This window comes from Orbicella franksi, chromosome 15 (genome assembly GCF_964199315.1).
Source record: "Orbicella franksi chromosome 15, jaOrbFran1.1, whole genome shotgun sequence".
NCBI lineage: Eukaryota > Metazoa > Cnidaria > Anthozoa > Scleractinia > Merulinidae > Orbicella > Orbicella franksi.
Window position 1 is genome coordinate 1864494 of NC_138159.1, and position 103815 is coordinate 1968308.

The 103815-nt window shown below is 39.4% G+C and overlaps 7 protein-coding genes and 1 long non-coding RNA gene across 16 annotated transcripts in view; 4 read left to right on the forward strand and 4 right to left on the reverse strand.

The window, feature by feature from the left end:
* Positions 1-5174, forward strand: part of LOC145469563 (uncharacterized) — an 11317-nt gene extending 6143 nt beyond the window's left edge. For 3 of the 4 annotated variants that reach the window (XR_014042331.1, XR_014042332.1, XR_014042334.1), the window contains 2 exons: positions 1-192; positions 4478-5174. The exon at positions 1-192 is cut by the window's left edge and continues 1564 nt beyond it. This is a non-coding gene — a long non-coding RNA (uncharacterized LOC145469563). The remainder of the gene's footprint in view (positions 193-4477) is intronic. The other variant, XR_014042333.1, reaches the window with a different exon arrangement.
* Positions 5175-6580: 1406 nt separating this feature from the next.
* LOC145469561 (uncharacterized) lies at positions 6581-17225 on the reverse strand. Of its 2 annotated transcripts, XM_081453314.1 has the most exons (7): positions 15787-17225; positions 13287-13411; positions 13083-13147; positions 11606-11686; positions 10477-10588; positions 7057-7154; positions 6581-6670 (listed from the first exon to the last, which is right to left on the reverse strand). In XM_081453314.1, the coding sequence occupies exons 1-5, from the start codon at positions 15833-15835 to the stop codon at positions 10522-10524; spliced, it is 387 nt and encodes a 128-aa protein (XP_081309440.1). In that variant the 5' UTR covers positions 15836-17225; the 3' UTR covers positions 6581-6670; positions 7057-7154; positions 10477-10521. The 2 variants fall into 2 exon arrangements, with proteins under 2 accessions (XP_081309440.1, XP_081309442.1); XM_081453316.1 differs by lacking the exons at positions 6581-6670; positions 7057-7154 and having other exon boundaries at positions 10571-10588; positions 11606-12333; positions 12438-13147.
* A 4989-nt stretch (positions 17226-22214) lies between these two features.
* LOC145469372 (kelch domain-containing protein 3-like) lies at positions 22215-34194 on the reverse strand. Its single transcript, XM_081453076.1, has 12 exons — positions 33881-34194; positions 31547-31714; positions 31224-31339; positions 30121-30192; positions 29708-29783; positions 29275-29343; positions 28587-28655; positions 26959-27045; positions 26525-26633; positions 26065-26138; positions 25284-25362; positions 22215-24371 (listed from the first exon to the last, which is right to left on the reverse strand). The coding sequence occupies exons 1-12, from the start codon at positions 34038-34040 to the stop codon at positions 24314-24316; spliced, it is 1137 nt and encodes a 378-aa protein (XP_081309202.1). The 5' UTR covers positions 34041-34194; the 3' UTR covers positions 22215-24313.
* Positions 34195-41509: 7315 nt separating this feature from the next.
* Positions 41510-60236, forward strand: LOC145469548 (hypoxia-inducible factor 1-alpha-like). Of its 2 annotated transcripts, none has more exons than XM_081453298.1 (11): positions 41510-41665; positions 50268-50501; positions 52199-52395; positions 52886-52950; positions 53307-53396; positions 53687-53959; positions 54262-54455; positions 54749-54855; positions 55267-55414; positions 55944-56256; positions 56784-60236. In XM_081453298.1, the coding sequence occupies exons 2-11, from the start codon at positions 50476-50478 to the stop codon at positions 57432-57434; spliced, it is 2064 nt and encodes a 687-aa protein (XP_081309424.1). In that variant the 5' UTR covers positions 41510-41665; positions 50268-50475; the 3' UTR covers positions 57435-60236. The 2 variants fall into 2 exon arrangements, with proteins under 2 accessions (XP_081309424.1, XP_081309423.1); XM_081453297.1 differs by lacking the exon at positions 41510-41665 and adding an exon at positions 49965-50107.
* An 83-nt stretch (positions 60237-60319) lies between these two features.
* On the reverse strand, positions 60320-77892 carry LOC145469556 (methenyltetrahydrofolate synthase domain-containing protein-like). Of its 4 annotated transcripts, XM_081453307.1 has the most exons (5): positions 68656-68917; positions 64196-64443; positions 63432-63562; positions 62117-62331; positions 60320-60896 (listed from the first exon to the last, which is right to left on the reverse strand). In XM_081453307.1, exons 1-5 carry the CDS (start codon positions 68812-68814, stop codon positions 60612-60614), a joined length of 1038 nt encoding a protein of 345 aa, XP_081309433.1. In that variant the 5' UTR covers positions 68815-68917; the 3' UTR covers positions 60320-60611. The 4 variants fall into 4 exon arrangements, with proteins under 4 accessions (XP_081309433.1, XP_081309435.1, XP_081309436.1 ...); XM_081453309.1 differs by lacking the exons at positions 60320-60896; positions 62117-62331; positions 63432-63562; positions 68656-68917 and adding exons at positions 75707-75898; positions 76413-76570; positions 77315-77892 and having other exon boundaries at positions 64364-64443; XM_081453310.1 differs by lacking the exons at positions 60320-60896; positions 62117-62331; positions 63432-63562; positions 64196-64443; positions 68656-68917 and adding exons at positions 74795-75009; positions 75707-75898; positions 76413-76570; positions 77315-77892.
* Positions 68922-73153, forward strand: LOC145469557 (uncharacterized). Its single transcript, XM_081453311.1, has 3 exons — positions 68922-69234; positions 71905-72166; positions 72600-73153. The coding sequence occupies exons 1-3, from the start codon at positions 69057-69059 to the stop codon at positions 73135-73137; spliced, it is 978 nt and encodes a 325-aa protein (XP_081309437.1). The 5' UTR covers positions 68922-69056; the 3' UTR covers positions 73138-73153.
* A 2931-nt stretch (positions 77893-80823) lies between the features above and the next one.
* On the forward strand, positions 80824-82659 carry LOC145469599 (G-protein coupled receptor 135-like). The gene has a single exon (XM_081453354.1). The coding sequence runs from the start codon at positions 81189-81191 to the stop codon at positions 82323-82325; it is 1137 nt and encodes a 378-aa protein (XP_081309480.1). The 5' UTR covers positions 80824-81188; the 3' UTR covers positions 82326-82659.
* A 707-nt stretch (positions 82660-83366) lies between these two features.
* LOC145469598 (uncharacterized) lies at positions 83367-96308 on the reverse strand. The gene is made up of 13 exons (XM_081453353.1): positions 95767-96308; positions 94880-95055; positions 93010-93233; positions 92646-92714; positions 91817-91888; positions 91261-91332; positions 90096-90247; positions 88651-88773; positions 87710-87832; positions 87140-87256; positions 86063-86218; positions 84984-85092; positions 83367-84559 (listed from the first exon to the last, which is right to left on the reverse strand). The coding sequence occupies exons 3-13, from the start codon at positions 93186-93188 to the stop codon at positions 84403-84405; spliced, it is 1329 nt and encodes a 442-aa protein (XP_081309479.1). The 5' UTR covers positions 93189-93233; positions 94880-95055; positions 95767-96308; the 3' UTR covers positions 83367-84402.
* Positions 96309-103815: the final 7507 nt, after the last annotated feature.

Genomic DNA, 103815 nt, shown 5'->3' on the forward strand with positions numbered 1-103815 from the left:
GAGGCTAAGGATGTATAAGTATTGTTATTTAAATGTAGGCGCCATTTATGCAAAGGGTCTATTAATCATTTGATCTTAATCTTTCTGGTCTTTCTCTTTTTCAGGTGGAGACAAATCAGGACAAAGCAAGAAGAGGATGAACACATTCACCATCATTCAAGATGGATGATTTTATCGCAGTCCAGGACCCAGGTAAACACGTGTTCTTATGCACAAAACGTAAGCTGGCTCAGATTCTCAATTATCCTCCTGAAGTTGTATTTGAGCGCACTCTTGACAACTGGCACAGCTTTCTAAATTCCGTACTGTTTCTAGATTAATCTACATTGAAAGGAGCTATATTGGGTCTTTTTAATTATCTTTAGTTGTTTCACTCTGATTTCCTTCGTTTCGACATGCTCCGAGTAAAATATAATAGCCGAACGCTCGCATGTGAGCAAAAACAAAGGTGTGTCTGACTAGGGCCGTTTAAGTAGAATTTTTTGTCGTTCGCTGATTCTTTTCGGGAGGGTGGAGTAAATAACTATAATAATTTTTCAGCGGATTAGCTGCGATTGAATCTCGTTTTCGTTCACTTTTCTTATGATAACATAATTCAGGAGAAAATGCGTGAAAAACCAGTCAAAATATAGAAACAATCCCCTTGTTTTTTCGTGTTGTGGGAACGCGAGGCACAAGCGAATGTTTCCACGTCTTTTTCGTGTTCGTCAAACTTCCACAAGTGTTTCTGAAAATTGATAGAAACACGGAGAAAGTGTTTTATATCTCGTTGCGAAAATGTTGCGAGAGTAAGAGAGGAAAATTATTCGTTTGTTTCGGTTGATCAAAATGTAAATTTTCTTTGCTCGTGCCTTCATTGTTCTATAGGGCCTTGGTCACTTGTGGTCACGTGACAAAGCAAACGCGATTGCCGTTTGAGAATGTTATAAACGTTTTGAAATAATTTAAGAACTATGGCTCCTACTGTGAACACAAAAAAGTAATAATCGTCCAACGTGGATATTTTGGTAACCTTGCTTAGCTGCTGTCAAATAATTATAAATTTAATCCGGTGGAATTATTCATACCTTCATCTCAATGCTGATTTACCGCCCTGACTGAGTTGACTTGTAGTCAATCCGAGAAATTACTAGTCAACCACGGACAGTTCCTCTTTGTTTGTTTATTTTTATGATTTTTTTAAATTCTATCTCAATTTTGAAAGGGGTACAAACAGTAAACAAGCGCGTCCATTGAAAAAATAAATAAAGAAATAAAAATATAAAAAGGAAAAAAATAAAGATCCGAGCTTTATTTTAACCTGTGACCGTCTTGAATTCCGGATTGGATAGCGACAGTGATCTCCACTACACCACGCAGTACACATCTGATTGTCGACACAAATAATTTATCGAATATCACAGCTTCTGCCTATTTAGCATTTGAATGCTGCAAGATTTTTTGTGAATATGTCATTGATATCTTGAAAGTTTTAAATTCAGAACCAAGGATAAATTTTGGCCTAAATTATGCGTTTGCAATTTAACAAAATTTTACGGCTTTCAAGAAAGTACGATTGGAAATGGTTCCTGGTCGTCGCCTTTCGTGACACTTCCGATTGTTTATCGACATGAAGGTGACTATGTTATATACACGTAAGCGCATGAGAGATTCGGTGCACCCGACAGGGTAAACGACAGAATCAAACTATTGTCAGTACGTGGAGGGGAACTTTTCTTTAAAGAATTTACCTTTCTTCGGGAGCGTTTCAGTTACATTTTGGTGGGGGCAGGGGGTGAGGGTATGGGGGAATGGGGGAAGCATCCTTTCTCAGAGGATTTGTGTAAAGTGCCCCTATGATCAAATTCTCCTTATCCATTTTTTTTTTTTTTTTTTACATTTTTTAACACAATAGGTCTTTCCTAGGTATGTTGCCATATTTCAATCTATTACGAACATTAGAACTCACGCTTTTTGGACCTTCATTTCCGAGAATTTACGGCCGCCATTAATTTCCCTTGTTCTAAGTCTTGGTCGAGAATTTGAGTAAATGACGTCATTTACTCAAAAATACCGCACGGGTTAAAATTATAATAACAAGTAGTAGAATTCTGCTAGTATACTAGTGCAAATGCTGCAATCTGATTGGCTAAGCTACTCGTATACTATACAACAACAACAACAACTTTATTATGACTTGCATATTTACAATTTTACGGAAATATATACACATTAAGTTAAAAAAGCTTGACAATAGTAACAGCGCGAACCCGCAGATAGCCTGGGCTAATCTAGTCGGGCCACATCTATATTTATATTAGACCATTACTACATAAATAAGATTGTTATGCAACCACTTATAGGAGGATTTACAAAACCGTTTAATACAAGTACATTTACATATTTTGATTGACACTAGGAGCTATGATTTACTAGAGATAAACTAAACTATGGGTTGAAATTAATTAGGAACTAAATTTAAGAACTTGAATCAGGGTGTCGACTTCAACATAGTCACCCCTATCTGAAAGAGTCTCAAATAAAAATCTACGAATTTTTTTCTTAAAGATTGGTTTAGATAAATCTCTCCAGTCTGGAGAAATTTGATTCCAAAATATCGCTCCCGTTCTCGAAAAAGAGCGTTTGAAAATTTCCGACTTAACTTCTTTCCGAAGATAATTCCCTTTTGCGGCATGCCTTGTGTTGTACCCATGAATTTCATTTGACCTAGTGAAAAGAGCTCTGATAGGTGAAGGGGCTTTTTTTTTTCAAATATCATGCATGAGATTCACAATCGCGTCAAAATATATCATATTTACGGGTAAAATCTTTGATTGAATGAAAAGAGGAATAGCATGAGCATCACTGGGCGCAAAATAAATCAGTCGAAGAGCTCGTTTTGGGGGAACAAGTAGTTTGCCAATGTACAACTTGGCTGCGCGACCCCATACACAAATCCCATAGGATAAACATGTGCGGTGAATTCAGACAAATCTGCGACATGATCGGGGCTTGTCGGGCGATATCTGACGGTGCTAGATCTCAAAACGTCTTGTCGGGCCTTGTCAGCTGCGGTGGACCAAGACAATTTGTCGGGGCTCGCGCGCTCCTCAACCAATCAGGAAATGTCTCGAGAGTCACGTCAGTGAAATAAGCGCCATCTTGATTTTGGATGACTCGGCCCCAAGTCTCAACGCAGTTAGTCGCGACAAAAAATCGGCTAGTGTGCGGCAGCCTTAAGTTACTATTTTTTTATGTTTTTTTTTTTTTTCGGAAACGAGCTACTTCATTCATGATTCTTAAGACAATAGATCACTAACAAGTCACAAGTGTACAATCAGCCTTAAAATAAGAGAGGAAGCGGGTACAGCGATTACATCGGCCCAGTGAAAATAGGTGGTGTCTTGAGCTTCGTCTAACAAGCTCTCGTGTGTGTGCTACCCTTTATGTTAAGCTACTACTCCTTTTAAATACCGTAAATCTTCGAATTAGCGCCCGGGGCGCTTATTTCAAATTTAGGAGAAGACGGGGGGCGTATATTCGAGGGGGGGGGGAGGCGCTTATTTAATTTTTCCTAAATCGTAGCCTGACATGATCATTTTTTTAATATATCATCTGCGCGTAAACACCAACATAAGCTGTTTATTGACATAAAAAAAGCTGATCGTAAACCTTAAATCGCGGCACCGTTAGTATTTAACATGTTCACTAAACGTGTTCACAAACTGGAACAATGTACAAATCTAATACTACATAACGAAAACTATACACCCTTTGTCTCATTACTCGTCCACAAAATGGGGGGAGGGGAGGGGGACGCTTATTCTAGGGGGGTGCCTATTTTAAATTTTTCGGCCGATAGGAGGGACGCTTATTCGAAGGTGGCGCTTATTCGAGGGGGGCGCTAATTCGAGGATTTACGGTATTTAGTGAATTTTTAAGATTAAGAAGTACTTACCGAATGGTGCTTAAAGGAGCTGTGTCACGAATCTAAGCCAAATTTTGACATTCGACAAATGGCCACTAAATTGGGTGAAATATAAAAACAACCATTTAAAAACAGTCAAGAAATGATGTAGCAACATTACAATATAAGAACGCTGCTTTAAAGGCCTATGGAATTGTGCCTTCAAAAGAAAATTTCTCAAGTTTTCAAAAACCTATATTGAAACGGATTGCGATATGGGTTTTTGAAAAACTGTTAGACATGAACAGTTTTTAAACTTAATCTCGTTTGTTTGTCACCTTTAGTTATAACGCCCAGGAATTTGTTTGTAATGAAGCTATGGTTTTGTCAGTTAGATCTATAGCGTTTAGATCTATAGTGTTTCATAACGAGTATTTGGCTAAACGAAATAATATAGACCAAACTCAACTGTGACACAGTCCCTTTTATGTGTCATCTTTTGTTCGTAATGAAACGACAAATTATTCGTAAAATAGTGATAGGCAATATTGCTGTAACTGAATTCTGAGAAATTGTTTTTATTTATTCCAGGTAGGACGCTTTTTCAGTCACGAAGAGCAGCTGAGGCCTGGGTAGACTGTTAATAACCTCAAGATGAATTGATCATACACCACGGTGATGCCTGAGAGTGACTAGCCGATAGGTTTTATATGTCTACCGAATAGTGTATGTACCGGTGACAGGTTAGATATCTCTTACTTCTAAGAAATAGCTTTTGGAATCGGACTGCGTGGCAAACAGTATTTTAGTGGAGTCATGACACTATAGTCAAATCACCTACCAAAAGAAGGAAACTTGAAAACCGTAAGGGGAAAAACCCGGCTGGCTACCTCAAAGAAAAAAAATAGGCTTTCATTTTAGCCTGGTGAAAACTCGCAGGATAAAATTAGTGTCGAATATTTCTTTTTCCTGCGGTTTCAATGGCTCCTTGTGAAAGAAAAAATAAAATTTCAATTTTCTTTACTTCACTATTCCCAATCGAGTAGGGACAAAAATTGCTGCTCTGCCGATGAAGTTATTTGGTTTGTAAGCCGCGCCAATGAAAAGGATGACGCATTTTCTCACCAAAAGTTAATGTTTACGATCTGGAATATCCGCGAAGTTCAGTCATTCAAATTGTTTATTCCAAAAACAATGAAAATGGTTATTTTATTGAACGTCACTCCGTGTCATCATAATTTACATGTTACTGTTGTTGTTTACGTACAGCGCGGCTAGGTTAAAACCCTTCAATCTTTCGTACTATCACGAATAGAAGTTTCTAAGTTTATTTAGACTTAGTGACAGTTATATGTTGAAAGAATTTTTAAATCTTCTTCAAGTCTATTAGTTATTCGTAAACTTTGTAGTTGTCGAAGGAAAACAGCGGCGGTATGTAATTGTTTTATTTTTCTCAAAGGTTTAGTAATGTAACTCTCTCGCGGGTCATTAGGTCATAATCTAGTTCCACATATTGTGATTATCGCGGTAACTCAAGAAAGTTGTAGCTATTAGAGGAGAATAACACAGGGTTCGTACATGAAGGTTTTATTATGATCGTAACATCTTCAGAATATGGCGGAGGTAAGAAGACGAAGAGTTAGGCACTTAGCGTGTACGTGTACACTGTTGTTTATTGAACGCGAAAGACTTGTACTGTAATGTTAATCTTTATTGGTTTTTGTCTGCTGTATTATTACAAAATAAATTGACATTAAAATCATGTTACAAACTTGTGTCAGTTTACTGAAAACCATGCTTACAAGGCTCTTTTGCAGATGCCGTACAAATGACGAGTACCAGACAAGAAAATTTTCAATCTAACTAGCATATCTTTTATACTTATAGCAAGAGTTTGGTCCACCCATCCTTGTGGTACAGTAGCCTCTAATACACATGCGTACTAGGTGAGTGTCCCAGTTACAAGAAACGTAATGTACTGTACGTCGTGACTGTAAGTAACAGATATCTTCGTGTCGGTTTAAAACGATGTTCAAACTTCGGGTTTCCCGACACGGAGGTATCAGTTACTTGTAAGTCGTGACTGTAGGTAACTAATAACTTCGTGTCGGGTAACCCGAAAAAACTTCGGATTCCCCAACACGAAGTTATGGGTTACTTACAGTCACGACTTACGGGTAACTGATGCCTCCGTGTCGAGAAACCCGAAGTTTGAACTTCGGCTTAAATCGACACGAAGTTATTAGTTACTTACAGTCACGACGTACAGTACATTACGTTTCTTGTAACTGGGACACTCCCCTAGTACGCATGCGTATTAGAGGCTACTGTACCACAAGGATGGGTGGACCAAACTCTTGCCATAAGTATAAAAAAAATGCTAGTTAGTGGTGGTGGCGGGGAGGTGGCGGTGTTCCACATCAATTTCTGCCTTCTTTCCAAGGTTGACAATTTTCCTTTGGCCACTTCTTAAAACTTGTCATTTTCAAGGCATCTGAAAGAAGGAGGTCGCAAGTGAACTTTACATATACAAACGTTTCCCGCCAAAAGACTTAGAAAAAATTTTCTTATAAAACATAATACCAAACGCGCATGCGTGCATGCAAAAACTCTCGCTATAAGTATAAAAGAAATGCTAGTTATTGGTGTGGCTGTTTTCCGCATCAATTTTTGCTTTCCTTCCAAGGTTGAGAATTTTCCTGTCTGGTACTCATTTTTTTCAGGGCATTTGCAAGATTGTCTTTTGCCTTTCGCCTTTCCTCACATTGGTCATTTCAAAGGCATCTGAAATAGAGGAGAATGTGACTTAAAACACACAAATATTTCCCACCAATTAAGAGACTTAGAATATTATTCCAAAAGAACATGATCGTGACAACTTAGTTAGAAGCTACTTAGACTTATACAATACGTTCGATGACTTAAACTTAAATAATATTTCCGAATTTTACATGCACTTGTACTTGATGTACTGTTGACAAAAAAAAAAAGTACTGTTGACGTCTGATCAAGTTAACGGCCAAATGTGCAACAAAAGGTTTCAACCGTTTAAAATCTGCCTAGTTCTGTACCTAAAATTCCTTACACACTCGTAAACTTGGGCTTGTTGAATGCCTTGCTATGAACGAGATAAGATTACGTATAGCAAATATATAAACAATACGACTTACCCGAGTTTGTCCATCGCGTTCAGAGGATTCATTCGATAGCGTGCATGATGTCCTTGAAAGCCATCTTCTCAAACTTTGAAGCTGCTCGCTGTTGAAGCCTAAGGGAAACAAAAAGTAATAAAAAGAAGTTAATCTTATCCGACTGTCACTGTTAACTTTCCGTATAAATTAAAATATAAGGCAAGAATAAACGCAAATAAGCAAATTGTGCCGTTCTTCGGTTCTGCGATAAACACATCATGCTTTTTTTCACAACAAGGCAATAAGCTATTTTTTAAAATATATATAGATATAATCAGCAAATAATCAGCTCCCCTTTAACCTTTTTTACGACCAATAGTGATTATTAAAATTAGATTTTATTATCTCAGAACGCTGCGATAAAATGTAAACATGACAAATTTATAATTATTTACTTGGTCAACGTTTTAGTACTTCAAAGCTGAGGATCATAAATTTTACTTGTATCTTTAACGAGATAAAATTTCCCCCCAAAACAAAACAAAACAAAAACAATTAAGCAGCAAAGTATTACATTGTGTGCGCTGTTTAGGTACGTCACGCTGACCATCAGTGCGCGCCACTCGTATGCTTATGTAGTCAAGTTTTCCGCGCGACATGGTATCAAGTCGAGTTGGCGCAGTGGTTTGGTGCGCGCCTCTCGCTCCGGGACTAGACAGAGTCGCGAGTTCGAGTCCTGGTCCTGGCGTGGAGAAGTACTTTTTTTCCTTTTTAAAACCAGAAATTAATTGACCAAACCTTCCTCGTGTACCAATTTTCAAAAAATCAATTTTACAGTGCAAAATCTGATCGCTTACAGTGAAGGAAAAAGAGCAAAGAATTTATCGTAAAATGTAATTTGCGTTCAACCATTAAAAAACCGATGCTTTTTACACGGATGGACAAGGACGCCAATATGACTTCTCCTGGCCAAACGAACTTGCTTCTTGGTTCCAAAACTTTTATAGCTCGATGTATTCGATATTCTTATACTAAATACGCAGCAAAGTTCAGCCAATGTCGCAATGTTGGTCTAATGACCGGTTTCGTTATTCTCAGTAGTGAAATTTCTCTGCCGTTTTGCAACTTGAATTATGTAGCGGTAAAGCTAAATAAAAGATCTCTAAAAAGCTTTCAAGGTTGGTTCACGCTTCCTACAAAATCAATAAAATGGCGGTTCCGCCACCAAAAATCACTCGCGCGAGAATCCCGCCAGCCACACGTTACATATGGTTCTGAGGTTGTAAAACAGAACATTGTACTCCGGTCCACACAGTAGCACTGATATGTTATTTTCAAAATTCTCAAACTAAACTGCAATTTCAACTAACACTGACCAAATCGGATCCTGATCGCTGTTACAACCAAACCAAACGCCGTTGACGTATAATGAACGTAGTGCCACATGTACGCATATTGGACCTATTCGTAGCCATTTAAGATATCTAAGGGGGCTCACCTGTATTGTAGCGAAACCAATTATTATCACGTTTAACATCTTTGTTAAGGTGACACGTACTAGTTTTCAGGTTTTTGACGGCTCATAACTTTGTAAGAATAGAGCAAAAAGACAGACCAGGGCCACTGTAATATTTTTGTAGGTTTGGATTATATAATTTATACTTGACCTAAAACAGCTGTTATTTTGTCGTCAGCAGTTACCATGGCAACATTCCAAAAGGATTTTCCAGACCTGATTTTTCGCTTATGTCACTAATAACTCAAAAAGTATCCCGGTGACCCCGAGTTTTTTTTAATCAATAACTTTTGGCATCTGAAAATGAAAGTGCACAACAATTTTAAGATAATTTTACGGAGCCGATTTCTTGTAAACTTGGAAAAACGGCAATTTGCACAAAGTGCAAATTTCCTTCCGTAGGATTTTTTAGTTTTTTTTCTGACGTTTCTTCCAAAAATGATAATATTATATTAAAACAATAAAAAGAAGGGGTCACCGGCCTTGTTTTCATGTAAAAGCCTTCGCAAGTTCCACTATTCCCACGTACGTAGACACGCATTCAAAAATCCAGACTTTATAAGATCAGCAGTTGCTCATGAACCGTTTTGACTACCGCTGACTGCTTCGTGTGCCCGCGCGGGCGAGCGGGCTCCGAACAGGCGTTTTGTTTTGTTTGCTGCTAAAACATCATTTACAGTTGTAGTTGTCGTTTAAGACAACCTCCTGTGCTTACTCTGTAGGACTTTTACACAAATTCTGGGTAGATTTGCTATGTTTTGCGAGTCCTTTATACGCTCCCGGTGGCTGTCACGATCGATCGAGTTGCCTTTAAAATTCGGGAAACATTGAATTCCCGAAACAATTTTTCTTAAAAACACAGAGTTGACTTAAGTTGTTCTAGCAGGTAAAGCCTCCTTTATATGCGAATTTCGTCTCCAACATTACAAAAGTGACCTTCCGCGAAAAAAGCCGCGCGCCGCCCTATTTGTTTTGGTCTTTCGGGTTTTAAATCTCGCGCCTCTATCATGCGTGTTACTCACGCGTGACGCACGATGACGATCTACTCACCGCGCGAGAAAACTGGTACCAGCCACCTTAAGTTGAACAACTTTGGTTTTTAAAGCTGTGGAGGGTAAGAACATTATTTGAACAGTGTTTCCTTTTCAATTAGCGGGTTGGTACTAACGCTAGCTCAATTCAATCAATTTGCATCATGCTGATGTAGACAGTCTAACTTCAAACCAGGCAAGTTTCTATTTTGAACTGTTTTGATGTGAAAATCACGCTATGGTAAGGACACAGAAACACAGGGGCCACAGAAAAAATATACTTGAAGAACCCAACTCCTTTGCAGGTCAGTTCTCACACCCATCTCTCTGCATTTCTGTCTAACAAAATTTCTCACCAACAAAAATATCATTCTCACAGCACAAAATTTGTAACAAGACAATTTACAGCATCTTCGGATAATGCAAAGACACCAACCAACCAAACAATTTTCTTACAACCATTGTGCAAGTACGTTAAAGTAATACTTTCTTTTAGATGTGCGTGCAGTTTCGATCATAAAACCTACAGGTAACAACCCGTTTCTGGCATAGGGTTAGGCTTATAAGAGAGAGACCCCTGGGTTTGCCAGCCAGCATAACTTTGGCTGAGTGACCCATCTTTCAAGGAGCAGGTCTCTTGCTACCCTGATGTGACATCATATCTCGAAATCTGACTCAAACCTGCATTGATAATTAGTCTGAAATCTCTCTTGATTAATTAGTGAGATTTTTTTCCATTAAAACAGCAAGCAGGTTAATGTTTTCGTCCCATTAACTGATTCTGGCTACAGAATTTTGTCACAGATTTTAAATCCGGTAAACTTGGTTTAGTTAAACGCGCTGATTGAGGTAACATTCAGCATAGCTGATCAAATAATCAAATCCACAGTAAATGTTAGCAACATAACTTACTTGAGTTTGTCTCTCGTGTTAGCAAAAAATGTGAGGGGAACTTTTTCAACAGTGTAAATGATGTTTTGGAAAGTCACCTTCTTGAACATTTGAAACCAGCCACCGTTGATACCTGAAAGAGCAAGATAAGAACCTTTATTTAATTGTCAAAAACAAAAATGTTTTACCTTTATTCCACTTCCCTATCAAATTTTGTACTAGTTGTCGTCTTATAATAAAAGACGAAGAATAAACACAAATAAGATGCAAATTGTTTAACGTAAACACATCTACTATAACTGTTTGTGTTACACTACAGCAATTTAACTGACTACAATAAACTGATTTTAAATAAGCAGTTCTGAAGTGCGAACTAATAATCAATGCCACGTTGACTTTTTTATGACCGTCACTAATAAAATTTGCCTTAAATTCATTACACAATTACAAATATATAATTGTCTTTGCCGTGATTTACATACATGTACTTCAAAGCTGGGTTCATGAGTTTATCATCCCAAGATAGACTTGCGCAAAAAGAAAAATATATAACATTTGAAATATACAGTATGATGTGTGCTGTGTTTGAATAGCTGTATTTTTTAGTTATCTGACTCAATGATTGGCTGTCAGGTATATAATGCATTCTGATTGAATACTGTAGCCAGTCGTTTTGCAGATACCCCAGCTAATTTTTTGTTTTTTGTAATGCCCTTTTACAAGCATAGTAAAATTTCTTGCAGAGTTGCATCCAAAACAGAACATTGTGTGCAGATCCACAGGACAGATTACACTTTCAATGAATGGTAACCCCAAATTTGGATCTTTAATTACCCCTCACTTCTATTCTCATTCTTTTCCCAATTTTTCTTTTTTCTTTTATTCATTTTTTCCTAACTTTCTATTTCCCTAGTTATTAATAATAATATTAAAAAAAAACATTTGTAACTGTTGATAGACTGGCCTGCCTAGACTAGTGCTAGCTATCCATGGGCCAGTCCAACTGTAAAATGTACATTAAGGAATAAACACTGATTGATTGAATTATAACCAAACTGAACGTGGGTAAAGGGTAAGTAATAAGGCTAGTTCCATATGTACGCCTAGCGGACCTATTTCAAGACAATCTGAAGTTTCCAAATGAGACTACCTGTATTCTGGTGAAGTGGATGAAAGATTGTCACGTTCAACATCCTTGGTCGTAAGGTTGAATACCTTTGGTCTTAAAATCCTGTGAAGGTTAAACATTTTATTTGAAGAATGTTAATTAATCAATAAATTGTTAATAAACTTAGGGGTTAATAAATTATCATCAATTCTAATCATTATTTAATTAGTAATTTTCCTCAGTTTGCAAGTCAGCATCAGCTATTTATTTGCCAGAAAATAAATAATAAGTAATCAAAACAGTGAATAAAATTGATTTAATACTTGGCAAAATCCTACTCAAAATAGTACATATACTAAGTGAGCTGAGTAGTCACATAAATTTTCAAATTTTATCTGGGTTGTAAAACTGAATTCAGAAAAAAAATAAATAGGTAAGTTAATTAAATTTGAAGAAAAGAGAAAACTAAAACTTTCTCAAGATCAGTTTCAATAATGCAAAAAGTTGAAATTCAAATCAGAGCAACTATAGACATTTTGGAACAGTTCTTTTGTAGTGTCAGTTTCTTTTACACAAAGGGAAACAAAGGCACCAGAGAAAGGCAATATGAAATCAACTCCTATACAGGTCAGTTCTTACACCAATCTTGTGTGGAGTTCAAGATCAATTTTGTCTTGTACTCGCAGTCTATGCTTCACAGATCAAGAAACTCAGAAAGAGATTTTTTGGTGGAACCAGCTCCCTTGTGGGCCAGTTCTTACACCCATCTCCTGTACAAAGCTCAAGATCCATTCTGCATATGAAGACAGTCCAATTGTTCATAAACAAGTTTTTTTCACTTGTGCTTGCAATTTGGAATGTGGAACCAGTCAACCTGTACAAAGCTCAAGATCCATTCAGCCCATGAACACAGTCCAATAATTATTGTTCCTAAACAAGTTCCTTTTTTATCTTCCACCAGCAATTTGGATGTGGGACCAGTCTATGCTATACAGATCAAGAAACTCAGGAAGAGATTTTTGGTGGAACCAGCTCCCTTGACCTTGTGGGCCAGTTCTTACACCCATCTCCTGTACAAAGTTCAAGATCCATTCAGTGCTTGCAGACAGTCTAATTGTTCCTGAACAGGTTTCCTCAAAATCTTGCACTGGCAATTTGGATGAGGGGCCAGTCTATGCTTCACATATCAAGTAACTGTGGAAGAGTTTTCGGTGGAACTGACCATATCCATATTTGTGTGACCTTACACTCTTTTATTAAATTGTCTTGGATTGATGGATAAATCAAATTTTCCTTGCCCCCTAATTTATTAATTAACTTGAAATAGTAAACAATAATTTATTGAAACAGTCTCTGTCAGAAAAATTGGAATGACATTTTCTCAGTCAGTTAAAACAAATTGTCACAGGACCAGGCCATATTTATTCTGGGTTTCACAACTTCACAATAGTTTACACATAAAGGCTGCAGCAGTGTAACGTTTTCTGATATACACGATGAAGTTGGGCAAATACTTAACTGAATGCAATTCTGTGTTTCTTGGTATCTAGTCATAGAGAACCTTATCACCTGAGCTCTTTTCTCCTGATGGAGGAAAACAAATGAAAGATATTTATAAACTACATGTAAGTAATATTTAATTAACCCAAAGGAATACATGTAATTGCAAACAGCACATGCCTTACAGGCTTAACATGCTTAACCCACCAACTGTTAAACTCACCACCAATTCATGAGCTTGGGAAAGGTGCCTTGGGAAAGGTGGAGCCAAGCAAGATATGAGCCTCAAGCAGCCCATGCAGGTATCCATGGCAACACTGCTAGCGGCAACCACCAGGCACTGTAATACTGACAGAATCAGTGGAGATACTTACTACCTACACATGTATTTTTACTGTCAGCTGTGAAAGGAAGGGAGGCAGGGTGAAAAAGCATGCTACAAACATGAATGGCACTCAAAGCAAACTGCAAGTTCTTCCACAGCTAGCAAGCAATACTCTTAAGTCCTGCAAAATCCTGTATGAGACCCCACAGAGCATGTCCCCCGCCTCCTGAAAGGCTGCTGACCAGCACTAGCTCAAGTCAAATGTTGCCTAAATTACATTTAGCAACATAGTGTATCACTTGACCAATATATTTACAATAAATTATGAAAATATCCTCAAGGGAGCCGTGTTTAGTTTAAAAACATTACATGTAACTACTCAAGTGAAGTCTTAATTCAGAAACAAGTGGTGACATAGACCTTCTACATGCAAAGTGAGAGCCTTTAACAATGTGTACATGTATGAATGCAAGAGAAGTGACTTCACCTGAATTGAAACATTTTAAGACATCACGATTTCTACTGGCTACAAGAGCTTTGTGAGTCTAGGGGAAGAAGTGGTCAATATCCTAAATACATGTGGCCAGTAATTCCATGTGATCTAACTCAACAGTCTGGGCTCAGGAAAAAAAACAAATTGAATTCCAGCTTCCCCTTGGGACAAGTAGCACTCAAATTTTGCTTGCCCTGGGCAAGTACTTGTCCCAGAAGATCAGACAGCACTTTTTGGGAGACCTGAATAGTGCGAGTGTGCATCCAAGACTCACTGTGTTTAAAATAATGTTATCACCAATAAGCAGAATTTTGCCACTAATTTTAACAAGAAAAATCCTTGTTTATAATACAAAAATGGTGAATAATACCAAAAGGCCTTCAGAAAGTTTCTATTGCTATGAATTTCCTAGCCCCAAAACGGATTTAAAAAACATTGAAAACAAGGATTAAAATGTACTTTGATTTAATTTTGCTTTGATTTTAAATTTAAAATTGCTCATTTGCTCTCCATCCCTGTCACCAAGGGTTCATAATTGAAGGCTTTTGTGCAAAAAGGGCGTACATAGCTTTTTGGACTGATTTTTATTTTTTGCAGGATCAAGCTAATTTTCGGCAGACTTGCTTTTTTGACATGAAAAGCATCATTGCATAATTGTTTTTGTTGATTTGCACTTCGTTTTTGAGAAATAACATATGCAAAAAAACTCAGTTTTCCAAGCGGCATCTTTTGGAGCAGATCCTTCAAAGGTGGATTTCAACATGACCCAAAGTTAGATGGTTACTTTTAGCAACTTTGACAGCACAGGTCTTTTAGATAGACGTTTTTATTTTTGAAAGAAGTAGAGAAATAGACCAGAAAAAAAAATCAACCGACCTCGTATCAAGCCAGTGTCACGACAAAACAAACTTAAATCTGGCCCGTTCAGCACCTTATTTGCTTGCTCTAACAAAGCAACAGTAAGAGAATAGCGTAATTATATGAATAAAACTTGTATCGGTTTGAAAAACTAACGGCAAATGCCCCGCTTCAGTGACTACATTGTTTAGCAAAACAAAAGGTTTCTTTTGTTTTTCGTTCAACAATTAAGATCTCCAAAAGATACCCTTGGAAAACTGAGATTTTTGGATACCTTACTTCTCAAAAACGAAGCGCAAATCAACAAAAACAATAATTTTTACGGAACGATGCTTTTCATGTCAAAACAAGTCAGTCTGCCAAAAATTAGCTCGATCCTGAGAAAATTAAAATCAGCCAAAAAGCTATATACGCCCTTTTTGCATGAAAGCCTTCAATTTTAATAGCTGCACACTGGCACTAAAAACTCAGTCATTGTTCACAGATATTCATGGTAATGAATTTCTTTCACTGATTGTGTCCTCTTCCCCCTTCTGCATCTATCTATTTACAAAAACCAAGTAGAAGATGGTGTTCCATGTTCTCTTAGAAAATAAATACGCACATTTGAGGTCTAGAAAAACTGTTAGTGGATGGATGAGCAGAATCCAAGTGCTTAGCACTTTTTCTAGACCTCAAATTTTATCACAGTGCCTAAGAGATCAAATAAATGACTTGAGTCTTGCTATTTGAGGATATAGAATTTCCAATCAGTAGGGGCCTCAAATAGAAAAATCATGGAAATTCCAGGTGGTAGGGGGAAGCACCTTCAAATGGAAAATTCTAGGGGGAGGGGGGTCAAACAGGAAAAAAACCCTCCATGGGTAAAAAGGTTGGATATTTTTCTGGACCCACACATTTTATCCCCCGGTCTGCTGTCTGCATTTTACACTGATCGTTTTTATATGTTTAATACACATGCATACCTTGACAGTGGAGAGTGTCACCTAGAGCTTGTCAATGATTATTCAATGCTAATTATTTCACAATAATTACTAATAAACATACCTGCTCTATGGTGCCAAATATTCAATTGTCGTCCTGCACTGCCAGTCATTTGCTGTTTATCTTATCTTTATCTGGTGACGTTTCCCATTTCCTCTGTTCTGCTCTTCATCTGATCCAATCCTGGCTTGTAGTTTTGTTTCAGTTCGTTTAGCCAAGTTATTTCACTTGATGTCCTTGATGCGAGAGAGGTTTACATTTTCTTGTGAAACAGCCTGAAGAAAAAGCCCGTTTAGTTTAATAGAGTATTACACTCAAAAGTTTGTTCCCTCTCGCACATGTCCTGTACCGCTATCTTTGTTTTTATCTCTTACTCACTCGATCACGATGTCGTATTTGCGTCACGTGATAGCTTCGTCCCGACAGGAGTATCTCGCTTTGGAGACGATTTGATTGGCTCAGGAGAGGATCAAGATTCACAGACGTTTGAAGAAGAAAAAGACCAAGGGCGCTTTCCATTCGACCAAAAATTCCGGTGTGAATTTGCGGAAATTTCCATGGGCGAATGGTACAGACTTTTCCAGTATGGAATACGACAGGCCGTACAGTTTCGTTCGCTTGGAATTTTTCAATGACTTCGAGGTTTAAATCGCAAATATAGAAGCAAACAGAACACTGCTATGTCGACATCGTGACTTTTTATAGACCATAACAGCATGGACCTTATACAAACCAAAACGGGCGCAGCGAAAACGTCGCAAAACAAAGGGTTTGATGAGTCCACAATGGTTCTGCACGAGTTATAAATCTTTGTACATTTCTTAGCCAAGCTATGCAAAACAAACAAGTACGCCACAGGGGCATTATTTTCATAAAACGCTTTCTTCACGAATTTAGCTGTAGCTAGTATTTATCGACATATAAGTAAAAAGATTCTAAAGTATTTCAATTTTCGAATACGCGTCGCCGTCGTCCTTGCTTGAGATGTCCAATTCGCTGTCATCGCGGCCAAAAGAATTAGCGCTGAATAGAATATCGAGAATTTGCATAATTTCCGAAAAAGAGGACAACCTCGTGAGGTATACCCAAATTTTCGAACATATTTCCCTGAAAATTTCCGTTCCATTTGGTTTTCATCCCGGAATTTCCAGAATTTTCGGTCGAATGGTTCGCTTTTCGGAAATTCAACAATTTCCGGATTTTCTGGAACTTTTCCCTGGAAATTTTCGTACCATTTGTCCCCGTTTCGAAAATTTCTGAATTTTTGGTCGAATGGAAATCGCCCCAAGTTACCGCTCGGTCACCCCAAAACGCAGACCATGCAGACTGCAGACTGCGGACCGTGCAGACCATGCAGACTGTGCAGACTGAATACTTTTTTTCATCGTCACCCCAAAACGCAGACCATGCAGACTGTGCAGACTGAATACTTTTTTCATATTATTGTTTTTGCATTTACTTTTGACTCGTATTTGTTTGGTTCCCGCCACAAAATAGTGTTCAGTCATATATCACAGTATTTGTTCTTATGACTACTTATGCACTGGCGCTAGGCCACGCAAGCTCGGTATGTGACTGTTGATTCAATAAACGAACGCGCTATAGACTTTGCAAGGGAAACTCCCTTTAGTTCTAAATATAATTAAGTAAAGTTATTTTAAAATGTACAAATAAACTTCACTTTTAATGTAATGTCATACGTAAGATGTACATTTTCTACTCTTGGTGTACCAAATGTAATTGCAAATGGCTGTTGGAACGTTACCCACGATCACGCCAAAAAACGGCGAGTGCATGTAAAGATTACAGAAAGCCGACTATCATTTGAAATTCACAGCGCAATACGGTTGCCGTGATGAATTCATGTGATGGTAAATTTATCTGGCCTTATGACAGCGGGGGTTTTATGGCGATTTAGACTAAGAGTGGTCCCTCTTTCGCCTAGTCCTTCGTGTGTGACGCGAAAGCAATCCTGGCGGAAATAATTTCTTGCGGAAATTTTTTTCTCGAGGTGTATTTACGGTCACCAGGAACTCGCTGGGAACGTGGGGTAGGGAAAGGACACGCCCGGAAGGAACTCGGGGTAAAAAGAAGGGAACGCGCAGCGAACGTAGAGTGTAGTAGAAGAGCTCAGGTCAGCCGTCCAGGAGGTACCCACGATGAAACACACGATCCGGACTTTCGCGATTACGGCATACCCGCGGTGAAACGCACCGCAAACACAATAAAACGCACGGGTAAAACGATTGACGGCAAACGTATGGGAACTCACAACGGTTACATGGGAAAGATATGAGAGAAATTACCTTACCCGTGCATTTGCTGTGGTCTTCCCGATGCCTGCAATCGAGGTTGCATTTCCTAGTGCGTTCCCCGCGTGTATCCCTCGCGCGTTCCTTGTTCCCGAAAATGAGAAATAAAGCATTCGTTCACTCATATTGCAACGATGTCACAAATTAAGGGATACCTGGTCACAATACTTCCTATGGTGAAAAATACCAAAAAACTTCATGATAAATCTAAGACGGATTACGAACAAACTAGTGAGACAATCTCAGATAGTGTAGAGTGTAATATATAGCTCTGACTGCTATTCACTCCTGGTTTGTATTGACGTTGCTAGTCAGCTAGGGATTTTGATGAGACATAATCTTAGCAGTGTGTATGTTTGATGTGTGTATTTTCATTCACAGTCCAAGAATAACTTACAATTAATTACCATTTGTCAAGACAGCTCTCGAATTTTATTTTATTGTTTTATGTTGATTTTTGCTCATTTTAAATTAAATAATGCATTTAAATAGCGAACGTGACAATTTTTCTCTTCACGAAAACGTTTATAACTTGATACTTTTGTATTCCTCGCAAAGGTATGTATCCTAAACTCTTGCTTTCTCGAAAACACACGGAAGATGTGTTAGTATTCTTTTCACAGCTGGAGATAAATGGAAGAAAGTTAAATGTCGGATGAAGAAATGGAAGAGGATCGATTTGCTTTATTTAAAACGCAAATTTTCTTTTGACCGATAAGCAGGAACTATTCTAATTATCAAATTTTCACGGAACAGCACGTTCTGTTGCCACCTTTGGCGTTAACAATAAAACCACTTAAATTTAAAATACACACTGAACTGAGGAGCGTTTCAACGAAAGGTATTGAAAGTAAACAGCGCTACTTGACCGAGATTATATCCTTCATCGGTGAACGAGTGCCCTCAGAGACTGATAAAATGTATTCTTTCAGTAGGTGCCACGGAGTCTGCAGCAACATTTGAGCCTTTTCCTGGATTTTTTGTTCAATTTGACAAGTTTTAATGCCACTTACTCGGGAAAGTTTCGGCTGCAGGTATGAACATTTTGGTCATTTTGATGGAGACAATTAAAGGAGGAAATAAACGCACTAGTGTAGTTTGGAAACAATAGATGATATTTCTTGAACCAAGTTAGGCGTAATTCCAAAAGACACGCAGTCACAGTAACATCCTTGTATCGTGCTAACGATGCTAGAACGCATGCGTATGACTTATTAGGGTTCTACCACAAGGAAAAGCGCTCAACGTTAGTGTGTGATCTTGTATGAAATGTATCTTCCACCTGATATATGTTAGAGCAAATATTGGTTTTGTTCTAAAGAGAAAAGTACCACAAGGAGAGCAAGGGGCTTTCTGAAACAAATATATAGCTTTTTGAAAAGATCAAAGAAGTAAGGTAGGTACATGCACTACCCATGTTACGTAGTGCTCACAAGTACCTACCCCATCCTAACCCCCCCCCCCTTGCTGCATGCCTAATTAATTAATTGAAATTAATTAATTAAACAAACATTAAAGTTTACACCTTATGGCCATAGTGCCATAGTGCCATAGTGCCATAGTGCCTTATTGCCATAGTGCCTTATTGCCATAGTGCCTTATTGCCATAGTGCCTCATTGTCATAGTACCTTAGGGCAATAGTGCATTATTACCATAGTCCTTTAGCGACGTCAACCCCCAACCCATCCCAATGGTGAATTCTGCACTAAAAAGGACTCCACTCCCGTTATTTTTACGCCCTGGTTCAGCCTCGTAATCATGATTTCAGTAGTCGCTCGACTCGCTCAACCTCGCTCCTGTCGTCCTGTTTTTGAGTTATTTTTTTGTAAAAAAAATACCGCTTAGTCGGCGCGTCGGGGTATGTTATGGACGAGTCAATGGATGAGTGAGTGAGTGAGAGATGTATGTATGTCACACCAATCAGATTGGATCTACTATAAACAGCCAATCAAATTTCTTGTTGTAGAGGTAAATAGTATGTGAGAAGATTTCATCCCGATACAGTTATGAACGGCCATATTTATTCTTCTATAAAAGAGGAGGAAGTATTCATATACTGGGCTTACCTCGGCATTTTCTGTGGATTAGGCTGAGGAGTTTAGTTATGAACGAGATCAGCCTTGAGTTTTGCAACAGTTCATGAGCTAGTAGTATGCAAATGGCACGAGATATCTTTATTTTTAGTTACAAAGGTAACTTGATATTTTTGTTTTTCACAAGGAGTAAATTCAATTAGAGGCCACGAATAGTCGCTTCGAGTTCTTAGGACATGTTTTAGAGGAGATGAGACTATTTAGATTTGAAACAGTTCTAATGTTTTCAATAGTAAGTGCAGATAGCGATTGTTTTGTTCTTGTTGCCTGCAAATATAACGAGACAGTTTTACGTCTCTGCACTAGCAGTTTAATATTTTTATTTGATGGGCATTTTATGAGATTCTTTTATAGGTAGAATTATGAAAACTGTTCAAATGTTCTTTGAAGACTGCGTGGCACCAAGTTAAAGTACAATTTAATTAAATCAGACTTTCAACGTGTCAGAGAGGTTTTTTTCTCTTTCTTTCACTTTTCGGTGAAGTAGTGTTGTTGAGTTGTGTTGTGTAAAAAGGGTAAACTTACGACTCGTATAGAATGCGAAAAGTTCTCTTAACTTGAGTATTTTTGAGCAAAAATTCCTCTTGGGGGTTGGAAGGGCTATGTGACCGGTGAGTGAGGGAGTTATGCATGTGCGCGTGTCACACCAATCACAGTGTGGGTTGTAACAAAGAACGAATCAAATTGCCTTTTAGAAAATAAGATGGTATTTACATTAATCTGGAGACGTGTCAGATTACAGTAGTTTGTTCAGTCAAACATTTTATGGCTTACCATTTAGCTATCTTACCATGACCGATGGAACATGCATGTACATCATAAATTCCCAGTTTCTTTCTTGCTGTACATCGCAACCAAAAAAACTTGTCAAATTAACCACATCATTACTGTAAACAGCTCCATGAAAGCTCCTGTTTCCGACACTTCACAAAAAAAAAATAACTCTTGCACGCCTTGCGTGCCTATGTTTCCTCATGTGAGCCATTTTTCCTCATGTTACCCATTTTACCAAATGTGACATATTTTACCAAATGACCCATTTTTCCTCGTGACCCATTTTACCAAATGTGACCCATTTTTCCAAATGTGACCCATTATTCCAAATGCGATTCATTTTACCAAATGTGACCTATTTTTCCAAATGTGAACTACAGCCAATCAGAATACAGAAAAGCCGCTATATCCTCGACGTTATCACACCCGACTTTTCCATCGTGCGCTGCATTGATTATACGTGTTGGCCGCTGTATTTTCTTATGATATGGTATAAAATGTGGAATATCCAACTTGTCATTTTTATTTTCTTGGTATACGGACTCCCCTAAAGGGTCGTGTATATACCCAGAAATTGCAAAAACAAATGTCTAGTTTCCAGTTCTCGTCGGCTTGATTCATACATACATACATACTTTATTTAATAAGTAGGTCGATAAAATTCAAGGATTCAAGGATAAATCTAACAAACCCGGTCCATTTGTCCCTCGCCAGCATCATCGCCTAAAAAGTTCGCCGGTGTTTTCAAGGGGTCCTTCCGTGATGAGGTTCCTTTAAGATGCCAGTTTACATGAGAGAAGCTTGCCAAAAAAGCATCCGTTACGAGCTTATATAAGTATATTACAAGTGACATGCGCTGGGATCACATCAGAGTTATATTGAGTAGCAGATACTATATTGGAAAAATGGTTGGGTTTTTCATTGGAATAAACTATGATTAGCATCAGATTCAAATATTTTAACAAAACATTTTTTTCACAACCTCAAACTGTAACTCAAAATTAACAGCAAAAAAAGAGCATCAAAAGCAAAAAATGATAGGCTCAAAAACAAACAAAACAGCTACGGCACGTGGATTGATTTGTTCCAAGGGCGTAGCCACGGGGGTCGTGGAGTACCCGCGACCTCCCACTGTAAGTCTTTTTTAAGCAAACAACCTACAACAGGTGGCGAAAACGCCATGACAACCTGGTGAGTACCCTCATTTTGACACAGTGTGACCCTCCATTGAAAACTCCCGGCTTCGCCCCTGTGTTTCTCCCTAAAGGCTTCTAAAGTACAGGGTTACAGTGTCATGCAGAACTCACACAGTGGATGTGATAGGCTATTTATTTCTTGATTCATCTGTAGTTTAATACACGTATTCCACACAACTAGAATGCTACATTAATTTGGAAAATGAAACTACGAGATAGAAACTTCATTCTCGTCCCCAGAGCCTTCTCGGCCACCTGTCACGTGGTCATGCCTGAGTGTGACTCTAAAGAAAAGCACGAGGAGCTCTGGAGAATACAATGCTTATTTCCTAGGATAATAACCGAGGCAGTTCTATTATTATTTACCCCAAAAGGGAAGAATCTCTTGGGGGGGGAAGGGGAGGGGGTATTTATCGAGCGGTTATTATTCAAGGAAATACGACACTCGAGTCTTATGAGCGAAACAAAGACATTTTTCCTTTCAAATTCCTGTTTACAAATATTCTCTCATAACTTAGTTAAGAAATTATATCTATCGAAAATTTACAATATTAACAAATTAAAGAACTATAAATTGCATTCTATAAAAAGCAATCGCCCAGTTAAACCCACCAGTTAAATTCCCTCGTTATTATTTTAAGATATATTACAATTTATAATTTAGGGCACGCACTGGCGTTTAAACATAAAAATTTTCCTGCGAGGTGCGAGTTGAACGTTCCAATTTGGACCCTTGTAGTACATCTGTCTAACAGTTTTCTTCATAGCATTCAGCGTTATTTAGAAATATCTTAATATATAAAAATTGACGATCTGGTTTACGCGCTTATCGTGCCTGTAGAAATTGTATTCTGGTAAAAGAAAAGTTATGTTGGATTTGTTTCCATCGAGTATTGACAAAAATCCATTCTTGTATCTTGTTTCTAACACTCATACTCCCTAACTATGAAACCAAACCTAAAATGCAAATATTTCCCCCTGATAAATTCCACCCATTAATCAATGCCCTGAGTCAGGAACCATTACTTGAGAATCATTAATCTTGCTGAACGCCTACGACTAAAAAAAAAGCGCGTACAAGAATTTAACCCACTCCGCCATCTTGGATTTAATGACATCACCAGCTTAGGTTATTAATAAATCCAACACGTGGTAGTCACGAGTCACAAAGGCAGCAGTAGTGACCACGAAAACTACTGTGGGTCGAGGTTACAGATATTTAGTGAGAAACGCCAAGCGACCAGGAGTTCCCTGTGTTACAGTGTTAAGAAATGAATGATTGTAGTCGGTTATGGGAGATGTTGTTGGTATGTGACCAAGAAAATGTCTCCTTCGCCGACTGGAGGCTACAAAAGCAATGTTTATGTGGCTATAAGATTACCTTTCCTGCTGTATATGTACTGGAGTATGTGTGACCAGGTTCTCTCTCGAAGGTGTTCTCTTAAGGGAACATGTGTTACTGAATTCACTATAAAAAAAGGTTTCCTTACGGGAATACGAATGTGACCAGGGTCATGATACGGTGTTCCCCATGGAAAGTGTTCCCTTACTAGAGGATGCGTTTGACCGTGGCCATGATTCAGTGTTCCCCATGGAATGTGTTCCCTTGCGGGAATACGAGTGTGACTGGGGGCATGATTCAGTGTTCCCTATGGAAATTGCTCCCTTACTAGAGGAAGTGTGAACAGTGATTCAGTCTTCCCTTACTAGAGGATGTATGTGACCGCGGCCATGATTCAGTATTCCCCATGGACAGTGTTCTCTTACTGGAGGATGGACACTGTATTGTTACTAGGGTCATGATTCAGTGTTCCCTTTAAGAGATATCCCCTGCTAACTGAAGGTCTGTGTGGTTAGAACCGTGCCTCAGTGTTTGTGTGTAGCACTTACGAAAGGCATCCCCGAGGCGATCAACTGTACAATTCACAAGTAATCTATAAATCTCCCATTAAAAATTTTCAGTAACCTAGGTATTAACTACCAACATTGATGCAAAAATAACTATTCATGTCCTTTTCGTTCACACATTTCTAAAGCGCTGACATCGCATCGCCCATAGTCTACCTAGCCTACTACCTAGAACAGACAGTAACAACTAAAACCTCTCTCGTGTGCCGTGCGCTTGCACATGTGTCATTCCCGGGGTGTTGTTCAAGAGCTCAGAAGGTTTCCATGGTAGATTCTCGATCAACGAGCCTGTCTCGGATGATTTGTTTATCCTTGAGATGACCTCACAGAGCTCCTGCCTGCTTCCATGATGCTAAGTTCCATTCTAGAATCAAAACAGACAAAAATTAAGACTTGTGGTCAGACGTTGATATTGTGTGAGAGTTTGGTGATGACATACGTACATTAAAAATAATCCTTTTTAGAACTACAATACATGTAAAATAACCTTACACACAAAGAAAACCTTAAAATAATTATAACTGCACAGAGGTAAAATAAGGCTTTTCATTTATTACTGTCTCATTAAACAAGGCTTGTCATTAATTACTTTATCTAAATTTATTTAGTAATCTGGTGTTTCTTGAGAGGGAACCTAAGCTTACAAGCCTCGTGGTTTTTGTTAGGTTCCTTCACCATTTTATTTTCTCTCCTTTAATACATAAGTTGTAGTTTTGCATCTTCATTGTAATCTTGAATATTAATTTTTTAGTCATTTATTAATCATTTTACTCTAAGTCTATTTTTGTTTGTGTGGCAAATCTAAAAAAACAAACAAAAAATCCGATCCCGATAACAGATTATGGTTGACTAAGGCTATGTTCACACTTAGTGCCGAGTATGGTGCCCCAGAATGATTCTCGCTGGGCGCTAGTGTGGACACACCTTTTCTGCAAGTACTCAGACCAGAATTCAGGCACAGTATCCTGCCCAGGTACAAGATCGCGACCTTGTCCTTGAGCACTAAATGGCACTTGCATTCTTTGAGTACCCAATGTCTGAATGCAATACTACTTTCTGTCAGTGCTCAGGCATCAAGTGTGAACACAGCCTAAGAAAAAGGAGCTTACATGTTCGTTTCCCTTGGTAAATGAGTTAGTAAAAGTGCTAACGGCTCGGAGCATTAAAACATTAGAAACAACTGTTTTCAATTGAATATACAGTTTCATAGAAACGTTAAAACTCTCAACTGGCAGGAGACGAACCCTCAGATGGGGAAAAAAACATCACTTCTTACTTTAGTACTTTGGGAAGTGGCGTCTGATCCAGTTTGTACTGAATGACAGCAAGTTTACACAATGTCCGAAGAGATGGCTCTGTAAAATAAAGAAAAAAATGAATTTTTCATCAATGCAAAGCAGTGCAATGGATGCCCTGGAATAAAAGCAGAACCAATCGTGGCTTGCTTACATACATGTACATGTAGTTTTTCGTGCTTTGCGCCAGCTACATGTATTTGCTTCGAGTCTTGATTGATTCACTGCATTGTGTACATGTAATTTGTGTTTGGCCAGAGCGATTTATTCAGTTTGTGTTTAGAAACAATAAATTGAAACCTGCCCTAAATAACAGTTTATTCCAGAACATACTAATGCCTCCACAGACAAATCTGGGAATGAGTGGTGCCCAATGGGGTTATCACTGTGAGTTGAAAGCTTCGGTTTCTGAAATATGAGGTAGAAAGGAGTATCCCTACTTCTTCCCTCGCCCCTCCCTCCCCACCCCTTACTCCCTGGATGGGATGCTAGTCCATAGCAGACTACCCATCTTCTACATTTTATCATGTCTCCTCAACAATTCACTGGTACTCAGATTTGTTCTCGACAAGGGTAGAGAGAGACACTGCCCTAGAACTGGCACAACACAACGAGTCCGGTGGGAAAAGAACCAAGACTTGTCGACCCAAGAACCACTAAATTAACCAGTCGGCCAACATGCATCTCACAGGGAGAAATTAAACCTCAATCTAACTAGTTGGACTAATAACAGTACATGTACATAACTGCTTCTCTACTTACCAAGATCTAAGATGTACAAATCTGAGTGATCTTGAAGGTTGTACTCGTCGTCCATTGGAGCTCCAGCTACAGGACTAACCATGAATAAAAACAAACAAAAACTGAGTACAGCGAGTCTGGAGACGTTACAGAAGTCGCACCCTGTTACCATGGTTATAGGATCTCAGAAGCGAATGAACAAACAAGAAGAATAATAGAGCGTTAAAAATGTAGAGTTAAGGAGAATGCATGTTGCTTTTATTTTCACTGCTACATGCTAAGTGACTGGGACCAGCAAGATGAACAACCTGATATCATTTACAACAGGGTATAAACTGCACACATGTATTGTGTATTGAGCAAATCCATATCTTTAGGGTAAAATATGTGTAGGAAATGGAAGAAATTGAAATAGAAAAGAAGAAATAGACTAGGGTAGAGCCGGTTTGTTTCAGTCATGTGCACCAAACAGCAAACCTACCTTGTGCCGCCAAATATCATCAGCTTTGTTCCTATAAGACAACAGCAATGTCTTCTCCGCGGGCATGCGCCATGACCTGAGATGTCCAACTTTCTCCAAACGTTGGCATCTAAAATGGGTGTGCAAATACACGTTAAGTGAGTTACTTCTCTTGTTGTATGAGGAAGGTCTGAGAATCAGCCTGAAAAATTCTTACTGATGACGTAAACATGTGCTTCTTACTGATTGTCACTAGTATGTAAAAATTCATAGCTTAGCAACAACCCATCAGACACCAGCACAACACCATAAAGCCATGTCATCAGTAACGAATGCTTTGAGAGATGTTTCAAATGTCTTTGTCAATTTTCGGAAGCCAGTTTACTAATTTGACCTGAAAAGTTACTTGCTGGTCCAGATTGTTTGTACAGTGTGTAGTGTTGGTAAAATCATACCTGTGTCTAAACTATACACCTCTCCATGATGCTTTCTTTCAAGTCCATTGTAACCACCAAAAACATAGATGTGCTTGCCGTAACAGACTGTAAAGATTCAAGCAAGTAGCAATCAGATTAAATGAACATGTAAGACATGTAATCTATTTGACAAAGCTTTTCTAAGCAATCAAATGAAACAGATAGAGTGTGCATGCGCAGATTAAAGTTGATCCAATACACTTGAAAATCATCAGCATCAATCAACCACTATTGTTACACTGCAGGATGAGTACTACTCCTTTCGGCGAGGGGGGAGGGGTATTCCCAGAAAAATTGGGTAGGGGTGTGCAGCCCACTTCCCAAAACCCTTACCCTATTTATGACCAAAATCTGCGATTTTCCCTACCCTATTTATGACCTGACCAAAAATTCGAAACCCTATTTATGACCTGACCCTTAAATCAAAACCCTGTTTCAGACCTGCATTATAATTAGTTCCCTAGTTCAGACCACTGTTAAATTACCGTAAACATAATTTGTGAAGGGCCTTAGTTGATTTCCTTTTCAATAATGATGAAAAAGTGGCTTCTTCTTAAAAACATACCCATATCAAGGCTAGAGTGCAAAAACCATACTCTGTTTATGACAAAAAAAACAGCTGGAAAAAACCATACCGTTTGGGACTGCACAAATAAGTGAGAACCCACCTCCCTCCTCGTACTCCTCTAGGGAGTGAGGCTCATCACAGGTTACCCCTGCAGCACTTTTTCAAGATTTAAGTAATATATTCTTGGGTGGAGAGGGATAACAGTCTCTTGTCAAGAACACAGTGACTCTTGCCAACAAACTCCTCTATAAATTCATCTATCTACACATATGAACTTGAAGTTAACCAAGGTAAGTTAGCTGCTCTAGCGAGTTTCTGAAGCTCACATTTTAAGCTTTAGCCCTTCATGACAGCTCTGGCAAAGGGCAAACTCTTGAAATGGCAGTTAATACAATACGCCCTTTGCTGCTAGGCCATCACATCACCTACATTGTACTTTTCATAAAACTATGGGCCATAACTTAAAGAATACCAGAAATGGAAAAAGTATGCCGAAAATATCAAAATGGCCAAGTTTGAGGCCCCTGGCATTAAAGAACGAGATTTTATGATGGTTTGAATTTTAAATAATTAAGATTTGTGTGGAAAAAGTTGTTGGAGAGCAAGACCTTGGTTTCCAGCAACATTTTCCATAGATACGTGTACCCTCTAAATTTTCTGAAAATTTAAACGGTTGTTTAAACTTACACTTAAATGCAAAGGGCCTAAAACTTGTCCATTTTTGCTATTTTTGATATGCTCTTCCCATTTCTATCATTCTTTAAGTTATAGCCCATAATATAGAAACATTTTGTCAAAACATTTTGTCAAATGACCCCAGCTGCAAAGGGCCCATTACTGATAAATAGCTAAGTGTTTTATTTGCCCATCAGCTCATCCCAACAGTTTCTTTTAGAAACTAATAACTTTGTTCTTTTGATCAGTTTTACTTTGGCAAACTAAGCATAAGGCCACCGTACCTCCCTGCACAAATTATGAAAAAATGTTATAGATTTCAAGGGGAATTAAGGTCACACCCAGGTTGTCAACAATGACTAACCTGCTGAGTGGCTGCGTCGTCCAACAGGCAAATCTCCTGATGTTTTAAGCTTAAACCAACAGTTTTTAACTACAAGGAAAAAGATAATAATAATTTATTGATGACATCAGAAGAGAGACCACAACATTTAATAAAGGGTTTTGCTAAAACACAGTACTAAACCAACTCGTCCCAACCTTCATGGAAAGATATTGTACTGCATGTAACTGTTGTATACAAAGTAAATCTTGGGTTTTAGAAGCCAAAAATCCTTAAGAAGAACCAGTGGCAGGGGTAAAAAAAAACACAAAAATGAGTGCATTAAGGTTATGGTTCAATATACATGAAGTATGTTATGGTGAAGGTTTACAGTAGAAAGTGAAAGGTTACAGTTAGATTTCAGGGTTAGGAACCTTGGTTAGCCTGGTTAAGGATACAGTAAGTGTTAACATATGCTACTGAATGAAAGGGATGTGGGCTTGTGTAGGGCTGTGGGGCGAGGTTTTTACTTTGTATTTGTCACAAATTTCTTGATTTCACTTACTAGAAAAGGAAACCCTCTGGTGAGCAAGCTTTACAAAAACCTTCTCTCCATCATAAATATTCCTACCTTTATACCTCCCCCCTGAAAATTTCCAGTAATTCTTATGTGGAAGGAGGGGACGAATACCTTTTGAATCAACTGTATGTAAATACTTTACATACATACCTGTATCAAACACTCTAACTGAATTGGAATAAACTTCCTGTCCTGAATGATACTGACCCATTCTATCACCTAGAAGACAACATGACAGATCAACATCCAGAATCTCTTTACAATATCAATAAAATGTTAACCACACAAGTGAGGAGAAACAACAAAATCGTTGACCATCTTGAGGTTATAGTCACTGAGACTTGATGTTTAACCATGTTGAAATATAGTTTGATCACTACAGTTTGTACATCATGACATGTAAATACATGTACGTGAAGATAAGCTGTCCATAGTAGCACTTCACATTCTCTCAGACTTTCATTATTGGTGGTGTAAACAGCATATTAGAAAGAACATATGTAATGTTAATTTAAATAAAACACCATATCGTATTGTATCGTATCTCATCATATAAATCTACACATATTCCTGGCAAACCAACCTCGTCCTCCAAATATGTACATGTTTGTGCCAACAGCAGTCGCAGAATGGAAGTCTCTCCACTTGGCTGGTTTTCCCTAAAAACAATAAAACAAAATCATATTACCATGGACTGGTCACAGGAATTACCATTTAAACTTCTCTGGAGTTTGAAAGAGGGTTTACTGTTGCCCAGTAAAGCCCTGATGCTGAGATCACAACATAAATACAGTTGAAACCTGCTATTTTGAACTCTCTGTGGAAACAAAAAATAGTTTGAAATAAGTTCAAAATAGCCGATAGCAATGACTGAAAAGGCAAATCAAAGGGAAATGGTTGTGAGTTCAAAATAACAGGGAATTGAAAAAACTAAACATTTCGAAGTAGCAGGGTCCAACTGTTCAATATTATCAAAACAGTCTTCAAAATACTTACTGTTACTCTGGGTTTGTGCCACGTTAATGTTTGTGTGTCCAGATATTCAACAGAATTTGAGAAGCATTCCCCCTACACAATAATAACAGATGCGAAAATAACTTCAATTACAGTATTACTAAAAGGTCTTGATAGCACAAGTGTTGTAAATATTTTTAAAAACACAACAACGCTTTTCAGCTTTTCAGGTTTACAGAAAGATCGTTATTATATATGTAACAGCCTATACAATGAGCCTTTATAAATTTAAATTAATGTAAAATGCAAACTTATTTAAACTAACCAATAAAATTTTGAAAAGAACAATAGTGAAAAACCACTAAGCTGAAATAGATACATTTAAAAGTGTAACGATAAATTGACATGCTCAACTTGTTTGTTGAGTTCTGGATTTAACCATTCAATATGAAAACTCTCCTTGATTTTAAGTTGTGAGAAAGTCTTAGCAAAATCAATAATTTTAAAACTGGAGGCATCACAATTGTCTCAACATTGCTCAGAACAATTGAGATGTTTAAAAACATGGGAATTTTTGTAAACCTTATATATTCATTATAGCTGATGATGATGTTTGAAACATCGAAACATGTTCCGAAAACTGAAAAGCGTTGTTGTGTTTTTAAAAATAATTACAGTATTGTACATGTAAACCAACACTCTTTCACAGATATTAACAACTAAAGAACACAACCAACAATAGGAGCTGTCATTCACCACTTTAGAAACGAGAAGAAATCTGACATGGGTCAAATCTCATCGTAATTTGTGAGATCATTCCTGGGGACAATCTGGTTTCTCATCTATTGTTTTGTCCACAGTAACCACGAGTGATTAAATGACACGAGGCTACCCTGAGTACCCTCACTCAAGTCGTGTCAGTAGAGAAACTTAGACCACAAGAGTTTCATCGCGCAGTAACCAATCTCTCACCTCAGAAGTCGAGTTAACTTTACAATGTACATGTAATACTAATCTTCCAAAACTGACTTTGACATATATTTTATTCCACCATCACTTGTGCACAAAGAAACCCTGAATGTATTGGATCTGTTATATGTACAATATATTATAAAGAACTAAACATTATTATTTAATATTTTTACCTCTTCTTCATATCCACCAAAGATATATATCCTAGATTCAATAACACAAGCTGAATGCCCATCTCTCGCAGCAGGTGGTTTTCCTTGAACTTTAGGTTTGGACCATGTTAAACTCTCTGATAATAATGAAAAAAATATTTACCTCAACAGTCAGTTACGCCATTCATTACTGGTACAGCCCCTCCAGTAAGAAAAATCCTGGATCCGCCCCTGATAGTATTAGGCCACTTGGCTACACCTTGTTGACTATTTGCTCAGAGAAAACTTGGGCCCATGGTCTAATTGTTAGAATACATAATTGTTTAACATAGTTAACACCTCACCTGTATCAAAACAGTATAAAATATTACAAGCACCATGGGTATCATTCCTGCCACCAAATATGTATACCAAATCACCAATGGCTGACGCACTGTGACCATACCTCATGTACGGAACACAGTCGTTGCATGCGCAAGATACAGGGGGAAGCTTCATCCAGCGGCATGGAACTGTAAGAAAATTAGAAAATCTAAATATCTCTTATTGCAATTGTCTCATGTGGGGAAATTTAACTCTAGTCAAGCAACCCTGGCCCTGGCCAGGGACACTGTGTTGTGTTGATTTTGGGCAAGGCATACACCCAGGTGTATATTAAAGGATTACCAGCAAACTGTTAGGGCAACCTGATAAAAGAGACTGACTTGTACTGGACTACCCTGCAGGACAGAGATTCTACGACATCTCTTTCTGCTCAATGACAGACGAGAGGGAACCTCTGCTCACAATCACTTACATTCCCATTGTGTACGCACGAAGTGCATCACAGTGTCACATATTCTGTTATTCATCGAGCAAAAGTTTGAATTTGATGAATGTGTGTGCAGTGTTGACAATTTTAACCATTACAGGTCAGCAGATACTTTTAGCAGTCTCCCAAAGGTTTAATATGACCCATTTGAATCAACTGAAAATGTGCCACAAGAGCATGAATGTTAATGTGATCAAGAAAGACTGATGAGAAAATATGAACAAGATGTTGATCAGTTCATGACACAAAATGTTATCAGATGTTTGAAAAGTACGGTGGCCTTATGGTTAGTGCACAACACTCCAGACTGAGTTGCCCCAGTAGCAGCCCTGACCACTGGGTCACTGCACTGTGTTCGTGGGCAAGAAACTGTAAATCCCATCCAGGGAGGTGTAGAAATACTCCTCATCACTATGGAAATGGGAAATAAGCATCAGCTGATGGGCTAGTAGGTCTGAATACAGACTTAACCCACTCGTAACAGGAGATAATTGGGAGCTACACATAGCTGAAATACAAGCATTATATTGTATGCATATTATATTGCAAGCGAGGGCCATCTTAGTTTAAGAAGACAAGCAAAGCTACTGGAGTGAGTGGAAAAAAGAAACCTTGACATAGAGGGTTGAAACTTGAAGATACAAAAACCCTGTGCGCAACAGGTTAACAAAAACCATGTTGATGAGAGCATGTTTCTGCTGCACACAAACTATTCACAAAACATGTATATGCAAATGTAAGTTCACAGAAATTTTCCTGACATCATGAAAATTTTGAGTAAGAAGATTTGTACAGATAAGCTCTCTTCTAATCCACACAGAAACTTCTTTAGTTACATTAGAATACAATCTCATTCTTAGAGAAGATTGGTAAAAAAAATAGTATTCTAGGCTAACTGTTAAAAATACTTAAAATTGTATCTATTTAACAAAAATCTTCATAAATTGTCTAGCTTGAATGCTAATTGGATAATTACTTGTCGGTTGACTGTCCTCACCAATATAGTGCTTTACAAAATACATAAAAAGCTCATTATCACACTCTGAACTATCCAATATTATGTGTCTCATGCAAGTTGAAAAGAAAGTGACTTGCCTTTAAAGCTGTGCTACAGGTAAGTCCCCCACTCTTACCCTTTGAGCATAAATTTCCAATAAACTTTTTCTCAAAATTCAAATTTACCAAGTTTATTTTTTTTACACAATGGCAGTAAGCAGATGGGAGATTGTTGCAGCAAATTAATATCAAAAGAAACATATAGCGGTAATTAAGGATAATTGCTATGAGCTTGAATCTAAACGAAAGCAACTGAATTCATGTACCGTGTACATTTACGTGTAGTATTCTAGCTCACACGCAATGATAAAATAGAACTACACCTGACTATGTAGAGTGAGACGTTAAGACTAATAGAGGCGAAGTTTATAACTGTTTTCCCTTTTGTCAAGCTTGTAATGTTATTTTTAGCACAGAAACAATAACAATCTTCCCACTGGCTTGTGGCAACATGATTTATTCATCACAAATACTGGAAAATTAGAATTCTTCCCCATAAACAACCTTCATGCATGCATGTGTTTTCTCCATCTTGCGTATTTAGTTTTGAAGAAGATTACGATTTAGGAAACGGTATACCCATTTATGAATTTAGTGCAAAGATTAAATTTTTGCCAGCTAAGCAGATGCTTTTCACTGTCAAATCGCTGGCACGCATCGAGGCGAAAACAACGCATTTCCGGTCTGATTTCTGTTGTTCCACCTTTAAAGACCTTCGAACACAAGCACGTTCAAAACTTCGACGGCGCTCATAATATGCACACTTTGCGTAGAATTTATATAAATCCAAACCCACTTTTCAAAAACTTACCTGTATCGAAAACGTGGACATCAATGTTGACTATTTGGTTATATTCTTCTCCAGTGCAGTAACCACCAAAACTAAAGATGAAGCGATTTCGAACGCTCACTGCAGCATGATTTACTCGCCTAGGGCCACCTTCAACTTCTTGAGTCCATCTTATGGCCATAACTGAATAATCTTAATCTTAAACGTACCTTTAAAGAATCTCTAAAAACTGAACAAGCTAAAATCACTTCAACTAAAAGAGCCACTGCGTGAAATGGTAAGTGGACCGAGCAGAAAAATATCCCACGATTTGAGAATATTATATGACGGGACTGGTCAGCGGAGTAAGATAATCAGCAGTTGTAGTTGACATATCATGTAAGATGGAAACAAACAGTCTACATTTAGCGTTGAGCTCCAGCACTTTTCAGCACTTTTACTATTCAGTACTCCCACTTTTTTTCAGTTGATACTATTATAATGGCATCAAACGAATGCCCAATCATTAGCAATCAGGTTATGGTCATTTTCCTGATGCAAAGGTTACCATAATAACAGCACAAGACGCTCAGAACACCCTTAAGTTTAGCTTTTAGTGCTTACAACTCATAAACGCTTTCGGTCCTGAGTGGCCTATTGTTGTCAGAAATTGTGGTTAGCATGTTAAGAGCCACTTAAGTCGCTCGAAAATTTAAGGTGACAAATTGTCAGGATTCAATATTGGCTGATTTTTCGCTTGGCCTACCAGCGGTCTTGTCGGCCAAGAAACGTTTTCTCGTGGTATACTTCATTACATGCAATATCCTACGAGTCACTTGTAATTGTATTTTCTCGGTACATGAGCCTTTCCTTTACGCGAGTTTATATACCAAGAAAATACTACTGACAAGTGGAGTATTCCGTGGCATACCACGAGAAAGTGCTGCATGACTCAGTTTATACCACGCCACAAAAATACAGCTGTCGTGTATTCTGATTGGCTGTATTTTCTGTGGCATGGTAGAAAAGGTCATATTCCAGCCGGGATTTTGCGGGATAATCGCTGATAAACCACACGGGAGGTTTAACTGAGCCGAGTTCTTACAGTAATAGGATTCATTAGCGGTTTCCACATGGGATTCCATTACTTAAATCATGCCTGACATAACACTTTAAATTACTGAGATCGCATGCCCCCGGAGCTACTGAAGTTAAGGGCAACCGTTGTTGCCTTTGCATGCAAAAGTGAGTGACAAGATCTAGAGTTTGCTACTGCATGGGACAACTCCAGGAGTTATTCTTTTATCATGATTATCTGGTGGCTGAAAGCCCGATCCCAAAGCTATTCTCCCTTTTTTCTTCTTTCACCCCTTGATGCAAAAAAGCCTTTGTGGCTGCTCAGATTTGACTGAGATACAGAAAGCTGAAAATCTCTGCAGCCTGACCAGGTGAATCAAAATCGCGACCGAAACCTAGTGTTTCAGATCAAAAGCCAACCGTCACTTAGTTCTGTAGTTTATCGGCTTATTTATCAGTTGCAGTAGCAACTGAACCGTATTTCGTTTACTACTATGATAAAAGGAACGGTCACATACCTGATTGCTGCCATATTGGGGGACCTGACTATCCCAATCCGTTAGCCTCTTGCAGGCGTTCAGTTAGCTGGGGCACCGCGTAAAAACGGCAGAGCGAAATAGAGAGCGCTATGCTCCAACTAATTGAACGCCGGCATCGTATAAAAATTCAGTTTCAAAAACTAACAATTTTCCTACTCGATATCCCAGAAAATCTGTTCTAAATATCCCTTATCCCATTAATTTTTCCCCAGCTATATCTAGATATCCTGTATCCCAAAAACCCCTAATAGGGCCTTTATACTGACTTTCATCGCTATATAGCGCGGTCTCGCTAGTTGTGTTGTAATATCCTTTCTTGGTTATTATAAATTGATATGATAAGGTCGGTAACAAGAACCGAGGTGGTTTAATTATTGGATTATAATCTGAAAAATGTGTTTAGCTTTCAATATTGTTAAATACTTGTTATAATAAATATCTTGTTCTAATATTATCATGGATTAAGTTGTCTACAACTGAAGTTCCGTTATATAAATGTTGAACACCTCTCTAAGAACTCGAGCTGATCCTGAACTTGACAGCTTTTGTAGAGATCCGAGGGAGTACTCTCAGAAAAATTGGGTGGGGGTGTGCGGCCCGCTTTCCAAAACTCTTAGCCTGTTTAAGACCAAAATGTCAGTGCGATTTTCCCAACCCTATTTATGACCTATGGCCTTAGGTGTCCTGCGGGGCACGATGAGGAATGAGATTTATGACCTGACCAAAATTTCGATTCCCTATTGAAGACCTGACCCTTAAATCAATACCCTATTTCAGACCTGCTTTACTTGAATTACTTCTATAGTTCAGACCAATGTTGAAGTCAATGTTCATATTTCTTATTAGGTAGGATGGCGCGCGTCCTCTAAAAAACATACCCAATTCAAGACTAGAGCGCAAAAACCATACCCTATTTATGACCAAAATGGCCAAAATCGATACCCTAACGGCTAACTGAAAACTATACCCTTTGGGACCGCACATACCTATATAGCCCATAAAGGAGTCCTTCCCCCACCCCCCGCCTCCGAGCTGATCACCTCAACCGTTACGTTGAAACAACACGTGTTTGAGCCACCTACTGTAGAACTTTCTTTGAGTGACTACCTTGGAAAGGTAGTCACGAGAATGGACAGAATGAAACCTTGCTATAATTAACGACCATCCGCTGAAAAGGTAGGTCGCTAACGAGAGCGAGAGCTTTCACATGCCAAAGAAATTACGAAGACAGTGTTGTACTAAAACATTTCAAAGTTCCCCTACTCCACTGAACAGACATTTTAAACCCATTTTCCAACGAGGACGCTATTAGTCTAATGATCTCCCTGTTACCAATAAGCGTCCCGTTCTGAAAAAAGTTCCCATTTCCTCATAAATACTCGTGTTCTATATATAACAAGCGTGGCTATTCTACCTAGAGTAGATAGAGTTTCAATTCTAATAAGCGCCCGTATTCAAGATAAGACTGATAAGCGCTCCTATTATATTCTAGCACGCGTGGCTAAGAGTGAACGTCTAAATCAGAATGATTACACCCTTTTGCGTGGCTGAGATGCACGGCAAGTCCGATCACAGAACAGAGATCCGATGGCCTCGCACTGATTATGGGAGGCCTAATAGAATAAAGGTAATTCAGTTAAGATCACTAGCGGCTCGGTAGAGGAATTCCATTTTTGTTTTTACGAATTTTTAATCCTGCTCAGAAGACGATCTCATGAACGCGTTTAGAAAAATATTATTTTAAGAAATCGCAGAACGAGTAAAAATAACACGCGACTACAATGCTAACCCTGAGGTGCACATTGTTAAGTTGGATATATGTTCGACGAGATTGTATGGAATATAGGTGTTATTATACATAAAAACTAAACTTAGATGAGAAGTCTACCTTTATAGTGTAAACCTTATTGAGAGTCAATATAGCATTCAATAGAAATCTGTGACGTGATTAAAGCAACGTCAAATGGTCGATTCATGGAATCAAAGCTAAATAGCTGTATTTGCTGTGAGGCTGGAGCTATCCTATCCCGAACCGTGAAGAGAATGAGGAAAACTCTCAGCTCTCCCCAATTTTCTGTAGGCCTGGACAGTGACTCGATCACCCCTTAGGAAGAAGGAGTCCTACATAAAAAGGACGGAGGTGTTCGTTGAGAATTTTGAAAAGAACCTCCAAGAGGTGCCAAGGTACTGTTTTGTGAGCGAGGCTTGAAATGTTTTTCACCCCTAAGAGGTACCAATTTTAAAACAAAACATTTTTTCTGCTCAATACCCTAAAAGGCACCGCAAAGCTCCGCTGTGGACCTTTCGGGCTGAACACCATAAGAGGTGTCAAAACTACTTTCTTACCCCTAAAAAGTACGACGAGCACCCCCCGTGCTTTTTTATTTGGGACTACCTCCTCCGGGGGGGGGGGGCGGGCACTCACCGTCCGACTTCGAGAAAGAAGCAAAACTAACAGCCTGAAAATGCACGTTACAATCTACGAAAAATGAATCAGTCAGTGAATCAATGTTTACACCAAAAAAATCAAAGCTGCAATCTCAGAAAATATAGAATCATTTTAATCGCATAAGCTCTAGCCCTTAGAAGACTGACTAAAGTTCTACAAGTTGGAATATTGCAATATTTAATCAAAACTGTCCTAGCATTTCAAGTTGCCTTCAGTACTATTTATACTTCAAGTGTGCCTGTTTGTCCCCTAGTACGTGCTTCATCTGACTCTGAACTGCGTCACTGATCTGGCAAGAAAACAGAACCTTATCTAGTCTTTTATGTGTCGCATCTCAGTTTATTTACGTTTGACACTTTTCTCGAACCCATTATATACACCCATTTCAGCGTTTTAAAAATAATTTTATCTTACAAATGTGACCCGTGGAAAAATATACAGACAAACTGCGAATGCTTCAGAAATTCAACTTTGCGGTAAGTTATCTGGAATTGGATTGTCAAATAACAATACATTTGTTTCAAGTTGTGTTCGTCTCTGTTTCGAGATGGCGGGAATAAAGAAGAGACCGCGCAACCAAGCGAACGTGTGTAGAATACATAATTACAGATATTTATATCGGCAAAGGGTTTTGTTTGGGCTGTGTGATAAGTGACTTAATTAATGGATGACTTTCTTTGTCAGGCGACTTAGTATCCCTAGAAATATCTTATTAAACTTTGTTGACAGCTTACCAAGATATTTACAGGGAAGTCCTAAAAAAATATCCTCATAGGTCAATTTTTGTAAAAACAACAAGAACTCTAGCCCTAACAGTCTCGTCAAGTCTACCAAGACTTTGAAGGTCGAGGTAAGGCAATAAATTCTGTATCAGTCTCTTCAGGTGAATATTGAAACACAAAACGTTAAACTAGAGATAAAAAATCATTTTTCCAAATGATCACACTTGGTAGGTCATACGAGACGTTGTTTCAACAAAGTTGATCGCACTACACTGCCATGCTTTATCTACTCCAAGGTTTTCTCACTCTGGATTGGAAATGAGTATCGTTTTTTGAAAAGAACTCTTTCCTTTATTATTAATACTCATCTCGCTCTTTAATTACAGAGAGGTGCTGGTAATTTACATAAGAAATTTTGAAGTCCTTGTCAGGTCTGAAAATCACATGTTTGGCCCTTCCATGAGTAAGGACAACAGAGCGGTCATACACGTACCTTCAATACTAAACACTTAGGGCATACCTCATTCCTCAGACCAGCATTGTGTACAACGCGCAAAATTATGCATTTCCCGATTGTGCAAGTACTCTTCGACCTTTTCGGCATAATCTTGGAAAATGAGCATTTCCACTGTACTCTTTGTGCATGGAAGTACTTCTTTTTGAATAATCGGGCATATTTTTGTTAGGTTTATTAGCTAAAAATTCAACTTCGTTTAATGACGTGTAAGTTTCAAAGTCTATTACTACAACACAGTGCCTTGAATTAATTGTTTTCTCGCTTAGTTTCAAGGAAATCTGAGATTCACCCACGTTTTGCTGCGTTCGCGCCCAGGCGTTTCGGCGAATTGCATTTTCTCTTCTTTTTTTTTTTTTTTTGGCGAGGGCGGGGGGGGGGGGGGCAGTTGGCACATAGAAATTATTTCACTTATGTTTGGTGGACAATATCAGTTCAGTTTTAAGGAAAACGAGTTAAGGTGGCATCTAGAAGGAAGGTATTGTTTAACGGTCGGCTTATATATATATTTTTACACACCATATCGTCAAAACGTCACGAGCAATTCCAACAAAAATGTATGACTAAACTGGCCTTTACAATCTGTCAATCACAATTATAACCCGTTTACTGGTAAAACCGACAAATTCAAGCCAAGGGACGGCAGTTACTTGTACAAGTTCTGACGTCTCAATTTATACGGCAGAAGATTTCTACCTCGATCCCAGGCTCGGATCCCAGATTGAAATCGAGGCCCCGTCCACGCTTTCCCGGATGAATATGAAAATGGAGGTTTCACTCTGATCATGAAAACACATCAAATGTTTTCCGTCTACACCAACACCGGAGGAATTTAACGAACACCAGTCATTTTGATTTGTGTTTGAGGAAAACTTGGCAGGGAAATCACATGATTACCGTAACGCCATCGTTTTCGAAAAGCTCCGTTTTCAAAACGTTTTCCATCGACACAAAAACGAAAAGCCGGTGTTTTCAAATTCCTCCGGTTTCAAGAGCGCCTAACCGTAGAAAAAAAGCTGTGTTTTCAAATTTCTCCGTCGTAGCGTGGCGCTGCAACATGGCCTGGGAAGATGATTCCGAAAACCAACTGATAAAGCGATAGAGCGGGTTTAGGCTGGTTTTCAATACGCATGAGCAACATCCGCAGACGCAGTAAGATGTTGATAACTAGCCAGACTCGTACCCAGTCGCTATTTAATTACGTATTTTTTGGGGAGAGAAGATTGGATTCTAGGGTGGATTAAGGTGCGCGAGGTATCATGCGAAGGGTCGAAGTAAAAATAGCTATTTTTCTTCCGCCTCTTCCCATAACTCACCACAAGCTCCACTTGATCCAGACCGCTTTCTCTTTGAAACAATCCAATATGACCCGTAAATAGTGACTGGGTGCTAGTCTGATAACTAAATTTGCCTAACCAAAGGCACCACATAAGAACACCTTCCTGAATTTGTACTCTGAAAATCGAAAAAAGTATCTCAACCTTCCCTACTATTGAAACTTTTCCTCAAAAATATCACTTTCCTCGACGTTGAAGTGATTAGTTTTCGAACACGCACAAAGGCCACTAAACGGCTTACAAAACCGCCAAAGGAAGTAGGAATGTAGAAAACGAAATCTGCTTATTTTGCTTTCTGCCCACGGTAGAACTGAAATTTAAAATATTGCCTGAACACATTGAATGAGGTTTTTGAGACTTTGGCGAACATTTTCGGGGTGATGGCCACAAATAAACATCTCTGGGATTTAATTGCGTCATTTTTTACTCCAGCTACGACCTTTAGGGTATGGTCCTTTAAATCTGGAAAATTCTAACCTTGCATAGATAAAACTTGCATATTAACATTGAAAAAACATTGTTTATAACGCGAGAGAAAATATTGCAAAAAGACGTCATTACTAAGAAATGTCAATTCTATGATACAAAAGTCAGAGGATTTATTTACATGATAAATGTTTGCACATTGCACATATGACGAACATTCGTCATGTTTTCTGAATGAGTAAGGAACTGAACATAGCTTTCTTAAATCACCGCTTTTCAAAATTGTATTACATCTTTGCATTGAACCAAAACCACTGGAACTTGGTAAACTTAAAATAAATCAGTTTTAAATATTCGTACCCAGTCCCTTGCTTGTTTAGAACATGGCTAATATCCTCGTAGAGTCTATGAGCATGCGCACGGGTTAGCTTTGTAGATCTTTGTACAAGGTCCCGCCCTGTCTGGCTTGGCAAGCCGGTTTACATATCCCCCACATGGCACCATCAGCGAGATAACAACAGTCCCAGAGCTCCGCGAATTTCGGAGATTAAAAAAACACTTGCACATTCAAAGTGTACTTAACGAGCACGCGAGTCAATTCTGATCTCCTTTTGTGTTTGTTCGGAGCTTCTTGTGTGCCTAGAGAGCTGATCAGTAACATCGCACGGGGAATCTCTTTGACATTGGTTGGAATTTCGCTGCTAGAATCTAGCGATCATCTCAGAGGACTTAACCGCACGGTGCTGCATTTGAAACAATTATCGTGAGTAATTCTTGGTCGTGTTTGTTGTATTGCTTGAAATTGGTTGTTGACGAAATATTATCTATTAAATGTCCGCTAACCGTTCGAAGAACATGTTTTCACCTTAGGTGGTCGAGAAAGGGGATCTTATTTAACGACACGCACACGGGCGAAAGAAAATTGTGCGAAAAATGTATTTCGTGAAGGGAAACCTCTTTGAAACTAAATCCCCTTCTCTGATTAAACCCCAAAAATGCAAATGGAGGACTAATGTTGTAAGATGTAAAAAGTAATTTCACGGTTGCCACTTAATTTTGTTTCATTCAAAGTTCTTTTCTAGGTAAGAGTCATGGCGCTCTTCTAAAATTAAGCAGCTGGCTATTTCGTTTTTGATCTTAGAAGCAAGCTTGCATAATTAAAAAGTGGTTTTGGTGAAAACGATTATGAGACAAATCGCAGCCCATACTTGAGCTAAACAATCTGTGTGGTAAGCTTGGCTGTCTGCCTAAGAGTTTTCTTCGGTTAGAGGGTTAATTCTGCGAGATTAAAATCAGTGTTTGAGACCGCTTTTACGCCATCACCGCTAAAACCTACATTAATAAATATATTACCTAATGTGTCGCCATAACAGAAAAGTAGAAAATACTAGTAACAGTGTCAATTTGATTGCAAACATCGAACTGTTAAGCTGAGAAAAACCCCGGACACTACACCAGAACTTTGTAAAATTCTATAAAACTTTACAGGAAAACAGAACATGCAAATTTAGAAACCATTCAAATTCATAAAAATAATTACTGAGTTGATTTAGTTGAAGTATGTTTCCTGTAACTGATCTGTTTATTCAAATTGTACTTTTTCAGTGCAGTACTGTAAGCGATTTCAGTCTTTCTCCATGGTAAGTTATCTGAAATGAAAAATACAAAACTAAGGAAGCAACTTTCAAATGAAGCATTGTTCACAGTATGCCATGTGTTTACAGTAAATAAATATCTGAGTAGTTTTTCAAGAAATCCAAAACAAATTTCTCTTTTCTTAGCTTTTTAGCTTCTGTCGGAAGCGACTTTTCCTGTCTGAAAGAAGAGAAAAAAAACCGTAGCATGTATAGACGCAAAGATGTCCAGTTTGTATCGCGCTCAGCTCCCGGCACATGATCAAAAAAACTTGCTTCTGTTATTGCGAAACCACAGCCTTGGGCAAAGAAACGAAATAAAACGAGAGGCAGATAAAATAAGAAAACTTTCAATAACATGAAAAAATAGTTCGCGATCCGTTTTTGATTACACCTTAATCACCTGAATAAAATTGTTTATGATTATCTCGCCGGAGTGGCGCACTTTTTGCAGAAATTGGCTCCACAAAATGAAATACTTATTAATGTATCTCGTTTATGATCGTTAGCCAACTGTCGCTGTATATCTTTAAGGCAAGCTAGCGATTAAAATCCTGTCGGTCTTTCTGAGAGCCAGCCCACTTGTAAATGCTCGGGCGGTAAAAATACTGATAAAAAAAAATAGACTTTTTAGTTACGGTTCAGCTAAGCTCTTTCAAAAGAGTCTGCAGTGATTCTGTCGATGACAAGTTTACGGCCTTCAAGTTCCGTTCAATACGATGATGAAAATTAAACTACTTACTCCTTATGCATAAAAGCCTTCTGTAATCACACCTGTACATGCTCTCTTTGTTTGGAAAGCTGACTGTACTGTTCTGTGAAGGCGAAGCCACAGAAACCTCAGTGACTGCTGCACCAAGCGAAACAAAGAAATTAATAATCCGTGACAAAAAAAGCCAACTCAAAACGCGCTTTGATAGTTTTCTGTCTTGTTGCCATAGCACCAAAGTTGATTTTGAAAAACTAATAAAGTTTCACAACAAACACAAACGCAAATTTAATGATATTCCACAATTGACCCTCGGGCAGCACTAAGCATAGTCAGCAAAACGTAAACCCAGACTTCACCTGGCTCTGAATTTCTTGTCGATGGAAAACCCCAAAGAGCCGTTAAAGTACATCTGTTGTTTTTCGTAAGAAACATACACGAGTAGGCCAGACATCTGCATATGTTGCGACGCAGTTCGGGCTTTCAAAGATACGCCAGTCACGTATACACTTTAAAGCGGAAATTTTTTTTGCCTTAGGGGACACTTAAACTGCTCGTAAAAACGCACTTTAGACCCTGTCGGAAAATTCAAATTGAAATCAATTAACAAAACCATGCCGCGCAAAATAGCGAGAAACATAAATTAAAAACCAGGAGGAGCTGGAAAAGATTTTACAGAAAAGCTTTCTTTATACATATTGTCTAAAGATCGAAGGAGCCTCTGCTCGCAGGGTACTTTCTACAATTCTCTCAAAACAATTGAAATCGTGTTTAATTCAAACTGGTTTGTCAAGTTTCCTACTCACTCAATTGTTTCGAGAACACTATTAAATTGCGCAACTTTTTTTAAAAACCACTCAGATAGGTTTTCGTCTTCGATTATTACGCCGTATAGTCTTGACTTTCAGGCGTAATTTAGCTCGTACTTTTGGCGATGGTTACGAGATATTTCCCACTTTTCATGGTTGGATACAGGTTTGCAAGAGTTTAACATGCTAGTTGTAATTTTAAAAATTTCTTCTCTAATAAACCGGCAAACAAAGTCGCTAATATTAACACTGTACTTAAAGTGGTACTGTATCTGATACTTTTTACTTCATTGCTTTTGAATGGTATACTTTTAAGTCAGTTTTCTGCCTATTTTGGTGTTCTTTTAGAGGTCCAGTTTAAGAATGCCAGATTAGAACCAGGAATAATTAACAGTGGGAATTGAAACACATCTATAAGTTATCACACTCTACATGTCAACGCGTCAAGTTTTGTTCAGAATTCAGGTAATATTTAATTCATAGAAAAAAATTCGAACGTTCTGTGTCTGATCAACACATCCTCCACGAGAATTTACTAGTCGTGTTTTATAGATAGTCTCAACTTGGTATACCCTAGGCCCGTTTTCACAAATATCCGGATATTTTTCTGGACATTCAAAAGTTTCCAAGAAAATTACAAAATATTAAGATATTTAGAAAATTTAGGGATATTTAGAATTGTTCAGAGCTCTTTTGGCTTAACCATATGTTTTCGGCCTCGCTATTGATTTTCTTGAAACAATACGCAGTTCTGTGCCAGAAACAATCCAGATCAGCAATTTAATTTGATTTCCCAGTTGAAAAATATATTCTGGTAACATGGAAGTGCCTGAATCTCCTTCCTCGACTCCTCTAACGTTTGACTGAGGAGGGGAAACGACTTTTGGTTCGAGTTATCGGGAGGTTCGAAAAACTGAGGGTTCGAGAAGTCGGGATTCCACTGTAATTAGAAATTGGAAAATTTGACGTTGTTTTCAGGGTCGGATCAGAGTAAATTTATATCTAAACGGGGACCGCGGTTGATCAAAAGTTTTCGCGAAGCTCAGACTCCGATTTAGAAAAGAACGTCACATCTTGCAGAAGGTATCACTCAAGCTCTCTCTGCGTTCAGTGGAAACTGTACGTGCTTAGCTATCTTTTGCACTCCGAACATGCTGTTATTACTACAAAAATTCAACGAATCGGATTCCAAATGGTTAATTAATCGGCAAGGTAGATGGACGTGTTGACAACTGTCTTAGACATTTCGACGCCAAGTGTGAAAGGTTTCAACACAAGGATTTTAAAAAACCAAAAATCCTATTCATATGTTTCATTTCAATTCCCGAACGGGTCAAGGGTCGCTGGGTGTGAGAAAGACAAATATCGTCTCTAATCATGTAATTTTACGAAATTTTTAAAAGAAAATACTAGAGGGCTGCACGACAGAATTAAATTGCTACTGTATTTCAAGATCGTGTTTGCGGAAAGATTAAATAAAGAAAATTCTATGGTCAAGAACACTTTTATAGCGACCGTAGGTACAGATGGAACAGCTTAAAAGAGGTAAGAAACTGTCATCCGATTTTAATATCTAGTGACTTGTTACTAACACGTGCTGGTTCACAACTGTATCATAAGGTTAAGTATTACGTCTCAGGTGTACACGCGATATTTTCACGTGCCAAACACAAAATCACGCGCTCCAGAAAAATCTACGATGTTGATACGTATCGAGACAGAAAGTTGCAATTATTCTGGCTGGAAACTATTACTACACGGAGAGAATAAGTTTTCTAGAAATGAAATTTCCGTTGAACCTTGGTCACAACAACGCAGTTTCCATCCGTCACTATCTAAGACATGACCAGAACTAATTTAAGGAGCTTAAATTAGAATAGCTGGGCAGAGAAATAAGGATTTGCAGAGAAGACACACATTTTTTGAAATAATTTTTAGCGATAAATATTATGTGTTATCGCTAACCAGATAAGTTGGGATTTGACCTCTTTGCAGTACTCAGAGTCTTAAAAGTGTCCAGCTTCGAAATAGAAGAAAAATAAACCAGGAGTTATAAATGACGTAAAGTTGGTATATGAAAAGAATGGTGAAGAAATCACATGTTTTAATGATGTCTAATAATAACAAAATCGCACGAGGCGTATTTTACGGTGGTAAACGAAGCAACAGCATGGAGCTGATGGGCGAAACGATATCTCAACGAAAGGCGTGCTAATTTCTTATTTTCCAGTATCAGCCCGGTCCTCACTTGTAACGCAAGCAGGTTAAGCATACATAAGAAGCTTCTGCGCTAGTGGGAATGACTACGACATAAGCATAAGCATAAGCGTTTGTCTTATGCTTATGCTTCTAATGCTTATGTTTAGTGAGGACACGGTTGGTATAAGCATTAAGTGCTGGCTGATTGGCTGAAAGTCTTTCGCTTATGCTCATATTTATGCTAACAAGTCTCCACTGGACACAATTAACAGCGACAAGAGCATAAGCATAACAAGAACGCAAGGTTTGGTTATTCTAGCTTATGCTTGTGCTTATGTCGCAGCCGTCCTCACCAGAGCCTTCTTTTATGCCAATGCTTATGCTAATGCTTGCGTTGCTAGTGAGGGACCGGCCTTTAGAGCTTTGCCATACATGGGAATGCTTGGCTGGAAATGAATACTCCATTTTTATAGCTTCCTTAAGTCCCATTCGCAGAACGACGAGGAAATTTGAAAACTCAACAGTCACCGGTCAGCTGCCCAATCATTTTGGATTTGTGTTCACGGAAAACTTGGTCAGGGAAATCAAAAGTTTATCGAGACCTCATCGTTTTTAAAAAGCTCCGTTCCGTTCTCAAAGTGTGATTCCGTCCACACGAAAACGCGTAGCCGACGTTTTCAAATTCCTCCGGTTTGAAGAGCGTTTTCGGAAAGTTCCGTTTTCGTGACGGATTAGTGTGGACGGTAGGCCTAACCATAGAAATAAAGCTGCGTTTTCAAATATTCGAAAATGTCTCCGGCGTAGTGTAGATGGGGCCTAAAAGGAATATTCACCTCAATGATTTTATTCCTTAGAAGAAAACGTACTTTGCGTATCATGTTTTTAGCTTTATCGCGGTTGACCGGAGACCTGGTCAGCTGGTTGAAAATGGGGAAGGGGGGAAGGCGAAGAGAGAAGAGGAAAGGAGAGCGGTTAGTGGTGAACGTATCCCAGATAAGAACACCACTGAACAGCGAACAGAGCAAAGGATTAATCAAGTACATGCCTACTGACTAATCAAGTAACCAAGAAAGTACTAAATGCCCATATTTCAGCATAAAAATACCAAACACGCAGTCCCCGTTTCTTGTCAAATGTTAGCCTAAGTCCCTGCTCGACTCTGATAGAATTCATTTATAATCTTTTATTTGTAATTAAAATACTGATAACTCCATTAACCTTGGTGCATGGATTAAGGGATCAATACGCTAGAATGACTAGAATTTCTTGACACGTTATCTTCGTCGCGACCGTCACGTACAGCGCATTAGAAAACATTTACCTAAAGTTTTGCTAGTCCCTCGCTCGTAATCCGTCTTAATCTTTTCCAATCCTAACCTCATGGCTCTTTTTCTACCTTAGTATAAAACTATTATTTTCAGGTTCCCTTCGATGTGTAGGTATCTATCAGACTCACAGTTAACTCATTAATTATGTAATAAATCTTTTTTTGTATATCGTGACCTAACTGTTTTAAATAGCACTCGCTGATTGCGCAATTTCAATAAAGACGCGTCGAAAAAGACGAGAAACGAAAACTGGAAAAGACTTTGTTTTAATTGTTACACATGCCCACCGACTTTGGGATCGTACAACAGCTAGCGAAGAAAGAAGTTTAAGTTTTGTTCACGTAAAGGACGTGCAATTTCTTCTTTATTGTTATTATTTTTTACACCCAGGGCTGTGGTAAAGAAGGATCTGCGAAGGAAGCCCAAAGCATAGCGCTCAACTGAACAATCCCATCTTCGCTTCGTCACTTGCCATACTCGTTGAACGGCTTGTGAATTGCTCGCATTCTGCGAAAAATCGACTTTATCTCATTCACCTAACGTTCACCTCAAATTGCCGTCAACAGACGCATAAATTAGCATAATCAGTATAAATTGACAACGTGCATGGCTTCACGACTTCATTTCGTTACCAGTCCCTATCGGTTCCAGGAATTGGTTAAGTTCAATGAAGTTTACCAGTTTCAAAGCTACGCGTAAAAAAAAAAACAACTCGGAAATAGACTTTTTAAAACAATAAAAATATATCATCATAATTATTCTTTAATTTTCTTCCACGTTAGTGACCGTTCTACAACTGTCGGTTTTCAAGGGCCAGTCCTTTTGAGCTCTTTAGCTTTGCATACTGTGTTAATATAAACTGGATCGGACTGCTGTTCCGGATGTTGATTACAATAACATGACTGACTTTGGCTGTTTTCATTTAATTATAAGTTCCTCGCTAATGAATGGGGCCATCAATTACTGTATGTGGTTGACTAATTCTTTCCCTCCTCTCAGAGAATATGTGGTTACTGTCAATAAAATAGTCTTTACTATTGGAATTCGAGCCACGATGTTAGACTATGAAAAAACTTAATTATTCACACCTCTCGTCACGGTTACATCCTCAAGATATTTTAGCGGTTGTTGGCTTAAAAGTATCGAAATTTCTCCGCAAAAATTTTAAACACTAGTTCTGCAAACAAGTCCTCTCGTCGCGTCCCCCAGTAATGTTTCAACTCAAACGTTTAAAAGTAAACACCGAGGTTTTGCAGTCAAATAAATAAGCATTAGTGTTGGCTGTCTCTTTAAAGATGACAAAACATCTTGCTTCTCACCCCCCAACCCCACCCCAGCAGAACACGAACAAAATCCTGCACGTGACTCACGTGACTGCAGAAACGTCGCACGTGATGGAATTTCTGAAAGGGAACTGATAATCGCTGAGAGCGTTTGAAGAGGTCTCGTATCAACGTCTTCCTCAAAGTATACAAATTAAAACGAAAAGCTTGCTGATTACTGAAAAAGCTCCCAGTAAGTTCTGCACTGCAATTATTTTTCAATTCGGATTTGATATCGCGCGGAAATATTGCCAATGGCGGCACGAGGCTTTTCAAAATTAATTAAACAGGCTTTTAACATGAAATAAACGGAAACGCGCTGGAATCTTAATATTTTATTACCCCTCTCGCCTGCAGGGCCAAGTTTGGGCTGTTGAGACCGCTTTGTACCGCCGCGCGCTGTGCCCTTGACTTTGAAAACGTCTCGCGACCGTAAAGAATTTCATTTGACGTCATCGACAACAATTTGACTACGCCCACGCAGAGAGCGCTGAGTGGTCAACAGCTGTGCGCTAAACGTCAAAACACCCAGCCGTGAAATAAACAACAGTAAACACTAAAATGCGCGATAGTTCTCGAGGATAAGATACGGACGGTCAGCGATGTTAATTTTACTTTCAAGCAACGCAATAAAACTGTCTTAAATTGAAATTGAAAGACGTTTTGGGCTACGTCCTACAACAAAAGCTCCCGGTCCGGCGATGGACACAGATTTTATCGCGAAATTTCTGCGCACGTTAAAATATGCAAATAGGCGGATATTATTCATATTTACATATGCAGAGGCTAAAAACACGATGGTCCCTACCGACGTCATAATCTAGATGATCATCCAGGTCAACTGACAAATGGTTTCCGAGAGTGTTGTATTTACAAAACTAAGGGAAAAAAATAAAATATTCCGCATTATCGCAACATTTTAATGTTTATTCTGCATGAGTTGCATTTAAACGATAAATAAATTTGCCTCGTCCGACTTAAATGGAGGTAAATACCGCAAATGTTTTTGAAATGGCAATGTAAAACAACTTTGACCCGGATACAATAGAATTTGTTATGATAATTTATTATAAAATATGCTAAGCACGTTTCAGCGTTTTCAAGACCGCGATGCAAAGTCGTCTCGCTTCCAAAACTATCACGCAATCAAGCAATCGAGCTCTCGTCAAACACACAAGAAAAGATTCAAAAGAGGAGAGATTTTGTAAGTGTCTGGACATCCTTTTGTCTATTTGTGGGTGTTCTCGTTGTCTGTTGACGAAGAAAAAGAAAAATTGCATCACTGCGAGCGGATGTTATTTGGATGTGAAATGGTAAACCAATATAGCAAATGGTTGATGCTTTCCATTCCTCCTTCTTTGCAGAAATCGTCCTCGATTTTTATCCCTGGGTACGGATTTTAGAAGACGTTTTGCCCCGTCAGTTTTCAATCCTGTAAGACCTTTTAGTCAAGAAGGTATTTTGCACAATCCTCGGCAGAGGTTCGAGACTGTGTGGAGACTTTCAGAGCAGGAGAAAACAACAAAGCGAACAACTCATCAATCGAAGAGAAGATCATTAACAGCAGGGAAAATGGCAACCAAATCACTCAAAACCAGGTACGTTTCTTCTACGATAGCTTTAAAATGAAAATTAGCTATTAAACGCTTGTGAATTGCAATTCTCGAGGGATTTTTAAAGTCCTTGAGATATGTTTTCGTGAGACAAATCTGAATTCGTTCTTTCTTTCCCAAGGGGGCTCTCGAGCTTCGCACGCTAATGAGTGTTCGAAGGAACGGGTACTTTCATTCTTTCACACAGTCACAGCTGAGGTTTTCCAGTGTATTTCGAATACGCCATCCAAGTTTTCTAGAACAGTAAATCGTGTTTTATATTTTGGAGAACTTGAACGGCAAGATTAAAGTTCAGATTTGATTACGAGTGATGAAGTATGGGTCGTCGGAAACCTGTGACTTTTCAATTCACAATATCGCTTTTATGCAAGGTGTTAGATTATTCGGGGCGACTTTTTCATTGATTAAATACATTTTTGCTAATTTAGACCTAAGTGTTACCTAATTTACGCTGAAACCGAGGGAATTATTTGCTTTTTGTGAAGTTTATAAAACATCGTGTGTATACAATAGATGTAGATTTCAATTTTCAAAGGTTGTTTGTTGCAAACACTGTGTGATTGGTGACATTTTATCAACCTGGGCAGGGAAAATTGTCTGTGTGATGAGGCTTTTAGTTTGCAAACCTCGACTGTGTAAACATCATCAACTGCGCTGTAATTGCAGTTTTTGTTCAAAATGTGAAAATACAAATTGTCGTTGTGAAATACCCATTTCCCCAAATATGGTACTGCATCAAAAGGAGGCAAATATGGCCGACGGGCAATTAAACGAGAAAGCGAATCTCTTTGTATGTTTGCACGAAATCGTATAATTTTGATATTTTTCATATTATTTATCACACGCACAAAAGAAAGTAATTTCGCGTAAAATTTGGGCAGGGAAAAAAATAATGGTGTACTGCATAGCATTGTATTAATTTCACGAAAGGAAACCTTTCATCTTAGAACTTTTTAAGTGATGGATTGTTTAAGCGTGCTTTCTTTTCATCTCATGACCATTGCAAATATGTAATAATGAGAAATTTGCTGCCCAGAAGTCAGGAGAAGAGTCAATATCATTTCAATTTACTCATATGGAATCATAACATTTGACATCAAACAATAGATTGGTATTCAATTTGCTTTCTCTTGCAAATTGCAGCAATTATATCCATTAACCTGACTGGCATAATTTAGATAACAAAACAACAACAACAACAAAAGTGGAGCAACTTATACTGTCAAATGATTAAGGAAATAACCTGTCCAAGGCAAAATATATTTTTGGAGCAAGTCTGTCTATACTATCAACAAGAAAACAAAAAGTTGGGGTGTTTTATCAGACTTGATGTTTTTGAACAATGGCAGATCCTAGAAAAAATGCGAAATATTTAATTATTAATAAATTGCAGAAGTATTCATGGTAAACTTTTGCAGATATACCAACCTAAAAATAATTATTGAAATCTGGGGGATCACCAAACTTACCTTAAAAATTCCCCTAAAAAGAACAAAAATTGACTTTGTGATTCAATGCAGGAGAATAGGAGATTCAGCCTGTATCTAGGTAATGGATGTTTTTGTGAGGATTCTTTGTGATTGGTTATTAGTGTTAGTTTTGTATTTCCATTTAATATTTGATATTCATATTATTATAACATTTTTAAAATAATTAATTTTTTTCAAATTTACCCTAAACAGTGAATTCCAAAAGAAGAGAAGATCAAGAGATGCGGCGCGATCAAGGAGGGGACAACAGAATGACGAGTTTGTGGAACTAGCCAATCAGCTGCCTCTTCCAGTTGGCCTGGCATCGCAGCTGGACAGACTCTGCATCATGCGCCTCGTCAACAGCTACATTAAAATCAAAAACCTTCTTCAGACCCTTGTCACACAAGGTAAGACTACAACTTGATAAAATTAATACAACTGTAAGTTATGAGCCTGGGTTACTCCACTGCCATACATTTACAATCTCTTGTTAACTGAGCAGGTAGCAATACTGAGACGATATGACCGTTAGATCTTGACCTTATGGAGTGAAATATATTTGCTTAGTAGAATCCCATGCAAGCTGGGTCAATAAGAGATTTGTTATACAAATTTGTGCAATTTGAAAAAGACCAGAAAAAGGACTATCTTGACCTGCCAGAGGAAAAGCAAGGAACAGCAGGAAAGGTGTCTTAAAACAATTTAAGTTTGGTAAAACTATCTAATTGCACAGTTTTCTATAAAGTTCTCTTCAATGAAGGGTACTTGTTTTCAGTCCCATAATAAGAAAATATTTCTCAGACTAGTGTTGTTGAAATATAGGAAATAAAAATAATTATAACTTGCATTCAGTCATTATATATATTGATAAAATTTTATTAATTTTTGAATAATCAGATGTGAAGAAAATTGTATCTCTGAATGTGTCAGATACCAACGTTTATGACAAGTCTTCACTGGAGGTATGGATAACAACACTGTGTAGATCACTATTGTTTGAAAATGTCACTTATGGTAGCATGACACAGCTAGGAGTATTGTTATTTTTTCCTGTGAATGGGGTACTAGTCCATTGCAAAATACCGCCAGCGACCTTTAAAGGTCTACCCCAGCAATTTTCCAGTACCCATTTGTACACCACAAATACAACACAAATTATTACCCAAATGACCCCAAACAGGCCTTAAATCTGGAACAGCCATTAGGTTACTATTCCACCCAAAAGCCCCCACCCCTCTAAAAAAATACATTTGAATAAGATCAAAGAAATTCCAGAGCTTTTGTCAGAATTTACAAATGTTTCCTTTGACTCTAACAGGCATTGGATGGCTTTGTCTTTGTGGTAACACCTGATGGCCAGTGCATTTATGTGTCAGACAATATCAACCACTACATGGGTCTCACACAGGTAAATACCAAACCTATGCAATCAAAATACAATTATTGTAAAGACATGGCCATCGCAGTTATGCACACAACTTAAGAAGTTGTGAAAACAAGGCCTTGAGAAAAATTCAGGCTGGGACTGGATTCAAACCCATGACCTCTGCTATACTGCAGGTGCAGTGCTCTACCAACTGAGCTATCAAAACACGTGGGAGCTGGTTACATTGTGAAAAATGCAAGTGAATATATTTTGTATTTAATACTAATACGGCTAAAACCTGATACCATATTATTGTGTTTCTTTCTTAAAAGATTGAAGTAACTGGTAACAGTTTCTACAAATACATTCACCCTTGTGATCATGAAGAGCTATCCAATCAGCTTGGAGGGCAGATTCCACTGGAAGACATGGAAATCTTTGATGGCCTTTTCTGCTCTGATTCCGTGTTCATGATGAGCAACCACCTCAAGGGAGGATCCAAAAATGTTGTTCATGAGAATCCACACAAGTCATTCTTCCTGCGCATGAAAAGCACTTTGACAAGCAGGGGGAAGAATGTGAACCTCCGAGCGTCAACCTACAGGGTGAGACTAAAAACTGGGTTAATCTGCAGTATTGTTACAGCAATGTGAAGTTAAACCTTGGTGCTGTACACCAGTAGGCAAACTTTTTCTCATAAAAAGTAGACATAAAAAAGGTACTTCACAAAAGTAGTGCTCAATAGCTTTCATTTGAATGGTCACACACTAAGGTCTCAAAGACTTGCAAGCTAGGACCAGCTTGAATGGTCCCATGTGCCTTTTGACTTAAAAGATATACAGATATGTATGTTATGGTTAGAGCTCATGACTTTTGAGTTAATTTAAGATTGATTTTGTTCTTCAAGGTGGTTCACTGTACAGGCTGCATGAAAATGCAGGTCAGAGTCTCAGAAAATGGTGAGGAGGAGCAAGTGCCAATGTTTTTGGTAGGCATTGGAGTACCGCTGATGTTCAGCTCCACATTTGAGGTTCCACTGGACAGAGCAACATTCACCAGTCGTCACAGCCTTGACATGAATTTCCTGTCATGTGATGAAAGGTTGGTAAAAAAAATTCTGGTAAATGCCTTCTTCTACTCTGTACAGTGGAACCCCATTAATCCAGTCACCAATGGGCCATGATTAAAGCAGTTCTTTAAATAAGAAAATGACTCACTTAGCTTTTGTTCGGGCCAGAATAAGGTGGCTGGAATAACGAGGTGGCCATATAAACTGGGTGGCCGTAAGGAAGGGTTCCAGTGTATTGTCATTCCAGATAAGAACTCCAAATGACTTGGCCTACTTTATGTGAAAGCACAATCCAAAATTTCACACAAGTTATGTTCTTTAACAGTGTTGCAGACCTGCTTGGTTTCACGCCTGCAGAGATTGTCGGCAAGTCTTGGTACCATTTCCAACATGCTTGTGACCTGGACACTGCACTAGCATGCCATAAGACATGTAAGTAAAAGGTGTATGTTTCTTTTGTTCCCTGTAAAGTAAGGCTGGATGCCATTCATATACCAGTAACCACAGTTTGTGCCCAAGAGCTTGGATGGGCTCAAGTTTTGAACAGAGTTTATAGTGGTACTTTTAACTTTGTGTGGTGACGGAATATGCATAAAAGAATATCAGTAAATAAATGAACTTTATACAAAAGTTCTTGAGAAACTGTAGGATTGTGTAGTGAAAGTAAAAGTTGCCAGGGAAGAAGTCAGCTATTGAAATATGCTACACTGCAACCTGTGCAAAAGGAACAGCCTGTTTGGCAAAGAAAACTATTGAAAGATGACATCAGCCAAGGAACATTCTTTTTGTAACATGGAAGTGTCTGTTAGTAACTGGTGAGTTTCCTTTCAACTTGTTTCACAGTGCTCACCAAGGGACAGTCAGTAAGCAAGTACTACCGCTTCTTGGTGCGCAATGGAGGCTGGGTGTGGCTACAGACCAAAGCCAACATAGTTTACGACAGCAAAACATGCCAGCCACAATTTGTGCTGTGCACAAATTACATCATCATGTAAGTTCTATTGTATTTTGGAATTAGTAGAGACAGGGATGTAGCTAAGCAGTTCCTGCTAGCTACGTTCACTGACCGAGAGCTTATCGCCAGCTAAAAGAAAACTAACACCTGATGTAACCTTACAAGACAGGTGTTGAATGATAAATGTGAGACTTTGCGAGAAGATGAGACTATGATTTGTCTCAGCCAGCACAAGACACTTTGACCTCTCAAATTGCAAGACTGAGATACCATTTATAAAAACAAACTAACAAATCAAACTTCAAGACTTGCAAAGCCTTGCAAAAAAAAAATTGAGTCTCCGAGACAGCTTTGTGAAGAAATCAAGACTACAAGACCCATGAAATTGAATGAAAATTTTGTGAGACCCATTGTTTTTGAAGCACCATTCGCCACCCCATAGAAAGCCAGCTGAGCTTCATTTTTTTTTCTTAGCTTAGAGGTACTCCATAATCTACAATTATTGTTTTGTTATTCTTAGGAACATGACTGAGCCTTTCTTTGATTTGTGTCTTTCTTTCTTTAGGAGAACGGACAAGCAGGATTACATTCTGTCCTCAGAGCAATTGAACCCAGTGCCTGCTCCACTGGGACTGGACTTAGTGGTGAAAAAAGAAAATGTGAAAGGCAGGGGGACAAGGAGAAAACACTCCATTGTGTTAGAAGAACGCACTAAGCTGCTCAAGGCCGCCGCACATGAACAGCGTCCCAGTGGAGATATCGTTCCAAAGAAGGAGACCAACCTTGACGCGTGCTGTTTGAGGGCGCCATCAAAATCCATTGCTAAGAAGTCTTGTCAGTGTCTGGAGGATGTTGACTGCGAGCACATGAATTTTCAAGTATGTGTACATGTACATTTAAAAAACCTTTGCATATGCTCACAAAAATATGGGGGAAAATTTAAAGGAGCATTTTCACCTTGCATGCTTGGTGCTGCACTGAAGTAATAGGCTTGAACCCAAGAATACCAGTACAGTCAAGTGTGATGAGCTGATTAGACGTCAGCAAACATATTTTCACTTGACTCCATTGATGACTTTGCTAAGGTTGCCAAAAAGGTCAGATACCACCAACATGTTAGAAGTGCAATACCATCAAAATTATTGATATTGCATGGTGAAGTGAAATCCTGTTGCTTTACTGTAAATTGTGTTCCTGCAAGTATGTTTAATTATCTTTAATTAATAGTTTCACGGTGATTTCCTTCATTTTGACATGCTTCATATAAATATAATAGTCAAACTCTCACACGTAAACAAAAACAAAGGTGTGGCTGACTAGGGCCCTTTAATATGGGTTTAGTTTCACAAGACTTGCAAAGTGAAAATTAACACAACATTTACTAACCTGATATTATGTTTATCAGGACTGCCTGCCTGTAGCATGGGACACCAATGAAGAAGTTATCACACAACAGCAAAAATATGAAAACATGCTGCACAGCCATTATGGCCTCATCGACTCTTCTCAGCCCTCTACTCCAGGAAGCAGCACCACTGATAACAGAACACCGTACATTCCTTCACCAAGTGACGACCAAAAGATTAGTGCAGACAAAGAGAAAGAGGTGCAAGAGGAAGAAGAAAACTTTGATGAGCGTGCACCATTCATTCCTTTGTCAATAGTCGACTCAGGATTGGACTGCGACGACGACTTACTAGTTGAAATTCCTTTCATTGATTCACCAATGACACCATCGTCATGGCTGCTTAATGCAGAGGAGAGCATTCCCTCTCCAGGAAGTGTGTCTATGACACCACCACCAACAGGCAGACCCACTGTTTCTTACACCCGCCCACCAAGTTTCTCCAACTCATCTTCACCAGTCACATCACGGAAAGGCATACCCACAGCTGTGAAACGAAATGGTTATGTGACAAATGAAGTCGTGTCCAAAGGGAAGGCATTCTTTCCAAGCCTCACATCGTGGGAAGCTGAGCTCAATGCTCCAGTTCAGAATACACTTCTTCAGGGGGAGGAACTCCTAAGAGCTCTTGAATGTGGAGATTTTTTGTGAACTAAGAACTATAAAAATGAACTATATAATCATTCCATAGATCACCAGCTGTAGGTACCGACTGAAATGCGACTTGAAAAGTTGTTTACATTTTATTTGTTAGATTGTTGTACTATATGCATTTAATTATTGAAGAAACCTTCACCACCATAAAGGGGTTTTACAGAAGTGTTCTGAAGCATTGTCAGAAACATGACACTAATATTTCTTTTTTAAGGGGATTCCGATTATTACTTGTATATACACATACGCCTTTGGTTAACTCTTGGATTTCAGTACCAACTGGGGAAGTGTCATCAGCACAACATCTTCAAAAACAGCTTTGACTCATGGAAATAGCCATCAGAAACTGTGACACAAAGAAAGTGTACAATATTTCTTTGGCATTTCACCAACTTGACAGCGATGGTTGATGCTGCAAAAAGTTTCTAACTGTTAAACATTTCTTGTTATGACACTGACCACCTCTATTGCAAGTTGACTTACCTAAAAAGCGAGCTAAACTCCTTTCTAAAAACCCAGCAGTTGTACACTTAGATTTCTACTAATTTCACATTCAGTCAGGTCTTAGAATCCCCTTCATGTTGGTAACGTAGTTACAAGTATTAGGGGATGTTGGTAATGTTGTTGTTAGGGACCTTGTGTGATTTTATGTAGTTCATAGATTGATAGCTTTTAATTAAAAGTATTTGTAGTTTGCTAAATAATATTTACATCTACATTGTAGCTAGAATGTACTCTAGGGCATATTACAAGCATTTTAACCATCGCCAATTTTCACATTTCATTTTTCACGCTTTTCTTTGATTTCTTTTTTTTCTTGTCGTGGCAGGCAGAGTGGCTTGGGGGTTAATGCAGTACACTGTGGTCTAAGCAGTCTGAGTTTAAAGGAGCTCTATCACAGTATTTTGAGTTATTTTGGTCACGTACAAAATAACCTTTAAATTGAAGGAAAGCTGAAAATAGTGGTTAACCAAGAGAAACACCAAAGAGATATTAATAAACCATAAAGGAACAAGGATGGTTAAGGATGGAGAAGATCAACACAGATTGCAAAGAACAAACTTGAAAAAGTTGGGCTAATCTTTTCAAGATGCAAAAGCATGACATAGCTCCTTTAAGTCCTGACCAGGGTTTTGTGTTGTGTTTTTTTGGGCAAGCCACTTTACTTTCACAGTGCCTCTCCTCACTCGGGAGTATAAATGGTTAGCAGCAAAATTCAAGTTTACAAAGTACTGTAGAATACCCCACAAAGCAGTAGCATAAAATCCAGGGGCAGCAGAAGAACACCTAGTCATTGCATTGATCAGAGACTGGGTCAAGCCCTGATAGTCTCAATCACATTGGACCGCATTGTTTAAGTTGCATAGTTACAAGCATAACTGAAATTTTACAATCATGCTATGAAGTGGTCACAAGGTTTGGTTTTACCAGCAGGTTAAGTAACTAGAAGATTTCTGTTATTCAGTCTCATTAAGGTGAATTATTGCATGGTTTCTAGATTGACATAATTCCAGGCTTTGCTGTTGTAAAATCTCTTCTTTTAAATTTTAAACTGAGTGATTGCATGAATGATCGCACAAGCCACTTTGCTAGCAACTATCTGTAGAAAGCATTAGATTTGAAAATTATATTAGACTTATTCAAGTTGATTGTAGTAGTGTAGGTCTTAACATGTGGACACTAATATCAAATCTGTCCATTGTAGATTGATCTTGCTAAGCATAGTGGAGTGAAACATAAGCGTTACTGCAGAAAGTTCATCTAGTTAAACCCTTACGGGCTAGACCATGTCATTTTGGACGACTGTGTTACCCAAAAACTAGTCTTCAACATTAATAAAATCTGTAAATAATGATTTGATTCAATCAATGGCAACACACAAATGAAATGCCACAAAGCCAATTAGCCAAGCTCTGTTTGACTGGCACATCACAAAAATGTCCACTTGATATATCTTTCAGATTGACAGAAACTGTCTAGTGTTTTGTTACTCTGTCACTATGTGATAAGGTCTAATGTCTATGAATGAAACAAAAGTGTTTCACCATTCAAGTGAACGCTACCAAGTAGTATTTTTTATGTGGTACTATTTTGTTTTCATCATGTTGAAGAATGAAATTCAGAATTATTTTTGAAAAATTTGGAGTGAAAGGCTTATCCTACTTGTTAGGAGAGAGAGAGAGACCATAATCAAATTCTCAAAATTAAAAATAAAAACCTTTGGACAAGCATTCTGAGACAATCTGAGAGAATGTTGCCAAAATCTCATGGCCTAACCCATGCAGCAGTTCACTTAATTTCCTTAGCAAGTTTGGGACAAATTGCTAAACAAGGCTATTGTTTTAATGTAGGTAAGACTGACCTTCCAATATACAGGAAGCTATTCTGCAGAGAATACTAACTTGTTCTAATTGGTGGTTTTGGGTAGACACATGTTTGTAGGGAACAGAACATGATGTTGAACAAACAACGGACAATTTTGAGTAAATGTCTCAAGAACTTTAGTTAAGATCTTAAGTTCATCTTGTTAGGTTTATTACAGTCAAGCTCTTTCTGTCAGTCAGCACTGGCTACACGAAGACTGCATATTTGCTATGCTGTGTGACATGCACTTAATTACACTGCTCGTTATCACCCTCTAAGGTTCATCACTCCAGGTGGTGCATAGGCCTGTTTGCTATTGCTTACTATTAGGTTTTTTTTCTCAAGGTTTTCTCGTTGTTAAAGAGTTTGCCATCAACATTAAACCATTGTTGTAATACCATCGATGTGTGCAATTCAATAAAGTTGTTTACTGTAGTCCTATGCCTTTAATCAACTGTTTTAAAGGAGCATTTATACAAGTATCATCTGATATGTGTGCACGGGAGCCTGTTGGTTAGTGTGCTGGAATCCAGATCCAGTTGAATGCATTCAAATGGGGAGGTTGCCAGGAGGAGGAGGGGGTTACACCCATATATACATCATATAAGATGTGGCTATGGCTTACATTGTAACTTTGTTAAGAAGAAAATGATTTTTTTTTCCCTGAGTGTCAGTGATAAAATCTGATGTTAATGTCTGCATGTGCAGCTTGTTCAGACATGTTTTAATTTCTTTGTTAACATTTATGAATTACACCTCAACAGGTTTATGTAAACATCTAAGTTTAGCTAAGAGCAATTATATCACAGTTCAGTTCTTTGCCATAAGAGTGTTGTAGCCAACATTGAATTTGGCATTTTTCTGTCCTCGAAGTGTGCGCAAATAGTTGAAAGAAGATTTGTGTTCTTCCTTTGTGATATTCAGCTGTTGGTAAATGTAGGACAGGCCTGTATCACGTGCCTTCTCCACCGTCAGAAGTGCCTCAGCGTGCGCTTTAGCACGAATGATCGTGGCTTCAGCTGTGGCATTCTGTGTGATTTCCATGGCAGCGTTGTTGATTTCATTCTTGAGACGTTCAGTTTCTTTACGTACAACCTACAAAGGAGCAAGATGTACAGTAGATTGTGCTGGGGTGGCTTACTCAATTTTTGATATGGCTGCAACACCTGACCCCTGTGGCTGAAAATCATTATACCTCTTCACCAAACCAGACATTTGCGATAGGCAAGACAGGCAGATGTAATGGAAAAGATTTTCTTTAAATCAGAGGCTTTTTAAAACTTAGTTTGTCTTAACAGGGGTCAAATGCCACTTCTGGGTTTTGATTCCTAAGTGCGAATACTGAAATGAAAATGTCTAGCCAATCAAAAAGAACACAGACAATCCAGTGAACCAATCAAGACTTCAGAGCAGTGGTAGACCAAATTCAAGCTGATAAACTTGGTGGATAACAGTTTGTAAATTTATATGCAACTACAGGGTATGAAGTGGAGGCGTGCTGGCCTCATGGTTAGCGCAATCGTCTCCAGATCGAGCAGCCAGAGTTCAGGGACATTGTGTTGTGTTCTTGGGCAAAACACTTTACCCTCACAGTGCCTCTCTCCACCCAGGTGTACAAATATCGGTAACTTTAATACTGGGGGTAATCCTGCGATGGACTAGCAATCATCCCATCCAGGGGGAGTAGAAATACTCTTAGTCGCTTCATGCTACGGAAACAGGGATAAGCTCCGGCCTGATGGGCCATGTGGCTCGCATGCAGACTTTACAGTGTATGATGGGCATCCTTTTAGTTGGAGACTGACTTAACATTTGCCTTAATGGTAAAGAAATTCAAAAATTTGAGACACTTATAAGGGAGAGTTTGGATGGGACTGGGTGAAAATTGCATTTAATGACAGCTGTTAAGTGTGTCACCAACTGAATCAATCCATTTTAAATCTGGCTTTTCACACTAGGTCTTGTGATTCTGCTGAATTTCTACAATATCCTCCAAATTAACACAAATAGCATTGTGCAGTTCCAGAAAAATATTCATACTCCCCCCAAAAAAGGGATTGGAGTTTCCTGGGGGGTGGGGGTTCTGTAAGACCAAAATATTTAAAGAAATGTATGAACCTTTTAAAATTGGAATTTCCAGAGGGGTGAGGGTCTCAGAAGAAATTCCTTCGTGGGCGAGGTATGGATATTTTCTGTAACAACACATTGAAATTGTGCTTCCGTGTTAATAGCAACCCTGACTAACAATATTATTGTGCTACTGGTGCTTTCTGTGTTAAGTATCACAGTAGTAAGCAGACTGACATACTGCTTACCTTCTCCTCTAGTTCATACTGAGCCTGCTCCTCCTGTTCTCGCTCAGTAACCTGCCGTAGATACCTGCTCTTGACATCAGAGTGAATGTCAAAGTCCAGGAACTGAAAGTATCTGACTTCTACAAACAGTCCTTTCTGGGTTGTGTTACATCTTGAATGTTCAACACATCCAGGAGTACACTTGTATGTCTCACAGTCTTTACGGCAGCAGGTCCCTGTTAAAAAAGAAAACAGAACCAAACAGTTCACTGTGTTCACTACTCCTCAAATTAATAAACTTTTTGATCGTAGAATGTTTTTCTGGACATACTTCCTCTTATTTAAAGACCCACTTAGAAGTGCTTCTTCAGATTGTTATGGTAGAGTAAACCCCCACAATTGAATATGGAAAAAAAATTAATATTGCTATGTCAAGTGGTTTGTAAAGCAGTACACTGCAAAGTCCTCACAAGGAAATGAATTTGAATGTAACTCTATTTTTTCAAACAGGTTACTTAGTGTAGTCATTTTCTTTTCATGAGATCTTTATGCCTCCAATGAAGGGTGAATGGTTTTTTCAGTACGCATATTTTTGAAGGAGAAAAAACCCTCTGTCCACATGACCAAAGTCATGTGGACACGAGGTTATGTTGTGAGTTTGGGTGTATTCCTGCATAAGACATTCCTGTGTAACCATTCTTTGCATTCCTAATGTAAGATTCCTGTGAAGGGCAGTAGATGGATATGGCTCAGGCAACTTACAGGTTTATCAATTTTGGCTACTTAAGACACTGTCAGGTATAAAACTGACAATGAATTGACAGCATTTTTTGCTATTGATTTTGGAAGTATGAATTTCAACCATGCTGCACAGATTCAAGACATTTTATGGGTCGGAATTTCTCAGGGAACAGTGTCTTTATCAGGGTATAACTTGTTCCAAAATCACTTGAAAGTTGGCCAGTATGGAACTTATAGCTTGTTCCATTGCTCCTTAAAAATCAAGTTTAAGCCAAGCATAGGGTGTGGGGGGAGGGAGCGAAGAAGGGAGGGAGGGAGGGAGGGAAAGAGACCGAGGTATGATAGTGCCAGGTAGGTGCAAAGGTCTTTTAGGAGTTTGAAATCTGCAATCTATTTTGAGATAGAGAATTGACACAACCTTTTTTGGGTGAAAGATTGAAGTATGACATTTTAAGGGTCAATAAAAAGCAAAACCAACAGCTCTCTTTTAGTGTCAAACACAAATTTTGGTCTCATTCACACCTCTCATCACAAATACACCCTAGCATCCCCTTGCACCCCCTACAGCTGCCCACTTAGTGATTTACATCCAAACCTTCAAGTCTTGCTTTAAGTGCCTTGAATAGTTCCTGCTCCACAGTCTCCCTGTCTCTTATAAACTGTGACACAGACAGCTTGGATGCTTCACCCTTGATGGCTGCATTAGCTGTTGTCCGCACTACAGGCCTGGTAAGAATATGTTGCAACACTGGTAAGTTATTACCCAATCACTTGTCAACAGTTAATCTCTTACCAGTGCTATTTGCTGTGAAACAGTGAGGGATAAAATATATTCCTGCATGCTTGTCAGAAAGATGTTAAAAGTTGTAAGAGCTCAAAAAAATTATTTCTCCTTTGAAACAAAACCCAGTAACCTAACAAACTTGTAACATGTGTAGTTCTTAAAGTCCTCTGCATGCATTGCATGCCTATAATGCTAGGCGATATATTATTCTAGGATATATAAATAAGCAAATAAATAAATGAATAAGGTACGCACAGTTGAAAACACACACAGTTAAAGAATGTATTATACTGGCAAAATTTTCCCTTCAACTTGTCATGCAACAATGCAATGAATTGCTATTTGAAAAATGGTGGTGTACAAATTTGGCCAACCACATTTAAGTTGTAGCAACTTGTTGCATGAAGTCAATAAGGTATGAGATCAACATTGCACACAATTATGCATGTTGCTGTAATTTAATAAACAGATAGTGGAACAACGTTAGTTAACATCTAGGAGAAGGGGTGAAACAATTATTTTTGAAAGTGTGCGTTGAATCACGTAGGAAAGTAAAACCAAATAACAGGCCTAACCTGTAGTATAAGTCATACTCTTGGTGCATATCCTTCAGGTCTTCTGGACGAAGGAAGTACTGCATGGCACAAGTGATCTCCACTTCCACCTTGTCTCTAGAGAATGTCACAATCTTCTTGAGCTCCTCGTAATGAGCATCAGCACTAAATGTTTTGAATGTATAATCTGGACCAATCATGTATCGGCCTGATGTGTACACTTTATCTAGCTTCACCTTCCCTGTTGACCTTTGCTTCCGCAGTCCCAGCTGAAAAGTAAAAACACCAGTACCCACTATTAACTGTCCCTGATCCAAGGGCCATTGATGGGATTGCATTTTTATAACTTGTTCTAAGGCCTTTCATTTTCAAACAAAAAAGGGAGAGCAAGAAATATATTTAACTGAAAAACACCATGCATTACATAACTTGGATCACGTGTACTTAAGGGGTCCGTGGTTGAGTGTCAATCGATACTCTCAACTGATACCCTCAATCAATATCTCGATCAATACTCCATCGACATCCCGATCAATACTTGGTTGACACTCTATCGACACTTGATCAACAGTCCGTCCATAGTCGGCGGACTTATATGAATCAATCGAAATTTGGTTGACTCTTGACCGAGATGTCGATGGAGATCGATTGTCAACTGAGGCGTCGATGGAGTGTCAATCAAGTAGCAATCGAGGGTCAATCAAGGGGATTGATCGACACTCAACTGGGATGCCTTTAGTACACATGATATGATAAATTAACACTTTCATTAGCCAGGTCACACAAGGTCTTGACACAAGTGAAAAACCTGTGAATTATCCTGTGACACAGAAATGCAGCACAGTATACACTACAGTACATTTTGCAGGGCTACATATGCAAAATTTAGAACCTGTAAAAAAATCCTGTGGATTTCTTTGAATGAGATCAACCTCTGAAGAAAACTTATGAATTAAACATGAAGGAAGTAATGTCTTGAGAAACCTCAGGAAAAAAATTGCAAAAAAACCCAAAAAATTCAACTGGTTCTTATCCATAGTGTATAATACCCTTGGATATTCAACACTCCAAATGGTTATAGAAAATGATGTACAGCATGCAGCACTCCCCCAAGGAGAACCTCTTTCTCCCAGGTTATTAAAATGCCCCCCATTCATTAAGACACAATGATTGTACTGTAAAATGACTTAACTTTCTGTCCAGAATTGTGACTTCAAATTTTAATGAAAGCTTAACAACTTACAGCTAAAGCAGCTGTGAATTGTGATTTAAGACCTTATCCACTAAAAACTTCCCCTTGACTTCAAGTCAGAAGACAACCAACAGCCATGTGACATATTTCAAAGATAGCTGAAGATCACCCAAAGCCTTCAAGGCAGGAAAATAATTTCAAAAGCCACTTGCCCAGTGGGCCAATACATTTCAGTTTTCACTTGCCACCACTAAAATACTACTTGCCCAACAGGTGCAGAACGAAGGCAAGCAAAGTATAATTGGATTTTAAATTGATCCATGCTTTCAACTCATTGTCTTGCTCATCTTGCAGTCACAAGTTTTGAAATTGTTTTTTAAATTGGAAATTATCACTAACAAGACTACCAACATAGACTAATTTCACTTGCCCACCGGACCCGGGCAGGGGGGGGGTACTTTGGGAATTTCTGGGTGGGGATGTGCCGCTGGGACCCTGGAACCCTTAGCCTATACCAGAGCTAGTTCAGCTGAATTTTGCTACCCTATACTAGAGTAAACTCCCCAAATCCCCCCATCTGTCGACACTGTTGAGGCTTATTTGTGTAAATTTAAACTTGCCGATTTGATCTTTTTATATTTTTGAGTGGCAATTCCTGGTTTCCCTAGTCTAGATAAAATCTTCAACCAACTAGTCAGTTTTGTGAAAAATTATACCCTATTCTAGACCCAAACGCTCTGATTTATATACCCTATCCTAGAGTAAACTGCTTGAAAACCATACCCTTCACAGCAGCACATACCTATATAGCCCATATATAGCAGTGCCCCCCCCCCCCCCCCCCCCCGGGCCACCGGACCACCAAACTTCCATTTTCACTTGCCCAAGAGCAAAATTTACTTGCCCTGGGCAATCAGACCTGGATTTTTTCCTGCCCTGGCCTTGCGAAGAAAATGGAAGATCATTAGAAGTCTTCCAAAGATTTCTGACGAACAGCCAAAGACTTCTGGGGGTCAGTGAAGTTTTCTGAACAGTAAATTATCCAAAGATTTCCAAAGATTAACAAAAGACTTCTGATGATTTCCAAGGTTGTCAAAGAATAATGCAAAGATTGAATCAAAAATATTGTGTTTCTGCTCTGGAATCATGATCAAATTATGAAATTAATTTCTGTACTCACTGAGCGCAATAACAAATCTTATTAAAAGTGGGCTATTTTGTTCGGTTCCACCGAACTTCGTCAGCCACAATGAAGATTTTATGAGTATTATTTAGAAAGGTTATGCGATATTTATTATGGCCTCAGGGGGGCTAAAATGGTGTCATAGATGTTGGCTAATTTGAAGCCATTGTCTCTGAATGCAGGCTTTTGAAATCAGATCTCAATTGCCTCCCTTATGGGGCGTTTGAATGTGTTACTTTCCATGGCAAGAACTTTTGTTTTGCTAGAATCCACTGAATGTCCCGTGAGCTGGCAATGTTCATGAACAGCTGACAAATTCCTTGAAAGATGTTCCTTAACTCTATCTAGTTGTCCTGATAAGTGTGCACACAAACAAAAAGATAAAATTTGCAACAATGTTCTGTTTATTATATAGATATTGATGAAACATCCAAGTCTCAGACATTCCAGTTTTTTTTTTTTTTTTTTTTCATTTAAAAACCCTGAAAAAAGACGCTGAAAACAGTTGCCACGCCTTATCAGCGACTGGCAACTGAAAATGAAAATGTAACTGAAAATGGTTAATTAATATCACAACCAATTTTAATTAAATGCAAAGATTAAGTATGCACTAGTATGTGCTGCAAAAGGAAATGTTATTTTCTATGTCAAAGAAGTCAAATTCAACTTCAATGATGTTGAAAGAAAAATCATACATGCTTGTAACCATGACAACATCAATATTCTCACAAGTGAAAGACAAACATAGGGTCCGGACACACTGGACTGACAAAATTTGTTTGGCCCTTCCAAAAATCTCGACAAAATTTGTCTCTGCCAAATTTTTAATTTGTCAAGCGTGGGCGCACTGAATCACAGCAAAATATTTGTTAACCACAAGTGTCAATCACAATCACCGCTCTTCCTCTGGCTCAAACGAGTCGTACTTTGCCGCTTGTCTCTTTGAACCTTTGCCCCTTTTTCTGCTCTCGTCTGCTCTTGAATCCTCAGCTTGGCTGCTTTCAATTTGATTACATGTAGTCGTGAAACTTGCACTTGTACTTGTACTCGGCTGACTCGGGTGGACATACGGATGTACAAATTGAGCAGAGCTTGGTCCTGGAGATGCAGTTGGAACGTTAACGTAGACTTGGGAACCGTAATAGTTGTACTGTGCGAATGGATCGTCATGGAGCATACCGAGGTACGAATCTTCCATGTTTATCGTTGGATTGCCGCGCAAATATAAATTTAATTTTGGCGGGCTTCGGACTGAAATACTCCGACTAAAAATAGAGACCAAATTTTCTTGGTTGACATTTTCCTTCAAATCATGGCGTGTAAATTGACAAATCTGTCAGATTTCACGCCTGACAAAAATTTGTCCTGCTCCGAGGCAGGACGGCGTCTTTGAAGTTTGGTAAGCCTTGACAAAATTTGGTAGATCTAAAAATCACCGGACGCACTTGTCTCAGGGAATTGATGACAGATTTTTTCGCAAAATAAACAAAAATTTGCCCGGTGCGTCCGGGCCCATAGTATCTTCACTGCGCATAGCAAAGATATCAAATTTTAAGAACAATAAAAAGTCTGGTACTTTTTTTTCATGTTTATCTATTTAATAAAGAACAGAATTTTCCATCTTAAGTCTAAAACAATACGTAGAAGCCTTTACCACCCTCTTTTGTGACCTGGCATGTCGAGGAGTCCGTTCTAAAATGGGATTCGATTAGAGGGCAATGGAAAGAAGCCCGCATGCAAAATAAATCGGCCTAAAATTCGACATACATGGCGAATATCATCGTGTAGGAAGAGCTTCTGTTCAACTCAAGCTTACGTGCGTAGCAGTTCTTGAAACTGAGAATAAGCTTAGATTTATCATAGTCAGTACTAACTATGAATTTATTAAAGGTTTAAAGTAAATTTCGAGGTTTTAGTTTTTGAGTTGCGTGACCTAATGCACCAGCAGGGGTGGGTTTTTTTGAATGCAAGCATCCTCCAGTTTAAGCTTAAATAAAGAGTCTAACTTTGTTAAAACGTTAATTGTAATTACGCTTTAAGACATCTCCTTTGAGCTTCCTTATTTGCAATCATAATGCAACGAAGTTTTATAGAGACGAAACGTACCTGATAATACTCAACACCAACAAAACCAATGGGTAAGATGATTACCATGAGCAAAATTCCGACTCCAAGGAAGATAAAAAGACATTTTTTCCACCCGTCTCCTCCACCAGTTTCGACACGAGGTCTGCCTCCATATTCCTCGTCGACCTCATCCGCCATGGCATCGATTTTTGAAGCAAACTTTCCTCACGATCTCCGATCAGTCTTCTGCCGAAAGCGAACACTTGACAGGTAACAGTAATCCAATGTTTTGATGAAGCGGGGGGGGATGACTTTTAGACCGCGAGAGATGCAATGATCGTTCAGGTATCAAATCCTCTGGCCACTTTCTTTCGCACCCCTAGTGAAACGCCAATCGTACTGTCATTCAGCCCCCCCGCCCCTCCACTCCCTGTTTTAATATGTCACACCCAGTCACACAGTCACACAGTCACACAGTACGTGCAGGTACAGAACGCGCAGAAATGGCTGACTTCAAGAGCCGCCTTTGCATGGGAATTTGTGCTTTGTTTTTTGGAATTGTAGTGATGGCAATAGTTCTTATAGCTACTTCTTTACGGAAATTGGATTCTGATCAAGGTTGGTTAAATTATTATCAATTGATCTCTCACTGTAGACGTCGGATCTTTTAAATTTCTTTTTAAACAGGAAATGCTTAATGTGGTCTACATCTCCCGTCTACATACATCATTGCGCACTGTAAGACAAAGTAGGTTTGGCATAACAATAGTTATTTCTTTGCCATTATCATATGATGAATTCTTTAATTTTCGTGCTTTATATCCTGGAGGATGTATCCTGGAGGATTTCGCGTCACGTCACAGATGACGTCAAAACGTGGTGATGATGACAAATCAAAGAGCTCTTAGTGCCTACTTCTGAATGCAAAGGCCTTTGCCTGATTTAATTCTTACTGATGTAAGGCATTTAAAATGCAAGAACTGAAACGAAATGTATTCATTGCCTTGTTTCTATGCGGACTGTACGCTGTTGACAGGCGCTGTTGCGCTTCGTCGGCAAAGACTAAGAGCTTGACATAAGGAGCGCGGTGCTTGATGGTAAGCGTTCTTGCACAAACACTCAGCACTAGCCACGCGAAAATTGGGTCTAGAGCAAAAAATATCGACAAAGCTGCATCCGACCCCGTCTTTTATTTTTGTGCTCTCGCCCCTAGTTTAGCGCGACCAGACTTAACTCGTTCGCACTTTACTACGGAAACGCTTGCTATACGGGTTAATGGTTAAGTTGCGTTCGGATTTTCGAGGTGTATATATAGGCCCACAACACCATGGGCGAACACTCTGATGGGCCGGCCTCACTTCAAGGCTTCAGTAAAGGAGGAACTCTTGGGAACAAGGCAGTTATTGTGTCACAGCTTACCACCGTTATGAAATTTCTACTTTTTAATCGTCTTAATCAAGAGATTCGTAATCTCGTCTTAATCCATCGGCTGTCAAAAAGCACTGCTAAAATCAAAAAAAAAAAAACTGGAATTTTTTGTTCTCCTCATCGCTTTTAAAGTATCGATATTTATAACCAAAGCTGTAACAAGAAGATCTAGCAAACCGAGACGTTAATTATTAACTTTTTTGTTAAGTAAATATGCTTTTTGAACCAAAACAAGATTCCGTATTTAAAAACCCACGTTATATGCGTTACATGTATAACACTATTTGTGTCCGGTTTTAAAAGGTCGAGTGCAATCACGCGAAAAAAATGTCTATTGTGAAATATCAAAGAAAAAAAATCAAATACAAGTTTTTCTGTTGCATTTGCCCTTCCTTACTATCCCTGTAAATGTATTTTGTTTTGCGATTTACAGCGCGATACCTCTTTTAATGGCTTTTGTTGCTCTAATTAGGAGGACATTTGTTTACATTCGGTGGAGTAAAAATTCACGGAATGAAAGTTTCCATCCAGTTGTATTTTGTTTTGTGGTTTACAGTGCTATGTCCCTTTACTACATGTTTTTCTCTTTAAGCGTGCTTGCTTCAAGAAAAAAAGAAACAAGAACAACAATACTTACATTATTGTCGGCTTCAATCCGATTTCTTAACATACACAGTTCTCAATAAAGCTGTCACAAAGAGTGATGTGTATTTGCAACAACAATTATTTCCAAACAAAGTTTAAAACCTTAGAAATCTATTCTCAAGGTCAGAAGGTATCAAAGATCTTAAGAGATCCACGAATGAACTACGTTACTCGGACATTAAACACTATCAAACACCCACAATTTTATAGCAAAAAAAAAAAGAAGAAGAAGAACAGATTTTTTCCTTTTTCAACCCGTTCGCTAGCACAGGAAGTTTTTTCAAAAGCCATAGAACTTATTGTAGGCTCCGTCATGTCTGTTACAAGACAGATGGAACAAGTGGGAAGCTGAAGGAAACTGCTTCACGTGTTCAAAACCTGGTTTATTTGATGTCTTCTCTCTGCTGAAGCCAGCAATCAAGAACTAACCTGACCGAAAACGGGCGTTCAAGTTCGCTCGCATTACGTCAGCGCACTGAGCTGTGATTGGTCAATTCGTGAATTCTTAAGAATGACTGAGAACACTGGAAACAGTAGTTTCTTTGATAGCCGATTTCGTGCTTTAAAGTCAAGGTAGAAACTAAGGAAATAACGAGTTAAACCGAGAGCCAATATGAATCACTAACCCAAAACTAACTTTTAAACTGTAGATTTTGGCACCAGTCACAGCTGTGGCTGGACAAAATGCTTTTAAACCTAAACTAAACGTGATCCTAATTTTATCAGCATGAAGTGTGAAACAAAAGCAACACTATAGGTCATTATATGAAAGGGTAAATATTTCTGCGTAGGAAAGCTAACCACTAATAGTACTGTAAAACGCACTATTGTTCGATGGTACTCGTGTGCTTAATGGAGGAAATACACATTATATTTCATAAAATAACTGAGCTACTACGCGCACTCTCACTAGTCGTAAGGTGTGTTTAGATGAGACTGTATAAACACGGTTGTGACGTTATAGATTCTCGCGTATTTTTGAGAATTATCTTATAACAGCAATAGAGCACTTTTTCCGTGTTCACATAGCCTCATCTAAACACTCGGAGGGTTGGGAGAATTCTCAAAAGTTATGCAAACCCTCGACTACCTCCCGTGTTTGCATAACCATCTCAAATTTTCCCAACCCTCCTCGTGTTCAGACGAGGCTATGTAAACACGGAAAAAGTGCTCTATTGCTTAAATATCTTTGAAAACTACTTTTTGCCTCAACAGTCGGTGTTGCCTACGACACGTACCAAAAGAAACTATCCCCCACCACTCGGAAAGCAGGCCTACACAACGGTCCCCCCGGTTTTAAGTTCATCAAGTTCCCAAGTGTTTTCAAAAGCCTGGAGTTTGATGACGAAATTTGTCTTAATAAGGAAGGAGTCGAGATTGTGCTGCAGATCGAGTTTCAGTACCGCGCCAGACCTCAAAAGTTGCGGGAAATCGTCATGGAATTTAGAAACCACTCAAATTACGTCGAGATACTCAAGTAAGTTAAACTGTTTGAAGGAAAAGAAAACAAACAACGGTTACAAACATTACAAATAGACAATGCATGGTCTAAAAATCTTAACTGTATTAACTGGACCTTTCGTACGTTACAACATACATCTTGAGAAGTGACGGTTATGACTATAACAAAATGGCCAATTGCTCAGTCAGCAGCAAAGGCGCTACTATTCGGAAATACTCGTTATAGCACCCGACAAAAACCCGAATTTGATTGTCCAATCAGGAAATAACACGAGTACTTTGAAAGTTGTGACGTAGGTTACTCGATAACTTTCCGGCCATAAACCTGGGCCTCACAAACTTTTTCAAACTTGCTTATTTTTATTTTATTACATTTTATTTGCTACGTGAAAGAATATTAGAAAACAAAAGAAAACCTTTTCCTATAGTTTGCTAATTCGTATTTGCAGGTTTTTGGCTCGCGCAAGCATTCATGACTCTTGCAGCCAGTTCAACACCAGCGAATTCCAGACCCGGCGCTCTTTCTTCCAAGAATTCGTCTACACGACAATGGTGAAACGCTTCACTGAGGTCAATGCCGACATAACTGACCTACAAGTGAGTAACATCAAGCGGCCTGATGAGTACGAGACAGTAGTGAGAAACAAAGAATCCGCCAAAGAAAACATCAACATCGCAAAGAACGAGAGACCGCGCGCGCTGATCGAGGCCGAAACAAAGAAAGAAGAGGCTGTCACACAGGGCCGCATCAGCATCCAAACGGCCAACTCAGACAGCAGGGTCATACTGTCTAAGGCGGAGGCTGAAGCCGCCAGCATCCTTGCAGCTTTAAGAGCTGAAGCGGAAGCGTACGCAAATATAATACGAAGCCAGGGTTTGTCTGTGGATGGCTTGCTGTCTTATCTGGGAGTACGCGTCCTCGCTGAAAATAACAACACTGTGAGCATTGGGTTCCCTGCACCCGCTGATCTTTTCAATAAAACTTGATGGGACTGTGTCTCTTTTAATTTGGTGCGTTGTATGAAGACATCATTCAGCTGATTTTTTCCCTTTTCGCGTTCTTTATTATTATTATTATTGTTGTTGTTATTGTTGTTGTTATTATTCAGTTTTTAAATTTCGTTTCTTATCTGTTTGACATCGCTATGACATCGTTATGAGTCTTCCGATGAATTCTTTCGTATAGAGAAATTTTTTGTTTTTTTCAAAGGTATTTTTAATTTTCGATGGTAACTTGGGGTTGAACAGCCTAAACCAAACTGCGTGCAAGATTTATCACTGTATTGCATAGTGATGTTTCTGTAATCAGAGAAACAACGTGACCTGCAAAAAGTAAGGAAAAAATAATGTACAGCTGGTTTGTATTAATAACAATTAATGGACGAGGTTAAGCAAAAAAAGCCCCTTCCCCCCCCCCGGTAATAAGCCTGGCTGGATATAAGCCCTTCTGTTTGCTAACAAAGATATTATTCAGAATATAAGACCCCCCGGATACAAGCCGCCCCCGCCCGGATATGAGCCCATCTAATGTATAAGTGCGTTCCTTTTAGGTTTCTTTACAAACATCAAAGTTTTTAACGCAAAGTTATAGGCTAATAGGGTAATAATAGGGTAACAGGGTAATAGGATAGCGTAATAGCTCTAGATGTAATGGTATATTAGCTTTAACTCAGATATGTTTTATCTCGTCGTTCTAAAACATTTTTTTTTTATTCCGCTTATATGCCACCCGAATATAAGCTCCCCCGTTTATAAGCCCACCCGAAACCCCTTATGAAGTTATATAAGTCCAGGGCGTTAACGTGGGATTTTACGATATCGTGATTTGACTGACTTGTAAGGGGCGAGCAGAGCAGTTTTTTGCCTCAGCCTTCCGCTTTGGCAAATAATTGATATGCGCGACTCTGACAAATCACGATATTTTGCGATGGCCAAGTTCAAATTTTTTTTAATCACTCGATCACCAAATTTGCTTTGATATTTCAAAATCACTCTGACGGCTCAGACATCTGCCATTTTTCACGTGAGAGCCTGTTACAATTATGAATGAGTAGAATATTATTTGCAGCAAAACACATTTACACATGAGCAGACAATTATTTGAAGGCAGTTATTTGCCTCCCTCGTACCCAGCCTCTTCGTTCCCCTTGCCCAGCGGTCAGGAAACGACCGTTTCATCAAGCCAGCATGCGCAGTGAGGAATGAAGACTAGAGGACAGTGGTACGAGATTGGTTATTTGCAGGTCACTTGGTGGGCTTTGCCAATGAAGGGAAAGATGAAATGCATCGAATGATAATAGTTCTTAATTGGCGATAACGAAATCGATATAATTTTGCTCAAATTAGCATAAAGCTGAAGATGATCGACCAGAAATACCACAATAACAAGGATAAACCAATCAGGATTCATATGTTTAGCCAACCTGGTCACTGTGAAATGCATGGGAAAAGTCACACAACCAAACCATATAGTCACATATTTTTATCCAGTAAAAACGGGTAGATATATATATAGGCATATATAGACATTGAGGTTAGTTAAACTGTCTTTCAATGTAAGACAAGTAACAGTTTATTCAGCTTGGTTACAGTATTTGTGTACCACATAATAATTTATTGAATAATAAAATATCATTGTTCTGAAACATGGAAAACCGAAGTACCCTTAAATATCTTTCATATCTATTGAACAAACAAAGAAAGAGTCAACCCTCTGCCGACTTTCACAATCGATAATTAATCTGTTTGATACGAACCTTGAGAAAGAAGCCAGGACAGGGAAAGGGATGCCTTTATTGGTCCCACCTGTCTATTCTCTTTTCACTTCTTTTGGCCCTTTTGAACATGTGCTGTTGCAATCTTAGAATTGAATTACCAGGAGTATATTATAAACCAAAGCACTTCCTACTGTCGTAGAAAATTAATAAGATATCTGAGGTACATCCACACCAGAATAAAACACAAAATCTAATAAATATCTTTGGAGAGGACAACCGATTGTCCTTCTCATGACAGCGGAGCAGGAGCAGTGACGTCATTGCCATACTGAGTACTTCACATTGTTGGTTCTCAAAATGGCAGCTTTTTTAAAGCGGAGTGCTAGAACCTAGCAAACAATAATAATAATAATAATAATCTAATAAGCCCTTTGCAGCTAAGTCATCACATGATCTACTTTTCATAAAATTATGGGCTATAACTTAACGAATGCCAGAAATGGAAAAAGCATGTTGAAATAATCAAAATGGCCAAGTTTGAGGCATTAAAGAATGAGATGTTATGAAGGTTTGAATCTTTGAAAATTGAGAAGATTTGTAGGGGAAAATTTGTTGGAAAGCAAGGCCTTACTCTTCAGCAACATTTTCCATACAAATCCTCTAATTTTTCTGAAAATTCATGCTGTCGTATAAACTTATAAAACTGGTATTTTTGATATGCCCTTTCCACTTCTCGCATTCTTCAAGTTACAGCCCATAATATAGAATTTTTCTAGGAAAAATTTGGTCACATGACCCCAGCTGCAAAGGGCCCATTGTTAAATAGACATCAGATTTACCTTTCAGGTGTTGAGGAATTACTCCCTCAAAGTCACATCTCTACCAAGCCTTCTCTCCTTCTCTCTGAGATCTTTTAAGACTGGGATTTCCTTCAGCATCTTAGGTGTAACTTTTGACCACTGTATTCCAGTTGGCCTCTGCTTCTCACCTTCACAAATGATTACCTTTGTAGGTGTCACAACGTAATCTACCTGACCAACAGTAAGCATTGAAATTAATATCACTTCTTTTTTAGTCATCTCCAATGCCCAACAGAGCTCTGTTTTTCACAACAATAACAACCTGCAGGGGGGACTCTTACATGTATACGAAAAGGTCAGGGATGCTCTTTGTCTCTTGCTTAGGGGAGTAAATCAAATTAAAGTGTTCCGGATGAAACGCCACCATTTTTAGCCATCAAAGTATCTTTAAGGGTGCTCTCAAAGAGATATTTAAACAATGCTAGTCAGTTCCATTTTAAGTGGTATCTTATGGGGTCAAATAAAGCTTGAGTCACACCCTCATTGGTCTCCTCAAGGGGTTTAATTCAAATGTTCTGACAAGCACCCCAACCTTTTCATGTATGAGTCCCCCTCCTCTGGAAGAACAAAAGGAATAAGGACATGTTATATCCATATCACAACAGTGCTGCACACCGAAAGCCTGTTAAACTTAATTCTACAGAAAATGAAACCAGTTGGACATGCCAAGACAAAATTGTATTACCATAAGATCATGTCCATCAGTAAGATCCTCTGGAATATCCACCACCTGGCAGTCATGGACAGTGGAGACTACAACAGTGTCTTGATTGACAGCTCCCATGGTAACCATCATGGCATATTCCATGTCAGCATATCCCTCACCCTTACCTATCCTATAGCCTTGAGGAAGAACATCAGAGAACAAACTTTAGTCTATTTTTATTTTTTCAGAGTACAAGCTGACATCCAATCTCACTCTCAAATGAAATACATACCAAACCATGACACAACTGAGATAGGATTACTGTAGGATTATTAGAGATAGGATTACAAACAATAATATTTGAGGTGGTTGCATTTGGTAGTAGTTTAGATTCTCTGAGATGCCCAACCCCTCGGACAAAAGAAAGTGGGCAATTGTCAGACTAAGTAATGCCTAGAAAATTTGCCCTGCTAATGCCCAGAAACATGGACACTATTGGAATCAACTGGTGCATGTATCATGAGACCAACTACATGAGGGGTAGAACAAAACACAGACTGCCTAATTGGACCCTCTTCTGAACCATCTGGAACCCTCTTTGGAACCTCTTCTGAACCCAATCTGGACCCATCTTTTGAACCTCATCCAGACCCCATCTGGACCTCTCTTTGAAACCTCTTCTGGAACCCTCTAGACCCTTCTTTTGGAACCTCTTCTGAACCCATCTGGTCTTCTCTTTGGTACCTCATCAAGGCCCTCATCCAAAACATAAACCACAACCCTAAACCAATGGAGTTCCAGATTTATGTCTAAAGGAGGTGTGGAGGAGAGGGGTCCAAATAGTGATCCAAGTTCTGCAAATAATGTCCTCGCTTCCAAACATGACAGATTCAATGTAACTGGACTTTTAACGGTTAACATGCACAGTTCAATTCAAGTACCTTTTGGGGACACTGCCACAGATCCAATTACAATAAGATCAATGTTGACCTTGTGTTCTAGCCCAACAGGAGTGCTGTAATTAGTGATACCTTCCCTGGTAGCACATCTCTTTAGCATTGCAGTATCAGCACCGGGTGGAGGGACAATACGGTTAAATAATCCAGTTTTCAAACGTGGGGTAGGAACTAAGAGCAATTTCCTTTCTTCCAGTGTCTTGTATCTAACCCATTCTTGCGGTTTATCTGGGTTCACTTTGACAGTCTTTGCCTTCTTGAATATTTCCATAGCAACAACTTTTTCTCCCGCTGCATTCGCTCCTTTAAAATTTGGGATTCGATGGTGGACTGGTCGTGGAAAATTTGCCAGATCGTTCTTTTCTATGTAGTCCCATATACGCTGACGTATGGCAGCCTTTGTCGTTGCATTTGCTGGTTGAGCGCTCATTTTAGAACTGAACTGTAAATGAAGTTGGTCGTTGAAGATGAAATTGGCAAATCTTCGTGCAAACGTAAAGAGATGTTTTTTAATCATAGATTTCGCGCTTCGACGCCATATTGGATTGACCACCGAAAAGTACTGGGTTCTAGGATCTAGGTCCCCTTGTGGGTGAAACAGGTACAGTCCCCCGGGGAGGGGGAAACTACTGGACGGCGCGTTTTGAGGATGCCACGAGGTTTTTCCCAGGGATTTTTACATAGCGAGTTTCTAATACTAGCTAATACTCCACAATCATGATATTATTTCTCTGAAAATTTGGAATAGTGTGTGTTTGTTAGTGTAATAATAATGGTGAGATCGTGTATCTAACAAAAGCTTTCTTCAAAAGAGAATGTGTCTGATGCTTGAATAGCAGATGATATTTTGAATAAAGAGTTCCACAAGACACAAGAAACAAACCGTACTAGTTCTACGCTTAGATAGCGCTTGCGGAACTAATGTCTGCGGAGTTATAGATCCGGAGTTTCGGTGTTTAAGGTTGCGAAGGCGCGATTAAATCAACACGGATGAACACCCCATGAATTTGAGATGGTCATTACACACAGAAACCTCAGTACGGAAAGCTAAAGAAAACAAAACGACTGAGTCGAGGAAACCTACGTTATTTTATTCGTAACTCGTTCGCTTTTTTAGGTTTGAGCAGGTGGGTTTAGGCTGCTCTTTTGGAGAAGCAAAGAATATAAATATTGAGAAAGACTGACTGGTTATAGCAGAAATGAAGGCAAACACTGACCCAGGATAGGTACTTCATTGTAATTTCTTCTTTGTGGTATTGCTGGTATTTCTGGTGCAACAGTTTTCAGTTAGGCTCCAATTATCAAATTGCAGCATTCTGTGAGCATGCCCCATTGGAAAGAGTGCTTCTGTAAAATTTAATGTAAAATTTTCATTCTACCTGAAGATGGCTGACTTGGCCAGCCAAAGTGTAGTACACCTTTGAAAAACATCATTCTGAAGCGTGGGCTGTTACGCAGGTGGCCTGAATGTAACAGAAGTTTGTTTTAGCAAACAAGTGTACAACAAAAACATAAAGCAACATTTTTTAGCTACTGATGTTATCGAGTACAAAACGACAAAATACGTGCAGTTTGGCATCTTTGCTCGCCTAATCGCGTCACGAGTAGGCAGGTGCGATTCGCAGGCGTGTCCGGTGTTCTTCTGGGAGGGAACGTTTGGATAACACTAAAACAGCTGCGCCTTGAAAACACCGCTAATGCTTAACGTTCATCGGAACCCTGAACTTTGTCTTGAAATAATTCCGGACACAGGTAGTGAAGCTTTTCGTATTGTGATAAAGCGAGTTGCTGCCTATGGCTATAGGTATATTGATTATTACATTGCCAGTTGTTGCCTATGGCTATATTTCTACCCTTGCTAATAAAAGTAAATCGCCATAAATTAAACAAGAACGTGAAAACACACAAGCAAAACCGGCAATAAGCGCACAATGCGCACGGAAAAGGGAAAGGTATTTTAAGAATTCCCATTTCCTGAAGTATAATTGTCTTGAACTTTATCAGACGCAGTCGATCTGCACCACTTTAAGACTTCTATCTCTATTCGTTCTTATTAATCTTCACATCTTTTGTACATGTTCTACGGGTTAGGGGCAGTGTTTGTGTTCTCAGTTTATCTATTGTCTGGTCTTGTCTCGTTTGGCTGATTATGAAGAACTTTGTAAATCAGGTCGCCCCCAAAGACGGACATTCTGTGGCCCCGCCCACACCATGCGGTTGGAATTTGAAAACAGAGGTTTCACTCCGAAAGCGCATCAAATGTTTCCCGTTCGTACTACGCCGGAGAACTTTGAAAACGCAACAATCACCGGTCATTTTGGATTTGTGTTTGAGGAAAACTCGGGAAGGGGAATATCGTAACCTCATCGTTTTCGAGAAGGGCGAAGCTTCGTTTTCAAAATGATTTCCGTCCACACTAAAACGCAAAGCCGGCGTTTTCAAATTCCTCCGGTTTGAAGAGTGTTTCTGAAAAGCTTCGTTTTCGTGACGGATTAGTGTGCAGGCTGAAGCCTAACCGGAGAAATAAGCTCCGTTTTCAAATTCCTCCGTCTTAGTGTGGACGGGGACTAAGGAGCTAGGAACTAGCGGGGCGTGGAGGGGCAGGTTGGGGGTCGGGAAGTCTACTCTGAGTGGGAGAAGTTGTCGAGGGAAAATGTGAACGTGTGCAACATTTAGGGCCTATCAGGCATGAACATGATCATTTATTTCAAGGGAACAATTTGAAGGAAATTGATAGGGAAGCAAGGGGGGAAAGTGAAATTTTCAAGGGATCAAAGAAACATGCTAACCCCCCTCCTCCTCGCTCTCCCCGGGAGGCCCCCAATGTTACGGAATATTTTTCAAGTCACAGTTCATCTGCACTGGTGTATGTATACAAACCTCGCCGTGTGGCGAAAACTTTTAATTGATCATCAATCTCGCTTTTCAAAAACTATGGACATCGAAACTTTAAGTGAATGAAAAAAGTTAAATTCTGAAGGCTATAAACCTTGAGTTTGGTTGCCTCGTTTTCAAATTTTAAGAAAATGCCGCCTTAAAATACAAAGTTTTATTGTCTGTAAATGATAGCTTTCCCACAGATTCGCGAAATCCAACGAGAGGATAATTAAAAAATTGCTAACAGTAATTACCAAACAATTTTCAAAAAGGAAACAACATTTTTTTATTTTACAAAACATGTTTCGACATTCCTATGACATCTTCAGTTGCAAATGTTCGACGGCTGTACATTTGAATTTTCGCTGTATACATTGGGATACAAACAAAGGACTCCGCGCGCGCGCCAACAGTAGTTGAAACAGAATCAAAAAACACCAACAACAACAACAAAAAGAATTTTTCAGTTTCTCGTTTTGCGGCGGGGCAAGCCGTCTTCCCGAAATTGTGGACAAAGCCACTTGACTATAAATGAAAAGTACACAGAAATTGACCATGTTTATTCAGCAATATTGTTCCACACTGTTTTTTTAAACCTTGACGTCACTTGTATTCATGCGACAGGCAAATTCAATATTTAAATTTCGTCCACTGCGGAGATCAACACTTTCGCGTTTTGAATAACAAGAACAGCTGCAAGTGGTTTCGGGCGCTCCGTTGAATTAATACAATACAGGTTTGGTTTGGAGACGGCACCACGCAATTTCATGATCACATGTAACTACCTGAGTCGTGGACATAACATAGACACAGCAATCCGCCCTCGAAGAATATATCAATATTGTGTTCGTTGTATGAGTTGCTTTTTAAATGGATGCTCGGTTAAGGCGCAAACGCCATTTTCCCTCAGCAACTGCACGGCGGAACACGTTTACAAGGTCGACGACCATCTTCGTCAAGTTTTCGTATTAAAGACGTACAAATGGAAGTTTCACACTCTAACATATCTGTCTTCGAACATAACAATTCTGATTCGTCGCTTTGTGAGTATATGTCTCCAAAATCCACCGAAGCGATTCTGGCTTGTCTCGTCATCATATTAATCCTGTGCATTTTAGGTAATGGCGCAGTCTGTGTGATCGTTTCACGACATTACCAGCTTCACACCGTGACAAACGCTTATTTCGTGAACATGGCTATTATTCAGCTACTCTTTACGCTGTTCTCCATTCCACCGTATCTAAGAATTTCAAGTTCCTCCGCGGGAAAGACACAATGGTTGTGCGTTTTCATTGGATTTTCTTTCCAGTTGTTCGCGGCTCTTTCGAATTTAGCGTTAACTTTGCTCACCATAGAACGTTACTATGTAATTAATAATTCCGGCAGGAAGAAAATTTCCGCCAAAGCGACCGGTAAGCTGATATCTGCTGCAAGTATTTTGGCTCTGATCTTTGCTGTTTTATGGACACTGCTGGAGGGAAGTTCAACTAATTGCTCCACTGCTTCTGACTTTGGCGGCTCGAGTCTAGCCTGTTTTTCTTTACTAAGCTCTCACAAAACAGCGACTCTACGAATCCTCAACATTGTTTATATTCTTGTGTGCTTTTTGCTTCCGATGGCATTAATGGCTGCACTGTTTGTAAAAATGACCAAGCCACTATGGAGTGGATTTCATGGTATTCGACCAATGGGTACTGGAAACACAGGAACGATTCGTTTTTTTGCCGAAATCAAAACTACAAGAACTTTGTTTATTATCTCGGTTCTTCACCTCTGTTGCTGGCTTCCTCTATGCATAACATCGCTATATTTATCTTCCCGGCTGAAGCAAAACGACCGCCATTTGTCTTTTTTAAGAGCTAAAGTTGTCAGCATTTGTCTGGCTTTCGCGTCATCCTGTATTAATCCTCTGATGTACGCGCTCAGAAATCCTCGCTTTAGTATAATATTTCGACCGAACACGCGTTCGCATGGGAAGAAAAGAGTTCATTTTAAAAAGACTGCAGAAAAAGGTGAAAACACTTCAACAAAGCCAATGACTTGGGTACAAAGAACGAAATGTGCTTCCATATATGATACTAGTCGAAGCGAAGAAACTCAAACTACATCTTCATGTTAACGAGCTTTAACGCAAGGCAATATTCCGTATTAAACATTTCGGCGCTGTATTTTGCTAGCTTGTCAAGACGGCCGACAGGTGTTTTTTATTGAATAAACTTGCTTCCCTGAATTTTGAAAAGTGCTTATTGAAAAACATATCTTGAATAACAGAACAAAAAGTTATCCCCAGTCAATTAATGCGTGCGTTTAGAGGTTTTGGAGCCCGGCCGTGTGATATTTCGGTAAATGTGAGCTATTATAACTGCAATGGCATTATGCACCTGCCAAAGTGTTTTTATTTTTTTTTTTTTTCTCATTTCAAATACTGCTCAATTGTCATTAGAAATATCGTTACCCACCCAGTGAAAAGTTAAGTTTCCAATCGTTTTCACGTGAACGAAATTTTCAAGACAATTAATTCTTAAGCGCTAGTGTACAGTCAATTACGTCCGTGGGTCCTTTTTCGATTTTCGCTTGAGTAAATAACTAAATTTTCAATAACGACTTTGCATCATTATCTACATTATTCTATCCAAACAGGCCCTGAAAATGCACGGAAAACAACTCATTTTGAGCTGCAATTAAAAAGAAAACACTTTTCTCTTTTTAAAAAAGTCGCGGGAGGTTCGACGAAGGTGGTACTTGCCACATATGAAGCTCAGTTGAATTTTTTTTATTCGTTGAAAGCACCGATTTTTAACCGCCATTTTCACCTAAGTTTTAAACTGCCAGAGTGAGAATGGCGTTTCGTAATTTTAATGTCGTTTTTCTAATGGTGAGATACATAAAATAAAACAAAAAACTTCCTTAATAGAAGAAAAATTCCGTCGACCGAAACCCTTTTCGGTTAAAAAAACGGAATGAAAATTTTGCGTTGTGAATAAACCAACCGTAAATTCAAATATACAATTAACCAAATAGATTTAACTGATCAAGAAAGAAAAACTAAAATTTATTCATGCGAAATATATATGCAAGTTTGTAAAAATTCGAAAAGGTTACTGAACGGTAAACTGTTTTGTACCATAAGAAAATTATGAGAGAGAAATTGTAATATAAATCAGTGATATTTTTTGCGAAAATAATTAAAATTAAAATCTTAGTAAATGAACTTGCGCTTGTGATTTTTTCCTGCCTAATTTACTCTAATGGAGCAGCTGATAAGGAAATGTATATTTGCTTTTGGTTTTCAGTTCTTCAACAGGATTTCTATCCCTATCATCTACAGATCGGAAAAAATTGAGTTACGCGACAAAAATTATCGTACATCAAGCAAAATATGTATTTCGCGTTAAATTTCTCCCAATTTACGGCTGAATTATTACAACTTTCATTTGCGAACGCAGTCTGCAACTAGATGTTACACTCTTCCCCAATGGTTCCTGTTTTTCGGCTGATAATTTTAGAACTGAAAAATCAAAATCATTTTTTTGGTTGACAAGTAATTTCCTGGTTTATTTCTTTTTCCTTTTTGATTTTTTGTTTTGTTTTGGTGTGCGTGCTAAAATTAGAAGGCAATGACCCTATAAATTACCAATATTTCGACATATTTACGATATTGCGACATGCCTACCATGCATAAATCAAGAAGGAATGGAAGCTTACAAAAATATTGGGCTGGATACGGCATTTATCATTTGTATGGAAAACGCGTCCATGACACCGTTGATGAAAATTGATAATGACTTTGGTGGGAAAACAAATGAAATTTTTCTAGAGCAAATGTAATGTCCTCGGAGGTCCTTGTTTTCTCGATTTTTAATACCGGGACGACCAGAATTTTCTGTACCATTTGTTCGCGTTATTAATACCACACAAGATTGACTTTGTTGTGGGAAATTTGGTGAGTGATATTTGATGTTACTGCGATAAAAAACGTGAAACAATTTATGATGATCTGTTTGTTTGCCTTCCACCACCCCAACCCCTCTTCAACTTTGCAGGTGAGAGTTCAGCAGTGAATTAAAGCTGCTACTCAGTAAATAAAGCAAAATTATCCAAGGGCCTGATGTTCAGCTTTATTCACAAGAGATTCCAATTATTCACAGTGAAAGGAAACTCGATTATAGTTTGGCAGTGGCGACTCATTCCAAGTCCTACTCATCATCGTCAAGCTCTCCCCATTCCTCCTCGCCTTGTTCCCCTTGCTCAGCTTGAGGCATTCCCAGGAAGCCGAAGTCTACAAGGGGATCCATACCAACAACAGGAGCCATGACGACCGGTGTCTCTTCTTTCTTCTCCTTCTTAGGCGTCCTGTAAAAACAAGTCCTTAACATTTACCAAAGATTCCTACGCAAGTGCGTGTAAATACAAGACATTCCCATACGCTGTTAATTTTTAACATAGTTTGGCCATGTATTTTCTGCGGGACAGTTTTTGCCTGTCCTCAATCTCCTTATCGCGACAAGCGCACGATATTCTGGATTTTGCCTATTGTTCAGGGTCATGCGTTTTGCATGTGACATTGGCCAATCCGCAAACATTTGGATTTGAGTTTCATCTGAGGTCATCATCAGGTGCATTTAGTAAACAATAAACCATTTCACAGTTGTCTGCTCAGTGACCTGGCCTTCGAATGGCAGTAAGGCTGGTCGCTGTCACGTTAAGTTTTCTACGCTGTAATCAGCCTCGCTTCATTGTTACCAGACAAGATCACGGATTACTTTTCCGTCCTCACCTGTTTCGCCATTTGCGGAATATCACGGTAGAGATAATGATCAAAAAGAGAATACCAACGAATCCACCACTGATCATTGCAATGATTTTAATCAGCCCCTTCATGTTACCTGAAACAATGTGTAGCGCGTTATAAATAATATTTTACCGCTTCGACAAAGTTAAATGTCAAATTCAGAAAATTGAAATATCGCAGGAGCGGTATTTTCAACTGTAGCGTACGGTATAATGGTAAGAAATTTCATTATTATATGGCTAGCTCCGTAAGTGGACAAGATGAACTGAATCCTGCACTGTGATTGGCTACCCGATCGGGCAAGATGGCGCTATCTTGCCAACTCGGGATTACCCGCTATGTCCCGCAAGGATATTGGTTTTTTTTCCTTGTAATAAATCCTTTATTGACCAAGCTTGTTCGACCAAGATGGCTAGATATTGTTCTTTTTCTTTTTTGGTACCCGTTTTTACTGACATCGACTTCGTCTCGGTCCATAAACACACACAAAAAAAACTTTGCCAATATCCAGCCATCTTGACCTCGCGCTTGGTCAATAACCCATATATAAAATGATGCCCGAGCTACGCGCATATGAAGAATTTCCTTGTAGCATTCAAAGGGTTTCCTATGCATTATCCAGTTATTTAATGAGAAACCAGAACTGCAAGGGACCGCATACGAAATACGCTGCCAACGTAGGATCTAAAAGAGATCTGATCAGCCAAAAAAAAAATGTAATGACAAACAATAGACTACAAGGCTGATACTACGTGAAAGACGTTTCGAGGCACCCACATGACAAGAACCGATAAAGCAGAATCGCAGCAGTGGACAGCTGTTTCGTTCACTGTTGCGATCATGCTTTATCGGTTCTTGTCATGTTGGTGTCTCGAAACGTTTTTCACGTAGAATTATTTGTTTATCCAGTTAAGTACTCCCAAAGTTGTCACGTCAGCATAGTGACGTCCTGATACGTCATTATGACCTGCTTAGCAACTTGTCTGGTCTAAACGAGGGACTCAGCGGGGTTTGTGAAACTCCAAAGTGCTATGCGCGCGAAGTTGTTACACACGTCTGCTGACCTTCAAGAACGCAGCTTTTTCCAACTTTTCTATACCCAGTTTCGCACAAACAATGATAACCGTCGTCGCCTGGGTAAAACTTCTCAAGGTTGAAGCAATAGCTATGTTCAATGGCGTCACAAGTGTTGTTGTAGTCAGATTTGCATTCATCGATATCTGGAGAGAAAAACGTCGAGTAGTTTATTCCAAGTCGACTAAATTGAGAGCAGAGCTGAGAGTATCACCAAGGGACGGACCACTATTTTTTTGAGGGGGCGGGTTGGAAATTTCCAAAAAAAAATCCTGCGCAGCAAAAAACGGCTGCAAAAAAATCGTGCAAGAAGAGCCGTCGGGAAAAAATTGAGCACGTGCTTTCTATTATCCAATTCCTGTGTTTGACTTAAAGAAAAATTCTTGATTAGGCCATTGGTAAACAGAAAAACTCATGCACAGCCGAAAGGTGAGAAACTGAGAGAGAAAAAAAGAGAAGGGGAGAAAATTGCCCAATCCTAATAAAGCGGATACTTCAGCAACAGCTGTGAATGTTCATCATGGTAGTTTGGCTGCCAAACAGAAGTGTCTGCCTCTGATCAGTGCTTGTCTGTATTATGAAAGAGCCTGGCTTGACCTCTACCTTTATTGAGTTTGTAAAGCCAGCGAGGCGTCACACTAACTATGGCTTAGAATGGCTTTTGCTTTCAAACTGGAGTGGTGCCCACTTTAGAGAGATTTCTGCCTTTAAGTAGTATCTACCGATGAAAAGGCCTCTGCCCTAGAGGTTATCACGTTACGTCACAGCTAGGCACAAACACAACACATATCAGCGTGGAAAGTGAAGAGAGAAAATAATGTAAAACCACGACAGGGGTCACTGTGTTGTGTTCTTGAGTAAAACACTTTACTCTCACAGTGCAGGGCGCCAGCAAACGGTTAGGAAAACCTGAGTGAAGACATACTAAGTGGGGAGGGATGGGGGTTGACCTGCGACTAGCCCCACTCCAAGAGGAGTAGCAGTACCACCCGATGTCATGCGAAGGACACTGGAAATAAGTATTTGTTAAGCTACTTTGCTCCGAAAAAGCTTTTATTTCTACTTACCAACACACACACGTTGATTATTCTCTTCATATCCGTCATAACATTCACACGAGAAGCTGCCTGCAGTGTTGGTACATTCTCCTTGGTCGCAATCGTGAGACTGGCATTCGTCTACGTCTAAGACAAATAAACCATCAAGAGTTACTCGGGAATTACGCCAGATTCATACAATCCTCTCCGAACGTGACTGTTTCGCTAATAACACAGTGCTTAAAGGTTTTCCCGCCACAAAACGTTTACAGCGTGCCTTAGCCAATCAGATTGAAGGTGAAGTCTTCTAAGCCAATGAAGGGCAAAGCCAAGCTTCCCGCATTTCTCGAAGACTGTTACATGTTTTCCCGCCCTTGCCATATGTGACACGTATTACCGCGTTTTCGCTACACCACAAGTGTCATGTTTTCCCGTGGTTTTTTCTCTACACTCTGATTGGTTCGTTGCATTAATTGCCACGGACGTGATTGGCTCTGCCTGCATGCTAGTTTTGAACTTTACGATAGCTATATTTCCAGTCGTTGTTTTGCAGTGTAACACAAAAACCACTCATGGCGGCATCTTGAGTCAAGTAATTACCTACGCATGTTTTGCCATTTCCTGTGAAACCTTCCAGGCAGGAACACTCATAACTCCCATGTGTGTTGATGCATTGGCCGCCTATATTCGAACAGTCGTTAATGAGGTTGCATTCGTTGATGTCTGTGGATATTAAGCAAACCCAAAAAGTGTTACGAAAGACTTTATTTAAGTGTCATTAGTATTTAGCTTAAAAAAACTAATTGGGGACAACTATTTCTGTTACAGAAATAAACGTTGCAGGAATTGATACTGATGTATCGTAGCAAAGCTCTTTAAACTAAATATAAAATTAATTACAGTGTGGTTCTCTCAAAGAAATTCAATCCCATTAGGACAACTTTCATAATACTTTTAACGCTCATTTATTATATATGTTATACTCAAAATAACCAACACTATTAATGGTTAAATTTTTTGTGTTCAAAATAACCAAGGGAAAAGCGCGCACGATCGTTGTCTGTCAGCGATTGGTCGAGACCAACTGCTGTTTAACAAAAACTGTAACTCGATTGGCTACCCTGCCACGTACCAGCTATTCTGTATTAGTATCACCCAACTAGTGGACTAATGCACATCCTGCATTTTGATTGGCTACGCTACTAGAGGACTATTAGTAATAGTCCTCGAGTAGCGAAATTGGCGCAATCGAGCGTGACGCTTTCTTTCGTTTTATTCCCAAATAAATATTTCTTCAACTTGCATTTGCTAACTTTATTGTTGCCTTTTCTGTCCGACTAGTTGGGTGATACTAAAACAATTAGACCCTTCGCTCTCAAGGGCCACAGGTCTAAAGCCCATTCGGCTTCGCCTAATGGACTATTGACCCGTAGCCCTTGCGGGTTGCGGGTCTAATTGTTAAGTATATAGTGAGTGGCGTGACTGGGGAGATGATTCGCGATTCGCAATAGATACCTCGCCTGCAACTGTTTCATTCTGACCTGTACATTCTTTCCCTGTGCCATGAAATCCTATTGTGTTACACCTGCAGGTGTAAGTGAACGGCTGGTCTGTACACGTCGCCATGTCATCACAATCATTTTCTTCCAAACACTCATCTACCACTGAAAACATTTCAGTGCAAGAGTAAAACAAGTGTTTAAACGTCGATCGGAATGTGCAAGGTCGCACGACGTGCCAAAATTAAGGTACTGTTTCTTCTGATGGTTTGTTCCTTAGATATACGCGCCTGAACTAAAGAAGGATGTCACCCCTGGGAGGGGCGGAGGTTATAGGTTCAGGCTTAAAGGAGCTCAGCAACGGTATTTTGAGTTATTTTGGCCACATACAAAATTACCTTTAAATGGTAGGAAACCTGAAAATAACAATTTGATAAGATAGAAATACACCAAAGACATAATGATAAACCATAAAGGAACAAGGATGGCTAAGGACGGAGACGATTAACACTGATTACAAACGATGAATTTGAAAAATTGAGGCTAAACGTTTCGATATGCGCAAACCGCGACTGTGCTCCTTTAAGGGATATAAAAGGGTAAGGATTTCACAAGTTGACGTACATGAAAGGGCAGGGAAATTTGTCATTTAGGTATAACATGAAAGGGAACTGAATGAATAATATTTGTTTTGGTTAATATCTCTCCTGGAAATGTTTGATGTTTCCCTGTAGTATTTTTCATTGATCTCACTCCAATGGTTTGGAAAAGGGATGCACTGTTCTTATGTAAATCCAATGAAGCAAGGGACCGCAAATGAAAATGCTGCTGGTATACATACATGAAAATAGTACTTTATCTCTATAAAAGATATAACAAAGGGATACATTTTCTGTCAAAGTGCTATACAAGGGGTTGGACCTCGTGGCGGAACCTCACCGTACAAAACTTTGTAAGTACCCCTGGGGGGATTTCAATCGAGTCTTGTTCTCTCCTCCATTGTTTACCTGCCACCCCCCCCCCCCCCTCCCCATGCGAAGATTTGTTGTTTTGACAGTTGTGCGAGTTCATTTTAAAATTTCCGACGAATACCTCGTCCCTTCTGATGAGAGTTCCCCTCTGGTTTCATGTAAATTTCCTTCACCTGTCGCAATCACTTTCTCCTCCACAGAGGCTCAAACGAACCTTGTAGAAATCCGCTGTGCGAAGTCAGTGCATTTGCAAAGTCGGTCTCACCGTCGCCCTTCACGTAGCACTGTGCCTGCACTCACATCGCTCAGCGGATTCTCCCCACCTGATCCTCTGGGAAGAGAGAATCGTGCTCATTCTTATTGTCGATATTCTTCTTGAAATGGACGTGAACGTTTTCCATATATGGAACTGATCACACATTCATTGTGTAGAAAATGTATTCATGTACTACTAGTTATTTTGGCTTCTACACCTAACTAATTAGCTCAATATTTTTGTTTTCATGATTTCCTTACAACAATGCTCATTAATCAGGATCTTGCGTATCTTGAACATGAGAGGTTTGTGACACTTGGCCGGCACGGGACCCAAGCTTATGTTTCGTCTTGTTGTCAACGCTCGCAAGCCTTCGTCGCAGTGACAGTTCCATTTATTGTTTTGAAGGCGACTGTGGAAAGCAAGAAAAAAAAAACGCTTTCCATTATAGTGCACTGTTTACCACAATATACTTTATAAAAATATCGAGGCTTGCGAAATTTTAAGAATCTTTTAAGAATAAGCACGATCTTAAGGTTTTGAAAGGAATATACAATACAATTAATACAATACAATTAAACCGTATAAAATTCATCCTTTCTAAACTAGCCAAAAAATAACAAAAACAGCATTAGTACTACCGTATGTTCGATGCTAATAGCATTTCTGCAAAAAGTTATGTGCGTCACATCAGCCTGCAGACTGGCTCCAAATACTTAAACACCATCCAGACCCCGGGGGGTACTTCCAGTAAAATTGGGTAGGGGTGTGCGGCCCGCCTCCCACCAAAAATTCCAAACCCTATTTATGACCTGACCCTAAAATCAAAACCTTGTTTCAGACCTGCATTAAAATTAGTTCCCTAGTTCAGACCAATGTTAAATTGCCGTAAACATAATTTGCGAAGGGTTTTGCTGATTTTCTTTTCGATAATGATGAAAAAGTGACTTCTTCTTAAAAAAACATACCCATAACAAGGCTAGAGTGCAAAAACCATACGTTATTTATGACCACAATGGCTAAAATCAGCTAAAATCGATACCCTATTTATGACCGAAACGGCTGAAAAACCATACCCTTTGGGGTCGCACATACCTATATAGCCCATATAAGGGAGTAACATCCCCCCCCCCCCGATCCAGACACTGTATACATTCGGAAACAGACATATTCACAGAAATAAAATCGGTAGAAAAATAAGAATATTCAGATTCGGCCTGAAAAGCAATATTCTTAGGAGAAAAGGTGTTAGCATTAGCCTCAGTTGCAAGCTAGTTCCGGTCCAATACCAAGAATACGAAAATGGTCTATTGGACTTCATGATCTTTGTTTTGTAACCAAAACCCCACTGCCACTGTAACGTTACAATACATTAACTTGCTTTTAACTTGTAATTGGTCGGCTTTGTTTGACTTTTTTACTTACACTTCAGCCAAATTTTCCAGGCCATCGAAAACATCGGGCGGCAAATTTTCAAATCGATTATTAGACAGATCCCTAATGAAGAATAAAAGAAAAACGCTGTAACATGTAAGCTAGTGGAAAGCGCGGGAAAACCGTGAGAGACTGGTCAATGACAGGGGTAGTATGAAGCGACTAGGAGTATTTCTACTCCCCCCTGGATGGGATGCTAGTCCATCGCAGGGTTACCCCCCAGCATTAAATTCGCTGGTACCCATTTATACACCTGGGTGGAGAGAGGCACTGCGAGAGTAAAGAGTCTTGTCTAAGAACACAACACGATGTCCCCGGCCAGGGCTCGAAACCGGACCGCTTGATCCGGAGTCGAGCGCACTAACCATGAGGCCACCGGCCTTCCACATGACAATTATGGAATGAAGAGGATGACGTTATTGCACCAGTAATAAACTACAACAACTAAAAGGCACTAGTTATATTCACAGGAAAGGAAAGCAATCAAGTCACATGGAAACAGAAAACAGACATGATTTCATGAAGATTGAATCTAAAAAATGCTTACAGAGTTTTTAAAGATGTGAGTCCGCTCAAGATGTGCCTTGATATTATAGATAAACCTCCACCTGACAAATTCCTGAAACGAGTACACAATACACATAAGTTGCTCAATTAGCGCAGACAGAGATGTTCGACGATGTTAAGAGTATTTGGGATGTTCGATAGAAAGCGAAAAGGCGATAGTACAATGAAACCTTCGCTGACGGACAACTTCTGTAGATCATCAGGAGGAGGGATGACGCAGTGGTGAGAGCGCTCGCCTCCCACCAATGCGGCCAAGGCTCGATTACGACCCGGTGCCATATGTGGGCTCAGTTTGTTGTTGGTTCTCGCCTTGCTCCGAGGGTTTTTCTCAGGGTTCTCCGGTTTTCCTCCCGCCACAAAAACCAACATGTCCAAATTCCAATTCAACCAGGAGAGAGGACCTGCATGCAAACCACCTAAGGCTGATGTGGCTTCCTCTCTAAATATTGTAATTTATTTATACGTGATGGACATTTCCGCGTGATCTCAGCTCATACAAACACTACACTTTTCACTTCCCATAACTGAACACCTCATCTAAGTGGGCATTTATTCTGGTCTCACGGATGTGCGCTCACGGGAGGTTCGCAAGTATAACGGACGCTATACGGGTAATTGGACATAACGCTATACAAGTGGTCTTTTAATTGACTATACCACATTTTTTTCTTGTAATATAGTAACTTGACACATTTAGAGGATTGTTCAACAGATGCTAAACGGAAGGTTTGAAATTCCCTTCGTTTCCCTGGCTCAATTAAGAGCACCTGTGCTCGAACTTGATGAATTTGAGAAAAACTATTACTCACAAAGTTTGCAGCTTTTTGAACGTACTGAAGCAACCATCCCTAAGGGAAAGCTTGTTCTTGCTAAGATCCCTTAAAAGAGAGAATAAAACAGAGATCTAACGTCAGTAAATTCCGATAACCACTTCTATGTGTTTTTTCTTTGATCATATCAAATCAAGCACATTATATTATTGCTGAAATGATTTCTGTGATGTGGTTCAAAACTCCCTTGATACAAATTAGTATTTTCGTTTGTTTCATATGCATTATAATATATTACCTACACCAAAAAAGAAAGAAGAAATCAAATTGTAGCGAGGGTTAAATTGAACCACAGCATCTACAAGCTAAATGTCTGACACCCTAGTTCTGTTGTTATACTTACAGTTCAACAGCGGCTGGTGAGACGAGATGCTTGAGTTTCAAGGAAGACAACGAGCCTGCTGAAGAACTGCAGCTGTATTTAAGCGTCGACGGGCTCTTTTTACATTGCACATCTCCCAGAGAGAAAGAAATCGCACATGAGAGAAACAGAAAATATGCCAGACAGTAGCATTTCTTCATCCTCACTCTCTTGGCTTTCAGCAAAATCTTTTAGCGTTCTGTGCACTGCTGACGTCACAAAAGATTCGATAATGACACACAAGGCGAGCGAATAAGGTCACGCGCACTGTGTTACCAGGGTCTGGCGTTACTGAAGATTACGTTCTAGTCGGTTAATATTGCCTTCGAATTTTTTAGCCCTGGTCATGACTCACGTGACAGGGGTGCTAATCGGCTATTCTCTTGCTTTTTTTCACTACTAATATTCTCTAAGATTAGACTGTGTCTGCAGTCATTCTATCGAAGACTGCTTAGTGGCAATTAAGTGCGCGCGCTATCTCATGATTGGTGCACGAATCGGAAAGTTCTCCGATGCTTTAACGTAGAAATGCCGAATACGGTCGGGCAGTAATTCTCGGTACTCCTCTCTTCCCTCGACTGAATGACCAAATCTTCACTCGATAGACTAGGGTATCTAAAAGATAGTAAAGCTGCGGCACATTCTGTTGATAGTGACACATTTTATGCGGTGATTCATCCACAACTTCATGCATGATGACGCATCGATGGCGAAGTGCAACAACGGATCGTGGCAAAATAGCGCATGGTGATCTAAACTATGTTTGGACATAAAACGATACACATCAACCTCCCCTTTACCAGATCGCGAAAACCGAAAGATGTGGAAATTGTAGGAGCAGAAATCTAACCCATAAATTCTGTACTGATATGCATAAATGTCTCTAGAACGTTGACAGATTGTGGGACGCGTCCATCGCGATGTGTGAAAATGCTAAAATGTTAGCTTAAATTCATGTTTGGATGAAAAGGAATAGATCGCAAAATATATGAAATTAGCGTGTTCTACGGTTTTCGTTCATTATTCTACAAGCTTTAGTAACAACGATTTCTCTTCGCGTAAGAATTCGACCTAGTAGTTGAGACTGCTAAGAAATGAAATACTAAGTTTAAAATTACGATGTCACAATTAATCGTCCAGCCCTACAAACTTTCACATAGTGCATTAAGAACGAAAGCAAGAGTTGTGAAAGTCAAGCACGATCTCCTTCACATCGTTTTACAGGCAAATCAGAACAAAACAAAACCACTAATCTTTCTCACTGAAACCCACGCGAAAAAGGACGACAGGTGGACGTCTTCGTGTTGTTCGTGGGGCGGCGTAACGCACTTTGGTAAAAAGTGGCGCAGTACACTCTGGTTAAATGCAATGCATTCTGGTAAAAAGTGATGAATTCCAGAATTCGTACCCCCTTCTATATATTCTTCTGAAATCCTGATTATGTTGCTGCTCGCTCGCTACGCTCGCTCCGCAGCAATTAGCTCCATAAGACGCATGAGGCTTAAAAAGTCTGCATGCGAGCCAAGTGGCCCATCAGGCCGGAGCTTATCCCGGTTTCTGTAGCATGAAGCGACTAGGAGTATTTCTAATCCCCCCTGGATGGGATGCTAGTCCATCGCAGGGTTACCCCCAGCATTAAGTTCGCCGGTACTCATTTATACACCTGGGTGGAGAGAGGCACTGTGAGAGTGAAGTGTCTTGCCCAAGAACACAACACAATGTCCCCGGCCAGGGCTCGAACCCGGACCGCTCGATCCGGAGACGAGCGCACTAACCATGAGGCCACCGCGCCTCCCACACCGAGGCTTAAAGTCACTTTATAAAGGCCATCAAAGCATTTCTGCAATTGAACCAGTCCTGCGCTGCCTTTCGGGTGCCACTCCAAGACAGATGAACTGACCGCGTCGGTTCTTCCGCTGTGGTTCCTCTCCAGTTCTCTTGACTCTTCCCCAGCCTCCAACATTCCAACAGCTAATTCTAATGATGGATTCTTGGAGCAGAAGGGAACCATTCTGATACCATTCTAAACTGACAATGGAAACTAATAACTACAACATAATGATATCAGCTCGTGAAAATGCCTGCTTTCCGTGGATGCCGTGTGTTTATACTATAAAACATGCGTTAGAAGAGATCGCTGCAGCCGGATTTAAAACTGGTGAGAGTTTGACGAGGGGGAACTTGCGGGGTTCTGAACACCGCAATATATATCTGACCGGATTCGCAAAAACATAGCCATAGAATTTTACTTGTCACTGATAACCTTGATACAATTCTGTCCTAGAGCTAGCTTCCCAGGCGGCTTATCGTAGCTCAAAAAACAGCAAATAACTCTCCTGTATGCCTTTTGAGGCCAGGAAGACTAAATTCACCGTCTTTTCGTTGAATCGTGAATTGTACAATTTAATTAAGAGTGCTTTTACCATGAAATTGGAGTCTAAGTCAACATGAACATACAGATATCAAAACCGCGGCGGAGAGCTAATCTATCACTTTCTAAAGGCCTGAATCGTCCTAAATGGACTGAACAAGAGCTTCCTAAATCGAGAATCGATTGAACTTCAAACAAACTAGGCCATAGATAGCAGTAAGCGAACACTCAACATGTTGTCGTTTCCTCAATTATCGCCCGGAAGCCACGTAAATAAATTTCTTCCGCGCTGGCGAATCACAGACAGTTCTGATAGTCAGCTAAGCCGAGAACGCCTAAAATTGATAAAACAAGGAAATTCTACTCACGATCAGCGCTTGAACTCATGTTCTTCTCTCTGCTCGTGGCCATGTTTTGCTCGCAAATAGCAATGTCCCGGATGTACTTCAATTTTGTCGAGCGCGGAATGGCACATCCACATTTCAACAGATTTTTTTCTAAGTCTTTAGCTACATCAAAGTTCAGAGCAAATGACGCCAACAGCAGGTAGAAATGTCTAGTCCATTGCACGTCTAAGCCCTAAATCGATGTGGCTAAAGAGTTTTGCTGTCTAAAGCAAGCACAACATTATCGCCACAGGGCAAACGGCCTACTCAGTTACGGGACTAAATGTGACCCGTACAGTTTACACATCTCCTCAGGCCGCCTCACGTACGATAATGGACGACGCTTACTAGCAAATCGTTAGACTTGGGCCTTCATTGGACTTAATGATGTCCTCGGGCAGACTTCCTTTAGACAGCAAATACAGAACGCTAATCGGTCGCTCCTTTTCAGAGTCACCGCGCGAACTGAATTCAGAGGAGTGTAGCCTGGGCTAAACTTAACGCAAATTGAAAAAGGCGGGGGGGGGGGGGGTCGATAAATAATGAAAAAAATTACCTAAATAAATGAAACATGCGGCAAGGAGTTTCTACATTTCATGCTAGGTAAGATTTACAAGCTGCTGTCATAGCGAAAGCAGAAAAAAACACAAACAAACAAATGAAGATCAAAAAAGACCTGATTCAGTCTTTAACACCGTTTTCATAAATCCAGACATATATTTCAAGGGAACAAGACAGCATGACCCAGAAAGGCCGAAAAACCAGCGTGTCTAATTTCTGTCGATCTTTCTGAAGCATTAAGAGTCAAACTAGGGAATTCCCTGAGCAGTTTAGGACATTCTGTGCCAATATATGTCTGAATTTATGAAAACCGTGTTAAAGACTTAGCACCAAAATAGCGGGCATGTTTTTGGAAAATCGGTTAGATATATATCGCAATAAAATCGCCAAATACTGCCGCAATGTCATACCGAAACCACTACTCTGAGTGTTGAAGTTTAGAGCAAATAGTAATTAAGAAGTTGTTAATGAACGTCAAGTCAGGTATAATTTTCGAGACAAAACAATCAAAATAAGTAACGTCAATTGTCGTGTTAGTTAATAATAGCAATATCGCGTTTCGAGATTAAAATTACCGAAATACTGCAAGAAAAATCGTCCAATACCAACCACAATACCGCAAATCCCAATATCCCCCTCTTTGACGGATAAGCTGTTCCACACCACCGCAGGATTATAGCTAAAGCTATTCCTTAGAACGTTGGTGCGGGGCAGTGGAACAGCCAGTTTGCCCTCGCAGTCCCTTAGTGAATAAGAAAGAAAGAGCAAGAAAGAGCCAAACGAGCCACTAAATATATGTACCTTCAAAAGTCCCCTTGTATTGGGTAGTTGCTCCGAGACAAGCTTAGGCTAGTTATACAATTCGTCTAATATTTCGTCTGAGTATAAATAGGGGTAATTAGGGGCAAACACGCGGGTGATCCGTCACATCATTCACGATCTTCTTAGATCGTTTTAACAGACCAGCAAAAGAGAGTAATTCGTCTGTTTGCCCGTGTATTAATACACAGAAGAATGTATCGAATCCATGAGACACCTCGACAGTTGTTCTCATCATCGGACGCTTGTCATGAAATCGAGCCAAAAAAACGCAGGAATCCATTAATTACCCCGGCATGACCTTAAAGAATTAACCAATGCCTGAAGGCCAAGGTAACAAGCTATCGCATATACAAGGCTATTATCAAACAAAGAGCAACTTAAAGCGTTTTTTTAAACCAAGTTCAAAATATGCCTCGGAAGTAAATGAAGATTGATACCTAATGCCCAACCGTTGTTGGATTTCATGGGATTTCAGACAACAGGATTTGACATCACTCCAGGAAGAAAATATCACTTGGTGTTTGAGCTTTTCGAAATTATGAACTCACCTCCTCTCCCTCGGTATGTTTTTCTGCAAGGTTATGATTTCACGTGTTTTTATGATTTTAGCCAATCGTGGCCCAGAACATCTCGTACTTAAGGTTAATCTTGCTTTTTTTCCGATCTTTTATCTGTTTTATTCGACTACGGTATTTAAGGCCACATCTTGCGCTGTTAATGAATAACAGTTTTGCGTCAAATCTCCTTACCGTTGTTGTCCTTGTAATCCACCGTTGTCTGCCTCGGTTTATCAAAATAGTTCGTTTTGGAGGTTAAGCTTACAAGCCGGTGAGATAAATTTCTCCCATGATGGCTATCGGCGGGAACGGATCTCGGAAAGCGACTGCTGTAAAGAGCTTATTAAGGAAACTTCCATCACTCAAAGGAAAAAATGGCCGACGGGGACTGAAAAGATGAAGAAAATTGCTAAAGGTTAGATAACGAAAACTGTGGAAAAACAACTGTAAACGTATTTAATCACCTGTGTGAAAAATTGAAACATTTTTCACAGGTGTTCATATACAAGCTTTCATACAATAACGACTTTGATCATGTTATGCAACCACGATTTGTAGACTTAGTAGGAAATTCCCTTCAGTTCCGGTAATTATGCAACAATATATTTATGGTGTAGAAGCAGACTTTACTTAACTCAAAGTAGGGTATCTGTATAATTGTCTTTTGATCAATTTGGGCGCAAATTATGTCGATGTTAACGAGTTTGTGATTCAGGCCATGTCCACACTGCGCCGGAGAAAGATAAAGGCGGCGTTTTCACTCTGAAAACGCATCAGATGTTCCCTGTTCACACTACGCCGGGGGAATTTAAAAACGCAACAGTCACCGGTTATTTTGGATTTGTGTTTGAGGAAAACACGGACAGGGAAATCACACGATCACCGTGATGCCATCGTTTTCGACAAGCTCTGTTTTCAAAATGTTTTCCGTCCACACTAAAACGCAAACACGGCGATTTGAAAAGTGTTTTCGAAAAGCTCCGATTTCGAGAGGGATAAGTGTGGGCGGTAGGCCTAACCGTAGAAATAAAGCAGCGTTTTCAACCTCAGTGTTTGGTTTCGGATGAGACATATCTAGAATTCTTTCGTTGTGCAACATCATCAAAGCTACTATTGTATCAACACGAGACGCATGAATGTTTTTGGAACCTCCTTATCGAAATTAATCACAGAGGGGAAAAACGAGGACGGAATCAGACAACTTGGAATCCTCAGAGAATCCCGCAGAGATTCCATCATCAGATAATAGTGAAAATTGGCAGGACTTAACACGTGAAAACGTTGGACAAACACGCAGGTAAGTCACTTTCTAACTTTTTTTACCGAAAAGAAAGACTTAACTTAACGTAAAGCAAGGTTATCTGTGAGTCCCTAGTTCAATTTGGGTGCAAAACGTGGTTTTAATGGGTTTGTCGTTCCAATCAGTGTTTCAGTTCTTCCTTGTTTAAATCTTCTCGTGTAACATCACGTTGTTGTTACACAACAAAATTGATTTATATCGTCCAGTTTCCCCGAGGGTAAATGACAAGTATTAAAATCTTTCCTTGTTGTGTAACATAATCAATGCCACCATTTTATCATCATTAGGTGCATGTGATTTTTATAACCTTGACGTTAGACAATTCTGGGATTAACTACAGAAGGAAAACTCGAGAACGAAATCAACCTGAACTGGAATCCTCGGAAAATCTTTCACCAAGTGATAGTACAAACTGGCAGGAATTAACACGTAAAAAAGTGGAGAAGTCCAGACAAAAAGGTAAGTCACTTTTTTACTTGTTCGGCTGAGTTAAAGGACTGGAAAGGGAGAAGGCAAAACGTCTCAAGATTACCCTTACTTAATTGTATGGTAGCTATAGCTTAAGGTAATTGTTAGAAAAGATCGTTATGAGAACCGCAACTGAAGCGTATTTTCTCGGGGACCGAGTTGTTTCGCGATCCCGTGTGAACACGTTAAGCAAATGATACATGAGGCAATTTTTAACGACGATTTTAAATCCAACATCGTAATGTAAGGTACATGTTTTCCTATTTTTGTGACGGATTTGAATCGAAATCGGCACACACAGTACGGGCAATGTTGCGCGAACGTAAAACGGGGGCGTGAAGCGGAAAGAAGTCCCTTCAGTTCTACGCATGGCGCATATTGCAGGGACAGTAAGCAAGCTGACGCACACAAAGCAGACATTAGTTCATTTCTATGTTGAAACGGAGACAGTTTGCAAGACCAGTGCACACAATACGACATTGAAAACTAAGGTCATTTTGTTGCTGCATCATAACGTATGAATTCAAACCAACTGAATTTCGTTTAACATTTTGTCTCCACGACACAACTTTTTTGCAAAAATGGGAAGCTCATCGAAAAGGGTCGCTTCTAATGTCCCCACAACATGTCCCGAGTGTGTGCCGACCATTAGGATAAAAAGAAAACAAAAACTGACAAAACTCAGAGATACGGTTTTCTTTCGCCGTAATCAGCATTCATTAAGTCTCTTACTGACATGGCACGCAATTTGTTGCGGCCAAAAACAAAAAAACAGTGTGGAGGTTTTCGACTTCCTTTCTAAAACAAGCGACTGATTGTTGCAGCAGCGTCGTCTCGATGTTGCGTCAGCGGCAAGGTTGACTGGGTGACCTTGCAAGAATCTAAATGTAAATATAATCGCGTCAGGTCAACTTAACTTGATTGGGTATACGCCCAGGAATATGAAGATAAGGTTTCGCCGCCCGCTACGGTGGCTCAGTCACGGAACTTTGAGCAGTACTTTGGCTGCGTACAAAATTACCTTAAATTGAAGGAAACCTGAAAATAGTAGTTTACCAAGAGAGAAAAACACTTAAGAGGTAATAACAAACCATGAAGGAACAAGGATGGTTAAGGATGGAGAAACGGCGAACATAAAAAAATCCTTTTTCAAAACCTTCACGTGTTACTTCACGTTGTTGTTACACAATACGGAATTGTTCAAAATCGTTTAGCGCGTCGTCAGTAAATAATGATACTAAGTTTTAACGTGACAACGCTGCCCTGTTGTTGTCTTATTAAGACATTGGACTTTGGCCATGACATGCGCTCTTTGCGTGTATGCTTTTTCAGCCAATCAGAGAAATTAGATGGCGTAAGCTTTTGTTCATTTCACGGATTTTTTGTTTTCTTTGAGGCATTGTAGTTGTTGGAGAGATATTTTGAGTAAAGATCTCAGTCAGATTTCGCCGTCCCCGATTTAATTTTTTTTTTACCGCTTGTGGACCGATTAAGCATTAGGTTTCTTTGACGCTGATGTTGCCAAGGTATTTAACCGGTGTCAGACAGTGACCTTATTTCTTTCACTCAACTCTGCAGAAATTCATTCAAAAGTTTTAGCTGTCGATTAGCCTGCGACCAGGCTCCCGGCGAGTCGTGTTCCCGCTCCGATCGCTTTGCTCTCCGAATTCTTCTGTTTCGCGCTCGCCGAAATTTTTTCCGTCCTCGCCGGGAGCCTGTTCGCAGGCTACCTGTCGATAACAATCCTGGTTGGTCAGAGTTGCAAGCCTATTAGCGTTGCTATTTACAAGTGACACTAACTGAATAAAACCAGTTAACATGCACGGACAGGAAAGTAGCTATAAAAGTGATGAAAAATTAGAAATAAACTGTAAGTCTGGTAAACTCTAAACAACAGTCTTTTAATGACCAATTGGGCAGAGTTAATGACTTTTTAAGAAATTGTTGGCGACAGGCAAGTGTCAAGCTTTGCTATTTATAAACTCAGCGTTGATAGAGGTAAATGAACCGCCGTAAGGAGCTGATGTTTTTAGCATTCGCTCCTGGTAAGCAAAATTTGCACATTCTGACCATAAAGGAACGCAAGATCAGCTAAGAGCAAGCTATGGTACAGTATCAAAATTCGAAGCAAGAAGAATTGTCAAAATTCAGTTTAACAATTAGATTGTTCCTTTTAATCACACATAGACACTTCGAAAACGCAAAGAAGCGACCTCCATTTCAATTTCAACAACCGCACACTGTTGAGCTTCTCACTGTCTACATTAGAATAGATAGCGAGTGGCGATGCCAATACATGCACATAATGAGAGGACGACATTCGTGATAGAACACACTAGAGGATTTATACTAAAAACAATGACACTGAGCAACGGTGGCGAGAGATAACTTACCAAGCAAGGTGCGAAGCAAAAGAGCGTGAAATGCCGATTTTATTTTCCCGTGAATTGTGAAAGGGTCAATTTGTTTTCCGTTAAACGTGATCTTAACCCTCCCCCCCCCCCCAACCCACCCCCACCCCCATTGCCACCCTCTTGTTATAAACCGCGCCATGGGACTCCGAAGGCCTTATATCAACCATCATCAAATGTGGCTTGTGAGGGATATGCCCTCATTATTTCACTGTAGTGTCAGAGCTGATTGCCATAGAAGTTAAATATCGCAACGTACCATTAACTGGCTTCGCAGGTTATATACCTGGATGACTTCAATGGCGGAACGACAGCGTACCTGAAGTCTTCCAGACCAGAAACAGATGGCTGGCAACATACTTGATATGCATGGTCTATATCAGGATGGTAAGCTAAAGTGATTACGCTCTAAACCAGAACTGCGACCTATACCTCAATTCTATGTGAAAACGAGCCCCGCTTTTTTTCAGTGGGATTCACTCTGCAAGACATCATTTGTGAAGCTCATTTGTAGTTCAGTTGCAGAAGAGGCTTGCCACTGCATGCATCATGAAAATTGGTTGTATCCACACAATCAGCGATAACTTGGGGAAGTTTAAACCTGCTGAAACTGCAGAAATTTCTTCTGAAGCACAAGGTAAAGTGGAGATTTAGTTTGAAGCAAGGCCTGTAAAGTGGTTAGACGGGATTTTTTGGAGTGCATGGTTTTCTTGCATCAAGACGATCTTGACCTATGGAGAGCCCTAGACCGCTCGATTGGAAACTAAATGTGTGTTGAATTCTGGTTTACACTTATACGTGTCTTCAGAGAATACAGCCAGGAATAGTTTTTTGTTTGTTGCCTTCCTGATTGATTTGCAGTCCCCAAAGAAGTTTAGCAATGATGTTGAACATCTCAGGAGGAAAAAGAGTTAATAAACGACGTCATTGTTGTATTAGATTTGGAATTGAAGAAGACGCGAATGCGTGATGGAGCTGCGAGAGCTCTGTTAAACTGAATAAAGAAAGATGCCAAACATTCTTCACCCTTAGCTCATGGTGGCGACTTTGTCACTGAGATGAAAGGGAAAGTTTTACGGAGGAACGTAGGGCCACGAATCCAGGACACGATACTGAGTCCTGTGAGGAAGCCAAGGAACAAGCTGTCTCCAACAGTTGACATGGAAAGCGTCTCAGGACACCTCTACAGAAACTGTTTTCGTTGGAGGTTCGTTAGGCTGGAAGTTGCAGATCATGGAGACTGCAACTACACGCGCTAGACCAGCCGTCCGCGCTTCTCGAAAGAGAGCGGAAACCATGACGGTAACGGCAACGAAAACGTTACGAAAACGTTACAAAAAGTGAAAACGTTACGAAAAGGTGTACACGCGCTGTGTTAAATCGTTGTAGATTTCTTTGTCGCTCTCCGCGCAACTGACAACGTGAAATGACTAAGCTCTGCGTGTTTTGGAGAACACGAACGATGGCGACTAATTTCTCGTATTTTCATTTGGAATTGAACGCTGGCGTGAAGTCAGTCTGAGACCAATAGGCGCAATGAACAGATCAAGAAATTTGAGAAGTTTGAAGGTAGAATATAAATTCATTTTTTACTAGACGTTTTCGTCGGGGTCGCTCTAATGTACACCGATCGCCCCAGGGTGGGAGTATTTGAAATACTTGAACTTTGCGAATTATGAACTCAGTTATGAGCAGCATGTTTTTGCCGCACGCGTATTTCCACGTGAGTTTATGATTTTAGCCAATCGTGGCCCGGCGGAGGGTAAGGATACCGTTCAATTTTGTTACGTAATTTTCAAGATTTTAAACGTTCTGGATTTAGCCTGAGTTTTCGCTTTTAACGAACTTGGAATCTAGTCTCTTCGCCGTTGTCTTGCCTTGTAATTCGTAATTCAGCGTTGTTTGAAATGAA

Excerpts from the sequence above, each read along its gene's own strand:
- LOC145469561 (XM_081453314.1), bottom strand. The coding sequence starts at position 15,835 with ATGACTGGCAGTGCAGGACGACAATTGAATATTTGGCACCATAGAGCA. Across the intron at positions 13,412-15,786 it reads TATTTGGCACCATAGAGCAG|TATTACAGTGCCTGGTGGTT; the intron begins GTATGTTTATTA and ends TGATTCTGTCAG. Across the intron at positions 10,589-11,605 it reads TCCACTTCACCAGAATACAG|GTATCAACGGTGGCTGGTTT; the intron begins GTAGTCTCATTT and ends TTGCTCTTTCAG.
- LOC145469372 (XM_081453076.1), bottom strand. The coding sequence starts at position 34,040 with ATGGCCATAAGATGGACTCAAGAAGTTGAAGGTGGCCCTAGGCGAGTA. Across the intron at positions 30,193-31,223 it reads TTGGTGGATATGAAGAAGAG|GGGGAATGCTTCTCAAATTC; the intron begins GTAAAAATATTA and ends ATTATTGTGTAG. Across the intron at positions 25,363-26,064 it reads TTTGTACATCTTAGATCTTG|AGCCATCTCTTCGGACATTG; the intron begins GTAAGTAGAGAA and ends TTTATTTTACAG.
- LOC145469548 (XM_081453297.1), top strand. The coding sequence starts at position 49,980 with ATGCTAAGCACGTTTCAGCGTTTTCAAGACCGCGATGCAAAGTCGTCT. Across the intron at positions 52,951-53,306 it reads ATGACAAGTCTTCACTGGAG|GCATTGGATGGCTTTGTCTT; the intron begins GTATGGATAACA and ends TGACTCTAACAG. Across the intron at positions 53,397-53,686 it reads ACTACATGGGTCTCACACAG|ATTGAAGTAACTGGTAACAG; the intron begins GTAAATACCAAA and ends CTTTCTTAAAAG.
- LOC145469556 (XM_081453307.1), bottom strand. The coding sequence starts at position 68,814 with ATGGCGGATGAGGTCGACGAGGAATATGGAGGCAGACCTCGTGTCGAA. Across the intron at positions 63,563-64,195 it reads GAGTATGACTTATACTACAG|GCCTGTAGTGCGGACAACAG; the intron begins GTTAGGCCTGTT and ends TATTCTTACCAG. Across the intron at positions 62,332-63,431 it reads ACTTAAAGCAAGACTTGAAG|GGACCTGCTGCCGTAAAGAC; the intron begins GTTTGGATGTAA and ends CTTTTTTAACAG.
- LOC145469557 (XM_081453311.1), top strand. The coding sequence starts at position 69,057 with ATGTCACACCCAGTCACACAGTCACACAGTCACACAGTACGTGCAGGT. Across the intron at positions 69,235-71,904 it reads GAAATTGGATTCTGATCAAG|TCGGTGTTGCCTACGACACG; the intron begins GTTGGTTAAATT and ends TTGCCTCAACAG. Across the intron at positions 72,167-72,599 it reads AATTACGTCGAGATACTCAA|GTTTTTGGCTCGCGCAAGCA; the intron begins GTAAGTTAAACT and ends TCGTATTTGCAG.
- LOC145469599 (XM_081453354.1), top strand. The coding sequence starts at position 81,189 with ATGGAAGTTTCACACTCTAACATATCTGTCTTCGAACATAACAATTCT.
- LOC145469598 (XM_081453353.1), bottom strand. The coding sequence starts at position 93,188 with ATGAAGAAATGCTACTGTCTGGCATATTTTCTGTTTCTCTCATGTGCG. Across the intron at positions 87,833-88,650 it reads CACAGGGAAAGAATGTACAG|ACATCAACGAATGCAACCTC; the intron begins GTCAGAATGAAA and ends TAATATCCACAG. Across the intron at positions 86,219-87,139 it reads TAATCAACGTGTGTGTGTTG|ATATCGATGAATGCAAATCT; the intron begins GTAAGTAGAAAT and ends TTTTCTCTCCAG.